This window comes from Scyliorhinus canicula, chromosome 17 (assembly GCF_902713615.1).
Source record: "Scyliorhinus canicula chromosome 17, sScyCan1.1, whole genome shotgun sequence".
Taxonomy (NCBI): domain Eukaryota; kingdom Metazoa; phylum Chordata; class Chondrichthyes; order Carcharhiniformes; family Scyliorhinidae; genus Scyliorhinus; species Scyliorhinus canicula.
In genome coordinates, this window is record NC_052162.1 from 80,391,240 (window position 1) to 80,495,740 (window position 104,501).

Genomic DNA, 104,501 nt, shown 5'->3' on the forward strand with positions numbered 1-104,501 from the left:
TTGTTTTAATTCTGTCAAATTCTCTTTTAATATATATGTTTGGTTCCTTCCTTAGATTTCTAAACTTTTGCCTGTAGGCTTCTAGCAGTAGTTAATAGGCACCTAATATGGTTTTTCTCATCTCATCATAATCCCTGATCGTGATGCAAACACTTTACTAACTCTACTTAACAACTTTGTTTGAATCAGCACTACCCACGTGATCTTTGGCCAATTCAATTATTTAACCATTTTCTCAATAAGATGAAGGTTTCCACATCTTATTAAATCGTGGCAACGCTTGAATATTTAAGCATATCCCTCCTGAGCTTTTGACTAGGAATTATTACTTCTTCCTCTAGACCGTCCTCAGCTTCTGCCTTTAATTCCAACATTTTTTCGTTGGTGTTCTCGTTGCAGTTCCAGTATCCGAAGTTCCAACTTTCTCTTTTCTTATTGCTTTTCCTTTGCTAATTTTCAATTTCTACCTCAAGCTTCCTGCTTTCCGTTTCCATTTGAAAAGCCTTCTCTTTTCTTTCATTTCCATTTCTGTTTATCTTTCTCCTGCATTTCTAATTGTTTCATTTGTAATTAAATTCTAGCTAATTCAAATGATTCAGGCTGTGTCTCTGGCAAATTTAAATGTTGAGCTATGACTTGTATTATTTCTACCCTCCTCACCCCTTTAGGTAAGGTTAACGGCAACTTTTCTGCCAAACCCAAAAGTTTTGTTTTAGTCTCCCTTAGTAAATCATCCCGAGTAATTGCTTCCACACTCAGGAGTATTTTTGCAACTGAAATAATCATCTCCAGTCACCTGAAAGAATGCAATCGTTGCTCACACACTCTTGTCTTTTAAGTTCAATAACCCCAAGCCCAATCATTATTCTTAAGATCCCGGTAGAGTCTCCAGTTTTATTACATTTCCAGACCAGATCCCAACAGTGGCTAGGTTACTGGACCAAAACTTTGATTATTTTGTAAGATTGCGTGGAACGAATACTTCTCTCCAGGAGTGATTGCACGAAGAAATAGGATTTTGGTATTTTAAAACAAACTTTATATTAACACAATATTAAAATATTTAACCCCTTAAACAATACTGCTCAATACAATAAATACAATACCCTTAATTACTATCTGTATTCCCAATTAAACAACAGGAAAGTAAAACAACATGCAGCTCTCAATCCATCCTATAGCTGAATAGCACAGATTAATACTTGTTTTCTAGAACAGATTTGTTCGGACCCTTGCAGACTCTGGCTGGATGTCTTCAAAAAAGCTGTTTCAACTGGTTTTGACCCTGAATTGGAAAAATTAAAAAATATATATATTTTTAAAACCCTGCCTCAGTCTGTATGCAGTTGCAAGCAGCAACCACTGAGTGTTGCTGTAGATCATCTTTCGAAGTTTGAGTATCCTTATCTTTAACCAGTTAGCTTTTCAATAAAGGTAAGATATGTTTCATCGCTCCTAATAATTGCTGCATTAATTCAGCAAATTAATTCAATCATCATTGATCTTGTTCGGGAGACAAAGCTATTATAATTGTTTCAACAAGGGTTAATTTGGAGCAGTGAGAAGACCCAATAAGTGCTGTAGGTTATGGTATAAGGTAGGTTATGGTATAAGCCATCTATGGCAGAACTTTCTGTGCAAATTCTGACCTGAAATCAGTATTGTGAAAACCTATAATAATCGGAGCTTTCTTTCATTACTTAAATTACAACTTCCCAGTTTTCACTTTAAAAGCAACAATTAGAAGGCTGGATTGGTTTATTAGGGGATACAATTATTTTTCCCTACTCTTTGTAGTCATCGTCAGCCTCAAAACGTCCAGCTCAAGCCTAGATAAATTACTTGGAGGATAAAGAGTCCTTTATACTGCGCTGCATTGTGCTTTAACTCTGACCTTGGAAAGTCAGCCTCTGCAACGCTTTTATTTCCCAGGTTTCTTTAGGCTGTTAATTTAGAGTCTCCTGAATCTGGATTCAAATTATTTTCACTGATTTCATTTTGGGCGTTTATGGGTTTCTTTGAGATGAAGTAATTTTATCCCATTATGTTTGATAGGTTTCGCCCAGATTTCAAAAACAAAAGAGTAATTTTTAATCTCTGGCAGCCACATTAAATTCTGCATTTCATTTTGTTTTGTAAAGAAAATGTCTACAAAGCTTCCTTAATTCCCAAGCAAATAATAATACCAATCAAAATGCATGAATCTGATAGAAGGTTACCTGAAGATTAATTTTTGTTTTGCCTGTGTCCTATCCAAAAAGTCAGGATGGAAAGCGTCAACCGGGCTACTTTGTACCCCCTTTCTTTCTTTTATCTGACCTTCATTCAATGAGTGCAAAAAGGGTGGACGTTGTGAAACCCCTTCCCGCATTCATTTTTCGAAAATGAACCAATCCTTTTGTTTTATCTAATATCGAGTTTGCTGTGGAGTTATTAATGTAGGATCTGATCACTCCAAAATTGAAAGGTTAGGGAAAATAGTGTCACTTATGAAGGGGGAAATTAAAAAACACCTTTCTGTTTATGGATGGGTAGTAAGAGGAGAATTCAGGACTGCTTAAATTAATCCTCCTCCTGTTTGTAACACTAGTGCGTCTTAAACTACAAAACTTAAGATGGGTGTATATATATATATATTATATATTATATGTGTATATATATATGTAAAGGCTTAATAAAATTTATTTGGCGTGGAAAAATGGAGTAAAGCAAAATAAATGCCATCCATTAAAATTTTATGTCACAGATCATGCACGATTTAAATACTCTAAAAATAATTAGAAAGTGATGTCTGTGTACCAAAATTGTGACGGAATCCCATCTGAATTTAATTGCACTGCTTATTTAATATCTTTTGTCAGTATCCTGTATCCTTTTGTATGTACTCTGGAAGTCTAGAAATATTTTAATACTGTGCTTTCAGGTTTGGTACCTAATGGTGGTCAGTTTCCAAATGCAACAGGTCGAAAAGCTGAATTTCTCTGTACCGGTCCCATGTGTCGTTACGTTGAGGACCTCATTCCAATGTTCAAAGCCATGGCTGGTCCAAATATCTCCAAGTAAGAAAAAAATGCTCAAGCAGTAATCTCTATTTCCATTGTTCTACAGCAAGAAGTCTTGCAACACCAGGTTAAAGTCCAACATGTTTGTTTCAAACACTAGCTTTCGGAGCACTGTTCCTTCCTCAGGTGAATCACCTGAGGAAGGAGCAGTGCTCCGAAAGCTAGTGTTTGAAACAAACATGTTGGACCTTAACCTGGTGTTGTAAGACTTCTGACTGTGCTCACCCCAGTCCAACGCCGGCATCTCCACATCATTGTTCTACAGACTGTGATAGTTCATAAACCAACAAAAAGAGCAAATTAAAATCTTGAAGGAGATTTAGAAGAGGTGATTGAAAGCTTGGGTATGAGAGGGGTTCTAGAAGGCTTTTTAAAGATAGATGGAAATATGGTAGGTTTTTGTGGAAGGAATTCCAGAGTGCAAGTCGAGTTAGCTGAAGGTTCTGCCATCAACAGTCGAATGGTTGTGGATGGGATGAGAGAGGGACGATTGACAGAAGGTCTGAATCAGAGCACTTCATATAAAGTTTACTCCACAGCAGCAGGTAATTTGGCTCATTGTATCCATGTAAGGAATATGGATGGGGAGAGAATCAAGGGAGCACAAGGAAGATTTTGGGGAAGAGACTTTTGTGATCTGAGCCATTTTCTTGAACAGTTCAAGTCCTGTGGTGATGCTACTCCTACAATCTTGGTCGTGAATTCTCAGACGTTGACTCAATATTAATGAAGCAGTGTATGCCAGGGTCAGGATGACGTGTGATGTTCCCACAGTATTGTTGCTCTTGTCCTATTTATTGGTTCAAATGACATAGGAGGGCAGCTGCCATAGTGGATCAGACCTATTGTAGGCACAGTGTAGCCTGACAGTTTTGGGGTTGGATACCAAGTCTAGTGACTCGAGCAACTTTGATCAACTAAATTTCCTCTTGTGTTTTGCTACTCCTATTCAGATGAGTGGTAGGTATTCCATCACATTCCCGTCTTGAGCCTTTTAGATGGTAGTGGTCTGAGGAAAGTAGACTCTTTGAGTGCTCAGAGAGAATTGAACCTGGCATGAAGTGTATTTGTGTGTCTTGCATGCCCATTGGTCGTGTCCTATCTTACTGACCTATTGGTTGAATGTCTATATGTCATGTCTCTGGTGCTCCCTCTAGTGTCTATCTAGTCTACGTGTATTTACATTAACCCCTTGCATATTTACAGTGATGCATATCACTACATCCCCCCTTTTTCGTATTACATATTTTCTGTACAGTGTTAAAGAAAATTGAACAAAAACAGGTATATAAGTGATGCTATGTACAAGTTATGATGACTGTGATGACTATACAATAGTATACATACCAAATAATAGTTGCATTGACTTTGAGGATAAGACAATACAAAATAAATGTTCCGAGTCATGGCACAGATGAATATGATCTTGGTGCCTTGTTGAATTTCACTGCCAAAGAAACTGGACCACTTCAGTTAAGAATAACTCCAGGTAGCCAAATCTGGCTATTGCCAAAATTCTTGATAACACAATCTTTCAGGTTAAAATATCTCTCCTTAGCATGGTAATCCTGTTTCTCTTTCTGCTTTGCTTGTCTCCTTCCCACTTTTGCTTTGACATCTGTATGTAGCAGTCCCAGATGAGACTTCGGTCTTGTACCCATCAATAATTTCGCTGATGAGAGTCCCGTAGCTGTTTGTGGTGTGATACAATATTGAAATAAGAACCCCAAAAGTTTTGTCCCTGGAGCTTTGTCCCTAAAATATCACCTGTCGTCTTCTTCTTCAGTATTTCCTTCAATGTCTCAACAGCTCTGCCAAACCACTTGAAGCTGGATGAAAATACGTGGAATGCACATGGTGCAATCCATTTTTTTGGCATAATTTCTTGGAACAACTCGCTTGTGAATGTTGTACCATTATCAGAAATGAGCAAATCTGGTAACTCATCAGTTGCAAGGAGCTGGCATAGCTCCTCTATGGCACTGGGAGCTGTAATATTATTCATGATGTATACATTTAACCTCTTAGAATGTGCATCAAAGATGATTAAAAACATGTGACCCATGAAAGGGCTGACAAAATCCACATGAATTCTTGACCAAGGCAATCAGGCCACTCCCAAGCATGTAATGGTGCTGGTAGCGCCATCTTCTGGTTAGAGCGACATGCAGAACAGGATTTCACTTTGTTCTCCAAATCCTGGTGCATATTAATTAGGCCACAAAACATATGACCTGGCTAGACTCTTCATCCTAGAGGCACCTGGTTGAGCCTCATGAATTTCATCCAGAAAGACCAAGGGTGAAACAGCCAGTCTCGACCCTCACAGTAGCAATCGTCCTTCCTGCACACTTAACTTGTTTTTGAGCCTCGCGTAAGGCTTCAATCCACCATCTTCTATGATAAATGGCCATCCTTGCACCAGAAATCTTTTAACTTGTGACACAATAGAATATGTCCGTCCACTGCTTAATTTGTTCAGCACTCATTAGAGATTTGGCAAGCCTCTCAAGTAAGAAAATCATGTCGGCAGGACACCATACCTGAGTTGGCAAATCTAGTAAAGGGAGACGACTTAACACGGCCGTGTTAACATTGTCCTTCCCTGCCTTGTACATTATGCTGTACTGATACACTGAAAATGTAAGCCCCCAGTACTGTATTCTTGCTGGGGCCATGGGAAGAATACATTTTGACTCACTGAAAAGCCTCATCAATGGCTTCTGGTTGGTACATATGGTGAACGAATGACCATAGAGGTACTGAAGGAATGTTTTTACCGCAAAAATGATAGCTAGACTTTTGTTCAACTGTGAATATCATTTTCAACCTTTTTCAGCATCTGGGGTTTTCAGACCTGTACCCCATTACATGAGAAAGTAACGCCCACACGCCGTAAAGCGAGGCATCGCATGACAGAATAAGTTCCCTGTCTGGATCAAAATGGACTAGCGACTTCCGGTGGTTCGCACATTTGATAGGTCCCGCCTGTAACGGACTTTTGGACCTTTTCATCCCCGGTTTTGTTCGGATTTTATGGGATAAATCAGTGAAGAGTGAGACAGTAAGGAGAAATCCCCCTCCGGTTCATGGAGAATTGGACCAGAAGTGGCCGGGTGAGACGACAGAGTCCGATAAGTGAGAAGCAAGCAGAGCTGGTAACACGGGTCAGTATGGCGGAGGGCAAGGGCCGCGGGGAGACGGTGCAGTGGTCGACGGAGCAGCTGGTGAAGTTTTTCGAGGATTGCTTCGCCAAGCTGAAGAAGGACACGCTGGACCCGATTTAGTGTCCAGTGGTTCAGAATCGGGGAAACCCACGGGAGAGCGATCTAGGAGGTCGAACAAAAGTTGTTGGAGCATGAGGAGTATATAACCGTGCTGGAAAGCAATGTGGGGATGGTGAAGGACCGCCAGAAAAGAATGGAGAAGTTGATAGGGGCTGGGGCGTTCCCTCGGCCCCTGGAATTGGACAGAGCGCACAAAGCCCTCGCGAGGAAGGCCAGAGTGAACGAACCGCCAATGGCCATGGTGGTACGTTTTCACCGTTTTATGGACAAGGAATACATTTTGCGGTGGGCCAAGAAAGAACGGAGCAGCAAGTGGGAGAACTGTGAGTTGTGTATTTATCAGGACCTGGAAGCGGATTTAGCCAAGAGGCGAGCTGGGTTCAATCGGGCAAAAACGACGGTCTTTAAGGGGGTGAAGTTCGGGATGCTGTACTCAGCCCGTCTGTGGGTCAATCGTGTCAGACAAGGGGGTAGGTACATAATGGTGAGTGGGAAGCTGGAAGGGGTGCGAGTGATACTTGTGAACATATGTGCTCTGAATTGGGATGACGTGGAATTTGAGGCGGATCCCAGACTTAGAGTCACATAACCTGAGGGGACGTCAACACAGACATTGATCCGGAATTGGACCAGTCAATATCCAGGACAGAGAGGAGGCCGGCTGAGGCAAAGGAATTGAAGGGTTTTATAGAACAGATGGTGGATGTAGACACTTGGAGGTTTGCATGGCTGAGGATGAAGGAGTTTTCCTTTTTTTCTCTTGTCCACAAGATATACTCTTTCATCGACCTTTTTGTTCTGAGCAGGCGTTAATACCGAAGGTGGTGGATACTGAGTATTCGGCTGTTGCAGTGTCGGATCATGCCCCGCACTGGGTAGATCCACGGGTTAGTGTGGCGATGGGGGCAATGCCCAGTGTGGAGACTAGATGTTCAGACGAGGCGGTTTGTGGGCAGGTTAATAAGTCCATCCAGAACTACCTGGAAACAAACGATACGGGGGGGGGGGGGCTCTGCAGCGACGGTCTGGGAAGATTTGAAGGCAGTAGTCAGAGGGGAATTAATCTCGATACGAGCCCACAGAGAAAAGGTGGAACGGGCTGAGAGGGATAGATTAGTGGAATAGATACTCCAGGTGGACAGGGGATACTCGGAGTCCCCAGACGCGGTGCTACAGAAGGAGCAGCGGAGGTTACAGCTGGAGTTTGGGATGTTGACCACAGGGAAAGCAGTGGAACAGTGGAGGAATGTAAGGTGGGCGATCAATGAGTACGGGGAAAAGGCAAGCAGAATGTTGGTGCACCAGTTCGGGAAAATAAAGGCGGCCAGAGAGATCGGTAAAGTAAAGAGTAGAGATGGTAATGCTGCCCTGGACCCAGCGGGGGTGAACAAGGTTTTTAAGGACTTTTATAGTAAATTGTATAAGTCGGAACCCCCGGCTGGAGTGGAGGGGATGAGGCAATTTCTGGATCAGTTTCTGGATCATCCAACAGAGGGCAGCAGAGCAGAGCTACTGATCAGCTGTTCTGGGGAAATTTGCATACGTGCAGTGCGGTCAGCCTAATTTGAAGGTGTACCTGCGAAGGAGACCCAAGGAGTTTAAGTCAAGGCAAGCATCAAGCAGAGGGCAGCAGAGCAGAGCTACTGATCAGCTGTTCTGGGGAAATTTGCATACGTGCAGTGCGGTCAGCCTAATTTGAAGGTGGCTTGTGGAGGGCTGTTGTCAAGTGACAGTTAAAGCTGAAACACTTCGTCAGTGTTTTCCAACCCTACCTCCTCCTCTAAGCAAACCCCCCCCCACACGGTTGATGGGAAGTGGGAGCAGGGGCTTGTTGTGAAGGTGAGTGAGTGCCTTTAAATTTGCTGACCTTTCAGCGGGAGCAGGAGCTTGTCGTGAAGGTGAGTGAGTGCCTTTAAATTTGCTTACCTTTCAGCGGGAGCAGGGTTTGAGGGAATATCAGGTAAGCTCTTCCTTTATTTTTATTTTTCTTGTTTTTTTTAATCTAGAGGTGATGTCAGGGAAGGCAGTACAATGCTCCTCCTGCAGAATGTTTGAGGTGAGGGACGCCGTCAGTGTCCCTGCTGATTTCATCTGTGGGAAGTGCACCCAACTCCAGCTCCTCAAAAACCGTGTTAGGGACCTGGAGCTTGAGCTGGATGAACTTCGGATCATTCGGGAGGCAGAGGGGGTCATAGATAGGAGCTTCAGGGAAGTAGTTACACCAAAGACTGGAGATAGATGGGTAACTGTAAGAGGGACTGGGAAGAAGCAGTCAGTGCAGGGACCCCCTGCGGTCGTTCCCCTGAGTAACAAGTATACCGTTTTGGATACTTGGGGGGGGACGACTTACCAGGGGTAAGCCATGGGGTACGGGCCTCTGGCACGGAGTCTGTCCCTGTTGCTCAGAAGGGAAGGGGGGAAAGGAGTAGAACATTAGTAATTGGGGACTCAATAGTCAGGGGCACAGATAGGAGATTTTGTGGGAGCGAGAGAGACTCACGTTTGGTATGTTGCCTCCCAGGTGCAAGGGTACGTGATGTCTCGGATCGTGTTTCCGGGTCCTTAAGGGGGAGGGGGAGCAACCCCAAGTCGTAGTTCACATTGGCACTAACGACATAGGTAGGAAAGGGGACAAGGATGTCAGGCAGGCCTTTAGGGAGCGAGAACAAACAGAGTTGTTATCTCTGGGTTATTGCCCGTGCCACGTGATAGTGAGATGAGGAATAGGGAGAGAGAGCAATTAAACACGTGGCTACAGGGATGGTGCAGGCGGGAGGGATTTAGATTTCTGGAAAACTGGGGCTCTTTCTGGGGAAGGTGGGACCTCTATAGACAGGATGGTCTACATCTGAACCTGAGGGGCACCAATATCCTGGGGGGGGGATTTGTTAGTGCTCTTTGGGGGGGTTTAAACTAATTCAGCAGGGGCATGGGAACCTGGATTGTAGTTTTGTGGTACGGGAGATTGAGAGTATAGAGGTCAGGAGCACAGATTTGACTTTGCAGGAGGGTGCCAGTGTTCAGGGGTGGTTTGAAGTGTGTCTACTTCAATGCCAGGAGTATACGAAATAAGGTAGGGGAACTGGCAGCATGGGTTTGTACCTGGGACTTCGATGTTGTGGCCATTTCAGAGACATGGATAGAGCAGGGACAGGAATGGTTGTTGCAGGTTCCGGTGTTTAGGTGTTTTGGTAAGCTCAGAGAAGGGGGCAAAAGAGGGGGAGGTGTGGCGCTGCTAGTCAAGGACAGTATTACGGTGGCGGAAAGGATGCTAGATGGGGACTCTTCTTCCGAGGTAGTATGGGCTGAGGTTAGAAACAGGAAAGGAGAGGTCACCCTGTTGGGAGTTTTCTATAGGCCACCTAATAGTTCTAGGGATGTAGAGGAAAGGATGGCGAAGATGATTCTGGAAAAGAGCGAAAGTAACAGGGTAGTTGTTATGGGAGACTTTAACTTTCCAAATATTGACTGGAAAAGATATAGTTCGAGTACATTAGATGGGTCATTCTTTGTACAATGTGTGCAGGAGGGTTTCCTGACACAATATGTTGACAGGCCAACAAGAGGCGAGGCCACATTGGATTTGGTTTTGGGTAATGAACCAGGCCAGGTGTTAGATCTGGAGGTAGGTGAGCACTTTGGAAACAGTGACCACAATTCGGTGACCTTTACGTTAGTGATGGAAAGGGATAAGTATACCCCGCAGGGCAAGAGTTATAGCTGGGGGAAGGGCAATTATGATGCCATTAGACATGACTTAGGATGTGTAGGTTGGAGAAGTAGGCTGCAAGGGTTGGGCACACTGGATATGTGGAGCTTGTTCAAGGAACAGCTATTGCATGTTCTTGGTACGTACTTACCAGTCAGGCATGGAGGAAGGGGTCGAGCGAGGGAACCGTGGTTTACCAAAGAAGTGGAATCTCTTGTTAAGAGGAAGAAGGAGGCCTATGTGAAGATCAGGCGTGAAGTTTCAGTTGGGACACTTGATAGTTACAAGGAAGCGAGGAAGGATCTAAAGAGGAGCTAAGACGAGCAAGGAGGGGACATGAGAAGTCTTTGGCAGGTAGGATCAAGGAAAACCCAAAAGCTTTCTATAGGTATGTCAGGAATAAAAGAATGACTAGGGTAAGAGTAGGGCCAGTCAAGGACAGTGGTGGGAAGTTGTGTGTGGAGGCTGAGGAGATAAGCGAGATACTAAATGAATACTTTTCGTCAGTATTCACTCAGGAAAAAGATAATGTTGTGGAGGAGAATGCTGAGACCCAGGCTATTAGAATAGATGGCATTGAGGTGCGTAGGGAAGAAGTGTTGGCAATTCTGGACAAGGTGAAAATAGATAAGTCCCCGGGGCCTGATGGGATTTATCCTAGGATTCTCTGGGAAGCCAGGAAGAGATGGCTGAGCCTTTGGCTTTGATTTTTATGTCATCATTGGCTACAGGAATAGTGCCAGAGGACTGGAGGATAGCAAATGTGGTCCCTTTGTTCAAGAAGGGGAGTAGAGATAACCCCGGTAACTATAGGCCGGTGAGCCTCACGTCTGTTGTGGGTAAAGTCTTGGAGAGGATTATAAGAGATACGATTTATAATCACCTAGATAGGAATAATATGATTAGGGATAGTCAGCATGGTTTTGTGAAGGGTAGGTCATGCCTCACAAACTTATCGAGGTTCTTTGAGAAGGTGACTGAACAGGTAGACGAGGTAGAGCAGTTGACATCGTGTATATGGATTTCTGTAAAGCGTTTGATAAGGTTCCCCACGGTCGTCATTGCAGAAAATACGGAGGCTGGGGATTGAGGTGTGATTTAGAGATGTGGATCAGAAATGGCTAGTTGAAAGAAGACAGAGGTTGGTGGTTGATGGCAAATGTTCAGAATGGAGTTCAGTATGAGTGGCAGTACCACAAGGATCTGTTCTGGGGCTGTTGCTGTTTGTCATTTTTATAAATGACCTAGAGGAGGGCACAGAGGTTGGGTGAGTAACACTAAAGTCGGTGGAGTTGTAGACAGTGTGAAAGGATGTTGCAGGTTACAGAGGGACATAGATAAGCTGCAGAGCTGGGCTGAGAGGTGGCAAATGGAGTTTAATGTAGAGAAGTGTGAGGTGATTACTTGGAAAGAATAATAGGAATTGCGGAATATTTGGCTAATGGTAAAATTCTTAGCAGTTTGTGGATGAGCAGAGGGATCTCGGCGTCCATTGTACATAGATCCCTGAAAGTTGCCACCCAGTTGATAGGATTGTGAAGAAGGCCTATGGTGTGTTGGCCTTTATTGGTAGAGGGATTGAGTTCCGGAGCCATGAGGTCATGTTGCAGCTGTACAAAACTTCGGTACGGCCGCATTGTGGAGTATTGCGTACAGTTCTGGTCGCCTCATTATAGGAAGGACGTGGAAGCTTTGGAAGGGTGCAGAGGAGATTACCCGGGATGTTGCCTGGTATGGAGGGAAAACCTAGAGGAATGCTGATGACTTGAGGTGGTTTTCGTTAGAGAGAAGAGGTTAAGAGGTGACTTATAGAGCATAACAAAATGATCAGAGGGTTAGATAGGGTGACAGTGAGAGCCTTCTCCCACGGATGGATGGAGGTGGCTAGCACGAGGGGACATAGCCTTAAATTGAGGGTAATAGATAGGACAGACTCAGAGGTAGGTTTTTTTTAACGCAAAGAGTGGTGAGGCCGTGGAATGCCCTACCTGCAACAGTAGTGAACTCGCCAACATTGAGGGCATTTAAAAGTTTATTGGATAAGCCTATGGATGATAATGGCATAGTGTACGTTAGATGGCCTTTAGTTTTTGACTTCCCATGTCGGTGCAACATCGTGGGCCGAAGGGCCTGTACTGCACTGTATTGTTCTCTGTTCTATGTTCTAGTTGAGGTTCCCGAGGGTGGAGGAGGACCTGGTGGGGGGCCTGGGGCCCCAATTGAGATTGAGGAAATAATTAAGGGGCTGGAGGGCATGCAGTCGGGCAAGGCCCCGAGGCCTGACGGTTTCAGAGATATTGAGCCCACTGCTGGTGAGGACATTTAACAAGGCAAGAGAGAAGGGAGTCCTCCCCCCAACAATTTAGTAGACTCGATTTCATTGATCCTAAAACGTGAGAAGGATCTGGAGCAATGTGGGTCATACAGGCCGATTTCTCTACTGAATGTGGATGCCAAACTGCTGGCTAAGATACTGGCTGCAAGGATAGAGGAATGTGTCCCTGGGGTGATAGAGGAAGACCAAACAAGATTTGTTAAGGGCAGTCAACTGAAGGCCAATGTTCAAAGGCTTCTATATGTTATGATGCCCTCAGAAGGAAGTGAGGCAGAGATGGGGGTCGCGATGGATGCGGAGAAGGCTTCTGATCAAGTGGAGTGGAATTACCTGTGGGAGGCGCTGGGAAGATTTGGGTTTGGTGAGGGCTTTATCTACTGGGTGCGGTTGCTCTATCAGGCACGAGTTTGCGTACGAACCGGCTGAGGTCGGGGTATTTTAAACTACACCGAGGGATGGGGCAAGGGTGCCCCCTCTCCCTGTTACTGTTTGCTCTAGCCATCGAGCCTTTGGCCATGGCGCTAAGAGCCTCTGGGTACTGGAAAGGGCTGGTTCGGGGGAGAGAGGGGGGGGGGAGAGCACCGGGTCTCTCTCTACGCAGATGACCTGCTCTTGGATATTGCGGACCCGTTGGAGGGGATGGGGGAAGTAATGCGAATCTTGGGGGATTTTGAACATGAGGAAGAGCGAGATGTTTGTGATCCAGGCAAGAGGGTAGGAAAAGAAACTGGGAGAGCTGCCGCTTAGAATGGTAGGGAAGAGCTTTCAATATCTGGGAATCCAGGTGGCTCGGAAATGGGAGGTACTACACAAGTTAAACCTATCCCGGTTGTAGAGTCAAACGGAAGGGGACTTTAAGAGATGGGACATGCTCCCACTATCACTGGCGGGTAGGGTACAGACCGTGAAGACGACCGTCCTCCCCAGGTTTCTATTTGTCTTTCATTGCCTCCCCATCTTCATCCCTGAGGCCTTTTTCACGTGGGTGACTAAGATTATTTTGGGCTTTGCGTGGGCGGAGTAAAACCCCGCGAGTGAAGAAAGTGTTGCTAGAGCACACTGGGGGAGGGGGGTTGGGGGGGGGGGGATTGCGGAGGGTGGGTTGGCGCTACTAAACTTCTGCAATTACTACTGGGCGGCTAATATAGCCATGATTTGGAAGTGGGTAGTGGGGGAGGGGAAGGCATGGGTGCCGATGGAGGCGGCATCATGTAAAGACACCAGTCTGGGAGCATTGGTAACGGCACCTCTGCTGTTCTCGCCCGCCGATACTCCACAAGTCCGGTGGTAGTGGCGGCTCTGAGAATCTGGGGGCAGTGGGGGGAGCATCGATTTGGACCCCAATTTATAACAACCACAGGTTTGTATCAGGTAGGCTAGATGGCGGGTTGCGGAGGTGGCAGGGCATCTATTTATAGATGGGAGCTTTCCCAGCTTGAAAGCTTTGGAGGATAAATTTAAATTGCCACCAGGGAATGGTTTCAGGTATTTGCAGGTACGAGACTACCTGAGAAAACAGGTGCCGCCTTTCCGCTGCTGCCACCACGGGGGATACAGGATAGAGTAGTTTCCAATACCTGGGTGGGGGAAGGGAAGGTATCGGATATTTACCAGGAGCTTTCGGAGGCGGAGGAAACTCGGGTGAAGGAGCTTAAGGGCAAGTGGGAGGACGAGCTAGGAGGAGAAATAGAGGGGGTCTATGGGCGGATGCCCTAAGCAGGGTTAATACCTCCTCATTGTGCGCCAAGCTTAGCCTGATACAATTTAAGGTAGTCCATCGGGCACACATGGCAGTGGCTAGGATGAGCAAGTTTTTTGGGGTAGAGGATAGGTGTGTGAGGTGCGCAGGAAGCCCAGCAAATCATGCCCACATGTTTTGGGCATGCCCGAAGCTTAGAGGGTTTTGGCAGGTTTTTGCTGAGGCAATGTCCACGGTGCTAAAAACACGGGTGGTGCCAAGTCTGGAGGTAGCGATCTTTGAAGTGTCGGAAGATCCGGGCGAAAGAGGGCAACGTTCTGGCCTTTTCCTCCCTGGTAGCCCGGAGACGGATCTTATTAATGTGGGGGACTCGAAGCCCCCGAGTGTAGAGATCTGAATTAGTGACATGGCTGGGTTTCTCAGTCTCGAGAAAATAAAGTTCACCTTAAAAGGGTTAATATTAGGGTTCTCCGGAGGTGGCAGCCGTTTGTCGACTTTCTCAGGGAAAATTCAAATGTCAGGTGCAGTACCATCACTTTTAAGAACAGGAACAATTGAAACTACATACATGAAAACTGAATGGGCTCAATGAATCCTAAGCTTTGCAGCCACTCTACCTCCTCCACTTTGCCTTTCATCGTGTAGGGCACCATCCTTGATTTATAAAAGCGAGGAGTAGGAGAGGATCTATGAACAATTTACCTGTAATGTCCTACAATGTGCCCAGTTTGTCTTTGAAAACCTCAGAATATTTATGAGTCACGTCCTCCCAGTTGTGTGCTTCATCTAATCCCAATTTAACTGAATTTTCCTGAGCCAGCCATGCCCTAGTTGACTAGACGCGTGCCCTTTTACTGTCAGAAGTAGTGCTCTTGCTTCCTGACTGCCATATGCAATGCCTACCTCACGTGTCCAAGCAACGGTATGGTCTTGCTGTTATAAGGCTGAAAGTTGATTCTTGTGGGTGTAAGGGCTGGTGGCTGCTTAGATTCCAAATTTTCTGATTACCGATGCAGAGGCTCCTGTATCCACCTCCATCTTTAGTTTCTGTCCATCGACCTCCACTGTAGCATAAATAGGCTCTGCACACCCTCACCTCATATTGAACACATTGTAATACTGCTCATCTGCTCTGAGGTTTCCGAGCAATCCGCTATCAATGGAGGCTTTGTTGAATTTGAAGTGCTCTGCTCAGCCTTCAACTTCTCTTAGCACTCCAGCGTTTCTTCCTTAATGCCCCTTCTTGTTGCACCGGTGACGAAACGGCGTCCATGAAACTTAGTGATTTGCATATTGTGACCCTCCACACCTAAAACACTCCCTGTCTTCAACTTTTACTTGCAGCTTTCTTGTTGCAGTTTACCAGCCTGCGGGCCCCCATTGATCTTCTGAATCTCTTATTACTGGCAGCCATTTCCATTCCCTGGGAAATTCTAGAACCTCTATCGTGCGGCTTCTCCCAGCAAACAGCAAAATGCTGTCCTCGTTAATGCCACAAACTAGTTGCCCCAAAGTAGGTCTGCCAAAACTGCCCCAACCTTTCAATGTTCAGAGAGCTGGCGCAATTCAGCAACAGATTTAGTTAAAGACTATTCTGTTTTCCCGAAATGACTAAGGAATTTGAAACATTGTACATTGGACTGTAGTGATTCTGAATGAGAGGAACTAAATCTGCAAATGAAATGTCCCCCAGTTTCCTTGGTGTAGCTAAATTTTTCACTATCTTGTAAGTCTTCGCCCCACATACAAAGGAGAATTGAGTGCTTCAGAAGTGCTTCAACCTTTCCACATTCAGTCCAGTTCTCTTTCCACAAACTCGCTGGTAAACAAAATATAGCTGTGGTGCAGCAAACTTGTCTTCCATCGATAACTTAGTGAAACTTTGTAATGAACGTGCTGAAACTCAATTTTTTTTATCCTCGTCGCCAAAAAATGTGTTAACTTGACCACAAAAATGTAGTTGAGATGCATTACAAGTTGATCTTTTCCATATGAAAATAATGAAGTTTAATATTAGCATGATGTCAAAATGGAACAGACAGTTAAACGTCGGAATAACAGTAACAGAATTAAAACTACAACAGTTAAATATGAATATATATAGCTACAACAAAAACTAATGATGTCACTGCACTTCTGATAACATCGGCAGTGGATTTAAATCAGAAGATCCAGAATAATAACACTCTATAACAAATACCTTAGCTGCTTGAATTACTGGCAGCGAGTTGGATAGCTCTTGGTTGAACCCTGCCTGCAAACAGCTTATGTTGATTTTTGTTTTAAATGCAGGCAGAAAGCATGGCTGTCTCATCATGTGACTTTACAAGTCAAAGTTTTTTTTCCAAATAAGGGTGTAGTTCATGTTGATTCCAGCATCCTCTGTTGTGGTTTAACACCGTGTAAGTTTGAAGCAGTTAGTGTCTTGGTTTTTGAATGACTCATTCCATTTGATGATGCCCTTTTCGATTGGTTTCAGGAAAAGCCATTGATTCACATCAGGTTGGAATGTTCCTCCAGAGTGATTTCAATCCGCAAAAGAAGTCCAGTGAATCGCAACCGGCTTTCTTTTCGGCCTTTTATATCCAGTTTTAAAATATGAAAGTTAGTCTGAAGTTCAGAATTGGGTATGCGAGTCATGTGGACATGACAAAAGAAACAGCAAGAGACAGAAATCATGGGGGAAGTTGTTTCTAGGTCCCTAACAATACTGGTAATGTAGAACAGATTAAATCAGGAAATTAAATATTCCTGTAATAAGTGTATTATGGTAATCATGCAGACTTTAATCTTTCAAATGGGCAAACTAAAAATACAGTAATGTGTGGAGCAAAAAACCCTCTAAAGTTCTTTTGTAGTGTACAGACCCTCAATTTATCGGACATCTCCGCAAGTGTGGTATTGTAAAGGGAAAGACTTGTGTGGGAACGTTGGGTTGGAGGACATGCAGTTTAGAGGGAAGTGTGTTCATGGAATGAATCGAAGATTTTTTCAAAATCAATATGATGAACCAACTTGGAAGGGAACAGGTTATGAATCTAATTTTGTACAGTTAGAAAAGGATAATTTATCTGGTAGTTGAGGGGTATCGAGGGAAGAATGTTCATAATATCATAGAATTTTATATTGAACTCAAAGCAATTTTGTCAAGTTTGAAACTAGGAACTTAAATATAAACAAAGCAAACTACATTTGGTATGAGGGCCGAGACAATAAAAAATACTTTGTTTCTGTCTTCATAATGGAAGTCCCAAAAATTATGCCAGAAATAAGATGGACAAGAATCTTGCATGAGTGAGGAATTTGAATAATATAAGGACAAGTAAATAAATATTACTGGAGAATTTCATGGGACTAAGTGGTGACAAATCTCCTGAACCTCATTATCTTTATCCTAGAGTTTTAGAAGTGTTTGCTACAGATATGGTGGATATTTAAATTTTGATCATCCGAAATTCATTAGAGTTGGAAAGTGATTAGCATAACCCGGCTATTTATGAAAGGAAAAATAGAGAAAATGGGGATCTAGAGGCCAGTTAGCCTGACATCTGTGGTAGAAAAAAAATGTTAGAATCAATTATCAAGGACATAATAATTCGGCCTTTAGAAAGTAATGGGTCGTAACTACAAGTAGAGTGGCAGTTGAGTTGGATTGCCACTGCCCAAAATTGCTTACCTGGAAATCCAAGTGGTTCTATCATGCTCACTGGATCTGCTCCTGGGCCTATCGTCGAGGGCAGCATGGAGAAAGGGAGATAAGCCACGCCCTTGGCTGTAGCTGATTTGATCCTGGGTAGGCGAAGGCGAGGAGGATGTTCAGAAGTCATACCTGTGTGTCTCTCTTCCCCCCCCCCACTAGAAAACTCAGAACCCCCCCCTCTCCCTTTAATAAAATTGCCTGGATTGCGAATCAGTTAATAGGCAAAAGCAGAATTAGAATAAATGGGACATTTAATTACTTGAATAAAGGTACTGAGTGTCATGTATCAAAGTTCACACACTACAAAGTTAGGTGAGAAATTAAGAAGCGAAGAGGATGCAAAGAATGGATATAAATAGGTAGAATGAGTGGGCAAGAGCAACTGGAATACCACGTGACAAAACATGAAGCACTTTGGTAGGAAAAATTAAATATCAGATTATTTTTTTATTGGACCACAAAATGTGCACAGTACAAGATTACCAGAATGTTAACGTGCAGGGTCAGCAATCACTTAGTAGTGAAACAATTTGCCTTCCTCCGGGATTAGAATAGAAGTGCAAGAGGTCTGACTACAAATGTATAGATGATTGGTGACTTTTACATAAAAGGCAAACTAACTCGGGCAAGGCTATCTGAGGTTTCAGTAGAATTGTTTATTAGTAGCACCGCGATGAACATTTAGGTTCTAAGGAACAGTAGCTTGTCGGGTCTCTACTTTCTGAATAACATGTTCAATTTTGTATTTAAAAAGGTTGAAGCTTGATGAAGAAGTTTTTATTAAAAAAGTGAAATTCTATTCCATGGAACATGATGGAGGATCTCCATTTGTGTCCAAAGTAGACAGCGAACTAATTCATGCTCAGAGAAAGGTAGGTGGGAATACTTAATTGTAAACGTTTTTTTTTATAAATTTAGAGTACCCAATTATTTTTTTCCAATTAAGGGGCAATTTAGTGTGGCCAATCCACCTACCCTGCACATTTTTGTGCTGTGGGGGCGAAACCCACGCAAACACGGGGAGAATGTGCAAACTCCACACGGACAGTGACCCAGAGCCGGGATCGAACCTGGGACCTCAGCGTCGTGAGGCTGCAGGGCTAACTCACTGTGCCACCGTGCTGCCCATTGCAAATGTTTTTAACCACTGTTTGCACTTTCAAAAGCTGTTATCCACGCATTCCTGTCCTTCTGTATAAAATAAAAATTGCATTCATGTCGGAGCTTGTATCTCAAATGCTCCAAATCATTTCACAATTAATTGTTTTGACACATAGGGCACAATTTTCCATTCCAGAGACTTAAGGCGGGATTAACTGCGAGTTTCTCGCTGATCGGCAGGTCAGGTTCTCGTGTCTGGTCTTCAGCTTGAAAGATCATTAATTATGCATAGGTGAGCTGCTTGCTGAATTACTGGTGGTGCAGGCATTGATTTGTCTGCCTGCCATCACCTCATTTGATTGACATTTCCGGCACTATATTTAAATGCTACCCGAGCACACCCATTACTCTCTGCAGCCTTGCTGTGTAGTTGGAAGTTCCAGAGCTGGGCCCAAGGAACAAAAGATGTGTGCCAAGGTTTTGCAATAGCTCCCTAGAGGCTTTAGCCTCGAAAGGGAGGTTCTTTGCCCCAGGGTTGGATCCTGGAGGTTCACCAACCTTACCTCCTGAGGCCTGGGAGGCAGTCGCAAAGGAGGTCAACTCCATGGGCAACCCCCAGATAAATGTCATCCAGTGCAGGAAGATGAAACATCTCATCTGCTCTTCTGAGGTAAGTCAACATTCAGCTCACTTAACTCTCTCTTCATGGCATTATGCACTCAAAGGGATCTCAAAACAATATTAGTGGGGGGAAAATATCTGCTTTGAAAGTCTATTCACCAGTATCTCATTTCTCACCCTGTACAAACAGCATATTCAGCCCTTACTCGGAAGCGCTCAGCACACATAGTCGACGTATATGCTTCCAAACTTCTGCTTCATCTCTTCTCGTCACATTTCATCATTTGTGTCCAAGTTTGCCAATATGAAGAGTGAACGATCCCAGACTGGAGATGGGATGACTGTTATCCAAGAGCTCTGAGAATTTTGAGGACAATGCAGGCATGTTGTTGGAGAAGGAGGGAGATCGCTTCGATGGTGAAGACGAGATCAACCTCGCAGCAAGCCATTATGGATGAATCCTCCATGAGATGATCACATCTTTGCGTTCTCAGTGAATGCATACAATGTTGTATGGAGCCTGTTCATGAAACCAAATCTATCTTCTCTCTTACAGCCAGAAGCAGGTCCAGACCGACCAACCAGCACAGGCAACATAAAGTGCAGCGCCAGGCTACCTCAGAGGAGGATGAGGAGGTACCCTTTGAAGAAGGCCTGCCACTGCATTCAACTGCACCCTTCACCAGTGCTAAGACGCACACTTGGTGGGTCAAACAGATCAGGGCCATATTCTGTGGAACACTTCACTGACATATCTCAGCAGCAATCTGAGGAAGTGACAGCCCAGGTCTCTGTTACTTTGAGGACTGCTGGAGATTGGGTGACAGATTCTCTGACAATGGTCATTGCAAACATAGAACATGCAGTGCAGAAGGAGGCCCATGAAGTCTGCACCTACCCACTTAAGCCCTCACTTCCACCCTATCCCCGGAACCCAATAACCCTTCCTAACTCTTTTGGACACTAAGGCAATTTATCATGGCCAATCCACCTAATCTGTACGTCTTTGTGGCAGGAAACCGGAGAAGAAACCCACACAGACACAGGAAGAACGTGCAAACGCCTCACAGACAGTGACCCAGCGGGGAATCGAACTTGGGACCCTGGCACTGTGAAGCCACAGTGCTATCCACTTGTGCTGCTGTGCTGCCTAAAATGTGTTGGAGATACAAAGACGTGGCGGAATATCAAAAAGGGTTTGAGAGGCAGCCAATAGATTAGTGAAGGATGGAGAGTGTTTAGAAAGTCTGTAAACAATGCAACAAGGTTTCCCTGTCCTCCTGTGCTGCCTTGTTTTGTCTTGGTCTTCCATGGCCTCCTGAGCTTTTGGTTGAACCACAGGCTTCGAAACGGCTTCCTCCTCAGATACAGATATATCGCGTGACAAGTCTAACTTACCCACTCGCTGGGATCATGTTATCCTGCCACTTGCCATCCCACCGGTGTCACCATGTGTCACACTACTACTTTAGTACAGGTAGTGTGAACTGCAGGCACTGTGCTAAAAGCACGACTTCCAATACAGAGCTGGCAAGAAGATAGGGTGGAATGAGAATCCTGTGTCACCACTGGATCTTTTATTGCCCCATACAAAAGTCCATATATTATAGTCAATCATTTGAGAGGGGAGGACCTGTATCATATGATTAAGCCCCGCCCATTGGGCTAGCCTATTCAAACATTTGAAAATATGAATTGTGACCACAGACATACAAAACATTACGGGCAATCTAGGTTATTAAAACATAAATACACAAAACCACAATAACATGAAACACATTGAATTATATATTCAAAGAAATAAGAAACTTATAACAATATTCCCCCTTCATGAATTCAATTGTCAATTTCAGGTTTAACTTCCTCACAAGCACATCAGCAGCCCTCTATGTGTGCAGCCCTGTTCCCCACTTTGGATCCGAGCAGAGGAACTGCAGAAGGCATAGCTCACCAACAACACTCCGTACTGCACAGACCTTAGTTCCTTTTTTTATCCTTTAACTGAAAAGAAGAGTAAGCAAACAAGATATCTATTAGGTTTGGATGTCCAAGGCTGAATGCGGACCTTGCTCTTGCTGTTAATAGAATTATAGAATCTCTACAGTGCAGAAGGAAGTCATTCAGCCCATTGAGCTACACTGACCCGCTGAAAGAGCACCCTACCGAGATCACTGACATGCCACTAAGGACAGGAGGAATGCGCTTGGGTCCCTTTGCCTGCATCTTACTTCCTGGAACCATGTGGCTATTAGTATCTCACAGTCACATCTTCCATGTCAGGGAGCTTTGATTGCATCCTCTCTTAGAAACTCATTTACAACTTCCTCCTCCGCTTCATGCCCTTTCAGGTCTTCATCATCTGAGGAGTTTTCAGCTTCCTCCATGTCTCCCTCTGGCAAGCCTTAAATTTTGAAGTGCCATTAACACATCACTATTATGCGGTATACCCTCTGTAGAGAGCACTGCAGAGTCCTACCTGAGCGGTCTAAGCATCGAAAGTGCATCTTTAAGATCACGATTGTCTGCTCTATGATGGATCTTGTTGAGTTATGCTGGTCTCTGTTTTAGATTGCAACCCTGCCATGATGCCCGCAACACACATGGCTGTCCTCACGGAGAAGCCTGGCACCCACCTTAAGCAGCCCAACTCAACATCCGTGGAGTCCACCATATGCGGCCTAAACATAAACCACCAGCAGTGAGTGCTAATGCTGTCATCACTGAGGAGCTCGGCACCCGTGTGAGCAGCCAGTTTAATACTCACGGCACCCACCGTGAGTGGCCTCAGATAAACCCTTTCTACTGTGTGTTAACACTAGCATCAATTAGGATCTGTAGCCTCAGAATATTGCACTCAACTTGAAGTCACAAATGAATTGAGGGTGGTCGTGAATGATGACAGTCTAATTTCCAGCTGAGGTGGTGCATAATTAGGAGGGAGAACCCAATTCTGGCAAGTTATGTTTTTCATACATGCACTTGCATGCAAGATGGGGTTTCCATCGTGGATCAGCAGGAAATCTGACCTGCATTCAGCCTACCATGAAACGTGATGAGGGAAAAAATTACAACTTGTTTTTCCGTTGGCAGGATTCTGCATTTTGGCCTCTTTCCGAATTTCCCACTCTTGCCAGCCACAAAACCTACTGCTGGCGGGACCAGAAAATATTGGCCAAAGTTACTGTTGAGTAGGCAAATGAAGAAATCATTTTGTGACAGACAAGTCTCACAAATAGCAATGACATTAATAAGCAGCTAGTTGTTTCAGGTAGTTTAGTAGAAGGAAGAGTGCTGGGCAGGTCATTGGGAGAACTGCAAGTATTGCACCTTTGGATGAATGGCAATAGGAGAGGAATCGGGACCTGAATTTGATGTCTTACCTGAGGAGCAATCGTCATGCAATATTCCCTCAATATAGTACTAAAGCCTTGGCTTAGATAATGTGCTTAAATTCTGATTTGGTACCTGAGCATTCTTCTGACTCAAGATCTAACTGGAACTATTTTGTCATTATATTGAAAATAAGAATTGTTTTCTGAAAACCTTTTTAATGCATGTCATATCAGCATCCCCTTTTTAAAAAGATTTATAGGATAGGACTTCTCAATGCTTTGGCAGTTGATTTTGACAGCACTGTTGACTGTTCCAATTAGCTTAACCGTTAACTAGAACCCCGGGACCATATCCAATAAGATACCTTGCCTCTCCAAGGGGGGTACTCTAGCTATCCAAAGAAATGCACAAAGTTCAGACCTGCTTCTTCCAGATCTATGTTGCACATTTCATATACAAAAATATGACTTCAGTGGAGGTAGCTTATGATTTAGATAGGCCAACTTCTGCTGTGAACTGAGTATACACGAATTGGCGAACCACCCTGTGAAAATGGGACTTCTGCCATTTCCATCACAAGGAGAGGTTCTCCATGGCGAAAATCTGCCTCAGCTTTGGATTAGAAATAAACGACTGGGAAAGGAAAATGGAGAAAGTCTGTTGGCTGTAGAAAGAAGCTTTGGATTGGTTCTGGGAGAATTAAGATTCTATTTAAAGGGCAATGTAAATATACTATGGTGTGGGATTTTAGATTGTTAAAATCGCATAGAGGATATCCAGTGATGGGGGTGTGCTGAGTGGACACAGGAAAGGTGGCACTTTTAGTCAGAAATAGCCCGACAGAACTGGGACAAAAGCATCCTCTCCAAAGCAAACTCTCTCCAATCAAAATGCAAAGAGCGATGCCGAACAATAGCAGCCTCTAGAAGCCGCAAAAAGCAACAGAAGCTAGGAGAAGCGAAACAGTATGGCGGAAGCACGAGGCGAAGAAACTCCGGCGACACCCAATCGCAAGGAACCAACAGCTGCACACTGAGCTCCCCCTCATCGGTAGGCGGATGAAAGTTCCTCACCAGGGGACTCAAAAGAGGACACGGTGACATCAAGGTAGCAGTCATGGAAGCATTAGTCGCCATGCAGTTGGCCCTGGACAAGGTGTATAGGCAAGTGGAGGCACAGGGGAACACCTTTAAGAGCTTGAAAAGACATCAACAGACCAGATCGTCACCCTGGAGACGGAGATAGTGAGGTTGGTGGCGACACAAGGAACCTAAGGGGGAAGATAGACCAGGAGAACCAGTTGCAGCGCCGAAATGTGAGGATAGTTAGCCTGCCGGAGAAAACGGAAGGCGGTAACTCCACAGACTACGTGGCCCATTTGATGGGAAGGGACAGCTTCACCAACCGACCAGAGATAGACCGAGCCCACAGGTCACTCCAGCCAAAACCCAGGGCCAGGAAACAACCAAGGGCAATAATCGGCAAGATGCACCAGTACCAGGACCGGGAAAGAATCCTGCGCTGGGCCAGGCAGACAAAAAAGCCAGCAACTGGGATGACACCAGATTCAAAAATATACCATAACATTGGGGCATACCTGTCCAAGCTCCGGGTGGAGTTCAACAGAGCACGGGAGCCCTGCTCAAAAGTAGGATAAAGTTGGGGGGCTATACCCAGTCAAATTATGGGTCACTTTCCAGGGCAGGGATCACTACTTTACGGCCCCTGCGGACACGGACAAATTTGTCCGAGAGAATGGGCTGGGAAAGCTGCAACAGGACTATGATGAAATGGTCACCTGGAAAGACTGAAATGCTAATAGATAATTTGCGTGCGACTACAGCCTCCCTCTGAACCCGAGAGCTAAAACACTGGAGGGGGCGAGGGCAGCAGAGTGCAGGAGGAAGAAGAGGGGGAAGAAAAGTAATGGGCGAAGGATAGGTTTGTTCGACCTCAGGATGGGGGCCACCACACTAGCAGGAAAGCTAGCGGCAGAAGGTATTGGGGTGGGGGGCGGAAAGCGCAGCGCATCACCCATCGGGGAGGAAGGGCCTGGCAACGGGGAGTATACCACCAATGGGGCGGATAATTAGGGGGGGTAAATTGGGTGGGGGCGGGAACAACAGTAGGGAAGGTGGGAAGAAAGGGCAGAAGCCGAACCATAGGAGGGACAAAGGGGCGGGGGAAGGACTCCAGGCTGACAGGAAGAAAATGGCACCGCAGGCAGCCACTTTGGAAAGTCCCTAAACAAAGGGAAACCCTGGAGTGCAGGGGCTCACCCACATGGCGTACACCTAGTTGGCAGCTATGTTGGGACGGCCTTTTGACCCTGGTGTGCAGGGGCGCATCCACAAGGTAAGTATGGTTGATCCCGGAGGAGTGGGAGGAGAACAGAAACTCCCCTATCACTTGGAACGTCAGGGGACTTAATGGCCCAGTGAAAAGATCCAGAGTCTGCCCACCTGAAAAGTATGAACGCCAACATGGTCTTCCTCCAAGTGACACATCTGAGGGAGAAGAACTGACTTTGGGTAAGAAAAAGATAGGTGGGACAGACATATCATTCTTCCTATGGGACGAAAGGTAGTGGGCTAGTCATATTGCTTAGTTGTGCATTTACCACAACGGGGATGATTACAAACCCAGGGGCACGGTACATCATGGTCAGGAGTGTCCTGAAAGGGGCACCAGGGTCCTGGTCAATGTGTACGCTCCCAGCTGGAACAACAAAAGAGGACCATGGTGGAACCCCCAACATAGACAAGCACTGATGAATCATGGGGGGGTCTTTAACTACATACAGGACCCACGGACAGACAGATCAAACCCCAAATCGGAGAACACCTCATGGTGAAAGAACTAGGTGTGTTTATGGAGCAGATGGGGAATGTCCTTGCTCCTATTCACCCTGGCCCCCAAGCCGCTGGCGATTGCACTCAGTGGGGAAAAATTAGAAGCAAATCCAGAGAGGGAACAGACCACAGAGTCTCACTCAATGTGGATGACCTGCTCCTCTATGTTTTGGATCTCCAAAGCAGCATAGAAGGGATCATGAGGCTCATAAAAGAGTTTGGAGCCCTCTCTGGCGACAAACCCAACTTGAGCAAAAGTGAAATCTTCACAGTGAACCCGCAAGGGAGAGGGCAGAGCTGGAGGGACTGCCATTCAAACAAGCCCAAATCAAATTCCACTACCTGGGATCCAAATTGCCCACAACTGATCACAAATCCACAAATGGAACCTGACAAGTCTGGTGGAGGAAGTAAGACCTGCAGAAGTGGGCACACTCTTACTCTCCTTGCAGGGAGGGTGATGACAATCAAGATGAATGTTTTTCATTCATTTATTAGGAAGCGCTGAAGGCAGTGGTCCGGGGAAATGATCTCATTCAAGGCTCGTGTGGTTAGGGAAAGGAGGGAGGAATATGACTGCTAATGAGCGAGATAGTGGAGGTGGACAGGGCGTATTCAAGGCCGCCCACCACGGAGGGATTGGCGAGGAGGAAGAGTTTTCAGGGGCAGTTTGACAGGCTGACAACGGGGAGGGCGGTAGGGGAAGAGGGGTGTAATATGAATATGGGGAGAAGGCAAGACTCGTGCTGGTGCACAGTTGCGGAAAGGCAGAGTCCAGGGAAATATTGAGGATACGGGGGCGGGGGACTGGGGTTGTAGTGTCGGAGCCAGGGAAGATAAAATGAGGCATCCAGGGATTGTACAAGGTGGACCAGGGAGAGAGAGGAGGGGGACATGGAGTGGTTTTTAGACGAGCTGGAATTTCCCCAGTTGGAGGAAGCAAAGAGGCAGGTGTTAGAGGTTTGGGTTTGGAAGATTTGTGGGCTGGGTGTGGTTGGGGTGCGGTTTGCTGTATGTGGCACCAAGGGCGGTGTGAGGATGAATGATATGTGCTCGTGAAGCTTTGAATTACACAGGGGTGCCTGCTGTTGTTTGCACTGGCCATAGAGCCTTTGGCGATGGCTCTTAGGGGGTCGGCGGAGTGGCAGGGGATTATGAGGGGATAGAGGGGAGCGGTGTCAGATGTCGCTCTATGCCAATGACCTATTGTTGTATGTTTCGGACCCTCTGGAGAGTATGGGAAGGATCATTGGACTGCTAGGGAAGTTGGGAGAGTTCTCTGGGTATAAGCTGAATGTAGGGAAAAGTGAGGTTTACCCGGTGAATGAACTGGGACAGAAAGCCAGTTAACGTGGGGAGGGATAGGTTCAGAAATTTGGGGATTCGGGTAGCGACGGAATGGATGGGGCTCCATAAGTGGAACTTAATGAAGCTGGTGGAGGAGGCCAGGGGAGATCTTAGGAGGTGGGATACACTTTGACGGGGAGGGTCCAAGTGGTAAAATGAATGTTCTGCGAGGTTCCTGTTTATTTTTCAGGCACTCCTGATCTTTTTCGGCAACTGGACACAATTATTTTTGATTTTGTATGGGTGGGTAAGGTGCCGAGGGTCAGGAGGACCCTGCTATAGAGGCAGAGGCAGCAGGGGGGTGGGCGTGGCCAAAATTGCTTCATTATTACTGGGCGGTGAATGTGGAAAAGGTGCGCCGATGGTGGGCAAGAGAAGGGGTAGAATGGGTTAGGATGTTTGAGGAATCTTGTAGGGGGTCCAGGTTAAGGGCCATGGTGACGGCAGTGTTGCCAGTGGCGCCGATTAAGTATTCAGGGAGCCCGGTGGTACAGTCCACGGTGAAGATTTGGAATTGGTTGAGGAGGCATTTTAGGGTGGAAGGGATGACGGTGTTAACGCCGTTGTGCGAGTATCATGGGTTTGACTCGGTCGGGGGGGGGGGATGGAGGTGGAGGAAGTGGGGTTGGTCAAGGTGAGGGATCTGTATTTGGTGGAAGGGTTTGCCAGTTTGGAGGAGCTAAGGGAGAGGGTAGAGCTCCCAAGAGGGAGTGAGTTCAGGTATCTGCAGGTTAGGGACTTTGCGCAAAAGGCCTGGAAGGAGTTCCCTAGGTTGCCGGGATACATCCTGTTGGAGCAACCGGTGCTTCCGGATGTGAAAGGGGAATAGGGTGGTGAAGATCAAGGAAAAATGGGAAGGGTAGTGGGAGGAGAGATCAATTGGGGAGTATGGAGTGAGGAACTGTGTGGGATAAACGGGACCTCCCTGTGCACAAGGATGAGCCTCATGCAGTTTCAGGTTATACAAAGGGTACATATGACTCGGGTAAGAATGAGTGAGTTCTTCCAAGGGGTGGCAGATGTGTGTGAGAGGTGTGGGCGGGGGCCAGAGAATCACACGTACATGTTCTGGGGTTGTGAAAAATTGGAGAGATTTTGGGTGGGCATGTTCACGGTCATAGCAAGGATAGTGGGGAGAGGAGGTGGATCCAGATCCTTTTGGTGGTGATATTTGGTGTTTTGGAGAAGCCGAAGCTCATGGAGAGGAGGAAGGCCGATGTCATGGCCCTCGCGCCTCTGATTGTCCGGCGGCGAATTTTACTGAAGTGGCGGTTGACATCACCACCGGGGGTAGCGGCATGGTTGGATAATCTACGACTTCCCGGGGTTGGAAAAGATAAAGTATGAGTTAAGGAGCTCAACAGAGGGGTTTGAGTAAAGGTGGGGGAACGTTCGTGACCTTGTTTGAGGAGTTGTTCGTCACCGGGGGGAGGGGGAGTGAAAAGCGGGGAAATGTTGTACAAACGATATTGTTGATTGTTGGGAAGTATGTTTCCTGGGGTATTTATGTGCTGTAACCTGTTGAGATACAAGTTTGCAATACAATTCATGAAAAGAAAAAGCAATGTGGTGCACATCAGATTGTGCCCAGAAGCATGACCACTAATGTTCCCACCGAGGTCCGTGTCTGCGCTGGTAGACGGTGGGGATGACTGCTATGACTCATCAATCGTGTCTTTCTCAGTGCTCTTTTCCGAGATGCTCTCCTGGGTGGCTGGAGAGGAGACCGGGCCGGCGCCATCGGCTGGAGGACCTGCGGGAGAATGGACATGTGGTCAGTGGGAGGGGATGAGTCAGTCTGTATGGCAATAAAAACTCACTGTTTGACAGGTCCTCCAGGTGGTGCCCAGCGGATCCTCACCTCTGCACCTTCCTCCAACCTCCCTGTTGATGACCACTCAGTCCTCGGCCACCCTGTCACCTCCAAGGCCTGTTCTCGAAGATAATGAGGATTCTTAAGTCCAGCACACCTCCGCTAGTCAGGGCCCTTTTCTGACGATTGTGGGAGTGCTTCTCCTGCGGAGACACAGAGGGCATCATTAGCCACATACGTGGTTCACAGTGGTGGAAGGGGCGTGTATGAAGGAAGGGGGGGGGGGGGTGAGGTGGAACGGAGAGGGGAGGATTGAGGTTTCATGGAGAGTTGGCGGGGTGGTTGCTCACGTGGGGGCGGAACGGTCTCCGGGGGAGAGGGGGCTAGTATTGGTGTCAACTTGCCTGTGCTGCCTTTTTGCAGCACTGGAGGCCAGTCCTCCTGGTCATGCTCCCAGAACTTGCAGCCACTGCCACCTCGTCCCAGGCAGCACTAGCTGCCCTGTGGCTCACCCTCCAGGATCCTCTGGGAAACAGGGCATCCCTCCTGGCTTCCAGCATCAAGGAGCCTGGCCAGATCCGAATCTTGGAGGTGGTCTTCTCGCTGCCATGTTTGCGAGCTGACTGGGGCTGGCTCTGCAAGAGCTGTTTATGTGCTGCTCGACCTTGTTAGTGGGGGTCCCGACTAATCAGCCGGTGAGCCTTCATTTTCGACAAGAACCTCGTGGGACTGGCAGCATGTTGGTGCAGTGGTTAGCGTTGCTGCCTCACAGCGCCGAGGTCCCAGGTTCGATCCCGGCTCTGGGTCACTGTCCGTGTGGAGTTTGCACCTTGTTTAGTGAACCAATTAACGGCAGTCTTAAGTGAACCAATTAATGCAGTTCCCGCTTGTTACCACACTTAGAAATCTTTCCGGAGAATCATCGCACTCTATGGTTTTATCCTCTTGAGTTTGATTAGTTTAGCAATTATCTCCCTCCCCACCCTTTTTATTTGAACACACCTCTAAGTCTGAGTGAAATTAATCATAAGGATATTGGTGGGTTTGAATTGTCTAAGAGTTTTGCAGTACCTTACTAGCTAAAAATATTTTTACTGGCTCTGTTTGCAGCTGTCTTAAATATCATTAGCAGATAATGTAAATCTTGATATTGCACATTTAATCTTCTGGTGCTATATTTTGGGATTTTTCAGTTAACTGAATACCTTGAAGTGCAGTTTGGTGTACAGGTACAGCAAGTTCATATCCACAAGATGAAGTATGCTTTCCAGATTTGGTCAGCAATGATGGTCTCCCCAGAGACAGATGGCAAGGTACAGTTGCATTTATCATTTCTGATATTTAAAGAATTAATAGTATTTTATTTTCTCCTCTCTGAAAGAAATCCTGAAGCGAAACTTTGAAAATGAAAGCTGAAATTAAGTGTGCAAATGTTCAATAATCTCGGTGTTAGAAACAAAACATAGTTAATTTCTTGATTTTTGTTCTACTTGTTTGGCTATAGCTCAGCATTCTGTCTGAATCAGGAGTTTCCATCACAAAGCCCTCCTATTTCCACCACCATAAAATCACCCATCTGCATCTTTCGTCTTTGCCTAGAATTAACACTCTTGTTTTAATTTGACCCCTAATTAAATGAAGACTGCAAGCTAAAACAGAAGTTACATTGTTGGATAACAGCCTATATTATTTTAACAGGAATCAAGGTCTTTCAAAGAGTTGATGGCAGATCATGGAAAGGAGATAAGGCCACTGTGGGAATTAGTGAAAAGGATTCTGGGACTTTCGCCACATACAATTCCTGCTATAGGTAAAGTTTACCGTGGCAGAATGCAGTTAAAGTGCTGGAATTATGTTATGTTTAAGACATTGCAAACATGGTTTAGACTTCTCATTGAAGCAAAAAATGACATTTTCTTAAGTGGTCTTGTAACACTGACATTTTACTGAGGTAGCATGCTTGCAGGTTCCAAGATTTGAGAAGTACTCAGGAACACTGTGACCTTCCTGAGACATCAATGTTTCATTATTTTAATATTCTGGGAAACTGGGTACTTGTAGCATGAGAAATTAACTGTAGGGCAATAAGACCGTGCACATTTTGCTGTTGACATTAAAATGAGGCACGAAAAGCGGTGTAACATATCTGACAATTCACTTAATTGAATAGATACTGGCCTGAAATAAATATCTCTGATAAACTACATCCTTCTGTTAATCAAATATTGGTGAATCCAAAAAATCTGAGAGGTGGAAAATATCCAAATGAATAAAATTCACCGTAACGCTGTGAGACCCTCTACTGAACCAGCTACATAGTGATTCTTCAAGACTAGTATTGAATATCAAGGTTTGGCTGTAGAAGGATTCTTCCAATAACAAAGTGTCCTGCTATCATGGTCTTGAAAACTCTGCTCCCGTATGGCTTTCATCTATCCCTTGCGCACACACTTTATGTCTCTAGTGTTTACTACTTGGCTTCTAAGATCAGGGTGTTGACCAGGGCACAGGATTGACTCAGATCCTGGCAAATAAACTGCACACAGCAGTGCAGTAATATAATTGTTCGAGCTTATAGTTCAGTCAATCTGGCCCTTCTTTGAACCCATCCCTGGTACACTACCTATAACATTTTACTCATGGTGGCAGGTGCATGAGAAACTGGCTCAGGAGGAATGAGGCCATTATTTTATATAGCTAATAGTGAATTATTTTTTAAAAAAAAGTTAAGGCCCAATTCATTTTCACCCCAATTTTGTGGCAATTTAGCGTGGCCAATCCACCTAACCTGCACATTTTTGGGTTGTGGGGGTGAGACCCACGCAGGCACGGGAAGAATGTGCAAACTCTACACAGACAGTGACCTGGGTCTGGGATTGAACCCGGATCCTCAGCAATGGTAACCACTGTACCACCCCCATGATGACGAATTGTCATCCATTTTTTTTCAAGCAGTTAGGACTGTGATAAAGTAGAAAAAGATAAGAAAAATATGTTTAAACTCTTGAATCTAAAATTTTATGGGAAAAAAAAAAGAATTGCAAAGGTATTGGTGTGGGGAAAGTGTAATTAAAATTCTAATTTAATTAAAATGATTGCCAAAAGAGGGGGTAAACAAATATAGAAATGCTTCAGACTTTTGCAGTAAAGCTTTTTCAACTCTTCTAGTTGTATCATGTTACAATAGAAACTGTACCCAACAGCTTTGAGCACCGATGGCAATATTAGAGTTTGTTTCAGCATTTCTGTTCATGAGCTAAAAAGGCTGGCTGGTTTAGGGAGCCTGGAGAAAATTTGCAGTTATTGCAATTTAAAAATACATTATTGTGTGTTTATTTTCTCCCCGTTAATACGGACGTATACGAAAGAATGTGGCAGATAAATTACCTTGAAAAATGTTTTGGAACCAATTATATCCAAATCTTTTTTTTGAGAAATAATTTATTGAAGGCATTTTTATATATGCAAAAATAGAAAAGTCAAACCTCGGCTACAGGTAACAAAACTAACAATCCAGCCCTCAACCCCCTGTCCCCTCCAAGTCAGCCTCCTTTTTCTTTCCTCCATCCCCCTAAACAAAACAGAACAAACCAGAACTCCACCCCCACCCTGCTGAAGCCTCAATCCACTTCAAAGAAGTCAATAAACAATTTCCACCTTAGGGTGAACCCCTCTTCCACTCCATGTATGGCAAACGTGACTTTTTCAGGTGCAAAATTCTGCCAGGTCACTCACCCATACCCTCACCTTTGATGGCTCCGAGTCCTGCCAACTCCACAGAGTCCGTCTCTGGGCTATCAGGACCGCAAAGCCCAAGACATCGGCCTCTCTCCCCACCTGAACTCCCAGATCTTCCGACACTCCGAATATTGCCACCTCCGGACTTGGAGCCACAGCTACGCCCAGAACTTCAGACATTACATCTGAAATCCTCTTCCAGAACCCCATCAACATTGTACATGCCCAAAACACATTCTCATTGGTCACCGCCCCCACACCTATTCTCCATCCCCAAAAAGAACCGGCTCATCCTCAAGTCCGTCATGTGGGCTCCATGCACCACTTAAATTGGATGATGCTTAACCTCGCACACGATGAGTAAGCATTCACCCTCCGCAGAGCTTCCTCCACATCTGGCCCCCAACTCTTCCTCCCACTGATCTCCTCCACAGGAACGCCCTCCCTATTCTTCAGGTCTCCATATATATCCGCCACTCTCCCCTCCCGAATGTCATCCCCCGACAACAACCTGTCTTGCAGCACCAGAGGTGGCAGCTCAGGAAAGGATGACACCACTTTTCTAATAAAGTTCCTCACCTGCAGGTACCTGAACCTGTTACCCTTAGGCAATTGATCTGTCTCCTCAAGCTCCTGCAGGCCTGCAAACTTTCCTCCCACAAACAAATTCCTGAAATACTCTACACCCATCTGCTGCCACCCCCGGAACCTCGCATCCAGCCCCACTGGCACAAACCTATGGTTGTCACATATAGGCACCCACAGAGACACTCCCAGTCCGAAGTGTTGCCTATACTGGTTCCAAACCCTGAAAGCTGAATACCACTACTGGGCTCACAGAATATTGGATTGTCGAGAACGGAAGAGGCGCCAACAGTAGTGCCCTCAAACTGTCCCCCTATACGCCACCACCTCCATCTGCCCACAGTCCAAGCTCAACTCCGCTGCCCAATTTCTAACTCTTGCGATGTTTGCTACCCAGTATTACTTCAGCAGGCTTGGCAAAGCCAGACCCTCCACTCACCAATTCCTTTTCAGAAACACCCTCCTCATTCGCAGGGCCTTCGCTGCCCACATGAACCTTGAAATCATCCCATTTACCTTTCTAAAAAAGGACTCTGGAACAAAGATGGGGTGGTTCTGAAATACGAATAGAAACTCGGGCAGCACCGTCATTTTGACCGTCTGTACATGCCCTGGCAAAGACAAGGGCAACACATCCCACCTCCTCAAGTCCACCTTCATACCCTCCATAGTCGAGCCAAGTTCAAGTAATGCTGCTGGGCCCAACTCCGCGCCACCTGTATCCCAAGATAGTGGAAACTCACTCCTACCACCCGGAACAGCAACTCCCCCAGCCTCCTCTCCTGCTTCCTGGCATTTTTCCCCATGTCCAATTTATATCCTGCGAAATGGCCAAACTCCCTGGAATCCCCATGATCCTATCAAAACTTCCCACCGGGTTGGAAACAGGTCGTCGTTCGCCTGGGGCCTCCGTATACTGTCCCTTCCGCAAATCCGCCCTTCACGCCCCACATCCCAAAACCCCAAAATTAAAGAAAGCACACATGCCCTCTCAACTCCCAGTCTCCTTAAATTCATCCATCCTGTGAGCCCACATTTAACATCTCCACAGTTCAGTGTCTGCACCAACCCCCCCCCCCCCCCCCCCCCCCCGGTCCATGTCTCTTGTACACTCCCTCGCCACCTCAAACATATCAAAATAAAACTACCGATTCTGATGCGTGACGCACAGACGAGCAACATACAGCACCCCGAAAGTCGTCCCCTCCGTGTAGAGGGCAGCCTTGACCCGATTATAACCAGCCTGCCGCTTGGCCGACTCCACACCCAGGTCCTGGTATATTCTCAGCTCACTCCTCTCCCAGCTACACTTCTTTGTCTGCCTCGTCCATTTCAAAGTTTTCTTATTGTGAAAACGATGCAGCCTCACCACCATCGCCTTCGGCCTCCTCCTCAGCACCCTGTGTGCCTTATCCACCTCTAGAGGACGGTCAAAAAATCCCCGTCCCCATCAGCTTCTCCAGCATATTTACCACATATTTAGTGGCCTGCACACCTTTGATCCCCTCAGGCATCCCCACGATCTGGAGATTCTGACTCCTGGAGCGATTCTCAAGGTCCTCCACCTTCTCATTCAACCTCCTTTGGCTGTCCTCCACCAGCACCATCTCCGACTCCAGCGAAGTCAGCCAGTCCTTGTGTTCCCCTATGGTCTCCTCTACGTCCTGAAGTGTCAGGCCCTGCGCCTCCAGCCTTTGCTCCACTCTCTCGATAGCCTCCCTAAGTGGCTCCACCACCTTAGCCAGGTACTCTGAGGCCTCCTTCCTCTGCTGCTGGAACTTGTTGTTCAAACCGTTCACGAGCTGCCTTGCAGACCATTGGGTGGCCTTCCGCCATCTTTTTCTGTGTCGCACCTCGACTATTCTTGCGGTCAAGCTACTGCCTCTTCTTTGTTGCTCTCCTCGTCTGATAAGCCATAAACCGGCCCCACCAGAGGATTGCAATCCTTCAGTGCTTATACACGATTCCCCAGCAAATAACCCTCCCATCGGGTGTGGAAGGACCAGAAAATTCCACTTCGAGCGGAAGCCACCAAATGTACTACCACTCGCTCCATGGCCACCACCGGAAGTCCAATCAAATCCAAATCTTTACTAAATAACCTAACCATGGTCAGTTTCTGTGTAAACACCACACCCGTTCTGCTAAAATTACATTGCAGTACTTACTCAGTCGCTGTGTTTGTAACTTGTTTCTAACAGTTGAGACCACTTGTACGAGTGTTTTTTTTTGTAAACTAGGGTGGGTGGTATGTTTTTAAACTACAAAATCTTAAGTAAAATTGTGTAAATTTGAAATATATTTTCTTATAAAAAGTATATTTTACTTGTCAAAGAACTAACTAAAACACACAAAATTTAAAAGCTTCAGTTGGCAACGTTAGGAAATTGAGCAGAAATTTTGTTTAGCCTGAATTCATTAATCTAAGGCAGAATTTGGTCTTGCAAAATGATTGGACGCAATAGTCTCAAGTTACGTTTTGAATTAATAATATCCTTGATAAATTTTTGAATAGCTCTGCAAGTTAATTAAAAACTGTTAGCTCTGCCTACCTGATGTAATTTATGTTTATTACTATAGGTCTTAGTATTACGGAAGATTTGGCCAAAGTAAATCATCAAAATAATGTTAAACTGATGAACATGAGTCGGAACCTTCAGAATGAGTTTTCCAATCTACTAGGAGATGATGGTGTATTTTTATACCCATCCCATCCAAAAATTGCACCAAGACACCACCACCCTAAACTTATGCCCTTCAACTTTGCATACACAGGTAAGCAACAGACATGAAGTTAAATGTTTTTAAACTACAAAATCTTAAGTAAAATTGTGTAAATTTGAAATATATTTTCTTATAAAAAGTATATTTTACTTGTCAAAGAACTAACTAAAACACACAAAATTTAAAAGCTTTGGTTGTTCCCATGGTTTATAACGTCCCATTTGCTATCATTTGTTCTTGGGCTGAATTAAAGTGGGCAGTACTTAATTTACAATTAAATTCCAAACGTATGCATGTTTTTAAAATATACTGAGGCAATTGCAAACATTGGACATGTGTAGTTTAGTTGCATTGTGAAAACATTATTTGCATACACTTGCAATTTTTATTGGCATGTTTGTTTTCAAAAACTTCTGAACGTACCAAATATATTCCACAATTCACCATACTTGGTTTTTGCCATGTTCCTCATAAAAGCACAGTGTGACTTCCAGCTTTATCTTTTCTGTGAACTTCTCCAAGTGTAAGGAGAGATCCTTGCATTCTGAAAGGCTGCCACCAAATTGGTAATTTAGGAAGGTTATTCTATGTGTAAACCCCTCTCTTCTTGAAGTGTTTCCTGATCCTGAACTTATCTTTGCCAGTTAGTAAGTTTGTTTTCTTTATTCTTCATTACAGCTTAATTTGAATAGTTATTTCAATTAATCTTAGTAAGAAAGGGATGTTGAATTATAGTGCAACTCTATGAACAGTGTCAGTTAACACCCCTTTCAGATATTGCCATCTGGCAGCATATGCATTAATTGTGGTAATTTTTTAATCCTTAAATTTAAGGACTTAAATATCAGAATGACAACATTAAACCTCATTAACGTATTGCATCCATCCTACCATCATGGCAGCTGATTGTATTTTTAATATCTTCAGCATTTTTGACTTGACCAATTTAATTGCAGATCATTGCAGATCTTCGTTGCTCAGAGTTAAGAGCAACTTTTTATGAATTTCCATGTTATGTTTTCTGAGCCTATTTTCTGGGTGCATTTTGAAATAATCTAGGTACGGTATATTTAAAATATGTTTAATTTGTTTGTCATTTCATCTTCTAGCAATTTTTAATGTGCTTGGACTGCCAGTGACCCAGTGTCCCCTTGGGTTAAGTAAAGACGGGCTGCCTCTTGGAATTCAGCTTGTAGCTAATCACCATAATGACCACCTCTGCTTACGTGTGGCTCAACATTTAGAATGTGCTTTTGGTGGATGGCGGAATCCAGGAGCACCTTGAATAAATCTTAAGTTCATCTTATTCCTGCTTTAAAAAAGAAGGGACTTTTCTTTCTTTATCCACTGCTATTTTAATTAATGATAGACAGCCAGGATTCAATTATGGATATTTTCTATAATCAAGTTAAAAGATTTATGCCATAAAGGGATGTGTCAAATAATCCTATAGCAATGTGAATGTGAAATCTTGAAAGTTATTGCTTGTAGCTATATTTTTCTCACTAACCTTTTATTGACACTTGTTAACACCACATCTGTACATTGTGTAGAATAATTCCTGACTGTTAATGGTGGAGAATTGTGTTTAGTCATTACTTTTAGTCCATGAATAACTTGTCAATACAAGTTTGATTATGCTAGATTAATTTTTTTAAATTCCTTCTGAGAGCATACGTAACTCTAAAATTCTTGTACAAAATGCAAATTTGGACATTTTATATCTGTGGGTGTACTTAATTATTTTATGCTGATCTGTCATTGAACAAAGCACATTTTTCTTTAACCACCAACTTCTCTAACTATTTTCAAGTTGATATTTTATTTGCAACCTTTACAGTTCACTGGAACTAAAACTGTTTTCCATGCAGCTTTTTTTTATTGTGGCTTGTTAATTGTACAATTGGTGAATGATGCTGTCTCTTAAATAAATCTAGGACAGATATACTATTATAGATAATTGAACAAGCTAGATTATTGAAGTCATGGAAATCTAAGAATGCACAGTTGTGGATTTGCTATTGCATTGCACTGTTAACTTTGTTTACTGTATAACAAAATTTTGAAATGTAAATTTTAATGTCACATTCAGATGGCCAGTTTATATAATTTATAAGCAATAAATATACTTTAAATGAGATGTTTTGGGGGTGTTTCTGCATTCTTTCTTTGATGAAATCTCGGTTAATCATAACTTAGTCTTAATTGAGTTTTACCAAACCACTCTGCATCTATCCATACACCTTATCTATATTGTGTAATTGCATTTAAACTTCATACATAACTTCTACTTATAAACTTGTCTTCATCTAGAGATTATTGGCACATATACTTCTGTCTCTTCTAAGTTAAACAGGTTATCACTTGTTAAACCAGGACCTCTGGAGTACCGTTGGATGTTATGGAAAATTTGATATGTTGTCACTGATACCAAGTACAATAACCTTCAAGTTTTGATCCTGTTTGTGGGTTTTGGGAAGGAGATAAAAGCGGCATGTGCAGGATTGGAGAACTGTGAGGTTTCTGTGATTACCTCCAACTCCAGCATGACTCTTCCCTTCCCCACCCCGCCCCCCGCCAGTCAGCTTTCCAAAGGACCGCTCCCTCCGTGATACCCCCGGCCACTCTTGCATCAACCCCAACTCCTCATCCCCTTCCCACAACATCTCCGCTTGCAATTGCAGAAGGTGCAACACCTGCTGTTTTCCCCTCTCATTATTCAAGACCCCAAACACTCCTTTCAGGTGAAGCAACATTTTGTTTGCACCTCCTTCAATTTGGTCTACTGTATTTGCTGCTCCCAATATTGTCTCCTCTACACTGGGGACACAAAACACACACTGGGTGGCTGTTTTGCGGAACACCTTGGCTCAGTCCGCAAGCGTGACCCTAACATTCCTGTCATTTGCCATTTCAACTCAGAATTTTGCTCTTATGCCCAAATTTATGTACTTAGCCTGCTGCAATGCTCCAGTGAAGCCCAATGCAACCTGGAGGAGCAGCATGCCAACTTCCAATTAGGCATATTACAGCCCTCAGTACTCAACATTAAGTTCAACAACTTTAGACTGTGACCTTTCTCCTCCATCCAAAAAGTCTTTTGTCCCCCTTCTGTCACCTGTTTTTTAGTTTTGCTTTCACTGAGCACTGACCCTTGTTCTTCCGTTAACACATTTTGATATCTTACCTTTATGCCACTACTAACACATTCTATAACTCTTTACTGCCATTGACACTCCCTCTGACTTGTGCCCTACACATCTTTGTTGGAATCGCTACTAACTTCCACCTATCACTGACATTCTACACTGCTCCAACACCTCTTATACAATACATAACCTATCACATTTCTTCCTCTGTTTAGGTCTTGAGAAGAGTCATAGGGGCTCCAAACGTTAATTCTATTTCTCTCCACATAGGCTGCCAGATGTGAATTTTCCAACATTTTCTGTTTTTGTTCAGATTTCCAGCATCATGATTTTGCTTTTATTACAGTAATATTCTGACTGCATGACTGAAAGTTCTATGTTAATCTTATTTAATACTTATTGGAGAAAATAATTCCATGAATGCTTCGAACAGTTGAGTACTAGAATTCCAAAGTAATTTTTAGGCTTGTAAAATGAGTTGAAATATTTGCAGTATGAATCATGATGCTCTAGTATGTAGGAACATGCTTTACATGTATTTAAATGTGATTCATTGCCACAACTGGAATGTATGAATTTATTCAAATTATTCATCAACAATACATTGACTCATTGAAGTATACTGAAACTTGGACTTCCGGTGGCGGCAATGGGGAGCTAAGCCGCACATTCAGCAGCTCCCGCTGAAAACGGACTTTGGGGGTCTTTTTAGGGCCCCCAACGGAACTTATCGTCAAATCCCGATGTGGGAAGAGGACAGGAGTCGACCCCTACAGTCCTATGGTCCGGACCAGGAGTGGGGTAAGGAGAAAAACGGAGAAAGCACCCTGGAAAAGCAGGGGAAGAAAGACAAAATGGCGGCTGGCGGAGGACTGGAGGCAGTGGGCGCAGGAGCAGCAGGCGACTCTGCTGTGCTGCTTCCAGGAGCGTAAGGTGGAGCTGCTGGAGTCGTTGAAGGTAACCACCAGGGAGCTGATGGAGACCCAGACAGCCCAGGGGGCTGCGATCCGGGAGCTGCAGAAGCAGGCCTCCGAAAGGGAGGATGAGGCCGTGGCCGTCGCGGGGAAGGTGGAGATGCACGAGGCGCTCCATAAAAGATGGCAGGAGCGGTTCGAGGAGCTGGACAACCGGTCGAGGCGGAAGAATTTGCGGATCCTGGGCCTCACGGAGGGGCTGGAGGGGTCGGACCTGGCAGCCTATGTGGTTGTTATGATAAACTCGCTGATGGGGGCTGGGTCCTTCCAGGGGCCCCTGGAGTTAGAGGGGGCCCACATAATTCTGGCTAGGAGGCCCAAGCCGAACGAGCCGTCGCGGGCGGTGTTGGTGCGGTTTCATCGGTTCGTGGATCGTGAGTGTGTGCTCCGGTGGGCCAAGAAGGAGCGGAGCAGCAAGTGGGAGAACACGGAGGTGCGGATCTTCCAGGACTGGAGTGCGGAGGTGGCGAAGCGGAGGGCCTGGTTTAACCGGACGAAGGCGGTGCTCCACAGACGGAGTGTGAAGTTCGGCATGTTGCAGCCGGCGCGTCTGTGGGTCACCTATAAGGATCGGCACCATTATTTTAAGTCCCCAGAGGAGGCGTGGGCCTTTGTGCAGGCCGAGAAATTGGACTCAAACTGAGGGTCTAAGATGGGGGATGCTGTATAATACTGTACTTGTATTTGCTTGGTTTAATGTAAGATGTGGGTTGGCCTTAGGGTGGGTGGGGTGATGTCGATATGTCTTTTCTTGTTGGAACCAACAATTCTACGGACAGGTGCTTGTAGGATTAGAATAGCGGTTTTAATATACTCACAATAGAGCCAGCCTATTAGCCATTGAACTTTCGGTGAACTGGCCGGCTGACCATGTGGCACTGATCTTTATACAGCAGCTTCCGGGGGGGAGGAGTCCTGGGCAGAGCCAAGGGAGAAGCCCCGTACAACTCGAGCATTCCCAGAGCTACTCCCCCTAGAGGACAGGTAGTGCAACTGCACTTACAATACAGACACATGTATATACAGATTATAATCCGGTGTGAATCACATTCACCACATTCACCCCCTGTGAAAAAAATTGAGTCCAGCGGGGGTGGTGGCTCACAGTTAGTCTGTCCGGTGGATGAATTGTTCTTTTCGATCTGCGGAGCACCAGGGTTGCAGCCTCTTGCGGTGGCTGTGTGGGTGTTGAGAGCTGGGATACGATGGCAGACTCCGGGGCGGGTCTCGTCCGAGCTTTATACACCTCTGGCTCGGCCGGAGACTGGGGGCGGGCTGGTTCTGGCGCGTGGAACTGGTGGGGTGAGCTTGCGGAATCGGGGGCGCGAGGGGTCGGCAGCATAGGGAACGGGGTAAGGGGTTCCTCAGCGGGGGTAGGGGGGACTGAATCCAGCGGGTGCCAGGTCCCGAAGGGATACTGTGTCCTGGCGACCGTCCGGGAACTCCACAAATGCGTACTGGGGGTTGGAATGGAGGAGGTGCACCTTTTCAACAAGGGGGTCAGTTTTGTGCCCCCTGACGTTCTTCTTCAGGAGGACCGGGCCTGGTGTCCTCAGCCACGTCGGAAGTGAGACTCCCGTGGTTGTGCCCCTAGAAAAAATGAAGAGTCGCTCGTGAGGGGTTTGATTTGTAGCTGTACAGAGGAGGGATCTGGTTGCGTGGAGCGCGTCTGGGAGGACTTCTTGCCATTGGGAGACGTGGAGTTTTCTAGACCGGAGGGTCAGTAGGATGGTCTTCCAGACCGTCGCGTTCTCCCTCTCCACCTGCCCGTTCCCCCTGGGGTTGTAACTGGTAGTCCTGCTCGAGGCGATGCCCTTGTCGAGCAGGTACTGACTCAGCTCGTCGCTCATAAAGGACAAACCCCGGTCGCTGTGCACGTAGCTGGGGAAACCGAACAGGGTGAAGACACTATGCAGGGCCCTAATGACTGTGTGGGAGGTCATATCAGGGCATGGAATGGCAAAAGGGAATCGGGAGAACTCGTCGATGATGTTGAGGAAATAAATGTTCTTGTTAGTGGAGGGGAGTGGCCCTTTGAAATCGATTGCAAGGCGTTCAAAGGGCCTAGAAGCCTTGACCAGGTGGGCCCTGTCTGGTCTATAGAAGTGCGGTTTGCACTCTGCACAGATCGGGCAGTCCCTGGTGACCGCTTTTACCTCCTCGTTGGAGAAAGGCAGGTTTCGGGCTCTGATGTAGTGGGCGAGCCGGGTGACCCCTCGATGGCAGAGGTCAACGTAGATGGCTTTCAGACGGCTGATCTGCGCGCTGGCGCATGCCCCGCGGGATAGGGCATCTGAGGGCTCGTTGAGCTTCCCCGGTCGATATTTAATATCGTAACTATAGGTGGAGAGTTCGATCCTCCACCGAAGGATTTTATCATTTTTTATTTTGCCCCTTTGCGAGTTGTCAAAGATAAAGGCAACCGATCGTTGGTCGGTGATGAGGGTGAACCTCCTACCTGCGAGGTAGTGCCTCCAGTGACGAACAGCCTCCACGATGGCTTGTGCTTCCTTCTCGACTGAGGAGTGTCGGAGTTCTGAAGCGGATAGGGTACGGGAGAAAAATGCAACGGGCCTCCCTGCCTGATTTAAAGTGGCTGCTAGAGCTACCTCTGAGGCGTCGCTCTCAACCTGAAAGGGAGTGGATTCATCCACCGCCCGCATGGCTGCTTTGGCGATGTCCTCCTTGATGCAGCTGAAGGCCTGGCGTGCCTCAGCTGACAGGGGAAATCGTGTGGCCTTAAAGAGTGGGCGGGCTTTGTCCGCATATTGAGGGACCCACTGGGCGAAGTATGAGAAGAACCCCAAGCACCGTTTGAGGGCCTTGGGGCAATGAGGGAGGGGGGAGTTGTAAGAGGGGGCGCATGCGGTCCGGGTCTGGGCCCAGGACTCCGTTCTCCACGACGTAGCCGAGGATGGCCAGTCTGTTTGTGCGGAAAACGCATTTCTCCTTGTTATAAGTGAGATTTAATTTCTGTGCCGTTTGAAGAAAACGGTGGAGGTTGGCGTCGTGGTCCTGCTGGTCATAGCCGCAGATGGTAACATTGTCCAGATACGGAAACGTGGCCCGCAGCCCGTACTGGTCTACCATTCGGTCCATTGCTCGTTGGAACACCGAAACCCCGTTAGTGACGCCGAAGGGAACCCGGAGGAAATGGAAGAGGCGACCATCGGCCTTGAACGGCGCGTAGTGGCGGTCCTCCAGGCGGATTGGGAGCTGGTGGTATGCAGACTTCAGATCCACCGTGGAAAATAGCCGATATTGGGCGATCTGATTAACCATGTCTGCAATTCTGGGGAGGGGATACGCGTCTAGGCGCGTAAAGCGGTTTATGGTCTGGCTATAGTCAACGACCATGCAAAATTTTTCCCCGGTCTTGACGACCACCATCTGAGCTCTCCAGGGACTATTACTAGCCTCTATGATCCCCTCACTGAGCAGCCGTCGGACCTCCGATCGGATAAAGACCCTATCCTGTAGTCTGTATCGCCTGCTGCGAGTAGCTACTGGCTTGCAATCTGGAGTGAGGTTGGCGAAGAGCGGAGGGGGGGAGATGCGCAGCGTGGTTAGGCTGCAGATAGTGAGTGGGGGCAGGGGCCCGCCGAAGCTGAGGGTGAGGCTCTTGAGGTTGCACTGGAAATCCAGGCCTAATAAGAGTGGCGCGCAGAGGTCGGGCAGGACATAAAGTTTAAATTTAGAATAACTAGCGCCTCGAATTGTGAGCGTAGCAACGGTGCATCCTTGGATTTGGACTGAGTGGGAGCCCGAAGCGAGGGCGATAGTTTGGCTCACCGGAAAAACAGAAAGCGAACAGTGTCTTACCAGCTCTGGATGTATAAAGCTCTCGGTGCTCCCGGAGTCAAAGAGGCATGGCGTGCTGTACCCGTTGATCTGGACCTCCGCCATCGGACTTCGTAGGTGCTTGGGGCGGGATTGATCCAGGGTGACTGCGCTGAGTTGCGGGTAGTCGGCGGCTCGATCAGCTGTGCTGGAGTGGCCCCGTGATGACTGCCCTCTGAGTTCGTAGTCGTCGAGGTGAGTTTCAGAGTTTGAAGGGGATGGATCCCAAGATGGCCGCCCCCATGAGTCGCACATGGCCGGCCGCATGGAGGAGGATTGCCAAGATGGCTGCCCCCATGAGTCGCACATGGCCGGCTGCATGGAGGAGGATTGCCAAGATGGCCGCCCCCAGGAGTCGCACATGTCGGCTGGGGTCGGAGTCGGCATACAGGCTGCAGCATTTCGGGGCCTGCAGGCCTGTGAATTCAGGGAACGAGTGCTTTGAGCCGTGGGAGGATTAGAGGCTCAGTCTTTCTTCGCCAGACACACTCTGGCATAGTGTCCTTTTCGCCCGCAGCTGCTGTAGGTCGCGTTACAGGCCGGGCAGTGCTGCCGCGGGTGCTGGCTTTGGCCACAGAAATGGCAAGCTGGAGCAGCCGAGTAGCTGGCTGGGGCAGCAGAGTAACTGTCTGGGGCAGCAGAGTAACTGGCTTTGGCAGTGCGGCAGCTGGGGGGGCCGTGCGGCACAGGTTTGGGGGGACTGTTGGTCGGGGGTCCACGATGAGGTCGGGGGTCCACGATGAGGTTGCAGGGTCCGCGGGAAATGAGGTGAGGCTGCGGAAGGAAACTTCCATAGTGGTAGCAGCCTCCACAGTAGTGTCTAAGTCCTGGGCCCCCTTTTCTAGCAGTCTTTGGCGCACATAGTTAGACCTAAGGCCCGCCACGAAAACGTCCCGCACAGCAAGCTCCCTATGTTCAGCCGCGGTAACGGCTTGGTAATTACAGTCATTGGAAAGATTGTTCAATTCCCTTACAAACTCGGCTAGCATTTCTGTAGGCCGCTGACGGCGGGTCGTAAACACGTGGCGTGCATAAACCTCGTTAATGGGCCTAACGTACATTTTGTCCAATATTGCCAGCGCTGCGGTGTAAGAACCGGCCGGATTCAGCTGTGTGGATATTCTGTGGCTTACCCTCGCGTGCAGTAGGCTGAGTTTTTGTTCCTCCGTTGTTCCGGCGGTGCTGGCTTCTGCCAGGTAGGCTTTAAAACATCTCAGCCAGTGGGAAAAAATTTCCTTAGCCTCTGCATCCTCTGGGTCGCGTTCTAGGCGTCCGGGCTTGAGGGCTGCTTCCATGATTTCTTCGAGTGTTTCCTGAGTATATTAAATTGTTGGAACCAACAATTCTACGGACAGGTGCTTGTAGGATTAGAATAGTGGTTTTAATATACTCACAACAGAGCCAGCCTATCAGCCATTGAACTTTCGGTGAACTGGCCGGCTGACCATGTGGCACTGATCTTTATACAGCAGCTTCCGGGGGGAGGAGTCCTGGGCAGAGCCAAGGGAGAAGCCCCGTACAACTCGAGCATTCCCAGAGCTACTCCCCCTGGAGGACAGGTAGTGCAACTGCACTTACAATACAGACACATGTATATACAGATTATAATCCAGTGTGAATCACATTCACCACATTTCTGTATGGGTTTTTCTGTAGGGGTCTGGTGGACGGGTTCGGGCAGGGGGGTAACCGAGGAGTTCGGGGAGCTGGTGGGGGGGACTGACAATGGGAGTTGCCCTAGAGGAGTCGGGGCTGGGCAGGGCGAAAGCGTGGGCTTTTTCAGGTTTCCCGCGCTGGGAGATGGTGGGGGCGGAGTCGGGGCTGAGAAGCGCGGGTCGTTGCTGGCTGTTTTCTTTTTCCCGCACGGGAGTGGGGGCGGGGGCGGGGGCGGGGGCGGGGGGGGGGGGGGGGGGGACCCGTTGACGGGCACGATGGAGGAGGGGTAGTCCACGTGGGGAGGAGTCGGAGGTAGGGCGGGAGTCGCGGGGTCAGCAGAAGTTAGCTCACAGGAGTACTATGGAGGGAGGGGCGGAGTAGGAGGGGTCCTAGCCTTTGTGGGGGGGGGGGGGGGGGTTGGGGTGGGGGTACCGGGTTGCTGCTGAAACGGTCAGGAAGGAGCTGGAGAATGCAGGGGGTGCTGGAGGGGGGGAGTTGCCGCTGTGGGGAACTGGCAGAGCGGGGGACGCTGGCCGGTGGTGGGCAAGGCTAATTATGGCTAATCGGCAGGGAAGGGGGGCAGGGATCCCTCTGATCCGGCTGATAACCTGGAATGCGAGGTGGCTGAATGGACCGGTCAAACGGGCCCGGGTGTTTGCGCACCTGAAGGGGCTGAAGGCGGATGTGGCCATGCTCCAGGAGACACATCTAAGAGTGGTGGACCAAGTAGGGATGGGTGGGCCAAGTATTTCACTCAGGGCTGGATGAGAAGAGTAGGGGGGGTGCAATCTTGGTGGGGAAGAAGGTGTCGTTTGAGGCGTTAAATGTGGTGGCTGACAGTGGCGGGAGATATTTGATGGTGAGTGGTGTTGGTGAATGTTTACGCCCCAAATTGGGACGATGCGGGGTTTATGTGGCGTATGCTGGGCCACGTTCTGGACCTGGGGGTGGGGGGCCTGATCATGGGGGGGGGGGGACTTCAATGCTGGATCCCCACTGGACCGATCCAGGTCGCGGACGGGTAGGAGGCCGGCGGCGGCTAAGGTGTTGAGGGGGTTTATGGATCAGAGGGGGGGTGGGGGTGGATCCCTGGAGGTTTGCGAGGCCAAGGGCCAGGGAGTACTTGTTTTTCTCCCATGTACATAAGGCCTATTCGAGGATTGATTTCTTTGTCCTGAGCAGGGGGTTGGTTTCGAGGGTGGAGGATGTGGAATACTCCGCCATTGCCATTTCAGATCATGCCCCGCACTGGGTGGACCTCGGGTTGGGGAAGGGAGGGACCAACATCCGCTCTGGCGCTTGGAAGTGGGGCTGCTGGCAGACGAGGAAGTGGCCGAGAGGGTTCGGGGGTGTATTGAGAGGTACCTTGAGGCCAACAACAACAGGGAGATCCGAGTGGGGACGGTCTGGGAGGCATTGAAGGCGGTGACTAGAGGGGAATGGATCTCCATCCGAACCCATAGGGAGAGGGGGGAGCAGAGGGAGGGACTGATAGGGGAGATGGTGAGGGTGGATAGGAGATATGCGGAGGCTCCAGAGGAGGGATTGCTGAGGGAGAGGCGTAGCCTTCAGGCCAGGTTCGACCTATTGACTACCAGAAAGGCAGAAGCTCAGTGGAGGAAAGCACAGGGGGCAGTGTATGAGTATGGGGAGAAGGTGAGCAGGATGCTGGCACACCAGCTCCGAAAGCGGGACGCGGCCAGGGAGATTGGGGGTGTGACGGATAGGGCTGGGAAGGTGGTGCGGAGGGGAGAAGATGTTAATGGGGTCTTCAGAGACTTCTATGGGGAACTGTCCCAGTCGGAACCCCCGGTGGAGGGGGGTGGAATGGGGCGCTTCTTGGACAAGCTGCGATTCCCGAGGGTGGAGGAGGAGCAGGTGGAGGGACTAGGGGCGCCGATCGAGCTGGAGGAGGTGGTCAAAGGGATAGGGAGCATGCAGTCGGGGAAGGCGCCGGGGCCGGACGCGTTTCCGGCGGAGTTTTATAAAAGGTATGTGGACCTGATGGGCCAACTGTTGGTCCGGACCTTTAACGAGGGGGGGAGGGGGGGGGGGGGGGGGGGGGCTTTGCCCCCAACTATGTCACGGGCGCTGATTTCCTTGATCCTGAAGTGGGACAAGGACCCTCTGCAGTGCGGGTCATATAGGCCGATTTCGCTGCTAAACGCCGATGCTAAGCTGCTGGCAAAGATCCTAGCCACTAGAATAGAGGATTGCGTGCCTGGGGTCATTCATGAGGACCAGACGGGGTTTGCGAAGGGAAGGCAGTTGAATACGAACGTGCGAAGGCTCCTCAACATTATGATGCCGGCTGTGGAAGGGGAGGCGGAGATAGTGGTGGCATTGGATGCGGAGAAGGCCTTTGATAGGGTTGAGTGGGAGTATCTGTGGGAGGTGTTGGAGAGGTTTGGGTTTGGGGAGGGGTCTATCCGTTGGGTGAGGCTGCTCTACGAGGCCCCGATGGCGTGTGTAGCCACAAATAGGAGGAGGTCGGAGTACTTTCGGCTGTACCGGGGGACGAGACATGGGTTCCCCCTTGCTCTTCGCGTTGGCGATTGAGCCCCTGCCCATGGCGTTGAGGGAGTCAGGGAACTGGAGGGGCCTGATGCAGGGTGGGGAGGAGCATCGAGTGTCGCTTTATGCGGACGACCTGTTGCTGTATGTGGCGGACCCGGTGGGGGGGGATGCCGGAGGTGATGAGGATTCTTAGTGAATTCGGGGGTTTCTCTGGGTATAAGTTGAACCTGGGCAAGAGTGAGTTGTTTGTGGTGCATCCGGGGGATCAGGAGGAGGGGATTGGTAGGCTCCCACTGAAGCAGGCAGGGAAAAGCTTCAGGTACCTAGGTGTCCAGGTGGCTGGGAGTTGGGGGGCCCTGCACAAGCTCAACCTCACAAGGTTGGTGGAGCAGATGGAGGAGGAGTTTAAGAGGTGGGATATGTTACCGCTGTCACTGGCGGGGAGGGTGCAGTCCGTTAAGATGACGGTGCTCCCGAGGTTTTTGTTCCTGTTCCAGTGCCTCCCCATCCTTATCCCGAAGGCCTTTTTTAGGAGGGTCAACAGGAGTATCACGGGATTTGTGTGGGCGCATGGGACTTTGAGGGTGAGAACAGTATTCCTAGTACGGGACAGGGATGGGGGGGGCTGGCGTTGCCCAACATCTGTGGGTACTATTGGGCTGCCAACGCAGCGATGGGGCGTAAGTGGGTAATGGACGAGGAAGGGGCAGCATGGAAGAGGGTGGAGGTGGCATCATGTGTGGGCACGAGCCTGGAGGCGCTGGTAACGGCGTCGTTGCCGCTCCCTCCAACGAGGTATACCACAACCCTCAAGTGAGTGGCGGCTACCCTCAAAATATGGGGGCAATGGAGACGGTATAGGGGAGAAGTGGGGGGCTCGATGGAGGCCCCGTTACGGGGGAACCATCGGTTTGTCCCAGGGAGCATTGATGGCGGATTTCTGGGCTGGCATAGGGTAGGGGTTAGGAGGTTGAGGGACCTGTTTGTGGAGGGGAGGTTCGCGAGCTTGGTGGAGTTAGAGGGGAAGTTTGGGCTCCCCCGGGGAACGTGTTTAGGTACATGCAGGTGAGGGCGTTTGCCAGGTGGCAGGTGGAGGGGTTCCCCTTGCTGCCCCCACGTGGGGTGCGGGACAGGGTGCTCTCGGGGGTGTGGGTTGGAGGAGGGAGGATTTCGGACATATACCGGGTGATGCAGGAGGTAGACGAGGCCTCGGTGGAGGAACTGAAGGGTAAATGGGAAGAGGAGCTGGGTGAGGAGATTGAGGAGGGGACGTGGGCGGATGCCTTGGAGAGAGTGAATTCCTCCTCTTCCTGTGCGAGGCTTAGCCTCATACAGTTCAAGGTGCTGCATAGGGCCCACATGACTGGGACGAGGATGAGTAGGTTTTTCGGGGGCGAAGACAGGTGTGCTAGGTGCTCGGGGGGGTCCAGCGAACCAAGCCCATATGTTTTGGGCGTGCCCAGCGCTGGGGGAGTTTTGGAAGGGGGTAGCAAGGACGGTGTCGAGGGTGGTGGGATCCAGGGTCAAGCCAGGCTGGGGACTCTCAATTTTTGGGGTGGAGCTGGGAGTGCAGGAGGCGAAAGAGGCTGGTGTACTGGCCTTTGCGTCCCTCGTAGCCCGGCGGAGGATCTTGCTCCAATGGAAGGATGCGAGGCCCCCAAGCGTGGAGGGCCTGATCAATGATATGGTGGGTTCATTAAATTGGAGTGGTGTGAAATTTGCCCTGAGGGAATCAATACAAGGGTTCTTTAGGCGGTGGCAGCCTTTCCTGGACTTCCTGGTGGAACGGTAGGGAAATAGGCCGGCAGCAGCAGCAACCCGGGGGGGGGGGGGGGGGGGGGGGGGGGATTTGGTTTCGGTTCGGTGGGAGGGAGAACTGTGTACATGGGTTTGTGGGATGTGGCGGGTGTTATTTCTTTCCCTTTGTTGTTTGGGTGTTCTTTTGTTTTTTCTTTTGTTTGTAGTTGCGTTTGAAGATGGGTGGGTGTTGTTCTTGGGTTGTTACCGCGGTTGTTTGTTAATATAGTTGTGATGTTTTATATTTTGTAAAAATTTCAATAAAAATTATTTTTAAAAAAAAGAAGTATACTGAAACTTAGGGATTCATTTTCTCCTACAATTTTCAGGCTTTTAAAACCCAAATTTGCGATTTTAACTCTTATCAAAACCTATTCACTTGCATTGATTTAAAATTGGACCCTTGCAATTCGGTGTCACTATTAATTTATTTCATTTTCTTTTCAAACCTGGTGTCCTGCAAAACGGGCCTTTACTCATTTAAGGAAATTCTGATGACACTTTCAGTATTTTCTGCTTTTATTTCATATTTTTGACACCAATAGTGTTTTGTATTTGCCCAAGGAGGTATGAGGATGCACCCATGATTTCCTTGTATATTTTATATTACCCTCACCTGGCAGTGCTTTGATGAAAATATAAACAGCATGTTTAAGTATCACCCCATCATAAAAAAAATTTAGTTTCACAGTAAAGCTCTCTTGCCAGATAATTGCCCATTAACATGATCTAAATTGTTTTAAACTGTATTTTGTGATGAATGTCAAGGGAGTTTTGATTTTTTTTAAAAAATTGAGCGTTAAATTTGGAATAGCACAACATTCTTTTGGCTTGGAGGTTCCGTATAGGCTCCAGTTGTTGAGCAAGAAGAAATCATTTCCATAAGTGGAAACTTGCATCAACATCCACAACTGCTTGATAATAGTGTTTTCAGTTATTTACATGAAAATTATATACATTGTTACGGGATAAAAATACAGCTATTTGGCGATACTCCCGACACCCACAACCTGTATGAATTTAAAAAGCACTCATTCACGAGTGACCAGATGAAGATTCTTGGAATTTTAAAACAAGGCCTTTATTATGAGCTATAGCAAAGGCTCCAGCACTCCATCTAGTGGCACACTAGAGAGCCCTGATCCAAGGATTACACAGATGGTTAGACTTTTGGGTTCAGTTCCAAGAAATTAACATATATCAATCAAATGTGTACATTTGTTTCAAAATTATCTATATCCATTCACAATTTATAATTAGCATTACATGATGTATAACATATGAATACAGTCATCTTGGCTACACCTACTTAATTATATCACCAAGTATGTATTATCTACCCATACCAGCCTCCCCGAACAGGTGCTGGAATGTGGCAACTAGGGGCTTTTCACAGTAACTTAATTGAAGCCTACTTGTGAAAATAAGCGATTTTCATTTCATTTCATTTAATCTAATAACTGCCAGACATGGGTTTGATGAGAATATATTTTGTCCAGTGATGTATCACCTCTCTTCTCCAATGTTCCTTGTTGTAGTGAACACACATAGTCACAGCTGCAGTGTTCAATTGAATCCCTGCATGCAAATTGTGTAAATAAAGTGTACTGTACAATTTGACCCTTGACTGTCATCTGTAGACAGTTTGAGCTGAAACAACTGTTTACTCTTCTAGTTTTCTGTCTTTGAGGATTCAGCAGCTTGTGTGATTTTTTTTTAAACTTGTATAATTATTTAAACCTTTCATACAGCAAATTCAGGCAAGGGACAGAAGTGTGGTTAAATATGGTCATGCAAAGGTTACTGAGAACCACTCTTGGCTTTGCAGATATTTAATTTTGAGGACTCCCTTCCAATTGCCAAGCATTGAATGTTGTGCAATTGCTGCATTTGCACTGTAGATACAAACCAAACCTGCCACAGATATTCTGGGTTTTTAATTACAAGTGTAAACACTCTTTTCACAATGTTAATTGTTAACCAACTTCTGACATGTAAAATCCACTGAGTGGAGTCAGGTTATGATTTATTTTCCTTCCTGTGACTCGTTTCTGTCTTTTGATCCAATGTTTCTTCCCCCCCCCTCTATTTCCTTTTGCACCTGATATCTTGAGTTCGCTGACTCTCTTTCACTCTGTCTCAGTCTTTCTGTTTTTATGACAAATCTATCAATCTCATTAGTTAAGATGCACAGGCACTCATATCTAATAGCCATTATCAATGTGTGCCTTTGACAACTGACTGGGAGAATATTTTTGTACTGAGGGTGCAGCTTCATGGTATGACAAGAAAAAATGTACTGGGTTACTGTGGGGGGAGTTTGCTCATTCTCCCTGTGTCTGCGTGGGTTTCACCTTCACAGCCCAAACGTGCAGATTAGGTGGATTGGCCATGCTAAAATTGCCCCTTAATTGGAAATAAAATAATTGGGTACACTAAATTTTTTTAAAAACAGAAAATATGTAGGACCCATGAGATCGCCAATAGCTAATGCCATATAATAGAATCTTTTGAGACCCACCATCTTGACCGGCAGACTTGGCTCCAATTTAAGGTGTCTATCCTTTGACACCCGGCAACACATAGACAACCCGGAATGAGGATGGAACCTTCAAGGAAACGCACCACGAACTAAAACCTATGAGTCATTTTACTTTAATGTCGATTAATGCTAGTTTAAAAAGTGATTTGCCACATCCTGAGAGTCGACTGGGTTATGTATGATCCAAGTACTCTCATGGGTTATTCACCTCTGGGTTATTACATCAGGAATAAAGGCTACTGCACCATTCCTAACAATTGGTGAATTGAGTACAACAGTAACATTTTAAAAAATCGAATATTGCACTTGCACAAGGCTATGTAAGTGGTTTGAACTTGTCCTAATTGATAGCCAAGAAAGAAATACAAAGCCTCTTACGATAAAAGCAAAATGGATTTTGGCTGAGCCAATCTTAATGCCTTGGAGCAATGAGGTGTGGTGATTACCTGGGGCCGCCTCCTGGATGCTTTGGAGTTGAGTTTCAACTGACTGGTATCCAGTGACTGACAGTGACATGAGCGACACGCCCAGAGGCGGAGTCCACTTCACGGAAATATACAACGATGAGACCAAGACAGCAAAACTTTAAAGGACTCTGTCGAAGCCGATATGGGGTCGGCCAAAGAGAGAGACCGGTCACTGCCTGAATGGATATGCTGAATTTCAAGGTAAGCAGAGGGGAGACACTTGTGTTAATGGCAACATCCTAGTCTGTCCCTTGGGAATCCTGATACCAATTACTTGTGCGTTTCTTCATGGAAATCAATCATAAATTAAGAATTTGAAATAACGTGAGGAGGAAATAATATATTTTCTTCCTCGCAAGTCTTTCAAATTCGCCGAACATTTCTCAACAGCTGTCTTTTTGTCTCATTACATTTGGAGCACAATTATACAATCCCGTTTGGAAACCAAATACGATGGATATCCAGAATTAAGTTAAGAATCTCACCTGGTTAAAATTCTGCACGGGTTTGCTCAGTTTGGTTGGACTCCTCCATTTCGAAGCTAACGTGGACTGTCTCCTCTTACTTCAAAATTGTTTCTATAAGTGAAGTAATTCACTTCCTTCTCAGCACCAAATTTCTACTTTTTACTCTTGTCTATTTTGTTTATTTGAAATGATTGGCTAACCCATAACCTGTTGGCTTCAGAAAGGACTTTAAAGTATCAGGGAGAAGCAGTTGTCACCGGTCATTTTAAAACTTTCTGTATTCATGCAATGCCACACTTGCAGAAATCCAGATTATGTGTTATTGCAAGACCAGCAGGATAATGCTGAACATGTTTAGCTTCTTTAGAGAAAACCCCAGCATTATCTGGCACAAATCTGTGCAAATTAAATGCTGCCTGTAACCTGTTTTCATGGGCAGAGATACCAGGTTCAATTTTTTTCCACAACATCTTTTCCCCCCAGACCCTTGGAAAGACAAACCAATATTCACAATGAGGTGTTGTTCACTGTTGTGATACTATAAGTGGGCTGGGCTTTAGAGAGCGAGAATTGTCATTTTATTTTACAAAGGAAAAATATATTTACAACGAAGTGCAGCGCAGCAACCTCTAGAAACAGCATCAGCATGATGTTGAGTTTGGCAACTTTAGATTTTGACCTTTTTCCTTCATCATACACCTTTCTTTTAATATCCCATACATGTGTTACCTCAATGTAACCACACTCTGGGCCCCCCCCCCCCCCCCCCCCGCCACACACACACACACACACACACACACACCACGCCATCTATCTTTTCTTCTTACAAAGTTGCCAGTTTTTGTTGCATTTTCTACATTCTCCCTCCTTTCAGTTCTGATGGTGTCTTAAGGACTCGCAATGTTAACTCTGTTTCTCTCCTGATAGATGCTGGCAGAACTGCTCAGTTTTTCCAGGATCCTCTGTTCTTGTTTCAGATTCCAGCATCCAGAGGCGCCGAGTGTGGTGACTAGGGAATTTTCACAATAACATCATTTCAGTGTTAATGTAAATGTGAGAATAATAAAGATTATCAGGGGCTGGTTTAGCTCACAGGGCTAAATCGATGGCTTTTAAAGCAGACCAAACAGGCCAGCAGCACTGTTCGATTCCTGTACCTGCCTCCCCGGACAGTCGCCGGAATGTGGCGACTAGGGGCTTTTTACAGTAACTTTATTGAAGCCTACTCGTGACAATAAGCGATTTTCATTTTTCATTTCATTCATAGTATTTTGCTTATCAAAATTGATGCATCGTTTTTCACACAAGGGAACTATTCAGTGATACTGATATCCTTCCTTCTCCGGAGGCGTTGGATGCTTAGCAAATATCCATTTCAGATGGGGTGTCTTCATTTGGTACACCTTTTACTGATGGCTATGAGGGCCAATAGAATATAAGAGCAGGGAAGTTCTGATGGAGCTGTATAAAATGCTCATTAGGCCACTGCTAGAGTACTGTGTGCAGTTTTGTTTGTCACTCTATAGGAAGGATGTGTTTGCATGAAAGAGTGCAGAGGAGATTCACCAGGATGTTGCCTGGACTGGATTGTTTCTGCTATGGAGATAAGTTGGTTCAGCTGAGGCTGTTTTACTCTGAGCAGAGGAGGTGGAGGGGGGACTTAATCGAGTTGAACAAAATTATGAGTGACATAGGATAGAAAGGAATGAACATCTCCTTAGTGGGGGTCAATAACCAGGGAGCATAGATTTAAGGTAAGGAGCAGGAGATTGAGAGAGGTTTTGAGGAAAAATATTTTTACCCAGAAGTTGGTGCTACATGAAAGGGTGGTAGAGGCGGGACCCCTGAAAACATTTAAGAAAACATTTAGACGAGCACTGGAGTGCCCCCATGGCACAGACCTGCCTGCAGATCGGTGGGCCCCGATCGCGGGCCAAGCCACCGTGGGGGACCCCCCCAGGGCCGACTCCCCCCCCCCCCCCCCCCCCCCCCCGAGGTCCCCGCTAACCACCCTCCAAGCCAGGTCCCGCCGGTATGGACCTTGTCTATTTCACACCGGCGGGACTGGCCGAAAATGGGTGTCCGCTCGGCCCATCGGGGCCCGGAGAATTGCCAGGGGGGCCGCTGCCAATGGCCCCCGACTGGCGCGGCGCGATTCCTGCCCCTGCCCGAAAACCGGTGCTGGAGTATCCGGCAGCCAGTGGCAGGGCGGTATTCACGCCGTTCCCCAGCGATCTTCGACCTGGTGGGGGTTCGGAGAATCCTGCCCCGTGCTGGAAAATGGGATTACACACGATGCGCCAAAGGGCCTCTTTCTGTGCCGTAAAACTCTGTGACTCCATTCTGTGACTCCTGAGAGGCAGGTCCTGCCACAAGTGCCGCACATGAAGCTGCCAAGGGACTTTGCGAACCCTGTTACAACAGTTAACAATCAGAATATGCCAGGCATAAAGGAAGACTACAATACAAATAACATTGCTCCTTACACACTTTATCTCCCTCATTCCCTCCTCTCATATGCTCTTGAATATGGAAAAACATTCTTATTTAAATAGTGCTGTCCACCGTTCAGGATGTAGAACCCATCTTGGGGTTTGAAGGTTGTGGAATCAGGACACACCACCAAGGCTTTTTCTTTGTTGCACATGAGCATTTATCACACATAGAATTATATAAATTACAAGCTCTATTTTTGACTTGAAAATCAGGGATGAGCACCAGTCCCCTATGACCACAAATTTGTTGTATATCCTGCATTTGGGGAATTTGCAGGCCTTGGCACACCCAGGATGCCCCGTCCCAGCAGAACCTTTTTTAAAAATTTAGTTGCAAATGTTCTTTATTCATAAAATATCTGAAAGAATATTAGAAAATATTTCAAAATGACAATTACAGGAAGTGTAATAGTATTCAAGCTTTCTACATCGCTCATGTTGCTGTCAAAGGTGCTTCAGTAGAATCAAATGACCATTACAGAAAGTGCAATGATATTCAAGTTTCCCACACAGATCATCGTGCACTGAAGTGCTTCAGCACAATTGTGACAGATGTAATATTCACTGCATACATTCAATATGAGTCAGACACCTAAAGGACTCATGACACCCAACCAAGACTTGAGCACATAATCTCGGGTGACACTTCAGCATAGGATCGAGGGTGAGTTTCATTATTGGAGGAGCCGCCTTTCAGCTGAAACATTAAACAAAACAGCATTCCTCCACTCGGATGGACAAGCGTTTCTTTCTTATTTAAAGAAAAGCATGTGAGTTCACCTGGTGTCCAGGCCAATATCTAACCCTCAACCAATATCACTCCAATCGATTCTCTGCTTACAGGTATTTATCTCATTGTGATATCATGCTTAATAGGCAAATGTAATTTTTACATTTTACAATAACTAGTAACTTAGCTGGTGCCGGGCAGCACGGTGGCGCAGTGGGTTAGCCCTGTTGCCTCACGGCGCTGAGGTCCCAGGTTCGATCCCGGCTCTGGGTCACTGTCCGTGTGGAGTTTGCACATTCTCCCCGTGTTTGCGTGGGTTTCACCCCCACAACCCAAAGATGTGCAGGCTAGGTGGATTGGCCACGCTAAATTGCCCCTCAATTGGAAAAAAATTAATTGGGTACTCTAAATTTAAAAAAAAACTTAGCTGGTGCCAAATTTTTCTTCCTTTTTATATAAGCTGGTCATGCAAATTAATATAACCCAAGTAAGATTAGTTACAATTTTTCCATCTCAAAGAAGGATATGGTGGGATTTTATTTATTCAGCAAATGGAAATTCCCAAAGCCAGGTGATAGCCACCACTTGGTCTGTAGAGGGGTGCACTGCTCAGTTGCCACCACTTAGTCTCTAGAGTGGACATTGCTCAGTACTGTGCAGCATTTTATGTGCCTTTCCACAAGTGCATGAGCGTTTAGAACTGAGCCTGTGGATTTGAAGGGCGCTGTGGTCTTATTCAAAGGATGTTATCGTAGGCAAGGTGCCATTTCTTCTTCTGTATCTCGGAGCTCCTGAAGGCAGCATGTCAGCATTTGACGTGCTTGCTCCTGTTTATCATTTCAGATTATTTCACTAATAAATAGTCTTAGCTGAATGGTCCTGGTGTTAAATGTATTTGTGGGTGAGCTGTTAGCAGAGTGACAGCTTGGTATTGCAGTCAGATAACTAATGGATGAGGGTAAAATGGTAGCGGCAACCGGAGAATGTGGGCAATATATACTTTAGGAGATTTTCTGAATGCCATGCCATCAAATGTCAAGAAGCACTGTGATGTATGTTGTGTACAGCAGCATCTACTGTATTTTGTTTGATGGGATGAACTCTAGATCTTTTTTTCATTTGAGTTTTATGATGTATGCATCAATATTAATAGAGTAAGCGGAGCAGAGATTTAATGGTGGCATTCAAAATTCTGATAGGACTTGATGGAGTGAATAAAATAATTACAGTGGTAGGCGGCTCAGTAACTAAAGGACACCGTTTGAGGTAATTGACAATGGAGGGTTAATGAGAGAGAATCTGTTTTTACAGGGTGAGTTATGATTCCAAATCCACTGATTGAAATGGTGGAGGAAGCAGATTCAATAGCAACTTTCAAAAGGAGATTTGGTATATACTGGAAAATGAAACATAAATCGGGGTCAAGCGGAAAGAGCTGGCCAGATTGGACAGTTGTTTCAATGGACCAGCACAGATATTTTGGGTCAATCATCTCTTCTGTGCAGTTTATTTTAGGAAACGTAGAAGTGTCAAATTTTAAAATCTATTAAACCTTTTTTACTCTACGTGCATTTAGATAAGAAAGAAAAAACCCACTTGCGTCCATACCTGTTCGCTTGTGGTGTTGAAAATGTGAACAATTTCACGATGCGGAAAAACTCTTTATTATTGCTTGTTTTGAAACTGTAAATGGTTACAAACACGGGCGTGAGGTTCCTGTTTCACTGAATCAGTTTTACTGACCCTTTACAACAAACCATTTGGTAGCTCCAAGGCAACTGCATTATTGAATAGAAGGCTTAACAGGGAGATCGTCACTGAGAAGGAGGGTGAAGAAACGTAGAGAGGAAGGAAGATGCATGTCGCAAGGGGGAGATTAACAAAGACCTGTGAGGGACTGCAGAATGGATGGTTCTGCAATTTTCTGCCTTTTCTGGAGAGAACATTGCTTTAGGCTCTCAATTTTTGACTGGGTGAAAACAGGAATTTCAGTTCCCCAGGGAATAAAAAGCAGTGATACCAAGTGGGAGAAAAGCACCAGGTACAGTCACCAAGTAAATGGAAACAGATTCATCCCATGAATACAAATTCTTAAAAAAAAGCTATCGACTGTTTAAGAAAATGTGACAGACTCAAAAAAATAAAAACAAGTGTACAGCTCTCGTGTCATGTTAAGACCAGGAGTTAGATTAAAAGTGCAGTAGGACGTGAGATTTTGAAATTCAAACAAAAGACTTTATTTATAATCTATCCTGCCAATTTGCCTAAACTTCAATTACTTTTACTGCAGGGTGAAAACTAAAATAAGAGCACCATGTGCAGCAGTGATTGCTTTGGAAATTACTGATAGCAGAAGTGGGGTGCGATTCTCTGGAAATATTTCTAAGTGTGATAGCGAGCGGGAATTGCTGCGAGTTTCCCGGCGCTCGGCCCAGTAAGGCCGGCAATGCAATTCAATGTTAATTGGTCCATTTAACGAAGCCTCGTGGGCTTCCTGCAGAAAGAACGGCTCGCCAGCTGATTCGTCGGTATATCGCTCACCAGCGCCCTGGCTAACAAGGTTGAGCAGCACTTAAGCTGCACTTGTTCAGGCAACTCCAGACAGCTCGCAACATTGGCGACGAGGGGACCAGCTCCAAGATTTGGGGACGCTGATCTGGGGAGGCTGATCTGGAGAGGCTCCGAGATATGGTGGAGACGGGAGGGAAGTCCTGTTCCCCCTCGGGTCCCAGAGAGTGAGCCACAAGGTAGCTAGTGCTGCCTGGTATGAGGTAGTGGCAGCCATAAATTCGAATTATATGACCAGGAGTGCTGCCCTGCACCGGCCTACACCGGGCAGCATGAGTGTATAGACACCAACCACCACACCCCGCCCCCCCCCCCCAGACTCTTCCGCCCCCCACGGGAGCATCCACCCCCAAACTCTCCAAGTGACTCCCAGCCCTCCCAACCCCACTTTCACACCCCTTCTCCCACCAGAGTGAATAACACGTGTGGCTAATGATGCCCTCTCTATGTCTCTTCGGGAAAAGCTCTCCCACAATCGGCGGGTAAGGGCCCAGAGTGATGGAGGAGTGCCACTCCCCTCAAGAGGTGAGGATCCACTATGCTCCACCCGGGAGACTTGTCAAATGTGAGTAGTGGTTGCCTTACTGACTGACCCATCCATCCCACTGACCACATGTCCATTCTCCTGCAGGTCCTCAAGCCGATGGCCCCAGTCCATCCCGGGTTGCCCCCTGTCCTGACTGAGGAGACCACCTCTGAGGATGCAACCATGGCCGCGGCACAGCTGTCATCCCCACCCTCCTCCAGCGCAGAAACACACACCTTGGTTTGTGGACAGATTTCAGGGGCGCAATCTGGTGAGCACCACACTGCTGATCATACACATCAGGTGGAGGCAGGAACTCCCAGGCGAGGCAGCAGTCGGAGGTCTGCTGGGTCCCAGCCTGATGTTGAACTTGTGGCAGTGGATTATGCGGATCTGATGGAGATAATAGGGAGCGGCCAGGAATTTCAGAGGGAGATGTCAGCCCCGCTCCAGCAGGTCCATAACAGCTTGGAGGAGTCCCCAGAGGCTACGGGCACAGGAGATGGCACCGTCAATGAGTGGCACAGAGGCCAACACTGCTATGGAGGCGACTGCACTGGATATCCTAGTGCAAGACGTCGGCACCATGAGCGAAGGTGACCAAGGCGTCGCGCAGTTGGTAACGGTCATGGCTGAGGGTCTCAGCAGAATGACCGCCTTGCTAGAGGATGGCACCCCGTACCAGGCCAACCTTGATGAGGTTTTGCTGGACATCTCTAGACCATGGGGAACTGCCAGGACTTTCAGAAGCAGATGATGCAGGGGCTTAAACCAGCTGCCCCTCCATCCCAAGGTGGACCCCAGGGCCCTATGTACACCGATTGGGAGGAGGGGATGCTGAATGCCAGGCCGGACCCTCTCATCGACTGGTGATGATGGGCATCAGCTCCCCCAAGTCCCACCCTCTGATGAGGCCACATCTCAACGTCAGCACATGGGACAGGGCGGCATGGCTGTGCATGGGCTGCTGACGTGAGCATGAGCCCTCCGCCCCAGAGGACGCCCGCCAGGGGCATCAAAGGCCTCAGGATGGGATAAGCAGCTGGCAGCCTCCACAGTAGATGTGCATCCTGGGGAAACATCTAGATGTGGTGGTAGAGCTAGGAGGGCCAAGCAAGTTGAGGATCACTTGAGGGCACCGGGGGGGGGGGGGGGGGGGGGGGGGTGTGAGGGAGGGGGGAGAAGGGGTTGAGGGGTTGGTAGGTGGGGGAAGGGGGCAAGCTGGGGGGGGGGGGGGGGTGTACAGCACATTTAACTTTTTTTTTACACAACCATTATCTGTCACTTCCTTCTGCAATGTGGGCTGACCTCCGGACCTTTTGCCCATCTCTCCAAGCATCCCCCCCCCCCACCCCTCCAGCAGCGGGCATCCCTCCCAGAGCTGTGTCCCATCTCCTGGGTGTTCATATGTTGTGCGTGTGGTGTTTCTTCCCGCAGCATTCAAGCACAGTGTCCAGCATCAAAGTGTGATTGGAATGCTAGAGAATGACTCACACATGCTACATGGCCCGTCTACCCTTGGGAATCTACTTGGCATGTGTCTGATGCTCACTTAACCACGTTTTCCAATTCCCTATTAGCAATAGCCTTCAGTCGCACAGCCAGAGGCCTCAGCAGTCGGTGGGGGTTATGTGTGGTCAGTGGGGCAAACAGATAGGGAGAAGGGTTGTTGCCCCTGGAATGGGTACACATGACCCAGGGATTTGCATGGTGGTGCCGCGTGTAGTTGCCCCCCCCCCCCCCCCCCCCCCCCCCACCACCACCACCACTACCAAGCACTGAGATGGCAAGTCCAGCACCCCAGGGCTCTTTGCCTGTGAGCGAAGATGGCTACTCACCTCCTCGGCTCCCCACAGAAGCCCTTGCGCCACGTTCACGCTTTTCAAAAGGAGTACTAGTTGATGCCAGCACTTGCTGGGGAGGCTGCTGGATATGGGGTGGCTCTCATTGATTGTACGGAAATGGGGCTCAAGTGATGGTGATTCGTTTCTTGCCGCACTGCGCAAGATCCCAATTTCGCCTAGAGGAGCAGGACAGTTGTTTCGCAAACTGTTTGGCTCCTGGCGCGGATCTCTTTTTTGGCCTCTCCCGCTATTCCTCGGCCTCATTACGCTTGAGCGAGAGCGCAACGAGGCCGGAGAATCGCACCAATGAATTTTGAAAATATGAGATTTGTCCCTTGGAGGGGAACTGGAGGGCATAAACTAAAACAATTATTTGGTCTTCTTTTGGAAATTTGGAACCTTTTACAGTTCTGCACTTCAAACCAAAGCACATTTATTCTGCATCGGCTACAAACATGAAAATAAAGCACAGAATTTGCAAAATTATAATGAGCTGGTTAACACTTCCATTAAAATAACAACTAAACATGCTGAACATTTACCTGCCACTATCAGCAACATTATGCTCCAGTTCATTTTGTATATTTGGCCAAAAAAGCTTATCTTCTCGGGCTGGAACCAAAACAGATTAGGGACACCGATTGTATAGATTAGGTGCACAAAATTGTGCTTTGCACCAACAATCATCAGGAGTTAATATTCTGGTCCCTGCTGACTCTGACCACTGGTATATCTATTTTAGTCTATGTATGTTAGCCTTCCTATTTGCTCATAAGCATTGACCACTCAAATGTAAACTTTCTGGGTCATCACCGCAGTTTCGCTCAGTGACAAAGGGACTTTTGCCGTGAATATTTAAACAAACTGTGGCTACCTGTCAAAGCGGAATACAACCAGGTATTCCAATTCACCATAACTAAATCAAAAGCCCTTTTCACATGTCTCAGGGTTAGGTTACTGCTTGTGACAATCTCAATGTAAGTTTTAAAACCAAATAAAATTCATTCTCAATCCCATTCCAATCCTTATTTGGTGATGGTTATCCTTACATAATGCCAACTAGTGCATTCACACCAGGGAGTATCTTTCTGATCTCAAAAAAGTGGCTCAACTATTAGAACATAGAACAGCACAGAACAGGCCCTACGGCCCTCAATGTTGTGCCGAGCCATGATCACCCTACTCAAACCCACGTATCCACCCTATACCCGTAACCCAACAACCCCCCCCTTAACCTTACTTTTATTAGGACACTACGGGCAATTTAGCATGGCCAATCCACCTAACCCGCACATCTTTGGTCTGTGGGAGGAAACCGGAGCACCCGGAGGAAACCCACGCACATAGGGGGAGGACGTGCAGACTCCACACAGACAGTGACCCAGCCGGGAATCGAACCTGGGACCCTGGAAGCATTTATGCTAACCACCATGCTACCCTGCTGCCCCTATTCTGGGAAGAAAATAGGCATTGATGTAAGGTTAATCTTGGAGGTGTCTCAAAGTTACTTTTGAAGAGGATGAAAAGTTTTTTTTTTAATGTAAACTTTTAGCAGGTTATTTAGTATAATTTATGAGGGCAAAGACTGATAAAATAACATATAATAAAATAATAAAAAACATTTACAAAAGAGTTCCCCAAAATGATCAGTTCATCTTACGTGCCTCAAATTTGTTTCCGGTGGTCCCGATCTTCTCCAACCATTTGATTCATCCAGACCATTTTCTGTCTCACCTTTCATCACTGGCGTGATTGATTGGTACAGACATTTTCCAATTCTGGGGCTGGATTGAGTGTTCCTGAACTGGGTCCTAGAGAGCTGCTTGGATAACTGGGCCGCTTTGGTGGGGGAAACCACGACAGAATTAAGTGCCTGTCCGGCAGTGAAGTGGCCTTTGCTAGATTCAAACATCCCATGGTGAAAATCTCATTCAGTGAGTGCTGTAGCCGAGGCAAAGGCCAGCAGCTGTCCAGTCAGTACAGGTAGTGCCACAGCGGGCAGTGGGCCAAATATGCAAATAAAGCTTTTGCTCTCGTACCTCTTTATGTAGCTTCGTGTCAGATTTGTGTTAATGCTCCTGTGAAATGCTTTTTACACTATATGCTTGCAAGGTGTTGCAAGGCTATGAGGGGAAAACCCTGTAATAATATCTCTTGCCCATTCTGCAGGATATAGAATGCTGTCTGGGGAAAATGCTTTAAAATGTCAATGAGAACCTTTCGGCTGTGTGGGCCAATGGGAGCATGGCTAAACCAGCAGTGTGGATAATAATGTTGTCACATCTTCTTTTACATGGTAAGAATACTTTCTTTAACTTATTTCAGCAATGCAATCATTAGCAAAGAGACATCCGGTTCGATGTTTAACCCTGCAAGTGATGGGTTTTGAGAGGGTTAAAATCAGACCCACCTTGTTGCAACAGTTAATTTAGAAGTAAAATAACTTTTTTAACAGACACTCTGCAATACTAAATATTAGCCTGTATTTCGCTATCAGCACTGAACCAACTGGGCTAGCCTTTTGTTACACTTGGCCACAGACCTTCTGTGGGCTTTTATACTGGGGCAGAATAGTAGCAGAGTGGTTAGCACAATTGCTTCACAGCTCCAGGGTCCTAGGTTCGATTCCCGGCTTGGGTCACTGTCTGTGCGGATTCTGCACGTTCTCCCCGTGTCTGTGGGATTTCCTTCGGGTGCTCCGGTTTCCTCCCACAGTCCAAAGACGCGCAGGTTAAGTCAGTTGGTCATGCTAAATTGCCCATACTGTCCAGGGATAGAGATCTGTGTTACAGGGATAGTCTGGAGGTTTACGGATAGGGTGGAGGTGTGGGCATAGGTAAGGTGCTCTTTCTAAGGGCCGGTGCAGACTCGATGGGCCAAATGACCACCTTCTGCACTGTAAATTCTATGATTCTATAAACCAGAACCTCCAGATACTAAAGAGACTTGTGCAGTTTCCTCTGCAGGGGATGTGGGACTTGTGTGAACAAAGAAAGCAATGGTATGTTTCTTTAAACGGTGGTTGAAGGTTCTTCAGAGTCACACAGAGTCCACACCAGAAAGTGGGGGTTAGGAAAAAAAAATAAAAGGAGCAAGAGAATGATTAGTTAAACCAGAGCTAAAAGAGACATAAAGAGAAAAGTCTAAAAAAATTATTTTTACTTACATTTTATAATTTTAATGAAATCTCCAGCAATAATTGAAATCTGATCAAATTAGGTGCCTGACTTGTTGAAGTTAATTTTCAGTGATGGACAGGTTGCTTGGCAAAGCCGATCTTAAAATGGTAATCTCCGGCAATCAAAAACCATCTCCAAAAATGCATTAATGTCTAAAGAATCTTTAAAATTTGTGGTTAGTGAAGGTCTGCTCTTTCCACACTGGAAGCCTAAGTGAAAATTTGTTCTTTAGTTTTAGGTCAGCTGCCCACACCACAGAATGTGAAGTTAACCTCTGTAAACTTTAAGTATTTTGTGACATGGAAAGCAGGAGCTGGATCGGTTCCAGGCACACGGTACACAGTCACAGCCTGCAATTTAAGGTAGGTCACTATGTCTGTCGTTGTTGGATTTCTTTTTTTTAAATAAATGTTTTTATTCTCCATTTTCACATTTTCCTTCAGAATTTACACCCCACCCACAGATAGTAAATGGTAACAAATACAAAATCAATCCCCTTAACAATAACAATGATCCCATCCTCCCTCACTGGGCATGATCCAGATCAGCATATGTAAATGAGTCGTTAAACTCATTTAAATATGTGCACTCCGTTTGAGGGAGACTCCGGCCGGGATTCACTGGCCCAAAGGTATGATCTGATGCTGGTGCCATTCGGAACTGGTTTCACAAAATGGAACCCAGATCTGTTGGCCATGCTGAGGGGCTCGGAGGCCTTTGGAGCACCCAGGTGAGTGGGGCAGGACATTGCCCTTGGCAACAAGGCAATGGCACCCTGCCACTGCAGGGGGGCCAGGTTGGCACTGTCAGGATGCCAAATGGTGGGGTGTGAGTAGGGTCATGACTACGAGGGGAGGGGAGGGGGGGGCGGGGGTGGAGACAGGTCACCCTCATAGCTGGATGGTGTGTTGGGGGGCGTGTCATGCAGACATTTAGTGATGGGGGGAGGTTGTTCTCTGAGGCCGAGGGTTGGGGTGTTCCCATGTCTGAGAGGGGCGGCGGCATGATATCCGTGGGTGGCGCGTGTGGGGGACCTTCAGTCTAACTTTGAGGTCTGAGCACACTTTAAAAAGGGTGCTCTGATCTCTGAGGAGTCGGTTGTGAAGTGTGGGATGATTCAGTTCGAATCTCCCCAAGCACCAAATAATTGACCAAGTGTGGGTGAGTTGTGATTTGGATTGCATCCAAACACCGGGTGGAAATCACCCAACAAAACCCGCTCAAACGTTTTAGGAGAATTGCACCAATGTTTCAGAGATTGATTTGTATTGTTTTATTTTGTTAAAGCAGGAGTAATGGGACGTTCATTCCAGTGAAAAAATGCATCAATATTACGACTATGTCCTGTGACCTATCACAGACTTTTACATTTTTTCATGATCTTTACTGGGTCCGGGTTATAAGCATCACCGACACATCTAAATCCAACTGGGTGGAATCAAATGAACTTCTGCCATTGCGTGACAGTGAGTATCTTCATTTTAAAAATAAAACTGCAGTAATTTAGCCCGAACTGTTAGCGGTAATGAATCCAAAAGAATCACTCAACATTCGGATCTGTTCAAAACAGTTTATTGAATTAACACTGGCAGGGAGCAAGCCGATGGGTTCACCATGTGCCTCTCCCCTGAACATAAAAAAATCATAAATTCTTATGCTATTCTAGCAGTTACACAGCCCACCTCGGCTGGACTTAATCCAATTGTGACAATTATTGGTTACTAGGCAGCATGTGGCATCTGCCCACCGAAAATCACGCGGCGGGGTGGTCAGTAAATTCCGCCCATACTTTTTGTTTCAACCATTTGGCTGCATATTGTAGGAACATATCGAGCAAGTCTGGTAACTTAGTGTGTCAGGCGTTCCTCAATTTGAGGAGCTCAGAGCTCGTTAACAGACAGAGGCCCTCCTCATGGTGTTTTCCAGACCCCCTTATCAACTGTCCTTGGTGTCATGATATGCAGACACGCAACCAATGGGTCATCAGAACAGGACACAACCAATGGGTAATCAGGACACCCAGAGGTGGCATTACCACAAGGGGACACCACACGACCACTATAACAAGGACAAGGCACAAATGCCCTGCCTCTTCCACCAGCAGAAACCTAGAGATCAAGACATGGGAGTCAGCACCATCACACCCTAGCACATGGTCTAGAGCAGTGCTTCTCAAAGTGTGGTACGTGTACCGGTGCCGGTATGCGAGCCATCGTCTGCCGGTGGTTCCAGGCTCTGTCCTCGGGCCGTGCTGAGCTGGGGCGGGGGGGGGGGGGTGGTTCCAGGCTCTGTCCTCGGGCCGTGCTGAGCTGGGGGAGGGTTCCAGGCTCCGTCCTCGGGCTGTGCTGAGCTTGGGGGAGAGTGGGGGGGGGTTCCAGGCTTTCTCTCTCTGTGCCCTCCTCTCTCTCTCTCTCTCTCTCTCTCTCACACTCCCCACCCCCCCAGCCACTTCTCCACCCTGTGTTAAGTGAGTCCCAATTTACTGCCTTGGTTCGTGCGTTTTGTGAATCTTGGATAGACAAACAGTGGTCCATTCCTACAGTGTGTTCTCTCACTACAGAAATAATAGGTCAGAAAAAAGGGAAAATGTCCATGCCATTCCACTGAAACCCCTAATGTTAGGTTGCTAATTACCTCTACAATAATTCAAGTGAACAGGTATTGTGCTTGTTGGTGAATCAATCACCTTCTAATTCTGGATTTAAAAACAAAGGTACCTTGCACAGTTTGGCCACATTTCAAATATTTCATGTTCTTCTATGGCTCAATAAAAACAAAATAGATCTGAGTTTAAACAATCATTAGCGAACAGAGTTTTCTTTACAGAAAGGAAAGAAGTATTGGGCTCATTTCAAAAGCTTCCAATAAAATGAAAGTGTATGTAGAAATATCCCACATTCAACATTCTTCGCACATTAACACTGAAATGCCTGTTGCCTCAGTTGATATTCCTTTTGTCACTGAATCAAAAGTTTCTAATTGGGTGAGAAGTTAGACAGCAGGTCAGTCTGCCGTCTGGGACGTGCTTCAACAAGACTTCCAAATACATGATGTGTACACTTATCTCCTTGTTTTTTTTATATATATATTTTTTATTATATATCCATTATATTTGCTATAATATAATGTAATATAATTGCCCCTGTAATAAGACATATCTCAAAAAAATTTCTGGGGGTTCACATCCCCCCCCGAACCCCCAGCTGGATTGGCTTGTTTCGCTCACCGGTCCCTGGCACATTGAAAAAAAAAACTGCCGGTACGCCACATCAGATAGTTTGAGAAGCACTGGTCTAGAGCAAGCTCATGTAGTTAGTCGAGTATACTGAGTTACTAGAGTCAGATTAGTAGAGTGTAGAACTCATTTAGGAGCTTTGTCAATCGCTCAATAAATACGTTCAACTTATCTCAGAGTCTGGAACATCCTTCAGCAAAGCCTACACCAAGTAGCAGCTTATGGTACTCAAAGTAACATAACACTACACTTGGGTCTTCTTGATACCTCACGAACTGAGACTTTCTTATATTATCCTTGTTATGGACTGGTGCTACAGGCAGCATTCCTCAGAGGCAACTGAGATAAGGGATGTCCTGCCGAATAAGGTGTGTGTGTCTGTGTAATACATACAGGTTTTTAATGTTGACTAAAACCCCATGATACCTCGCACACTGATATTGGGATGCAGCATTATACATTGTTAGCATTTACCTAGTATTTAGGTTTATACATTGTTAGTATGTACCTAGTAAGTAATCTTTAGTAATCTAATAGTAATCCCGTATCAGCCTCCCCGAACAGGTGCCGGAATGTGGCGACTAGGGGCTTTTCACAGTAACTTCATTTGGAGCCTACTTGTGACAATAAGCGATTTTCATTTTCATTTCATTCATCTGAAGTCCAAATGGTATGCATTTGACACACCCGTTGGCAATGGCGGGACCAGTAGATCCCACTGGTGTGCCGCCTCCCCCACCGTAAAGCACGCGGTGGGGTGGTCAGTAAATTCCGCCCATACTTCTTGTTTTCAACCATTTGGCTGCATACTGTAGGAACACAGCGAGCAAGTCTGGTAACTTAATGTGTCAGGTGTTTCTCATCAAGGTTGTGAGTTTCTACCAGGGGTTGACCGAGCAAGCTAGATTTTGGGTATCTGGGGCAGGAGATCCCATGAAATAGTGAAATATGGAGCGCAGAATTTGCTCGCCTTGTTTTCCATCTCTGACATCCCTCTGCCTCATTGTGACACAGGGTCTTGAAGTGTGATGCAGTTTGATGGGCGATTGATCTCCTTCCAGCTGTTAAGGTCAATACTATGGTGCTTTAAGGAAAACTTCATATTGCCTTTGAAGTGCTTTCTTTGCCCTGCAGCAGAACATTGGCCTTTTGAGAGTTGAGAGAACAGGGCCTGGTGGGGAAGATGGTCCTTTAGCCTTGTGAACACATTGATCAGAACATGTAAGTTGATTTTGCAGGAATGTCTCCTGAACATATGTGGACCTGGCCTCAAGAGGGGCACAATGTTTGTTGAAATGTCGTCCAATTGAATATGGAAGCCAGAATTTCCCTAGAGCTCTTCTGTGTCACAGTCCAGTCTCGCTGCACTACAGGAATGTGGCGTAGACAACTGCTCTGTATGCTCTTGTTGCCGTTTGGTGTTCTTTGTTGTGTGATCAATGATCGGCTTTAGAGCGAGATGACTAATGAGGTGTGGGAAGTGCTCAACTTATTCCAAAGTCTGCCCTTCAATATATTTGGGCGGTGTAATAAAAAAAGTCTGTTCATTCAGACTTTGGAAGCATCAATTTCAAAGAAAATAAAGTGATTATTATAATTGATTATTGGCACTGGAAAATGTGCCAGATAAAGCAGCCTAGAAGTGCTGTAGTGAAAAATCTTACCCTCTCTCTTTCACTCTTATGTGGCCTAACCTTTAATTAATTGCAATTTTCTAGTTTGATTCATAAATGATCCATGGATCTGTATATGAAATTGCACATGCGCTGGCAAGTGGAGTGATGCTGAATAGACATGCCCGACTGTTCCCTTGTGGTGGGATGTATTTATAAACAAATTATTGGCAGAGCTTACTTTCCACGGGCTGTCATCAAAGGCATTCTTCCATCTACGAAAGATGAGGGACACGCAATAAATAATAATAATCGCTTATTGTCACAAGTAGGCTTCAATGAAGTTACTGTGAAAAGCACCTAGTTGCCACATTCCGGTGCCTGTTCAGGGAGGCTGGTAGGGGAATTGAACCGGCGCTGTTGGCATTGTTCTGCTTTGCAAGTCAGCTATTTAGCCCACCGTGCTAAACCAGCCCCAGAAAGATCTATTTCAAATGGGGTGTCTTCGTATGGCACTCATTTTGATGGTTAACGAGGTATACCCTCAAGAGGCAGGTTCTGCCACAAATTCCACATATGAATCGAATCTGGTGTCATTATTTTCAGCATTGGCATCTGCTGCCAAGCTGCTGTAGCCACTCGCCATCGTGATGGTGCACTCCAATCCACAGGAGATGTCACCATTTTTGATGGACTGTATTGCCACTTAATTTTATTATTTTTAGGGTTGATGCTAGCTTGCCGAATCAAGAAGTACAAATTGCAACAAGTTGCATTGTTGCAATCGCCATGGGGAACCAGTAAACCAAAATAACAAACTTTACTGAATGACCCCCCCCTCATGAAGAAATTACCAACAAGATTTAAATTTTTGTAACTTTTGCTTTAACGTGAATCAGAACCAAATTAAATTACATGTGAGCTAACAGGTGGATTGTACTTCAAACAAAAAGGTGAATATCACTTCAAATAGTTGATACAATAAAGATCAGTTTTGCAGACATAAGCATTCATGTCACTCTGCACAGAAATGGTGCACTACGTAGCTACACAGTTCCACAATATGTTGTTACGGGTATGTGAGGAATCCTTTCTGCCAACAGCTTTCACGTTCAAAATTTCATAGGTAAAACTGATCAGCAAGACACATTTCTATGAATCCTTCTTTCTTCAGATTTCGACAGTCATGATGTTGTAGCTTTGCAGAGTTCCTTTTCTTTTTTTATTGTTTTTATTGTTTTTTCACATTTTATGCTTCACATTTCAGTTCGTAAGTTAAATTACAAGTCGCATAAACGTGCATAGTACATAGCAAAAGCAATCCAGGAAAATTTTTAATTACAAAAGGGAAAAAAACCAAAGAGAGAAAACAGAACCAAACAAAGATCATTATCGATATGTACATACACTTGTCTTCCCTTGCTCTGTGGCCGTGGTCCCCCTTGGCCGATCTGTCTCTGCTGCATTCCCCATTGTGACCCGAATATGTATTAACTGGTGAGATCTTGTTGTTTGCTCTGGTTTTCCAGAGTGTCCCTCTTGTCCCTCGTGTTCTTTTTTGTGAGCCTTCGCCCTCTCTTCCCTCCTTCCCTTCTCCCCTACTTTCCTTTTCCTTTATGTTCCGTGGCTTGTCCATGTCTCTTCCCCCTTCCCCGGCTTGCTCTACCGATTGCTAGCTATGAACAGGTCTTGGAAGAAGTTGCTGAATGGCTTCCATGTCCTGTGAAAGCCGTCTTCCAACCCCCGGGTGGCAAATTTTATCTTCTCCAGTTGGAGGAATACCACCAGGTCAGACAGCCAGTCTGCAGCTTTGAGTGCTGATGCCAGTTGCCAGCTGAGCAGGATTCTTCAGCAGGCGATTGGGGGGTAAAGGGTAGTGTGGTGATATGCATCACTGTAAATACACAAGGGGTTAATGTAAATACACGTAGACTAGATAGACACTAGAGGGAGCACCAGAGACGTGACATTCAACCAATAGGTCAGTAAGATAGGACATGGCCAATGGGCATTCACGACACACACAGAGGTGACATTACCACAGGAGGGCATTACACCAACCCATATGAAAGGACACAGCACACATGATCTTTCTCTTTCCAGTGGAGACTCTCGGTGAGTACGCAGGGTTGATTTGAAACACATCACACCCACCACCTGGATTGTAGCAGACTGGTTCGTTAGTCTGAGTAGCTATAGCAGGATTAACAGGAGAGTCGAATCCAAGTAGGAGAATTGTTAACAGTTTAATAAACGTGTTAAAGCTATCTCCAAGTCTGAACCTTCCTTTGTCAGAGTCCACATCAAGGAAGCAGCTTGTGCTACATCAAGAGCACAACAAAACAGGTAGGACGTTGGCCACCCACCCCATAAAGAGGTCTGGCTGCTCTGAGATCCCAAAGAGCACCACTTTTGGGCATGGCTCCACCCGCGCCAGAAAACTTTGGACATTGCCTCAAAGACGGTCGTCCAGAACCCGACAAGTCTGGGGCAGGCCCAGAATGTGTGGACATGGTTTCTGGGCGTCCTTGGCATGATTCACATTTGTCCTCCACCTCAGGGAAGAGCCTGATCATTCGGGTTCTGGTTAAGTGCACTCTGTGCACCATCCTTAGCTGCATTAGAGGTGGAGGTTGTCCTGTGTAGTGCTTCAATCCAGAGCACCCTCTCTCCCACCACCACCCCCACCACTTCTATGCCTGGTTCTCTCTCCCCCCCCCCCCCCCCCCCACCCAACCGCCACTCCCACCACTTCTATGCCTAGTTCTTCCTCCCGTTTTTCCCTTGTCTCGTCCAGGGGAAGCGTACCTCCTATCCACAGTTTCCCCCTCCCTAAATCGCCCATGTCCAACGTTCCTCAACTTGCAAATGTCATGGTATCTGGTTATCGTTGTTTCCTGGTGGAGGAAGTTATTGACCTGTATGTGTCTCAGTTTGGTTTCTTTAGATAGTTAGAACCTCTCCGTCAGTTCCTTCAGGGTTGCTATTATTCCATCTGGGTACATGTCTCTACATCAGTGTCCCTTTGTCCTGTCTCCACCTTTTCAAGGTGGCGTCCATTATTGTGGGAGTAAATCTGTGGTGGTTACAGAGGGGGGCCATAATGGACATTTTAGTTATGCCAAAGTGCTATCTTGACAGAAAACTTTGGATCCTCACTGTCTTCCGGTGATGTCCCAGAGGACTGGAGAGTAGCCAATGTTGTTCCTTTGTTTAAAAAGGGGAGCAAGGATAATCCAGTGAACTACAGGCTGTGAGCCTTACGTCAGTGGTAGGGGAATTACTGGAGAGAATTCTTCGAGACAGGATCTACTTCCATTTGGAAGCAAGTGGTCGTATTAGCGAGAGGCAGCACGGTTTTGTGAAGGGGAGGTCGTGTCTCACTAACTTGATAGAGTTTTTCGAGGAGGTCACAAAGACGATTTATGCAGGTAGGGCAGTGGATGTTGTCTATATGGACTTCAGTAAGGCCTTGGACAAGGTCCCTCATGGCAGACTGGTACAGAAGGTAAAGTCACATGGGATCGGGGTGAGCTGGCAAGATGGATACATAACTGGCTAGGTCATGGAAGGCAGAGAGTAGCAATGGAAGGGTGCTTTTCTGATTGGAGGGCCGTGACTAGTGGTGTTCCGCAGGGATCAGTGCTGGGACCTTTGCTGTTCGTAGTATATATAAATGATTTGGAGGAAAAAGTAACTGGTCTGATTAGTGAGTTTGCGGACGACACACAAAGGTTGGTGGAATTGTGGATAGCGATGAGGACTGTCAGAAGATACAGCAGGATTTAGATCGTTTGGAGACTTGGGCGGCGAGATGGCAGATGGAGTTTAATCCGGGCAAATGTGAGGTAATGCATTTTAGAAGGTCTAATACCGGTAGGGAATATACAGTGAATGGTCGAATCCTCAAGAGTATTGAAAGTCAGAGAGATCTAGGTGTACAGGTCCACAGGTCACTGAAAGGGGCAACGCAGGTGGAGAAGGTAGTCAAGAAGGCAAATGGCATGCTTGCCTTCATTGGCCGGAGCATTGAGTATAAAAATTGGCAAGTCATGTTGCAGCTGTATAGAACTTTAGTGAGGCCACACTTGGAGTATAGTGTTCAATTCTGGTCACCACACTACCAGAAGGATGTGGAGGCTTTAGAGAGGGTGCAGAAAAGATTTACCAGGATGTTGCCTGGTATGGAGGGCATTAGCTATGAGGAAAGGTTTTATAGTTTCATAGAATTTCATAGAATTTACAGTGCAGAAGGAGGCCATTCAGCCCATCGAGTCTGCACCGGCTCTTGGAAAGAGCACCCTATCCAAGGTCAACACCTCCACCCTATCCCCATAACCCAGTAACCCCACCCAACACTAAGGGCAATTTGTCATGGCCAATCCACCTAACCTGCACATCTTTGGACTGTGGAGCACCCGGAGGAAACCCACGCACACACTGGGAGGATGTGCAGACTCCGCACAGACAGTGACCCAAGCCGGAATCGAACCTGGGACCCTGGAGCTGTGAAGCAATTGTGCTATCCACAATGCTACTGTGCTGCCCCCCCAAAATTTCTCATTCCCATACCGGAGTCGAACCCGGGCTGCCTGGGTGAAAACCAGGGATCCTAACCGCTAGACCATATGGTCCATAAAAACTCTTAATAAGCCACTTTCAAACCGTCTTAAAAATAATAGCAGATGCCACAGATCTTTTACAGAAATTACATATTTTCCTTGTCGTGCCACTTCTGCGTCAAATGTCATCACAATTTTTCTCTGAAGGCTTTACCATAATAAAACACCCAAGGTGCTTCACAGGAATCTAATCAAAGGAATATTAGTATTGTGCCAAAGAAGGAAACATGAGAACAAGTGAAAAACGTTTTGTCAAAGGGATAAGGTGTAAACCAAGTCTGAATAGAGGAGGGCGGGATGAGGGTACAGAGGTGGAGAGGTTTCAGGAAGCAATCGCAAAACTTAAGAGAATTTTAAGGGAGGTTAAAAAGAAAACTTTCTAAACACTGTATAAAAGATAAAACCAGAAAGCGGAGCGAGTCTGTCAAACCCTCAGAAAGAACAATAATTCTGTGAAATGGTATTCAGAATTAGTTTAACAGCCATCTTTATTCATTACCTTTTGAAGTTTTTTTTTAATAAACATTTTATTGAGGTATTTGTTGGTTTTACAACAACGACAAAATAAACAATATACACAAGTCTATAAACATAGTGCAAACAAAAAAGCCTGCTACCTCCCTTGCAGGTCCCACCTTTATTAACCCCCTACTCTAAACTAAACTAACCTCCCCACTTCTGCTGCTGATTAATTTTCTGCAAAGACGTTGACGAAGGGTTGCCACTTCTGGTCGAACCCTCACATGAAACCGCCTCCATACGTTCCCATGCCGACCCTCTCAAGGCGAACTTGATTTTCTCCAGACAGAGAAAGCTCGCCATGTCAGTAAGCCAGGTCTCAGACTTCGGGGGCTTTGAGTCCCTCCAAGTTAATAGTATCTGTCTCTGGGCTACCAGGGAAGCAAAGGTCAGAACGTCTGCCTCTTTCTCCTCCTGGACTCCCGGATCTTCCGCCACCCCGAAAATCGCCACCTCCGGACTCGGTGCCACCCTTGTTTTTAACACCGTGGACATGACATCTGCAAACCCCTGCCAGAATCCCTTGAGCTGTGGGCATGTCCAGAACATATGAACATGGTTCGCTGCCCCACCTACCCCCCCCCCCCCCCCCCACCACACACACACACACTGCACACCTGTCTTCTACAAAGAACCTGCTCATCCGAGCTACTGTCATGTGAGCCCGGTGAACGACCTTGAACTGTATCAGGCTGAGCCTGGCACGTTGTGGACGCGTTGATTCTACTCAATGCATCTGCCCAGAGACCATCCTCTATCTCTCCTCCTAACTCCTCGTCCCATTTGCACTTCAGCTCCTCAGTCTGCGTGTCCTCTGACCCCATGAGCTCCTTTATAGATGTCGGAAATCTTCCCTTCTCCCACCCTCACTCTGGAAACTACCCTCTCTTGAATCCCCTTTGGTGGTAGGAGTGGGAAGGTTGAAACCTGTCTACATAGGAAGTCCAGCACCTGCAGGTACCTAAATTTGTTTCCCCTCGCCTATTCAAATTCCTCCTCCAGCTCCCTCAAGCTAGGAAAGCTCCCTTCTATAAACATATCCCCCATCCTCTCAATTCCTGCCCTCTGCCATCTCCAAAACCCCATGTCCATCTTTCCTGGGGCAAACCGGTGGTTATTACAGATTGAGGACCAGACCGGTGCTTCCTCCATTGCCCCCAGACTCTCAGGGCTGCCACCACCAGGGGGCTGGTGGAGTACCATGCCGGCGGAACCGGCAGAGGCACTGTTATCAACGCCTCCAAGCTGGTGCCCTTACATGAAGCCGCCTCCATACGTTCCCATGCCGACCCTCCCCACACCACCCACTTCTTGATTATGGCAATATTCGCCGCCCAATAATAGTTACTGTAGTTTGGCAGCGCCAGCCCGCCCTCTCTCCGGCTCGGCTCAATCATCCCCTTTTTTACTCGCGGGGTCTTGCCCGCCCATACAAAGCCCGTGATAACTTTGTTAACCCATTTAAAGAAGGAGCGCGGAATAAAGATGTGGAGACACTGGAAGAAAAAAACAGGAATCTCGGAAGAACCGTCATCTTCACTGTCTGGATCCTCCCAGCTAGTGACAGCGGGAGCACTTCCTACCTCTGAAAATCGTCCTTCATTTGGTCCACCAGAAGGGCCAGATTGAGTTTGTTCCCATTCCCGCGCCACTTGGATGCCTAGATACCTAAAGCTTCCCCCTACCACTCTGAACGGCAGTTCCCCCAATCGCCTCTCCTGTCCCCTTGCCTGGATCACTAACATCTCGATTTTCCCCATATTTAGTTTGTACCCTGAAAACTGACCAAATTCCCCCCGAATCCTCATGATTTCTTCCATCCCACCACTGGGTCCGACACATACAGGAGCAGGTCGTCTGCATAAAGTGAGACTCTGTGTTCCACTCCCCCTCGGACCAACCCATTCCAGCCCCTTGAGGCTCTCAGCGCAATTGCCAGCAGCTCTATGTCTAGCGCGAACAACAGTGGGGAGAGGGGGCACCCCTGCCTCATCCCCCGATGCAGCCTAAAATAGTCCGATGTCCTATTCGTCTGTACGCTCGCCACAGGAGCCTGATGCAGCAACCTGACCCAGCCAATAAAGCCCCGTCCAAATTCGAACCATCCCAGCATCTCCCACAAATATTCCCATTCTACTCGATCAACAGCCATGTCCATTGTGACCACTACCTCCATCTCCCTAGCTTCTGGGGGCATCATGATTGCATTTAGCAACCTTGTTACATTGGCCACCAACTACCTTCCCTTAACAAACCCCGTCTGGTCCTCCCCAATCACATCCAGAACACAATCTTCAATCCTAGAGGACAGGATTTTGGCCAGCAGTTTGGCGTCCACATTCAACAGGGATATCGGGCTGTAGGACCCACACAGCTCTGGGTCCTTGTCCTGCTTCAGAATCAGCGAAATCGTGGCCTGTGACATTGGTGGGGGAAGCCCCCCTCTCTCCCTTGCCTCATTGAACATCCTCATCAACAATGGTCCCAATATCCCAGAGAACATTTTATAAAACTCTGCTGGGTACCCGTCCGGCCCCGGGGCTTTGCCCGACTGCATGGCCTTCAGCTCCTCCGCTATCTCTTCAATCCTGATCGGGGCCCCCAGCCCTTCTACCAGCTCCCCGTCTATCTTCGGTAAATTCAGCCCCCCTCAGAAGTGCCTCATCCCCTCCGGCCCCGGTGGGGGTTCCGACCCATACAGCCTACCATAAAACTCCTTAAACACTTTATTCACCCCTGCTGAGTCTCCCACCAGGTTCCCGTCTCTGTCCTTTACTTTCCCTATCTCCCTGGCTGCCTCCCTCTTTCTAAGCTGCAAGCATTCAGCTGGCCTTCTCTCCGTGCTCATAGATCGCTCCCCTCACCCTTCTCAGCTGCTCCACCGCCCTCCCTGTGGTTAACAAGCTGAGCTCTGCCTGTAGCCTCCACCGTTCCCTTAGAAGCCCTGCCTCTGGGGTCTCCGCATACCTCTTGTCGACCTGTAGTATTTCCTTTGCCAGTCGGTCCGAATCTGTCCTGTTTACCTTCTCCCTGTGGGCCAGAATCGAGATCAGCTCCCCTCTGACCACCACCTTCAGTGCCTGCCAGACCACCGCTGCTGAAATTGACCTCCAGGTAATTCTGAATACATTTCCTCAACTGCCCGCACACCTCCTCGTCCGCTAAAATCCCCACGTCTAACCTCCAGTGCGGGCGCTGATTACTGTCTTTACTAACCTGTAGGTCAACCCAGTGCGGGGCAGGGTCTGAGATTGTAATCACCGAGTACCCCGTGTCCACCACCCCGTCAGTAAAGCCCTGCTCAGAATGAAGAAATCGATCCGGGAGTACACTTTATGCACGTGTGAGTAGAAGGAGAACTCCGTTACTCTTGGCTGCCCAAATCTCCATGGGTCTACTTCCCCCCCCCCCCCCCCCCCCCCCCCCCCCATCTGCTCCATGAACCCTTTTAGGTCCTTAGCCATTGCTGGCACCTTGCCCATTTTTGAGCTTGACCGGTCTAAACCAGGGTCAATAACTGTACTGAAGTCCCCTCCCACAAACAGCTTATGCAAATCCAGGTCCGGTATCTTCCCCGGCATCCTCTTTATAAACTCCACATCGTCCCAGTTTGGCGCATATACATTTACTAATACCACATGCACCCCTACCAATTTCCCACTGACCATAATGTACCGGCCTCCCCCATCTGAAACTATTCTACCCATCTCAAACACCACTTGCTTGTTGATCAGGATCGTGACCCCTCTGGTCTTTGAGTCCAGTCCCGATTGGAAAACCTGTCTGACCCAACCTTTCCTTAACCTAATCTGATCAGCTACTCTAAGGTGCATCTCCTGCAGCACTACTGGGCAGCACGGTAGCATGGTGGTTAGCATAAATGCTTCACAGCTCCAGGGTCCCAGGTTCGATTCCCGGCTGGGTCACTGTCTGTGCGGAGTCTGCATGTCCTCCCCGTGTGTGCGTGGGTTTCCTCCGGGTGCTCTGGTTTCCTCCCACAGTCCAAAGATGTGCGGGTTAGGTGGATTGGCCATGCTAAATCGCCCGTAGTGTCCTAAAAAGTAAGGTTAAGGGGGGGGTTGTTGGGTTACGGGTATAGGGTGGATAGGTGGGTTTGAGTAGGGTGATCATTGCTCGGCACAACATCGAGGGCCGAAGGGCCTGTTCTGTGCTGTACTGTTCTATGTTCTATTACCACGTCTGCCTTCAGTCCCCTGAAGATGCGCGAACACGCGTGCCCTTTTTTGACCGACCCATTGAGCCCTCTTACATTCCAGGTGATCAGTCTAGTTGGGGAGCTCATCGCCCCGCCCCCACCCTTCGCCGATCAGCCATCCCCTCTCTTGGGCCAATCACCAGCCCGCACCCCATGCCTCCATCGGCTCACCCCCAGGCAGCCTCCGCCCCCGACCTCCTCTCTGTCCCTCAGCAACAGTCCCTCCCTTGTCTGCAGAACATTTTCCCCCCTCCCAAAACAGCACTAAATAAATCAACCCCTTTGATAAGCCTAACCTCTATTCATCCCCCACTAGGCTTCTGTAAGCTAGCCTGCCCAGCCTGCTTGGTGGCCCTGTCATTTTAGTGCAAGTATGGGAATAGTGTTTCAGTTTGATACCAGGTTTTGTGCCAATTGCTCTTTTATTGTCGACCTACATGCCGGGCCACTTGTCTCCAGCGACGTTAAATGCCCTGATGGGTAGATGCTTGCCTATATAGCTATGTGGTATTCTCCTTGGTTGTATGCACGTTTTGGTTTTAAGTAAGGTGAAGTAGTCAATCTTGTTTGGTTCCAAAATGTTTGTATCTCATTCCCCCATTTAGACAATGTGATAAATGGAGAAAGGCGCATTCATCCTCTGCACAGCATTGAATTCAATAACTGGAAAAGTATTCTGTTTGTCCCTGTGTGGCACTCCTTACAAAGGGGGCAACCTCAAAATTTCCAGCATCCTTATGACCCTTACCTCCACTTGGTGCTCCCTTAGATGACAGAGCTACGCAACACGAGGAACCATTTCCTGTTTTAGAGTTTGGGAGGGAAGAGGATGAGGATATGTGTGAAACTTTTGCATAGATTTAGGAAGTGATAATTGATCACTAACACCGAGCAATGCTATCATTCATTTAGTTGCTGTGTGCATTGATTTGTTTCAAATGGTTTGCTTCTCTGTCAGCCTCAAAAGACCCATCTCGTCAGTCCAGTCTCAATGCAGTAAAGCATTCTTCCCATCCAGGAAGTAAAACATGCTGCACTCATCACTCTTCCTGTCATTCAGGCGACCCTTAAATTGTGCTTTTTTACAGAAATGTATCTAGGTGGGTTAGTCATCGTGAAGTAATACCTCAGAATGTTTTCATGCTGTAGTACCTATGGGTGCAGCTGTCTTTGACATTAACAATGACGTTAAGATACAAAGAGAAATATGTTGGTTTGGGGTGGAGCACTGGGTTTTACTGAACAAAGTGACTCAATGTTTAACAACTTTAGCTGCTTAATATTGTAGATATGTCAAATTGGGTATATAAGTACTAAGCACTGCACTGTTATAATATATATACTATTATCACTGGAGTTATTTATAATTCAGACTCGAGGGTAAAAAAGAAGAGGCATTCAGTTTGCATTTTGAGTTAATTAAGGCGATCGCCTACAGATTTGTAAAAGACGGATTGTGTTTGATGAATCTAATTGAATTTTTTGATGTAATAACAACAATTTGAGGGGCTGAATGCAGTGGATGTTGTCCATATGGATTTTAAATAAGCATTTGACAAACTACCGCATTAAAGGCTCATTATCAAAACAGAGGCTCATGGGATAGGCGGGCCAGTGTCAGCTTGGATTTTAAAAAATGAGATTTAGGGCAAAAAAGAGTGGGTTAAATTAAGGTGTGTTTTTCAGACTGGAGAATGGTAAACATTGATGTTCCCCAAGGGTCAGTGTTGGTGCTGCTCCTTTTTTTGTTATTTATAAATGACTTTGATATTGGAATACCAGGTAAAATTTCAATTTGCCGATGATACGAAACTTGGTGGTGTGATGTGGCTAGTAGAATGGGGAGGTAAGTGGCAGATGGAATTTAATGTTGAGAAGTGTGAGGTGATGCATTTTGGCAGAAGGGATAGAGAGAGGCAATATAGACAATGGCATGGTTCTAAAGAGTGCGCCGGAACAGAGGGACCTGGGAGTTTACGTGCATAGACCTTCGATGGTGGCAGGACAGTGAACATAGAACATATAGTGCAGAAGGTGGCCATTCGGCCCATCGAGTCTGCAATGACCCACTGAAGCCCTCACATCCACGCTATTCCCATAACCCAATAACCCATCATTACCTTTTTGGACACTAAGGGCAATTTAGCATGTCCAATCCACGTAACCTGCACGTCTTTGGACTGTAGGAGGAAACCGGAGGAAACCCACGCAGACACAAGGAGCCAGCATGGACTCAATGGGCTGAGTGGTCTCCTTCTATGCCATTGTGACTTTGATTGTCCCGTCTCCAGAAATATGGGGCTGGATTCTCCGTTGCCCGATGCCAATCTGGCGGAGAAATGACTCCGACCCCCCCCAATCTGGGCTGGCACCGGTTTGACGGCGGTCAGGCATGATTTGCCCCCTCTGAAATGGCGTCATCACGCCATTGCAATGGCGTTGGCGCGTCATTGGCAGGCCCTCTCGTGATGTTCCGTCCCCGACAGGCCGGGACACGCGAGGTCTCAGCAGTCGGGAACCCGGCGTGACGGCTGCAGACAATGTCCAGCGCCGGCACACTTGGCTGGGATCCGTACCTCTGGCCGGGAGGAGCTGGGGGAACTGGTAGGGGGTGGGCAGGGGGGGTTGCCTGTGGGGTCGCAGACGGTAGATCAGATCTGCGCATGGCCGGCGCCATGTTGTATGGCGCAACCGCTGCAGGTCATCAGCCGTGCGCATGTGCGGCCAGAGAGCTGGCCATTTTCCGGCTGTTTTTGGTGTGCCACTGCCAGCCCCTCACTGGCCCTGGAATCGATGTGGGTTCAGTGCCGATTGTTTTCGTCGTAGACCTTCCTCAAATTCTAATTTGAGCTGGCACCTCGCCACTGAAACGGAGAATCCAGCCCATGGTTTCTGGTTAATTCGATATTTAATCTGACTCACAGTACAGATCGATGGAAACCCAGACCCACTACCTTTCACAGTTTTATTTAGCTGAGACTTGCCATTTTCATTGGCAGATCACATTTGATAAAATGGTCGCATCTGTGTGGTGGAAGCAGAAATCTAGCATAGCCAATTTGTTGATGGCTGTCAGACTTCTGTGTCAGACCAGTTGCTCTGCCGTTCTTGCCCTCTGATATGGTGTTTGTGTTACATCAGCACAGCAACTTCAGGTAACCCTCATCAAATTCCAGTCGACTTTATTCAGATCAGAAATGCAAAGTAAATCCATTGAGCTCTTTAATAATTAATGCTAAAAAAAGTAGATTTGCACTAATTGCAGTTAAGCTTCAACTGGAGTGAAGTCAAAGTGTGTAAAGGCACTTGTCAAGATCATGCTCGAGCCAACAAATTGAGATGAAAAGATTGCTGTTCAGTGTTCTTAGCAATAAATCTGTAACCTACGTAGTTAACACCTCAAAATAACTATCGATTACAGTGAAAAAGAAAACTTTTTATCCTGCTGGATAAAAAGGTCAACACAGAACTAATTCTGCTGCCCTGTCCTTCCTACAATTATATCATATCTGTAGGCAGTTGATAAGTACTCCTTCTTCTGGGTCAGGAAGCCATGGGCCCAACCTCAAGGACTTGAGTACCAAAACGGGGGAATGCTGCACTATTGGAAGTGTCAGCTTTCACAGGAGTTGTTAAAGTACTCTCTGCCCTTTCAGACCCCTTGATACAACTTCAAAAATGACCCCCTGTGTTTTGGCCAATATTTACCCCTCAGTCAGCATCATTAAAGGTTAGGTTGGCTGATCATTCCCACATTGCTGTTTGTTGGAATGAACTGTGTGCAAATGACCTTCTGTGTTTTCCAACAGTACGGCATTACAAGAGTGACTACACCTCATAAGGTGGTCTTGTGGCACAACGGGTAGCCTCCCTGCCTCTGAACCAGAAACTCTGGGTTCAAGTCCCGTCCTAGGACTTGGTGGCAAGGAAGGTGCATTCGTAATGTGGTCTAGAGGTTGAGTGTGTCAACCTACAAATCCATCCAAACACACCAATGGTGGTAAGAGTATGAGAGGCTCCTGCCAGCCATGCTTGATGTGTAGAGCTCCCCCCAAGCTCCCGGTGACAGACGAGTGACCTGTTCTGGAATAAATAACAATGGAAAAAGACAAAAGTCTGCCTTAATGCACAACCAGATGCATAAAGAAAATCGAAATGGAAAATTTCATAAATATTTATATTGGATTAGTTGCATACTAGATTTTGTTTAGTCTATGTTGAGTTTAGTTTGTTTTTACAATAAAAGTCTAAAAACGTGACATCTTGTCATATAATTATTCTTATTGGTCGCTGAGAAATTCAGGTCTCTTTTTGAAAGTTATCATAGAGTTTTTTTCAGTTTTCACAGTGATGATGTTAGAGGCAAGCTCAAAGTCTGGCGGTGTCTGTAGCGAGAGAGAAGCAAGAGTTAACATTTCAAATCAATATTACTTTTTTTTTAGAACTAGAGAATCTGATGGGTGTCATGGTGTTGCAAAATTGGGGAGGGGCAGATGGAGGAAAAGGTGAGGGAGAGGAAAGGTCGGGGACATTAAATGGCAAAAGGCAGATTGGTAATGACATTCATAATGATATTAAGAAAGAAACAAAGCATTGATCCAGAGAAGGTGTGAATAGCGGAAAAAGGTCCAGCATAATAGCAACATGAAACCCATCACTTCACTTCACTCTTCAGTTCCAAAACAGAGTCATATTTAACTGGAAGCATGAACTCTGTTTCTCTCCCTACAGATGCTGCCAGATCTGCTGAGGTTTCCCAGCACTTTCTGATTTTATTTCAGATCTCTAGCATCTGCAGTATTTTGCTTTTATTAAAGGGGGAAGCTTGCTGGTTACACTAAAATATATGTCCTCCACTCAGAGACAGTGACTTTGATTGACAATTATTACCACATCTTTTGAACAGAGGGAATGACCTTGACATGCTGCAACTCTGTGATTGACAATTTGATGGCATTTTATCTATTAGACATAAATATGGCAGTTCTTAAAAAGAATGTAAAATCAAAAATAAAATCAAATAGATTTTACATTTCTGAAAACATTGCCTTATCGTTTCAATGCCTGTCTGAGGCTTGTCTCAATGGAATGCTTTAACATCTGACAACTGTACGGGAAAAAGGGCACTTATGGTTTACAATACATTGTATTAACTGGTGTATATTGTATGTTACAATCCCAAGGTTACGCTTTGTTGAGCTAAATATCAAATTCCTACAATTTCATTTGTGGGAATCACTAATGGCATTGAACTCTTTTTAAAAAAAAAAATCAAACCTACAAATTGAGTCAATTATGCTGTACTCTACTCAGTTCGACATTTTTTCCAGATACTTTCATGTTCCTGATAATTCAGTAATGCTTTTTAAAAAATTTCTCACAGCCATCTTGGGTCCTCCGATTGTCAATGTGACGAGTAATATTCAGACAATCAAAATTACTCTTGATATGCCTCTGACTCCACACAAGGATAACGATAAGCCAATGACCGTGAAGGATATTGATTTGTCATTAATTTATACTGTTACCTTACTCGACAAAGATGGCAAGGAACTTGCGGTAATTATGAACAATTATTTGCGTTGTACTGGCAAGATATTTTAATAATGTTTCAATTTAAGATTCAAAACATATGCATAATGTAAAACATAACATTTTCAGGATGTATATAGTAAATGTATATTATATATAAATAGGCTTGCTAAGGGTCCATATGCTCAAAACAATTTTGTGCCACTAGCTGTAATGGGAGCTTGGCCATTACTAAAACAGCCTATCTGATCTCCTGTTCGGGATCAAATTGGGACGAAGGTCCACTTTAAAATTCTGTTTCCCTTTTCTGTATTTCTGATGTCCCATCCAACATTTGTCCCTCAAACATCATCATCAAAAACAGGTTATCTGGTGAATTGTCTTGTTAATGTTTGTGGGATTGCACTGTGTAGGAAATAAGTTAACCCCATAGACAAATGCCAACACTACATCTAAGCTACACTAAATATGAATTGGCCACAAAAAAAACACTGACTTAAGATAAAGATTCAACGTAAGCTAATCGAATATTGTGACAGGCATAGGTCTGAGTGACCTACTCCTGCTCCATATGCCTTAGTTATTTGAGCAAGTATCCATGACAGTTACAAGACATTGGGCGAGTGTTCACCTGATAACAATGTGGTACTTCACACATAACAGGGCCACACATTAAATCTTTCCAGTGCACATTATGCTTCCGATCACAAGGGATGGAAAATAGATTTACATTTGAACTGGGCTCTAGGGCTGCAAAGTCAGATCAAAAATGCTGCTAAACTGGTCTCGCTACATCAGATCATTTGCGCTATTTAGAAAATTTGGACACGATGAATAAATATTATTTTCATTTTATTTTCACTGTTCATATAAGATCAATATTTTGTGATGGTACCTTTACTCTAAAGATTTTCTGCAGTATAAATTATTTGCATGTTTGCTGTGTACATTTATCTATATTTACGTAGTCCATGAGTTGGATTCTCCGGTCGCCGATGCCGAAATCGCATTCGGCGAACAGCCGGAGAATCTAAGTACCCAACCAAATCAGGGACGCGCCGCTTTCACGATACTCCAGCCCCTCCAAAGCGGCGTACTCAGAGAGTACGCCACACCATGTATCGATGGCCTCAGGGCATTGCCTGTGGCCCACCCCCCAATGCTCCGTCACTGACAGCATGGGTCGCGTGTGGTCGCGCCCATCAGGAACTCAACGTGGCGGCTGCGGACTCAGTCCAGTGCCGCCACAGTCGGGGGAAAGCCGATCCGTGGGCAGGGGGGACATTATTCAGGGCTGGGGGCACTGTGCGGGTGGTCCGGGGCATGCAAGCCAGCCGATTTGGGGGGGGGGGGGCCTATTTCGCCGGCCGGGTCCGCGAGCAGCCTCCACCATGTAGCACGCCGCGGCCTCAGGCCCGGCAATTCTCCGAGGCGTATCGGCAGCTAGAGTCGGGTGCTCTATGCTGCCGTCCTGCTGGCCCCCAGCAAAAGGGGGAATCGGTGGCCGTTTTGCGCTGGTTTTTCTGGACATAGTCCCAGAATCGGACAATCCAGCCCCGTAATTTCTGCATGTAATATGTGCAAGGATAAAATGGGAACAGGAAATGTTAGACGGATTCAACAGATCTGGCAACAATTGTTGGGAGAGAAACAGAATTAATGGGAGCGACTTTCCAGCCCTTCCCATCGGTGGGATCTTCTCGTTCTGTCAGTGGGCGGCTCTTCCAGTTCAGCCAAAGTCAACACCCTCTGCGGGTACCCCGGTGGCAGGATGGCGACCACCCAAATTGCCATGGACTTTGGCAATATCAGAAGATCCCTGCCAGTGGCCAATGCGAGTCACCTCCTCCGATTTCCAAACTCTATGGTATCTTCTTGTAGTCTGAGGACTCTTGCTGTGCTTCTGTTTCATGATTTGCTATAATGTACATTCGATGAATGACTGTGCTTTTCCCACCAGTTAGATAAAGTAGAGCCAGATGAGTCGGGGAAAGGAGTTTATCAGTTTAAAAATCTGAAATCCAAGTCTACATACTGTGTTACAGCAACATTCTTGTCAACAACAAATAAAAACACTAAAGCTTCAAGAAAAATCTGTGCAACTACCTCACCCCAAAATGCAGGTAAATAATATTTGGTTTCTTCATGAATTATGATGAATAATCTATTTTTCACTTGGTAGTGTATTATTGTTGAAAAAAAGAGACAGTGGGTGCGATCTAATTGAATTAATTCTAAGTGTGGTGGCGAGCAGGAATTGCCGGGTGTTTGTCGATAACCGACCCGGCGAGGCCGTCACCGGTATCTAACATTAGTCGCTCCACTTAACGAGGCCCCAGGGGCTCACACCACAAATGACTGTCGCGTCGGCTGATTTGTTGGGACTGGGCTCGCCAGACGCCCCCTCCCCACCGCTAACGAGTGGGAGTAGCACTTAAAACAATTCTGTAGAGCAAACCCAACATAGCATGCAACCATGCCACCAAGTTAAGCTCTAAACTCCGGTGATGCAGGCCTGGCTTGACAGTTGGACACAATGGAGTCGAGCCGGAGCACCCTGTTCCCCCAAAGGGCTTGCCGGGTCAGCCACCGGTCAGCCAGAGCCGACCTGGGGGGGGAAGTGGCTGCGCGGGGAGCGTGACCAGGAGGACTGCCGCATTGGGTGGCGACCACGGTGGAGAGCCTGAAGAATGACATCAGAACCATGAGTGGTAGTGTTCCAGATGTTTCCTCGTCAGGGGTGGGTGTGCCCCTGAAGAAGGTGAACCTTTCTGAGCCACAGAGGAGCATGTACCAGCCTCAGATGGGCATTGCCAAGGCGCTGCGGAGCATGTCCCAATAACTGGGTGGTGTGTCCCAAACTCTGGGGGATGTGTCGCAGTCTCAGGTGACTTTGCTGGGGCATTGCAGAGCATGTCCTGCTCACAGAGGGACATCACTGAAGGTGTCAACACCATGGTACAAACAATGGGGGGGCTGGCAGAGTCAGATAGCACAGGGGAATCCGGAGCTCAGGCCAGCTGCCCCTCCGTCCCGAGTTGACCCAGAGCCTCCCTATGGGCTGGCGACATCATCCTCCAGCACCCCCGAAACCCCACCCCTCGCCTCCCTGACAACCATGGGTCTCGGAGTCAGCATCCAGGAACATGGTAGCATGGCAGGCCATGTTCCGCCATCGAGTGTTCCAGGGCTCCCTTGCTCCAAGGCCCCCAAGGATGCCTGCCAAGTGCATCAATGGCCAGGGGAACGTGGTAAGCAGCAGGATACCTCCACCTCTGATGTGCATCCCCGGGGAAACATCTAGATATAGCCAGAGCTGCTCCCGTTATGGTACAGATGATCCAGGGGATGGCAAGGCGACCCGCAGGCTCTGGGACACCCACCCATCGGTGGTGGCCCCGCCCCGTTTCTCGACGGTGCTACGACCCTAGTGTCTCTGGGCTCACTGCCTGGGTTCAAAGATGGCTACTTACCTCCTCTGATCCCCACAGCAGCTACTCTGTCAGCTTCATGTTTTTAAAAAGGTGAACTAAGCGGTGCCCGTGTGACTACTTGCTGGGGAGGCTGTGAGATTAAGGGAGGCAATGTGATAGGGGGTCATTCCCGCCATCGGTATGCAGATTGACTTTAATTAGTATTTATTGGTTTCTCGCCACGCCACGGCAAAATCCTGATCTCGCCAACGGTAGGGTACTGGTCAGGTCGCAAAACGTTCGGCGCCCAGTGCAGTTCCCGAATTTCAGCCACTCCCGCAAACTAATGGCCGTGTCACGCTCAAGCGAGAGTGCGACTGGTAAATTGCGCCCATACTGTCAATTTTACCTCGTGCACTCATTTGCATGAACACCAAATGTCAAGGAGAACAACCATCTCAACTGCATGAGAAGAGGGTGCTGAGTGGTTGGCTCTTGGTGCCAGCTGCAAATCAAATCCCAGCTGCAGGAGATGTCCCATGAGTGAGCGGGCCGCCTGAATCTCCCTCACTGCTGGTAAAATTGCAGCAGGGGAGATCGCGGGTGGGCAGGCTTCAGCAAACGCCCAATTTTACGACTCTCTCCACAGATTTTTGATTCAGATTTTTGGTCCTTTGACTGAAACCAAATCTGCCCATTTTTTGGAATTAAAAGTAACCCAGGACTTTGTACATAATGAACCGATTCAAAGTCACAAAATTTACAAGCAATTACTAAATGTAACATTGCAACAGAATAATTGGACTATGTGTATATGAAATGGCTATAACATTGGAGGTTAGCTATCTTTCTACCCAGGGTTCTCTCAATTTATGCCCCCAACAATGATGTGTACCCTAGGCTAACTATGAACAATGGCAAACTATTCAAATTAGCATATAAGATGAAGGTAGCAGTGGAACTTGAATCAGAAGTAACTGTTTTGTTTCGTTGTGGCATCTTTTGGATATCTTCTCCATTTATTTGCCTGGATGGAGGTTATAAATTTGTTGCCTGTGTTTTCTTCCTTCACAGACATACTGTGGATTGCACCTTTGATAGCAGTGCTAGTTTTCATTGCAGGTACAATTATCTGTTTTTTTGTGGTTTGGATGCTGAAAGAATTTGCTCACCTGCACTTGACACAATCAAAACTTCCCAAATCGTTGGTACGTAAATTCCCTTTTGCTCTAGCTGTCTATATTTGGTCATGAGGAAATGTTGTACTGGCTGAAATCTAACCAAATACAAAAACAGAGTTCATTTTGGGCGTGATTAGAGGGGTTGTTCCCGGCACTTGTGGCCACTGAGGACGCACTCTGATGCATTTCCTGCGCCGAGGAGCTCCGTTTGTCGGACAAGTGGGCTCCTCAGTGACGGAAGAGATCTGGGTGCCATTTATAAATGGTGCTCGAATCTCTCACCCTCCTCCCGCACCCCCCCCCCCCTCCTCACGACGCCCCAACTCACTTGTTGGGGGGGATCATCAAGCCCACATCTCCCCCATCCCACGTGAGCAGGGCACCCCAAGGCCCGATCCCTGGCATGGGCAAAATGGCACCCTGGCAGTGCCCTGCCAGCCTGACAGTGTCGTCTGGGTGCCATTGCCAGGATGCCACCCGGCTGAGATACCAGCCACCTGGGGGCCTCCGATTCCCTGGGAGACAACGCCCCCCCCCCTCCCCCCCCACCGGCCCAAAGTGCAGGTAAGCCTGGGCTTGTGGGGGCTGGTAGATCCTGGGAGCCAGTTCAATCTGGCGAAGGCAGAATACTCACTTAACTCGGTGACTCTGGGACCCGATTGCAACGCCTCACGAGATCTGGTTAGATCTCAGGAGGTGTAGCGACCTTTACAAATCCCGCACCCCCCACCCCCCAAAACCCGGAAATAATCTTTTACTTTATGAAATCTGCTGGCCAATCTGTTGGGGTGACAGCTCTGGAATCTCAGCAGTGCCAGGCTCAAGGGGTGGCCATTGCTGAACTGCAAGCAGCCCCTTGCCAAAGAGGGTTGATTATATGTTACTGGAATCCAGAATGACGTAGATGAAGCAGTGTTTAAAGAACATGTTTGGATGAATAGCTTTGTTATTCTGCTGGGATTGGAATTTAATATGGCACCTGTGTCAACTTGCACAACAAGAAAAACAGGCTTCCATGTGGATTTGCGATCAACGCAGATACACACAGCTTGTCTCATGACATTGAGCATGAGGAAATGAAAATCGAGCCAAACAATGCTGATGGGCAGGCCATTCTAGGAATTTAGCCCAGTGACGATGAAGGAACATTAAACGTAGTGAGAGAATTTCCGATCATTAGGACTAGCCAGCCAATGAGTGTGGTGGCTGGAGACACTTTCAGAGATAGAGAAGGTGCAAAGTGACTCTGAAGAGAAGGTAAATCATATTAAAATTGATTTTAACCATAGAATCTGAGACTCTAGCATCCCAAGAATGAATAAAAGAGAATCTCTACAGTGCAATGTAGTACATTGGGGCAGCACAGTAGCACAGTTGGTTCACAGCTCCAGAGTCCCAGGTTCGATTCCTGGCTTGGGTCACTGTGCGTGGATTTCCTCCGGGTGCTCCAGTTTCCTCCCACAGTCCAAAGATGTGCAGGTTATGTGGATTGGACATGATAAATTGCCCGTAGTGTCCAAAAAGGATAGGTGGGGTTACTGGATTACAGTGATAGGGTGGAGGTGTGGTCTTAAATAGGGTCAGCTTTCCAAGAGCCCGTGCAGACTCGATGGGCCGAATGGCCTCCTTCTGCATTGTAAATTCTATGATCTATTAAAGATAGTAAGCTGGCCAGGAGATATTAGGCCCAACAGCTACTAGGGTGGGATTTCCCTGACTGGATTAGAGGGGGGGGGGGGGGGGTTTAGGTCTGTAGCATGTATAATTTTGAATGGGTTCCCCGTCTGGAAGCTGGGCTGAGTGACGGGTTTGGCTCTGTGGGACAGTGAACACTGGAGAAGAGGCAGCAGTTCCAGGGGCAGATCCCGTTCCTGAGATGGAGATTTCAAGGTTGGAATGGGGGGATGAAGGCCCAACATAATTTGGAGGGCTGATCACGGTGAGCGATTGGGAGGTTTTGGGGGTGCTGGTGATTGAAGCAGGGTGGGGAGGTCAATGATGGCACGAGTGGATAGGTGAATGCATAGGGGCTGATGATCTTGGAGGTCACTGATAATAAAGGGGTGTTTGATGAGTTTTGGTGGATGTCTGACTGGGTGGAAGTTTGCGGGGAGGGCTAGTGATGTGTGAGGGATCAAGACTAGTGGGCAGCCAGGTGATCACAGCGTGAGGTGGTATTTGAAGGAGTGGGGTGGGGTCAGATATAGAACACGGTGATGCGAGTGATCACTCTCTCCTTGCCTGGTTTCCCATGTTTTACTTTGTTGCTTGGCCAGTGAGGTGCTGGCTGCTGTCTATAATGCCCCTGCACTGGACTCTGGATCCCTGAAGCACCCTGGTCACAGGTGGCTGATAATGGGTGGGGGTTTCAGGTTGGAGTCTTTGCGTAGGGTGGGGTGGTTGCCAACATTGGAGCGGGCTCTCAGTGGGTTCCCCGGTGCCAGGTTCCACATCAGACACTGAATTTGTTTGAATGAGAGCCCCCCTCCAGTCCCCCCCTCCCTCCACCCACCTCCCTCGCACACACACACACACATTGTCCAGGGTTTACTTCTTGGCCTTCTCACGTGGCGAGTCCTCTGCCTGCCCTTGGGTGGGTACCAGCGATGGGTCTGGCAGTGGAGTGGGATGGCCTTCCTGCTATCGTCTTAATTGGAGCCAAAGCTTGAAAATGTGAGGGTCCCCACCTGCCATCCTCCTGCCTGATTAAATGCTCTCTGCCAGCCACCAATCATGCCCCAAGGGAGAGAATTAAACTCTACACTTTGTGTCCCCCTGACCACTTGCTTTCCCACCCATCTTTGCATCACTTGCAAATTTGGCTGTAAATACTTGGTCTCTTCATCTAAGTCATTGATATAGATTGTAAATAGATATGGCCCCAGCATTGATCACTGTGGCACTCAACTATTTACAGAGTGCTAAATTGAAAGTGATCCATTTATCCGAGTTGCTGTTTGCTAGCTAATCTTTTCTCCATATTAATATATAATCTCCACGTCATGAACTCTTATCCTATGCTGTCACCTTTTGTGTGGCATCTTTTAGAATGCCTTTTGGAAATAGAAATACACGATAGTAGGATTAGAGGGCTCATGAGGAAAAACCTTTTCACCCAGTGGGTGGTGGATGTCTGGAATTCACTGCCTAAGTTGATGGTCGAGGCTGAAATGTTCAACTCATTTAAAAGACACCGCAATCTCCATCTGCAGTGCCGTAACCTGTCAGGCTGCGGACCAGGTGTTGGAGAGTGGGATTAAAATGAGCAGTGGCAAGGTGGCACAGTGGTTAGCACTGCTGCCTCTCAGCGCCAGGAACCCGGTTTCAATTCTGGCCTTGGGTGACTCTGAAGTTTGCACGTTCTCCCTGTATCTACGTGGGTTTCCTCCGGGTGCTGCAGTTTCCTCCTGCAGGCCAAAGATGTGCAGGTTAGTTAAACTGGCCATGCTAAAATGCTAAATTGCCCCTTTGTGTCTAAGGATGTGCAGATTAGGTAATCGTAACTTTTCTATAGTTCTATGGTATCTACTGGTTCCCCTATATCCACGATATCATGAAAGAACTCTAATTGGTTTGTCAAATATTGTTTCCCTTTCATTCAATCAGAGTCAACATTATTTTATTGTCTTCCCAATATTCCGTTACGACTTCTTAAATAATGGATTAAAGCATTTTCCCAATGTCAGATGGTAACCTTATAGTTTCCTGCTTTCTCTTGTTAGGGTCCTGAAAGAGAATCCACCTATTTTCAATTTGTAAAACTGTGATGTAATGTTACTGCACCACAGGAGTGATAACTTTTATGCTAAAGCAAACTTTAATTTAATCACAGAATTAACCACATAAGCAACGAAGAAATAGCTTTACAGCTAACAATTACAACAGTTCCTATTTTTTTTAAAACTGAACTTACTTCCTAAGCTTGCCACTATATTCCAATTAAGCAAATCAAAATATATTAAATACCATTCACAAATAAAGTTAACAACCAGGCGTTTACCTGCTTTCCACGTGCAGAATCTTTGGAGGGAGAACCTTTCAGAACCAAACTGAAACAGTTCTGTTCAGATGAGAGTCCTCAGACCTATTGACTCTTCATACAGATCTGGCTCCTCCCATTAACCACATCAGATGTACCCAAAGCATAAGACATTCTTTTGCCTCTTCACACAAGTTGTCCCTTGAGGTCCAAACACAATACCTCTCATAAATTATCTACACCCCAGAGGGGTCCTTCAAACCTAAACAATATTCCATTAGCTAGCTATCTGTAAACACACAAATGGTTCTCAAGATCTATTAACAGAGCACTTCACCTACAAATCACTTCTGTGACCCGTTAATCACCGCTCCAGCAGTTGTACTGCCTGTATGCATCTTAACCCAGGTTTTAATAACATTACTGCAAATAAAAAGACTTTCTTACATTCAAAGCACCTTCCTTTCTTGAATAAAGCGATTGTATTGGTGGGTTTCCAATCCACTGGGACCTTTCCAGAATCTAGAGAATTTAGGAAGATCACAGTCATTAAATCCACTCTTTCTGTAGCCACTTATTTTTAAGACCCTGGGATGCAGGGGACTTGTCAATTTTTCACAGCATTAGTTTTTCGAGTACCTTTTCTCTAGTGATAGTGATTGTTTTAAGTTGCTCCAATTCTCCTCTTTGTTCGAAGTAAGGAGGGATAATGCACTGTGACCACAGTCCCCGAGCATCCACTGTATTAATGAACAGCAGATTATGGGTGTGATTTAACCGGAAAGATTTTGTCCGTTTTGGGCACATTTATCAGGGTGTTTAACGGCGGCTACAGTACTGAGGCAGACCTGGCTATTCAACGGCACTTTATCATTTTTCTTTGGCCTCGGGGAGTTTCTCTACACCGAGGTCACACTTAGATAAATTTCCTGCTTGCGAGCCCAGCAGGAGAGGCTCCTCGCAGAATGGGGTGGCATTTTGTCTAGCTGGGCCAATCTTTCCCCCTCCCCCCCCCCCAAACCTGGAGAGGCTCCTCACCACCCCCCTCCCCCACCCCCCTCCACTAGTAAGGAACTGACATTGGCACCCTGTCAGTTCCCCAACAAGCCTGGCAGTGCCAACCAGGAACCCTGCCACCTGCCCGGTCCCTGACCACCCAGGGATTTCTAATGACCTGGGAGAGTTCCCCAGGTGCCATTATGACTGTCTGTGTTTGTGAAAACCAGTACTAAATGGTGCCCTGGCGAGGTCTCCCAGGGGTGACCGTTAGGTCCTAGGCATAGGAAGTATCCTGTGAAAGCATCTTTAAATGGGCTTAATGGCTCTATTAAATATGCAGGTCTGGATCATGCCCTATGAGAGGGAGATCCAGAGCACGATGTCTTGCAAGAATCTGTTGAATCTTGCCTTTATAGTGTCACAGATGTATTTTCGAACAGAGCTGGATAATTGAGAATTATGATAGTAAACTTGCAAGAACTATAAAAACAAACAGTAAAAGCTTCAACAAGTGTACAAAAAGGAAGAGAGTAGCTAAAGTAAATATTGGTCCCTTAGAGGAAGAGACTGAAGAAATAATAATGGGAAAGGCAGAGACCTTAACAAGTATTTTGTAACTATCTTCACAGTGGAAGACACAAAGGAAATCCCAAGAATTGTAGAAAATCAAGGTGAGAATTGGAGGAATTTAAAACAATCGCTATCACTAGAGAAAAAGTACTAGCAAAACTAATGCAGTGAAAGGCTGACATATTCCCTGCATTCCAGGGTCTTGAAAATAAGTGGCTACAGAGATAGTGTATATATTGACTGTGATCTTCAATGGCCTTGTCACTATACCAAATCAGGCGTGACGAGGCCATTAAATCGTGACCCATAATTCCAGATGAATCTTTATTCAGAGGGTTGAGCTATAACTGAATAGGTATATTTCTTTTCTAGCAAACATTGACACAAATAACCATTGAACCTAAGGAAATGTCTTTCTTATCTGAACAGATCATTATTTCTGAGGATTTACATGTGGACCTATATTGCAAGGAGCTGGATGAGAACCCTGAAGGTGATCACATCTCATTCATTACCTATGATGACCACTCAAATGGTTATCTGTTGAAACGTCAGAGTGCAGATCTTGACAGCAAATTAGAGCACACATCGCATAGTTGTGCAACAGATACGGCTGAAAGCATTTTCTATGAATGTAATGGTTTGAGAAGGGAAGCCAATGTGCATAACAGCCCAATGAAAGAAACAAATGTCTGCAAATATAGCGATTTTGGGGGGATTCTGCCCTATATGCAATCGTCCATTGAAAATAGAGGCAGTGCAAGTTCCATTCAGCAGAACAGCCCTGGGACCACAGTCCTCCATGATTTTCAATATGAACAAGTTCCAAGTTTAAAAGATACCCAAGGAAGGAGGAGCAGCAATGTTGATAAATATATCCCAGCTCTAGAGCCTTTGCAATGCAGTCTTGATACTTATCAGGAAAGTCAAGTCGAGACAACAAATGTGGAGATTTGGAAATTGGCAGATGTTCCTCTGAGTTCAGTAAAACTTTCCTTTAATGATTACTCTGAAAAAGGCAACACCGAAGTCGATTTGTGTGGCGGTGAACCATTCAATTCCTTAAGCACTGAAGACATATGTTCCCAATTGACTTGTGACTTGACGGCAGCTACTGATCAGTCTCTGAACAGCAATCGAGAATATCAACCACAATCTATAAAAATACTTCACGTTATGAAAGACTATGCGTTACAGAACATGGGTCAACAGTCAGCCTTTCACATCTCTCAGCCTGAACGTATACCATTCACTGAATATGAGGCACACTGACAATTGGTTTGAGATATATCAATGAAGTAAAGTTTGAGCTCACTTTGAAATCAGGAAGCATTATTATATGCCTATTTTCAGGATGTTTCAACCAGTCAGAAGAATATTCCACTTTTTTTCCAGTTTCTCATTAAAAGCGTATTTGTTTTTCGAGAGCGATATTCTGGATGTGTCCTGGAAGAAATTGTGTAGACATATCATTGAGAGTATAAAAAGTCTATGTCACTTTATTAATGCAGTTTTTCAATCCCAATGATGCCAAAACTTGTAACACTGCAGCTAGTTTTCTTTTAAATTTATTCAACAAAGTGAACAGGATTCTTGTGTGGGTCTTGACGAAGGTGTTGGCTACTTGACAAGGATGGGTACCTTGCTGCATTTGCAAGTTCCACGTCAGCACAGTACCAATAGTGGGTGGGAAGTCACCAGGAGAAGAAACCATACTCAATTACCTGAGGGGTATTGTGAGGAACTGGAGTGATCCAGTTCCGATATTTATGTAGCTGGCCCAGTTCAGTTTCTGATCAATTGTAACCCCCAGGGTGTCAATAGTGGGGGAATTCAGCGGTAGTGATGCCATTGAATGTCAGGGTTATATTCTTCTCTTGCTGGAGCTGGTCATTGACTGGCACTTGTGTGGCATAAATGTTACTTTCCACTTATCAGCCTAAGCCTGAATGTTATCCAGATCTTGCTGCATATGGACATGGATTGCTTCAGTATCTGAGAAGTTGCGAATAGTACTGAATATTGAGCAATCAGTAATGAAATGGAAAATGAAAATGAAAATCGCTTATTGTCACGAGTAGGCTTCAATCAAGTTACTGTGAAAAGCCCCTAGTCGCCACATTCCGGCGCCTGTCCGGGGAGGCTGGTATGGGAATCAAACCGTGCCGCTGGCCTGCTCGGTCTGCTTTAAAAGCCAGCGACTTAGCTCAGTGAGCTAAACCTAGTGGTGACTACCACAAGCGTAATATCAAATACAGAAAGAAAAACAGAGAGGGAAAAACAAATCGGTTCAAGAGAAAGACCAAAATGAGGCAGAAGGGAAAAGCCTCTTTAAAACTGGAAACTTAAAATTTAAAAAATCTACCAATTGACTGCATGCAGAAACAAGACTCAATGATTTAAGTCATTCCCATTCAAGTTAAGGGAGATAGATTGATATTGCATAAACTATTACCATATCATTCAAAAAGTCTCCATGCTAGGCATTGCCAGCCCAAAATTAATGTGGTGAGTTTAGTAGGTAATTAAAGTGGCAAAACAACAAGTTCTTCAAAACAACAGGGAGGCTAAGGATCCAATTCCATTCCAAAGGTTGATCTCCTTGATCTCCTAAGTTTGCTGGCCTACTAAACATTAATAACAGCATGCATTGTGGGCAGCATGGTAGCATAGTGGTTAGTAGTGTTGCTTAACAGCGCCAGGGTGCCAGGTTAGATTCCCGGCTTGGGTCACTGTCTATGTAGAGACTGCACGCTCTCCCCATGTCTGTGTGGGTTTCCTCTGGGTGCCCCGGTTTCCTCCCACAAGTCCCCACAGACGTGCTGTTAGGTGATTTGGACATTCTGAATTCTCCATCTGTGTACCCGAACAGGCGTGGGAATGTGGCGACTAGGGGCTTTTCACAGTAACTTCATTGCAGCATTAGTGTATGCCTACTTGGGATAATAAAGATTATTATTAGAACTCCATTATTTTTCCACCAAGGTTTGTCAGTTGGTCAAAATATTCTCGACCTACCCACCGCGAATGTCGTCGTAGTGTGGGGCTAAAGAATTTGATGGCCAATTCAAAAGATCCGTTGACCTCGGTCAGGAATTTCCAGTACTGAGGTGAGTGGGGCCTGTAATTTTGCTTTTCAAAAGTAGGCACAGAGTTTTGATTTAAAACATACCCATTTCTGAATTATAATGGAGGGAAGGTCATTGATGAAGCAACAGCAATATTGAGCCTAGGACACTACCCCGAAGGACTCATGCAGTGATGTCATGGGACTTAGATGATTGACCTCCAACCATCACAACCATCATCCATTGTACTAGGTATAACTCCAACCACTGGGTAATTTTCTCCCCGGTTCCCAATGACTTCACTTTGCTCGAGCTCCTTGAGGGCAATCACTCTCCCTGACCTCTTTGTTCAGCTCTTTAGCCCGTGTTTGTCCCAAGGTTGCAAGGAAGGCAAGAGCTAAGTGGCCCTAATGGGACCAAAACCGAGCATCCGGGAGCAGCTTATTTCTGTATAAATGTCGCTTGATTTCACTGTCAGCAACACCTTCCTTTACTATGCTCATAATTGAGAGGAGACTAGGGCAACAATTGACTGGATTAATTTCTCCTGCTTTCGTGGACAGGAAATGCCTGGGGAAATTTCTAAATTGCCAGGTAGATATTAGTGTTGTAGCTGCACTGGAGCAGCTTGGCTAGGGGTGTGCCTGGTTCTCGGGCAGTACTTGCTGGGATGTTGTCAGGGCCCACAGTAACCAGCACATTCAGCCGTTTCTTGGTATCACGTCGAGTGAATCAAATTGATTGAAGACTGAAATTAAAAAGTAGAAAGTGCTGGAAATACCCAGCAGATCTGGAAGCATCTGTTGGGGGGGGGGGGAACAGTTAATGTTTGGAGCCGAATGTTGCTTCTTCAAAACAATAGCAATAATTGAAATTGCAGAAATCAAACTATATTATATATGACTGAAGATTGGCATCTGTGATGCTGGGGATCTCAGGAGGCCTCATCCATGCACCGTGGCAGTGATGGAGCAATGTAATATCTATTTTTATAGATTTGTAAATTATCGGAACTCATTTACCTGTCACCATTTTATAGTCAGCGGTGAGCGATGAGCACTTAATATCACATCCAGAGCATTTTTTTTAGCTTAAAAAAAAAATGACAATGAATGCAAACATGTAACTTTGCTGAGAATTCGCTGGTTCGAATCAGGTTATTTTTACATTAATAATAGTTATAAAATATTGTACCTTTTTTGATAGATTAGTATTGCTTTGTAAAATGTGAAATAAAGAGAAACGTGTAAGACAAAGGCCATACTGAGACTTCTGTTGTACACTTTACTCCAGGTCAATTCAGATTTAATCTCGTATTACGACTGGCCCCAGGTGAGGTTCCCCAAATTTGTTAACCGGGGCGACATCCTTCTATTACTATTATCCGACTGGAATATCCCCAAATTATGATGTCCCGGGCGAGGAGGACAAACTCGCTCACTTCCTTTATTCAACCCCCTCTGTTGGTCGCAACAAGATGAATCTTAAAAAAAGATCCCTCCCTGAATGGATCCCTTTTCTCAGCTCAAATATTTCTGTTTTAAAGGAGACAATTTCACAAGGTTTTCTTAAGTTGATGATAAAGAGAGTCTATTCATTAGTAAAGGTAAGAAAATTATAAACCACATGCATATAGATGCATACAGATCAGAGGTGGGCAGTGAGCCCAAAGCAATTAAGTTCTTTTATTAAAACAAAGTTATGCGAAACAGTCTATGACTCATGAGTAGATGATTAAGAATGAGATTCAACATTCCATAATGCTGACATCAACAGGCGAAAAGTGAATTTTGAGACGCTGCTGATTTCTGCATTGGTACCACACATGTTCCAACACACACACACACACGCGCATACCTGGGGGGCGGCGGGGGGGGGGGGGGGGGGCAGCTTTTCAGATGGCTTTTGCATACTCTTTGAAGGCAAATTCCACAAATGTCTGGACATTACAAACAGGATATCTCTTCATGAGATGATACTCATTTCCATTATGTCTCATTGTCTCCAATGGAGATGACAATTAGTTTCTGTATGCTTTCAAAATATCTTTGTCTGAAAATAGGGTGTGGTTCCATTGTCTGAGTATCACACACTAGCAAGCCAGTGGCTGATTTTACACCCTCAACCACCTTTGAGTTTGTGTATCCATCAGGTCTTATTTAAAGTCCAATTTTTCCAGACCTAATTCTTTCCTTCATTATTATGGCACTAGATATAATTCTGATTCCAGACTAAAATTCCAAAATTCCATATTTTCATTGGTTTTCAAATTGCTTTCTGCCACAACTTTATTTCAGAGTGAACATAGCAAACTTGTCCAAACATATTTGAGGGCGAAGGGCCTGTTCCTGTGCTATATATGCAGAGCAGTCTCCATCTCATGGTATGCAATCTATGTTGAAGCTTTTTATTCCCTTGGTATTACCAATTGTCCATTCGTCGATAATGCATTAAGACAGTACATTTTGTTTAATTGAGTCTTTCCCACATTTACTTCCAGTCCATTAGGTAATTTGGCCATTCATGTGGCGACTAGGGGCTTTTCACAGTAGCTTCATTGCAGTGTTAATGTAAGCCTACCTGTGACAATAAAGATTATTTTATAATATAATTAGTTCTTGGGAGTAAGACCTTAACGCTCAGATTGTGCAATTTGACCATTTAAAGGGAAATGTAAACTTTTTCACATTTAGCAACTTAATTCATGCATCGTATGTTTTGAGAAACCTCTGAGTGCGATTCTCCGGAAAGATTTCTAAGTTTGGTAGCGAGCGGGAGCTGCCGCGAGTTTCCCGGCGCTGGGCACGGCCACGTTATTCAACGTTAAGTGGTCCACTTAACGACGCCCAACGGGCTTCTTGCCTCAACTGAAGGCTCGCAACCAATTCGTCGGGACCATGTTCTCCAGGCCCCCCACTAACATGGTCGAATAACACAAACAACACTTGCACTGCCAGCCCCACTCAGCTTGCAGCCATGGCTCCATCACTTTCGTTCACAATGCAGCCTGACCTCTGAACCCTTGGCCCACCTCTCCAGACGCCCGCCCCTCCCCATAGCACTCACCCACCCTCCAGATGTTTGGATGTTGGCTGCTGTGTGTTGCCTCTCATAGTGTTCAAGTAGTGTCCATGCATCAAGGCGTGATTAGGATGCTAGGCAATGACTCCCACATGCTACATGGCCCGTCCACACATGGGGATCCATTTGGGATACCTGAAGTGTTCACTTAACCATGATTGCCTATTCCGTATTAGCAATGGCCTTCAACCGCACAGCCAGAGGAATCGGCAATCAATGGGGGTTATGGGTGGCAGGTGGGGCATACAGGGTTACCCCTGGAATGGGTACACATGATCCACGGGTTGGAATGCTTGTGCCGCAGGTGGTTGTCCACCCAGCACATCCCCTCCTTTTCTCCCCCCCACCTCATGTCGGGCCACCCCTGGAGAGGGTGAATCCCCCCTCCCCTTCCCCCCCCACAGCTACAGGTCCCCCATCCCCCGTCGGACACTGGGGTGGCAAGCCCAGTGCCCCCAGATTATTTGCCTGTGAGTAAAGATGGCTACTCACATCCTCAGCTCCCCACAGAAGCCGTTCCACCAGGATCACATTTTTCAAAAGCACTACTAATTGGCACCAGAGTGATCACTTGCTGGGGAGGCCGATGAATGATGAGAGGCCGTTGGATATGGGGTGGCTCTTGTTAATTGTATGGAAATAGGATGTAAGAGGTGATAATTGGTTTCTCGCCACACTATGGCGCGTTCCTGATTTTGCCTGCGGGAGCGGGCATCGCAAACTGTTGGGCGTGTGGCGCGGTTTTTGTTTTCAGCCTCTGCCGCTATTCACCGGCCTCGTTTTGTTCGAGCAAGAACGCAACGAGGCCTATGAATCGCACCCGTTGGGCGGGATTCTCCCCTACCCGGCGGGACGGGCAGTCCCAGCGCTGAGGATTGGTGTGAAACACTCCGGTGTTGGGCCACCCGGAAGGTGCAGAATCCGCCACACCTTCAGGGGCTGGGCCTCCACTGGCGCCAAATGGGGCAGAAGGGGCTTGGTACCGTGCCAACCAGCGCCGAAGGGCCTCCGCTGGCCGGCACGAGTTGGCGCATGCGCGGGAGCTCCAGCGTGTGCTGGAGTCATCCCAGCGCATGAACAGGGGGGTTCGTCTCCGCACTGCCATGGCGGAGGTCCACAGCAGCCGGTGCGGAGGGAAAGAGTGCCCCCACAGCACAGGCCCACCCTGCGGATCGGTGGGCCCTGATCGCCAGCCAGGCCACTGTGTGGGCACCCCCCCCCCCCGGCACTCCCCCCCCCCCCCCCCCCCCCCCCCCCGGGGCCAGATCCTCCCGCAATCCCCCAAGGACCCCGGTGGCTGCCCGCAGAGCCAGGTCCTGCCGGTAAGTTCCAGGTCTAATTTACGCTGGCGGGAGTGGCTTAAAACGGGTGTTGCGGGCCAAAGAATTTCCGGGGGTTCGCCTTGTTGCTCGTTCTGGGTGAGTGTGCTTAACACTCACTTGGCTCTGTTTCTTGTTCTAAGCTCTGGAGTCGCCAGGTGCCGTTAAGACACCGCCACAAGCTTCAAGATGAAGTTCAAAGCAATAAAACCGTACACCAATTAGTAAGTCCAAACAACTAGAGTTTATTATAATACAATTATAATAACTACCCATGCACACGCTAAAGGATTAAACTTACTCCTACCGCTAAACAACTAATACTTATCTCGAAGGAACTGCGAGGTCAGGGAACAAGGCCTCTTGCTCTGCTCTGGTCTGCCGACTTCGGATTGCTATCAATTGCCAAGGGTGTCAGGAGTGCCTATGTCTGGTAGCGGTCGTTGTCGTTAGGCACTTACTTGTTGGTGGCTGCTGCTCGACGGCTGGAGTAGAAGACAGGAGCCCGGAGACAGGAGACTGAACCATGTGTGGGACCTTTCTTTTATAGGTCCCAGGGGGTCCGCGCCCCTTTGGGCGGACTCCCTTACCTGCTTGGAATCGATTGGGTCTCTTCCCAATCGATATGTTTGAACCCCCCAATCCTAGGGCAGTTCCTTGGTTGCTGGGGTGGTTCTTGGGACCTATTGTTTTGGGCTTCTCTGGCGCCACTGGGTCTGGCCTTCCATAGAATGTATCGATTTGTGCTTAACTTGTGTCCAGTGTATCTGGGACTCACCCAGTATTGCCTCATTAGTATGTTAACGGGTTTTCTTTCATAGTGCTGTCTGGTTTCTGCAGCAGTCAAAACCGGTTTCTGCAGTCGTCCCAATACACAATCGCCTTGCAAGCTGCTTGCTTTCCAACATGTCCATTTTCCCTGCATTCCTTGCAATCTTCCATTTTGTGTTGGGCAGTGGCCATCCCAGGTGGCTACAGCTTCCAGCGGCCGCCGACTGGCACGGCGCGATTCCAGACCCCGCCAAAACCCTAGGGCCGGAGAATTCGCCGGCTGACGGGGGAGGGATTCACGCCGCCCCCCGGCAATTCTCCGGCCCGGCGGGGGCGTTGGAGAATCTATGTTTGAGGCGACAAACACCCTCAGGGCTAACTGTGGTTATTTTCGGTGAATTCTCTAGTGTAAGAATTGAAACCACCATAGGAGTGTCTTAATGATTTGCCGTGTGTTTTTGAACCTATTTTTGACTCTTATTCTGTGATAATGTGAGGTTGCACTTTGTAAAATAAGAGCACTTTGGATTTGGGTATAGACTGCATCCTTCCACAATGGAATAAAGGAACGATCAAAGAACATCATATGCTTTTCCTCCCGCCATGATTAAATTGTTTTTGTTTACTATGTTTTAAAGCTCAATGGGTCATATGAAAATATGTAATAATAATAATCCATTAATACTGTAATGAAGATACTGTGAAAATCCCCCCTTGTGTTCGGTTGCTTTCTTGATCTGAAGTCTTACAACACCAGGCTAAAGTCAACAGGTTTGTTTCGAATTACTAGCTTTTGGAGTGCAGCTCCTTCCTCTGGTGAATTGCTACTAGTATATATTCTTGATGGTAACCATGCATTTCTATTACAAACGGTTCCGTCTCCGTTACTGTAAAACCATGGAGTCCGTCCTACTACCAAGTGTCCGCCTCCTGTGCGTCCCCTGATATATATACATATGTCTGTCGATGTTTGGTTCCACCTACTGGGGGGAGGCCATATCTGTCCCTACATTTATTGGTCAGTGGCTATGTACAGTGGTGCTATTATATACAAATATAGTAAGAAGTCTTACAACACCAGGTTAAAGTCCAACAGGTTTGTTTTGAATCACCAGCTTTCAGAGCTTTCAGGATTTACACGAGGAAGGAGCTGTGCTCCGAAAGCTAGTGATTTGAAACAAACCTGTTGGACTTTAACGTGGTGTTGTGAGACTTCTTACTGTGCCCATCCCACTCCAACGCTGGCATCTCCACATCATGGCTATACAAATATATACATTGGTACAACTGTGTACAATTATACATAGATATGCCTATACGTCCCCTAGTCGCCGCACACCAGCGCCTGTTCGGGTACAATGAGGGAGAATTCAGAATATCCAATACACCTGAGAAGCATGTATTTCAGGACTTATGGGAGGAAGCCGGAGCACCCGGAGGAAATCCACGTAGACACGGGGAGAACGTGCAGACTCTGCACAGACAGTGACCCAAGCCGGGAATCAAACCCAGGATCCTGGTGCTGTGAAGCAACAGTGCTAACCATTGTGCTCTACCGTGCCGCCTGCGGCCATTCCTTTTAACGTTCCTTTAAACATTTTGGACGCTTGGGGCTGGATTATTGTGGAGTCAGGAAGAATTCATGGCAGACAGGATGTGAATGTGCGAGTCCTGCCCCCGGTAGGAGAAAGGGGAGAGTGCGTGATTCAGGCATTCACACAGAGTA

At 46.7% G+C, this 104,501-nt stretch overlaps 2 protein-coding genes across 4 annotated transcripts; both read left to right on the top strand.

The window, feature by feature from the left end:
- Positions 1–2,919: 2,919 nt before the first annotated feature.
- On the top strand, positions 2,920–38,046 carry LOC119951915 (fatty-acid amide hydrolase 2-like). The gene is made up of 6 exons (XM_038775308.1): positions 2,920–3,059; positions 18,547–18,664; positions 30,053–30,172; positions 30,558–30,669; positions 35,763–35,957; positions 37,016–38,046. The coding sequence occupies exons 1-6, from the start codon at positions 2,995–2,997 to the stop codon at positions 37,189–37,191; spliced, it is 786 nt and encodes a 261-aa protein (XP_038631236.1). The 5' UTR covers positions 2,920–2,994; the 3' UTR covers positions 37,192–38,046.
- A 14,889-nt stretch (positions 38,047–52,935) lies between these two features.
- On the top strand, positions 52,936–96,803 carry LOC119952335 (interleukin-10 receptor subunit beta-like). Of its 3 annotated transcripts, XM_038776012.1 has the most exons (9): positions 52,936–53,049; positions 59,740–59,905; positions 63,648–63,774; positions 64,890–65,019; positions 65,945–66,123; positions 84,246–84,421; positions 86,355–86,517; positions 88,882–89,015; positions 94,966–96,803. In XM_038776012.1, exons 3-9 carry the CDS (start codon positions 63,723–63,725, stop codon positions 95,806–95,808), a joined length of 1,677 nt encoding a protein of 558 aa, XP_038631940.1. In that variant the 5' UTR covers positions 52,936–53,049; positions 59,740–59,905; positions 63,648–63,722; the 3' UTR covers positions 95,809–96,803. The 3 variants fall into 3 exon arrangements, with proteins under 3 accessions (XP_038631940.1, XP_038631939.1, XP_038631941.1); XM_038776011.1 differs by lacking the exon at positions 59,740–59,905; XM_038776013.1 differs by lacking the exon at positions 59,740–59,905 and having other exon boundaries at positions 65,948–66,123.
- Positions 96,804–104,501: the final 7,698 nt, after the last annotated feature.

What these genes read in the sequence shown, in the direction of transcription:
- LOC119952335 (XM_038776012.1), top strand. Translation starts at nt 63,723, where the DNA reads ATGGCTAAACCAGCAGTGTGGATAATAATGTTGTCACATCTTCTTTTA. An exon ending in TACCTCACCCCAAAATGCAG is followed by an intron (nt 86,518 to 88,881) that starts GTAAATAATATT and finishes CTTCCTTCACAG; the next exon opens with ACATACTGTGGATTGCACCT. An exon ending in CAAAACTTCCCAAATCGTTG is followed by an intron (nt 89,016 to 94,965) that starts GTACGTAAATTC and finishes TTATCTGAACAG; the next exon opens with ATCATTATTTCTGAGGATTT.
- LOC119951915 (XM_038775308.1), top strand. Translation starts at nt 2,995, where the DNA reads ATGTGTCGTTACGTTGAGGACCTCATTCCAATGTTCAAAGCCATGGCT. An exon ending in GCTGGTCCAAATATCTCCAA is followed by an intron (nt 3,060 to 18,546) that starts GTAAGAAAAAAA and finishes GTATTTAAAAAG; the next exon opens with GTTGAAGCTTGATGAAGAAG. An exon ending in CTTCAACTTTGCATACACAG is followed by an intron (nt 35,958 to 37,015) that starts GTAAGCAACAGA and finishes TTCATCTTCTAG; the next exon opens with CAATTTTTAATGTGCTTGGA.